The following is a 144,179-nucleotide window of genomic DNA, read 5'->3' on the forward strand; positions in this document are numbered from 1 at the left end:
TTACCATTAAATTGGAAACACTTCGGTTACCATTAAATTGGAAACACTTCGGTTACCATTAAATTGGAAACACTTAGGTTACCATTAAATTGGAAACATTTCGGTTACCATTAAATTGGAAGCACTTCGGTTACCATTAAATTGGAAACACTTCGGTTACCATTAAATTGGAAACACTTAGGTTACCATTAAATTGGAAACACTTCGGTTACCATTAAATTGGAAACACTTCTATTGCTGACTACAGAGAATTCCATTCAATTGGAATTGAGGTTGCCCCAAAGGACTCGGAAGTTATGTTAAAGAATTAGATAGGACAAACAAACTTGCAAGTACATTTATCTCTACGCCTCATGAAGTCGGAAAAACTACATGTCACGGTAAGGAATGAAGAAACTGGACAAATACTAAGAATGAACGTTACACATCTAAAAAGAGTGGAAGGGGAATGGAAATCTAATGGAAATTTAAATGAAGATACATCAAACATTAATGAATGAAACAATCTGGTTAGAAATTATTAATTTATAATTACAGTAAAAAATATATATAAGATGTTGATTGAGTTGAAAATAATAATAAAATAAAACTTGTTACAAGGAAGGGATGTAGTGTTTGTGTCTATGGAATAGATACAATTCACTGTCTCATGTACCACACTGGAAGGCACAGCTGTCTCTGGGTAGTTGAGTGACGAACGCGGTACGAAGCGGACGTGCGCCTGCGCTCCAGTGTGGTAGTGGTGAGCCAGTGTCTGTCCTTAATCATCTTTAGGGACCCTATGGTCCTACACAATGGATATGAGATATTATAGACTGACAAAGATGTCTGAATCGGTGGACATATCAAACTAAATTATAACAGCTCACAAGCGCCCCCTTTCAATGTGATTTTTCTATGTCTAACTAGATTTTATATATATTCAGACAAAACGAACTGCGACAGTAGCGTCTCATCGGTTTAATGTCACAGGTTGATAATTAAATTTATTCTAACCTTTTCAATGTTTAAATCAGTGTTTCCTAAAGTGGACGATAACGCCCCCTTGGAGGCGTTTGAAACCTAGGAGGGGGCGATAAGAGGACCAAAAAATGGGTGGCATTGAAATTAATTAAAGTAATGAAATTGTGGTTTTTAAGTTTTAGGGCTGAATAAAAATTAGGGGCGCTCTGAAATATAATTGATTTTTAAAGGGGGCGGTGAAAGAAATAAGTTTGGCAATCACTGGTTTAAATTAATAATAATCTTGAAAAAAATACATATTATCTAAACAATCTTATAAAATAGTAAAATAGTCTAGATATATTTTTTTTATAATCTCTTATTTTTATTGAATATGACTATACAACCGGTGATGTATTAGATGAAGACAGCAGCAATATGTTGAGGGCACACCTTCTTCACCTTTTATTATCACCTTCCTCTCACCTTTCGTGACCACGCCCAGTTAACATTAAACTCCTCCCACTTTTACCCAGTGACGTAATTGGTTTTAGGTAACAATGCCCTGTGTTTACTTTTACTTAAGTCTTTATCATAAAAACTCCTTCCTCCCAATGATTATTCATGTTAGCCGACATTTAAATCCCTTTTCCACTAATGCGATTACAATTAACGTAACACATACAGTGATATTTATTAAAGGAGTTAAAGATATTTAATCGATCGATTAATTCTTTAAGAGTTTTTTTTTTAATTTAACCTTTTTTGGTTTTTTATTTATTTATATTTAAGATTTCAGTTTTTAGATTGAAAGTAATAATTAATGTATACGAATTATATTCGAAATGTACTAACACCAAATATAATTCCATTCAAATACATAAAAGTTACTGACATTTTTTTAATTATAATTTTTTTTTAAAACGAAAATTATGACATCATTACAAGAAATATTTAAGATAAATTATTATCAAAGTGACTAATTTTATTTTTCTTAGCAAACATTTTTTTATTTTTTGTTTTTTACAAATAAAAAAAATTACACTACAATTTTTGAGTACATTATATTGAGTGAAGACGGAATAATAAAATAAAATAAATAACAATGTTTGTTTATTATTTCTTAATGCTAGAAATATTACATAATTTCACTTTATAATATAATCTAATTAACACTTGTATGTTATATCAAATAAATATGTTAATTATATAATAATATATATAATACATTTTTTTTTACATAAATATACAATTTTTTAACATATTGGATCAAAATTAAGAAACTCAAAAATATGTTTGTATGATTTTTTTTTTTAAATAGAAATGAAAACTTTTTGGATGACCTTTTGATGACCTTTATGAAATTATTGCAATATTTTATTAAATATTCAATAGAATAAAGTTAAATGACGTGCCTTTTAAATGTAATGTAATATTTTTTGTATAAAAATAATAATTTATATAAAAAAAAATTCAACTAATGTACATTGAATTCGTATTATTATGGATTTATACTTGACAAGAATATAAAGGTCGTATTTCATTGAATCTTAAACTGTGTCTGTGATTTTTAACAACTTTTGTATGTGTTTACATTTTATAATATTAAATAATATGCGAATGTGTTAACATTTTTTTACTTTTTATGAAATTAATTTTCCGTAAGATTTTTTTTAATTCTCGAATATTTTTTTTTGTGTGTGGTTTTTTATTAATTTAATTGTTAATCATGTATTTTGTAAAGATTAATTCACAATAAGGTATGGTCTATAGCTACTTATATTATTTTAATTAAATGAGGAACAAAATTGTTGAAATGAGTACAGAAAGATCACTTTAAAACCATTTATTTTCATAATCTTGTTCTTACATTTTAACACACGCTTGCATATTCTACTTGACATTTGAGAAGAAGGAAAAAACCAGAGAGACAATAGCGTTGATCGCGTCATTTGTCTATACTTATAAAGATTAAATAATTTATTAATTACATCAAAAATAATAATAAATATTGTACATTAATTTTGTTCACTAAATATTTCAAATAACAAGTTTAAAAATGTAAATATTATTAATTACATTAAACAATAATCATTTTTTTTATTTATTTATTCTCTTTTATAACTTGACTAACATTGACTTAAACGAATGTAAGCATTAATTATTAATAATGAAATAAATAAAATATTAATTAATTTGCGCATGTTGCTGACTGTACCTGATCTTCCCGAAGTGTTTTATCAACTTTGTTTGTTTGTGTGTTTGTATGTGTGTGGTTGTGATTTCAAATGATAATATGTATAACGAAATAAAAATTAATTTAAAACACTTTTGTTTTTTTTTTGCCCTTATAATTTTGTTACCTCTCTTATTAATTATCTAGAACTAGCTTTTACCTGCGACTCCGTCCGCGCGGAATAAAAAATAGAAAACGGGGTAAAAATTATCCTATGTCCGTTTCCTGGTTCTAAGCTACCTGCCCACCAATTTTCAGTCATCGATTCAGCCGTTCTTGAGTTATAAATAGTGTAACTAACACGACTTTCTTTTATATATACACACCGGCACAATTAGCGGAACAGAAAAAAAGTTAGACTATGAGATAATAACGCATATATTTGACGAAAATGTAATTAGACACAAAATAACAAATTGATTAACATCTTTTAACAACGAATTTGAAAAGTCTTCGTTATTTTTTATTGAAAAATAAAGAAATTTGAAATAAGTGAAATTTTTAGATGATTATGAACCATCACAAAAAATTAAAAAAGTAAGCATGCAATGTTTTAACAATAAAATTAAAGCAAAATTAATAACGAGTGTGTCCCCCTCTTGCTCTGATTACGATTTCCATTCGTCTGGGCATGCTACAGATTATGTTATCGATGATTTCTTGAGGCAACCGCTCCCACTCCTCAAGTAATGCGTTTCCAAGTTCATTCAGATTGTTGGGGGGTGGCTTTCTGGATTTAACCCTTCTTTTTAGCAAGTCCCAGACATGCTCTATCGGATTCATATCGGGGGAATTTGCTGGCCACTGCATCACCGGTATACCTACGTGGCTAAGATATGCCTGTACCGATTGTGCACTATGAGCACGAGCATTATCTTGCATTAGAATAAAGTCGTCACCAATAAATGGGGCAAATGGTACAACATGTTCTTCTAAAATGTCTCGGATGTATCGATCTGCTGTCATGGTCCCTCCTGTGACTATCACTAACTCCGTGCGAGCTCCCAAACATATCCCTCCCCAAACCATAATCGAGCCGCCACCATAAGCCACTGTGTGTTCAAAATTAGACTGTATGTGGCGTTCTCCTTTGCGTCTCCATATTCGGTGTCTCCCATCGATCTGTTTTAAAAGAACTCTGCACTCATCAGTAAAGAGAACCTGCTGCCATTCGTTCAAATCCCAATGACGATGTTCTGGCGCATAGCTTAATCGGTTTACGCGGTGACGTCTCTCAAGTTTTGGGCCTTTGGCAGGTATATACGACCATAAACCAACTTCTTCAAATCTCCTGCGAACTGTACGCTCACTTACTCGTACTCCTCGAACGTCTTCCAGTTCATTTCGAGCTTGTACAGCCGTTAATCGCGTATTCCTACGAACTCCAAGTTGTAAAAAACTGTCATCTCGCCTCGATGTACATCTTTTTTACCTTGACCCCTCCTCCTCACAAGAGAATTAGACGATCTGTACCGCTGGATGCTGCGATGAATCGTTGATACTGGTCGACGAAGCCTTGAGGCAATCGATCTCTAGGTATGACCATTTCTTCTCATTTCATCAGCCCTAATGATTTCCAGTGATGTTAAGTTAGGCATAATAAAGAGCTTTTAATAAACAAAATAGCCTATAGAATAACAAATTTATAAAAAACCATTAAGTGCAATTTTAAAAAAAAATTACAATTACGTAGTTATTACTCGAACAAGTTGACAAAACGTATTGTTCGGGAAAATAAAACAAATGAATGAAAAAGTGTATGTCATCTAATTTTCTATTTTCAAATTTGACAATAAATTAAAAAAAATATCATAACTGGCCAGTTCCTCAAGTAAAAGATTTTAAAATCCTGCTTTTTTTTGTGTTCCGCTAATTGTGCCGGTGTGTATATATAGATATAGGAAATTGGCAAATTAGTTGCAGTACGAATTACTTTGTGTTTTAGGATTGGTCTTTCAACTAATGCAAAGTGTTTCAATTACATTTTAGTTTATTTATATGTTAACCTTTTTATGACACGCTGATATTAGGCATTACCAGAAATCATGATTATGCATAAGCTTCTTAAATACGAACTTGACAAATAAATAACAAAGTATTTATATATGAAGCAGTTTTGGTGACGCATATTCAAGCATACTCTTTAATAAATACGTTGACTTAGATAATATCAATCAGCAGCGGTCAAAGTGTTAAAACATGTGTTCCAAACAATTTTTGGAGTAAAACAGAATTTGTTAAACTTTTTAAAATAGCAGCATTTCCTTATGGTTTTAACGGAATATCTAAGAAATTTTAATACAAACGTTTTGAAAAAAAAAATAATACAATGCGTTTTTAATTTACCTTCCGGTTGTTTAATTCAAGGTAACTTAAGCTAGTTCCGCAAAGGTGACTACATTTCCGCCTATTACACGAATTGCTATTTAGTGACGACTTTATAGTTATTCTATTGGACAAAAGATGGCGTTGCACAAAACATAGTTAATTTAGATTTTATTTTATTAATTTGTTTGAGCTTTGACATGAATATCGAGACATAATTAGACATAGTAATTAATATAAACTTACATACAATTGCAGGAATTAGTAAATAATTTGTAAAGATAAGAAAAGTTGCAGATAAGAAGATTCCAATGTTTGTTTTTAATTTCTTATAAAAAAATAAACCTGTAGAGAAATAGAAACTTGGTCTTTATGATGCAAGTACTATTTAATTGGTCACAATCAAACTGTTGCAGCAGAGAGTTTCTCTCCAAAGCTAAGCATTGCCTGAATGAGGGTCACGTGGTTTAGGAAAAACATTGTGCAAATAACTTGTACTAACATTCTTGCAACACATAAAAACTTAACATTGTTCCAGGTAAGTTTGTGCTTATATCAAACCACCAAATACTCACAACAATATTTAAGTGATTACGGCATTAGAATCTTCGTTAAGTAGTAAATTTAATTGACAAAGAACAGTACTAATTTAATCCAAACGCCTTAATTCGTTAGGATATTGCAAACATTTATCCGGATTGCTTTTAAGCAAGAATTATAATTCTAGTTGAAGTAAAATTATGTTGTAACGATCGGAAGTAATATAACATTTTGCGCGGTAGTCGAATGTGATAGTTATGTCGTTCTCAAGTCATTTGCTCATTTTATGATCATAATATAGATAAATATAATATAATACTTACCACTGGATTGCAATAAGGAAGAGTGAAAAAAGAGAAAGCATGAAAATGAATCTGAGTTAGTTTGTGTTAAGAAAGCATTCATTAAAATTTTACATCATTAAAAACAAATGCTAACTTATCGATTTTTTATCAATTTTATTTCTAATACACGCGTCTCTTATTTTTGAAATTATTTATTTATTTTTATACACGTAAACTAATATTATAAATGCGAATGTTTAGATGCATGTTTGTTTGATGGTATCTCCAAAACGGCTAAACGGATCTCGTTGAAATTTGGCCTAAATGTAGAGCATAATCTGGAAGAACACATAGGCTACTAATTAAGTTTTTTTTTTAAATTCCGCGTACCGCGACCAAATAGTATTTTAACGAATGCACTACAAGTTGTAAGGCATGAGTTTAAATTTTTTTTTTGTAATTTGGTCGATGTTGGTCTTTACAGAATTTAGAAATTTAAATTCTGATTTCCAATTCAGTAATAAAATGTTTCTATTTAGAATCGAATCCAGGACGCGTGACTCAAATGTTGGACATTCATTCTGAGTCGTGCGGTGACCCGCCCGACGGTCATGTCCTTTGTCCTAACACAACAATATTCATAATCCTGAATTAATTAGAAAGCTTACTTGAAATACAAATAATTATTTGTTGCATTTGCCGATTGGCAAATCGAATAAAGCGTGTCCTATTCGATTATTCGTTTTCTAAACGATCTAATGCAATTATATCTATTCTCGAGATATCGTCGGGACGGCCGGCGTCAGTTGGCGCGCGATAGCTGTTGTGAATGGTCGCGTATTTTGTTTTGAGGTTATAAAACTTGTTCCGCGTAAATCACGCCCTATTTTCAAAAAAGTGGTGTTACAACTTTTTAGTGTCGTTAATAACTGTGTGCTATCCAGTGTACGTGATTATTTTACTATTATAATTCACCAGCGGGGTCCAAGAAGCCGGATTTAAAGGACAAAAGGTAAACATGTCACTTTATATTCGGTTTTAAACACGTCCACTGCGAGATGATTATTTTTTTCTCTCTTATTAATCAGAAATTGAATTACAACAGTGCTATCGAACAATTACTTTGTTTATGTTTTCAAGGTTACATGTAACTTTGGTATTGACATTTTTGTCACTTGTTAACTTTAATTTATAATTTTAATGTTAACTTTTATTTACAATAAATTATTTATCGATATCTTTATTAAAATGAGTTTGTTTTATTGCTGTTGTTATTTATATAATTTATATAATAAAAAAGAAAGAATATATATGTATGTATATAAAATTTTATAAGATTATTTGGAATTTAGTAATATTTAAAACAGTAATGATTTACGACAATAATCGAATGACGGGATTGGAACCCTCGACTCTACGTTACTTAATCTCTACGTTATTAGGGCTTCTATAAAAGTGTATTTAAGAATGAATTTTATTTCTAAGGTTAAAGTTTTTAATGCTCCGATATAAAAAAGAAACTTAATTAGTGGCCTATATGTTCTTCCAGATTATGATCTAAATCTATGCCAAATTTTATCAAGATCCGTTGAGCCGATCCGGACATACATCCAAACATTCGTATTTATAATATTAGTAAAATTTGATTGGACATCGGAATTTCCGCATGTACTTATTTCGTTCGAAATATCGTCGTCTTGATAGAAAGATTCCTTTACATGCAATGTAAGTATTGAAAATATATATTCCTTTGTTACTTACAATTGTTATAAGACATTTAACAAAGCAATTGTACAAATAATTAAAATTCTTATATAGATAAGTAACAGGTGCTTTATTTATGAAATTGTTTCCTTTATGTAGATAATATAAAGTTGCTGGATATATTTTTGTCACGTTTACTCTGCGTTTCCACTGATAGGACACTCACACAAAACATTGTTATCTCTGTCATTATCTATATTATACTAGCTGTCGTCCGCGACTCCGTCTGCGCGGAATTAAAAAAATAACTATCTTATCCAGTAAGTTAGACCAAAATACGGATACATGTGAAATTTGATTGAAATCGGTTCAGTAGTTTTGGAGTTTATTGGCAACATACATCGTGACACTAGATTTTTATAAATATACTAGCTGTCGCCCGCGACTCCATCCGCGCGCAGTTAATAAGCTTATATGACACGTTCGTAGATTTACCATAGCAGCGCCATCTGTTAGAATCATTTGGAGTTAACAGATAATTGTGACTGTCAAATAATAACAGACAAATAATTAGCAATAAATTAAAATTGCGACTATAATTTGAGATTTAAACTATCCTATCTCTCAAGTTGGATCGAACTGCACATGGTGTGCGAATTTTATTATAATCGGTTAAGTGGTTTAGGAGTCCATTGAGGACAAACATTGTGACACGAGATTTATATATATTAAGATAAAGATTATGTAAATTGGAGTGTCTATCAAAAAAATGTCATATTTCGTACACATGATGTATTTACGTTGTTGATAATGAAAAACCTATTTTTTTAATTTGTGTTTGTCTGTCTCATTTGTTCGGGTAAAGGAATGGTTGGACCGATCTTGAAGGGGCTTTAACGGGAAGGTAGCTGATGCACGCGGGCATATTATATGCTAGTTTTTTTAATCCGCATAGGCGAAGTCTCGGGTGACTGATCTATATTCACGTATATAAAAGAAAGTCGTGTTAGTTACACTATTTATAACTCAAGATCGGTCGAACTGATTCAGCTGAAAATTGATGGGGAGGTAGCTTAGAACTAGGAGACGGATATAGGAACTTTTTTTTATCTTGTGTGCATTTTTTTATTCCGCGTGGACGGAGTCGCGGGTAAAAGCTAGTCATTGATATAAATGATGTCGTAATATGTTTTTGTATGAATGTTTCGTCAATAGAAACATACGGTGAGTAACCAAAAACCGTTATAAAAACACTGTTCCTTTTATGGAAATCAAGAAATCCATGAAGAAGCAAAAGCGTTTTTTATCTTGCATTTTTTTGTTATTGCCATTTTTGTTGCAAGAAAATGTCTAATGAGTTATAATGAGTTGTATCAAAGTAAGACTATTTTTACTTTAAAGAGGTTGTTTGTTGCGATCTTTAGATGGGGTAAATTTTGATCTATTTGTTTAAGTTCATATCGTGGATAAGTAAAATTTGTTCAAAATCGAATATTGATTTCGAATACTAAACAAGGTTTTATAATCCTTAATATTTTAACTTATATTTTTACAACTCACTTGTCTTTCGCCAAACCTATTTAGAAGGGAAAATAATATAAAATATTTATCTTAAATATAAACTAAATCCTTAAATAGCTTTAAAAAATACAATAACAATAAATGACAGTAAACACGTGTAAAAAACACAGCAAGTAGAACAGAACTTAAAGCTCTTGTCACTTGGTAGTTAATATCTTTTATAACGTACATATTCAACATTATCCATATATCACAGACATGTATTAAAAAGATATTAAAGTAAAAGAACATATAAATATATGTATATAAATGTATTTGTATGTCTTATTGTTAGCGACCTTAATCTTAGAAGCATGACTTGAAAGTGAAACGCACTAGTTGTACACAATCACTTCTATGAACTGTTTTACTTTGAGACTAAGATGTGCTGTGAAATATGGTTCAAATTGCCTAGCACAAATATTAGTGAGAACGTTTTCGTAATTTCGTCAACAAAATTTGTATTAAAATTCTTCAGCGCCTCTAACGGATATAAATTACACTACCAAATCTCATGACTTTATGAAGTCGCGTGTCGCTATAATTCGTGATAGTCCCTCAGTAGTAACGGTTGGTGACATGTGGCTTTAAAAGATGTCAGAAGAAGTCATCGTTGGTTTTTATCGTCATAACACCCTTGACAAAACATATTGTATCGTCTTTGTTGATCTTTCTACCTTTGCTTTTTTTAAAAAAAAGACTATATTGTTGTACTACAGTGGATAAGTTCTGATGAGACATTTGTCTCTTGTTTTATTGATAATTTGCGGCTTTGCTTGTATAGATCTGAAAGTGCAGCGCGCTAAGGCTCTAAAGGTGAAGGTTTGAGGAATCACGTTTTGAGACTCGTTTGTTCGCAGAATGAATCGTTCCGACGTTGCCTGGTGTCTTGTTTATATATATTTTATACATTTTTTTTAAATTAATGTTATCATAAGTTTTCTCTGTCGAATAAACCGGATGGACACATGTCTCTATTTTTATAAAATTCTGTTTCGGAGCAAATTTAAAACATTTTTTGTAGTTTCGATTCAACAGTGGAAACTTTGTTTTTCCGAGGCGTTGATGCATACCTAGTGGCAAGTAACTCGACTCTAAAAGTTCTCGGAGCGCGTTCCGCGGTTCGATTCCCGCACCGTTACGTGCAATTAGCGACACGCGCCGCCCGCTTTGCGCGTGCGCATGTGCATGCTACTCCTATAATACCATACAAACTTTATGGTTACTTGCAATTTTGCACAGGACGCGCGCGACATAAATTCCTTCGTTTCGCAGAAATTAAGAAATCAAAACATCAAACTCTACGATCATTACGCTATTTTTTACATATTTTATATTTAGTTATTTTGTAAAAAATGTGAGATAAAATGAAGTGATATTGTTATAAGGGTAGCTAATGTTACAAAATTATGTGTAAGTGTTTTATCACAGGATATTTTTTTACTTTTTTGTAACTTTTGGCGTATATAGTTTGTCTATAGTCGCGGATATTAATTGGAATTTTATGGGATACAGGTTTAGGCGAAACGCAATGGAATGCGGGAATATGGCACATTCATGCGCACGTTTTTCTCTACTCGCTGTGACCCATCTGCGAAGAAGTGCTCAGCTCGAGCCGACATAACGTTTGAATGGTATAATACTAGTATGAACATTCAATCTGTTGGTAAAGAATTTTTTTTACTAATTTATAGAAGTAGAGTTCATAATTTATTTCATATAAGAACAGATTTTTCAGCACTATTCATGTTTAATGTTTATCTGAAAATGTAATTACCATACTCAAAGTCGTTAGTACCTTAAGGAAACTTTAGTGTTAAGTATGAAAAACCTACACAAGGGGCGGTTAAAGTATTAAGTCTATATATATAAAAGAAAGTCGTGTTAGTTACACTATTTATTACTCAAGATCGGTCGAACTGATTTTGCTGAAAATTGATGGGGAGGTAGCTTAGAACTAGGAGACGGACATAGGAACTTTTTTATTTTGTGTGCATTTTTTTTATTCCGCGCGGACGGAGTCGCGGGTAAAAGCTAAATTAAGATATTATATAGAGTATATCGAATTAAAACGCTCTACTCAAACAATTTCTGTGGAAAATACTCGTATAATTCTACAACCATTTAATTGTACTGTCATACAAGTTACACGAATGACATTATAACTGGAAATAATAACAGATTTATCATTTGTAGACATCTAACACTTAGCACCACGCTGTATCTAGGCTAGGTATACTGGAACAAATCTAGGCTATACCGTAACGCTTTGATGACTTACTTGATGCGGATAATTATGACCTATCTAAGATCTAGACTTGAAAACATCTTTTTGTATGGTTATTATAGACAGGATTACCACACACACATAACACACGCTTGTAACCCTGAGGAGTAGGCAGAGATCACGAACCTCGATTTTGGCGTAGCCAAATGAACCTCCGCAATCCACTTTTCGCCATTTCGGAAGACGGAACGTAACGTGTGGTGCGCCTCGTACATATATTTAGACTACAATATTGCTAAAATCGGTTTTAATAAAGTATTTACTGAACGACGACGCTTACTCTGTTAAATAAGATGCTTGAATGTTTATTGATTTTGTTTTATTAACACAGTGTTAAATGTTAACATTTACGACATCATGTTGTAATATAAAGCAAACAACTTTACACGAGTATGCAAATAAATTGGACCAATAAAGTCATGTTTTGACACAAACTTCAAGTATAACGTAAACCATTATGACATACAAAACAGTACAACAATACTATATTAGATTGCAAAAAAGTTTAACACACCTAATTCTTTTACTATACTGCATGTTATAAGATTGATAAATACCACCTAAACAGGTATACGACAAGTCGACCTGGCCAGTTTGAATTCCGATAAACGTCAAACTTGATTTGAAAAAAAAAACTGGCTGTTATTTCACCGCTATCGAAAAAAAACATGTCGGATTATGTTCAAATTCATTCGGCACGCACAATTTGATTTGTTACACGTTACAATACGAGTTTATATCTCGTGTAACATGGACGTGTGTTACAATACTGGTTAAAGATGTAATACTTTGTATTTAATCAACCGTGTATAGCTTCTCCCTCAAATTCCTTATCGACGGCAGAAAGCGGAAATGTCGTATCTCGAAAATTGGCCCAAATAAGTTAACATCAATTGCTGTAACTAGTAAAAATAATCAATGAAGTAGTAACTTTAGGACATTCCAATTAACGGTATCAAATAACGTTTAGATAGATAAAAATATGTTCCAAAGTTCAACTTCCTATCTTTATTAATTTAGGAGTTGTGATTTTTTGAAATATTTTTTGGCTCTGGTGTAAAACTAGATATTTTAAGATACGACAAATTCGCTTTCTTCCGTCGTATTCTTAGAGTATTCTTCTCACTCTATTTTTCGATAGTTTGAGAATTCGTTTGTATTGAATAGGCTCCGAAACTATTTGAAAAAGTTTTTCACTGTTTCAGAGCGGGTGACACAGACAATTATTGTTATTTTTTTTTAATTCCGCGGAATAAATCCCGAGTCATACTGTTCTTGAGCCAACATGACTACTAGGCTTATAAAGGCCTAAATATCCATAACTTTGAGTAGTTACTACCTTATGAGCTGAAAACGATTAAAATGAGCTTCAGAAAATAGAGAACGGATTTTTTTTTTTTATGGAATTTTAAAACCAAAAAGTACGTTAGTAATGAGACCAATATCTGTCTCTGTCTTTGAGTTATGACTTGCTTATTATCTATTTATTTATAACACGAACACTTATTAATTGCAACACGTGTTATTATCATTTACTAATAAGGCATGTGAATACATTAAACTGACAATTGTAATTCTGTTTTGTATTTGTTGTGTAACTTTGCGCGGGAAAACCATAATGTATTGCGACGTAGCTCGGACTCGGACCATAATGTTCTTGTTTTTTTATTACAAACAAAAATAACTAGCGTTTTTGTGGCCAGTAATATGAAAGAACGAGATTAACATATAAACAAAATTGGTTATGTCATTTTTTTCTTTGTTGTATTTAAGTGGTTATCATAGTTGATACTATTGTTAACAAGATTTTAGTTCGAAGCGTGCTATTAAATTTTTACTTTGCGATTGTCAGCTTAAAAACTAACCTTGTTTAGAATTTTAAGGTGACCTATATATAAATTACGTAAATTATGATTAATTCATTTAAGAATCTATAAAATAAATTATTCAATACATTGTAAAACACAAAAAAGTTGTTAATTATTATAATTAATTACTTGTAAGAAGTAAAGTCGCGTGGAAAAACATCAAGTGATTGTTGTAACTGTTACAAAAAAGCGAACTATTATAGAACAATGATAGAATTATGAATGAGTTAATTGTAGCAATGTACAACTTGTTATAAGTTACGTATAACTATCACCTCTTTCAGATATTAAGTGTAATTTAATTTACATTTTTAGCACACTTAAATAGTTGGAATTAATTTTAAAAGAATGAATCAGTCAATGACCTCGATTTCTCAATCAAAAAATAACATCTATTAATAATATTTAGGATTAAAAATATATGTTTCCTTTATTTTTACTATTTGATCTATGACGTCATATGACGCTGAATTTAGGGCAAAAGTAAGGCTATGTATACACTTTCACAGCCAAACTCATCCTGTAAAATTTCTAATTTTGCATTTTGCTGCAAAAAAATTCACCCTTATTTTTATCTGTCGTGCCTGAAAAGTACATCTTGATATAGCTTTTCTGTCAAAGTATTCTGATTCAAAACGCGATTCAATAACTTAATCAAAATCGAACCTCTAACTATTTATGTTTTATGTGTGATTTTTAATTTGACGACAGCTTTACAAGACTAGAAACCAGTCAGAAAATGAAAATTTTTCTTATTAATAAATGAATATTAATATCGACTATTCGTCTTTCATTGAATAATCGATTGCGCAATCGATTATCTGTGTCGATTTAAATCGGAATCGGAACTGGGTATCGAGATCTATCTATTACAGATGCGTGTGTGTCTGTTGGTTCACGGTCTTTATAGAAATACTGCACGACAGCTGTACATAAAAAATACAATTCCTTCTGCAAAAATGGAGCGTATAATTAATTAATTGCGAATGCAGATTATAAATTAATGCAATTTGGTAGAAACGACATTTTGCATCGAAATATTAATTTATTTCTCATCAAAATCGATGGGGTCATAAAATATAATATGGTTAGTGTTGCTCTCTTTTAGTCCATATTCTTCCCTCTCTTTCTTGTAACGAAAATTATGAAAATGAGTCCTTAAAATTTTACATTCTGGTCCAAGTACGAAAAGAAGTTTTACTTGTAATAGTTAAATTTTGCTTCGAAAATTTGTTATTGTTTTATAACTGATAAATTTAATTCTATTCGGTAAGTCACATTGTCTGTTATTGCAAAATAACCTTGGAACTTAGTCTTTAGCACACAAAAACTTAAGCAATGGAGGTTAGAATAATAAAACTGTTTTATTATACAAAAGATATAATGAAAAACAATCAAAAGAAACACCACTTACAGCATCTGACTGTTATCTCGGTTTTAAATCGATAATGTCGAATACCTCGAATTAGAAGTAACAATTTTAATAATTATTGTTACTAATAGGACTGTTTATTGACATTGCAAAATGTGCTAAAGTTTGAATTAAAAAAATCGATATTTTATTTTATTAAAATCGAATATAAATATCAATTATTGCTATAACACAATGTTGTTTACTCCTCGTTCTAGAAGTTTCATTGGGAGCTGCGATCCTGGTACTAAAATAGATCGGTGCCATCTCGGACGGTACGGCAATTGTTCATTGTGTGAGATTGACCTCAGACATTGTGCTTCTGATCGTTACACAATCATATGCCACTACACTATCATATATGTACTTGACTCTATCTGTTAGAGTGATCAGAAACAAAGAAAAACTGTGACATTCTTAGGTTCTTTATAAGTAATAGAGAAATAAATCCATCCAAATTTTAATAATGAAAAAGAGACGGGTCTTATAACAAAGTAACTGATATAGATTTTAGAGCAATTAAGAATGAAAATGAAGCATAATCTTCAATGTTTATAAAACCTTCTGTAATGACCCCACGTGAATGGGATAAGGGCAGAGAGATGATGAAAAAAAAAGTTTTTTCCTGTATAAAGAAAAGGTACAAAGGAAATTCTGTGTATAAATTTGATTAATTTTTTAAAAACGAATTATTGATATAAGTACTGCTAGTTAAAAAAAAATCAGCAAAGTTGGAGACAGCGGAGTCTGTTGAGGGCTTTTAATTTTTTTATTACTAAGATCGTTTCACTTTAATTGTGTCCGATAGTGTGGCCAGTTGGTTGCATTACGTAATGTCTTATTCTGGACCTCGGTCGAGTAGACAATGTAAATGAAAGTCAGGGCCGACTTGCGTTGGCATCTCGTTTTATGATGAAGGGCATACAGGGAACGGTGAATTATAGCTAAACGAATAACGAATTTGTTTTGGGATTTTTTTAACTTCGCATTAAGATTGTAAAAAAATATTAAGGGGATTGAATAATAAGGTTTTTATACATTTCATAATTTTCATCCTTCGTAAACAAATACAAAAACCAACTATAAATCGCTTATAAGTATTAATGTTGCCTTCACGGCGAACGAACTCTTGTTACTTTTTCTGTGGATAAATAGTGTTGTGCAAGTTATTCTATGTTGGTATCTCATATTTAAAGTCCGAAAACCTAATCAGTTTTACTACTGATTTTATAGTTTTCTATTAGAAGACTTTGAAAAACCGATCATGGTTTGTGGATTTCAATGCGCCATTCAACAACTGTCTTAATCTTCGCTGGAATAGCAACATAAATAATGGGAAATTATTTTAATAAAATATAAGATCAAAGACCATTCAACTGTCCCATCACTAGCACTGATTTGTCGCATTCGTATGAATTCTAAACGCTTCGATGATCATCTTCGACAAAAACATCGATAATCGTCTCTAGTGATCCGATTAAATGCACAACACTAACTTTGTAGACTTATGCAATGCGTTTGTCATTGATTTTTTGCATGTTATTTGACGCTTGTGTTATAATTAATGTACCTTACACAATAAACTAGTCGGTTTAAACGATTATCTGTATTTATAACGTAACTGTTGTTATACAGTTATTTAAAGATCGTGTTTTCATCTACGCATCGTAAGTTAATCAAGTTACAAGTTTGACAATGTAATACGGTAAAGGAAGACATCGTGATTTAATTTGCACATATCTGAGATGAAATTAATTTATAAAATCAACCAATCTGCTCTGGGCCAGCATGATCTAGTCACAACCAGTCCTAATCCCTATAGGTAAGCTTAGTAGAGATACAGTAGTTTATCTTTTAAAAGTCATTTCCCTTAGGCTATGAAACTAGACAGGCGAGAGGTAATCGTGAAACATGTTATCAAAGCATAGGCTGTGATAACATGCGATTAATACTACACCGTAGTATTTTATTATCTAAACAGCACTATTTCTTTGAGCATCTAAGATGAACAAATTGTAAGTTGTAAGTTTATCCCACTTCATGAGATTGGCTTCTTAGAAAATCTCTTTCTAAATCTTTTTTACTTGAATATTGTAAGTTTAGTGGGATTTTAGTTATTGTTTTTTATGTACGTACGAGTATATATGATTATTTTTTAAAGGTAGTAAATTTGTCCGGATTATGACCGTAAATGCTTAACAGTTAAAAATATAAAAATTATAATAATTAGTTCACTTTACATCTATATATTAGTTTTCGGTAACATTTTGATAAATTTGTTGTAACGTATATTGTATTTTATTACTTACTAGCTTTTACCCGCGACTCCGTCCGCGCGGAATAAAAAAAAAAAAAAAAAAAAAAAAACGGGGTAAAAATTATCCTATGTTATTCCTGTTATTTTTATCCTATGTTTATTCCTGGTTCTAAGCTATCTGCCCACCAATTTTCAGTCAAATCGATTCAGCCGTTCTTGAGTTATAAATGGTGTAACTAACACAACTTTCTTTTATATATATAGATAAGACTAGCTTTTACCCGCGACTCCGTCCGCGCGGAATAAAAAATAGAAAACGGGGTAAAAATTATCCTATGTCCTTTTCCTGGTTCTAAGCTACCTGCCCACCAATTTTCAGTCAAATCGATTCAGCCGTTCTTGAGTTATAAATAGTGTAACTAACACGACTTTCTTTTATATATATAAATAAGAAGATTAGTTTTGCCCGCGACTTCTTTTGAGCGGAATTAAAAAAAAGAATCTGAGTAAGTAGTTTAGGTTTATTCCAGTAGTCTATGTCTGTGGCAAATTTAATTGTCATCAGTTTCCATTGTCCATCCATCTAAACATTCGCATTTGTTACATCAATAATATGGGTCGTCTAATATTTAAACCATATTTAAGTTAAGCATTTAAATTTAAGAATAAGGTAAAAAATGTCTACGTTGCCGGATAAACGAACATGTTATTTACATTTGAAGCACGTGGGCGTCGACCGGTTCGAGTCCCCGGCGACACTCGCTGACCTAATGAACCAGAAAGCGAGCTTGATTCATCTCGTTTGCTTTGTTAAACATTCACCGTTACCATTGATTTTAACTATGTTTACTTATTATTTACAGTTCTATGAATTGCTTACGATACATATTAAGTTAATTGCAAAAAGCGAGAGAGGTTTTTTGGTCAATATCGAAAAAAATAAATTGGGTCTAAAGGAGTGATTTCCAAGTTCATGTGGACCCACTGGGGATCATAGACCTGGTGGGGGAAATTTAATTAAGGGTTCTCAAGTTGAAGAAGAAATATAGCAGCAGGAGATTTACCAAAACCACCTAGAATATAACTGTTTTTTATATTATAAGATATATATTAGAAATGTAAACAAACAATAAAATGTTCAAGTGTTTGACATTTATGATTAGTGACAGGACGACTGTCAGTTTACTATGTGTCAATGTCTATGCAATATTTTTTAAATACTTGCAACACTGTTACGCTCTCTTCCTCTTCCTTTTGTAACTGTGGCTAGCTCATGTTTTGTTCTCTCTAAATAAATCATATTATCTCAAATGCATCTGCCGTTGTTTGTTCATAATCCATCAATATGTGGGAAAAACGAATAAGCGGCCACCTGTGGGCCTAACCGAGTCATTGACCAAATTTGTGCATCTCTGTGGCGTAAAGCATACCAAAAATTTCATACTAATTTTGACATAAGGCGAATGTCGCAAATATTCGTACTGTGCCCACTAGATTGATCGAAAAAGCGAAGCAAACGCTGCCCATTGACACCTGCATTTTTTATATTAAACAGTTTACAAAATATACAGTTTCAATAAAATTGTGTATAAACCCATCGTGGGTTTGTCCAGACACTTTGGTACTACGGTACAAATTGCAGTTGCGTTGTCTACCTTTAATCGATTGAATTCTTTCCTAGATTGATTGATCATGATTGAGTCCAGTCATCGGTTTTATGATGATTAATATTTTAAATTTAACCAATAAGTAAAGTTTTACAAAACTAATAGGCGTGAAAATGTTCATGCAATTTAGGCTGAGTTTGCTAATGTTATATGTACAATCTAGGTTATGTATTTTGAAATATATATGACATTGCTAATGTGCATTGTCAGTTGTTAGTTGTTTTCAAAATTACGTTAACTTCAAGTTACATAGTTACAAAAAACACATGTTAATTTATGTCAGTAAAAAGCATAACAGAATGTAATGTACTTACTGTTAGGGATAAAAAGGAAGGGGGTAAACATTTTTCTTGCATGATTGTTTCTTTAATTAGTGAATGGTCTCGGAAGCTACTGAAAATTTTTCCATGTAGTTAAAAAACTGAGTAAGTTTATCTTTGTATACTTCGTCGGTGGAAATTGAGTTTAAGCACTCGTATATTAACTCTTCTGAACACCTTCGTTCATATCATTCTGTAATTTACAGACAGTGAAAATATCTCGGACAATTTGCTATAAAAGTGTCTTTTTATAACTTTCTCGCGTGACAATTGTGAATGTAGAGTATATATAATGGTGTATAGACTTAGCTTACACGCATCCGGGGTTTTTTATACGGCCTTTTAACATGTTGATTGTGTCTAAACCCATCCGATGAAAGTCTCTTTAAGAGTTTCAATAAAAAATATTTTTTTTAAATATAAACTCAGCTGTCATGCGGACATGGTAATTATAGTGAAAGCTATGTTAATTATAATTTAATATCGTATCATTAATAAAATACAGAAACAAACAAATCGTGGGAACTAATGTATTTAATGATAGCACTGTCGAATGTTTAGTGGAACATTACAATTAAATTGTGGCGCCATTTCGCCGTGATGCCGCCATTTCCGATCCGCCATCTTGAAATGGCACAGATTATACAAGTTGCTGCAGACTGTCCGCTGCACGGAACTAATCTGTTACAGTTCATTCACTTTTACTTTCCTCAGTTACATCGATCACGGGTTCAACGTTCAGAACTTATGGGATTAAAACAAAGAGTCCGCTTGAAATAAAAAAAAACTGATTTGAAAGACTGTTAAGAAAGACTGCCTATTCTCTGACTATGATCTATTTCTATTCTAAATTTTATCCAGATCCAACCCGTCGTTTTGGAGTAACTAATAATCTAACAATCGAACGTTCAGATTAAAATAAAATAAGTTATGGCGTGGGATTTGAGTAAGAACATTTAGGGGCCAGATAAATATTACTAAAAATAAAAAAAGGTTCGAATATCAATAAATCTAGGTTAAAATAAGCGAGACTAACTTGGTGCGGCGAGTTACCGTAACACTCCACTTGTCAGTGCCCTTGTACGTTGAATACAGATCACAGATGTTAGTTATACCTGAATATGCGTCCAAAGTCTTAATCATTGGCGTATTGGAAAAAAGACTCTAGTGTTAAGGAATAAAGCAATAATTGCAATGATTTTTTTGGAATGAGATCTCAAGCCAGAGGTCACCAACGTTTTAAACAATTTTGCTTTTTCGTTTATATAGTTTCGTGTATATACTCGGTGACAATATTTTTGTTCTAAAAGTCTGGAAAAAAGCTCGGAAGCAGGATTCATTAAAATACTTACGTATGTTTTTGTACAAAACTGCTTTCTTTTCAATCTGCATCACGAATCTTAAAATATATAAAAACAAAACAGAATTTAAGACATATAAAGAAAAGATAGGTAGAACTGCATCAGATCGCCGGCCATGATTTGAGCACCTCTGGCCACAACTGGCCTCAATAAATTTTCAAAACAAAATGCTATTGTTGTTTTTATGCTATGTATTGTTTCAATACAACCGTTAAATGTTTTTCAGTTATTTATTATCAGTTTTGTTCATCTTTTTTTCCACTATAGGCTAGACTAAAAAAGCTAGGCTGAAATTTTATTATTTCGGCATCGAATAATTCTTTACTAGTGCTGAAATAACATCCTATTTCTGCCTTATATCTCTGTCATTACTCTATGAAGAGATCTTAATCTTACTAATAGGTATTATAAATGCGAATGTTTAAATGGATTTATGGATGTATAGATGAATGTTTTTGTTAAAAGGTATCTTCAAAACAGCTGAACGGATCTCGCTGAAATTTGACATAAATGTAGAACATATTGGAAGAATACATAGGTTACTGATTAAATGTTTTTTTTAATTCCGCGCGGATGTAGTCGCGGGCGACATCTATTATTATTATATACCTTGTATATATGTAATATATTGCGTGTAAACAGCTTTACAATATTTATAACATGTTATTTCATCTAACTGACGGCAGGACACGCCTGCATCGCGTGCAATTAACTTAAATGCTAGCATTTATCTATGTTATGTTAGATTATGTAACACAAGTTTGCACATACCAGGGTAAAGGTGTGAGTTCGATATCGCAATACAGAATTTGAATTGGTTCCGATCTAACCTGCACCCTCCGTGTGACAACCTACTGAAAAAAATGTGTTCCGTTAAAAATTCACATGGTCGATATCCTTGTCTAATAGGAGTAGGTTTTAATGGGACAGTAATAATTAATTTTTGTTACTTTGTAAAGTACTACCTACTCACCGTACAAATACATGATGTTACTTTAAAAAAAACGGAATGATGGCTATATATGGTTAGCCAGTGGAGAACTGTGCTAACCGAAAAATTTAAGTTGTTAATAAAAGTGGTCTGTATCCCACAATAAATTATCAAATCCGAATCGGATAATCTTATCATCGATGATCTGAAATTTAGATGATAATCGATTGAAGGATAAATCGATTTTAATCGATGTAAAGTCGCATCGAGAGCTGGAAAGCGATAACATAAATATGCATCGGATTTCTCCCGCTGCACGCCACTCCGCCATCGCCCCACGCCGGCCGGCCGTAACAACTCTTCTGTCACCTATTTCGTACTGCAGGTATTCACTTATGGATGTGCTGAGAAAACGCACAACTGTCACACTATTGGCATACCAACGGTAAAGGTTTAAAGTTAATAAACGTAGAAATTGCAAGCCTCATTTGGGGAAACCGAATTACTTATCGAAATATAAACCTAACCTAACTAAAATCGTGCGTACTCTTTTTAGAAGAATGTTATATTAGTTAATTGTTTTTCTTTTGTACATATTTGGTCAAATCTTCACCTCATCTACTAATAAACAACATGTTATCTACTTACTTACGGCATACGACAACGTTAAGAATGTGTGAAAATCGTGAAAACCTCCAGAATGTTCATTAAATTACCTCGATGATGTTAGGACTGTATATATTATTATTGAGAACAATAACCTTGCGCTAAACCATTCAAAAATATCTCTTTTGTTTTTGGTTTTATTGAAATAATCGATATTTACTAAATATTTGAAAAGAATCGTCAACAATCGATTTCATAATTAAGTACGCGTTGCGAGTTGCGTTATGAATTATATCTAATGAATTTGAATCTTAAGCAGCTGGAAATAAAGTTTAAAATGTCAAAGTTTGTGTTTTGCTGTGTCGCATAGTGTACAATCAGATTCGACCGCAGTCGAGCGTGTATCGGTCACAGTATACTGAAGCTCACTAATTTCGTTACAGCCACTGAGAAAACACAAGAATTATTGTTTTTAAATGTTTATGAACAATTTTCTTTATCAGTACACGGTACTGATGTAATAGGCTATAGTAAAGATAACAATCGATATGAGATGTACTGTTTGTTCATCTTTAACCGTTGGTTTTTGAGACCATGATCTCTGTATAAAACATATCGTCATCTGTCATTATACTTAACAAAACAACATGTTTTAATCGGGGCTTTTAGTCTTAGAAACCCATGGTAAGACTGCCACACTAAGTTGTGTGGTTACTAAGGTCGTCCGCTAATGTGTTTTATTTTACAATGCACTTAGGAACTTTTTAAGTAATAAATCACGACTCTTTAGGACAGTTACGAGTCGTTTGATAAGGACACAGGAGCTTAGTGAAGATTATTACAAAAAAAAAATTCTCTTCAAATTTGTTTGATTCATTCAGTAAATAAGTACTAAGATAAAAACAATTGCTCAAAGTTATTTTCGTATGAATACGTTTTCATAGATAGATATCCAGGTAATAAATGAAAGGGGTCATGTAGGTATACGTTTAATTTTTATTAATCTACCCTTACTATTAAAAGCACGTGAAAGCTAGCATTTTCATGAACTGTTTGCCTCCATAGCAATTTGCTTTACGGTTTCCAATAAATGTCACTCACCCCAACTGACCCAAGACTCTATATAACTTAATTGATATAGCAAAAAAGAATTCTATGTTCTATTAAATAGAGTTTACATTTGATTAAACGTGTATTGTTATTTGAACTGTGTTCGATATTAGGAAAATAAAGTTGATACATTTATTATCTTTATATATTCAGGTTTATTGTCCTTCTATTAATTGCACGCGAGGTTTTAAACATTTTTAAAATAACTTTGTTGACAATTTTTTATATCTTCTTCCCATTTTATACAGTTACAATAAATATGTTTAATTTTAAGATATGAAAATATGTTTACAAAGTTTTTTTTTTTAAAGTTGGTACATTGTATCTGTAGAAATAAGTTCATTGCTTCGAATCTGCATCATTAAAAATGTTTTTAACAGCTCTCAAGTTTCTTATAAAGAAGTGATGAGATGGGGAGGTGAATTTGGGTAAGGAGCGGACGTATGAGGAAAGGAAATATCCCCTTTATGCGCGTCTCCTCCTCTGTCGATTAAAGGTAGGCAATGCAATTGCAAATGCAGATGTCTATGGGCAACAGTCACTTCGTGATTTTGGCGAATGGTCGCTTCTTCGTTTGTCACCTTTTATTATAAAAAAAATTTATATTGTTAATTTAGTTTTTTTGTTACAGATGAGTTTAATTGATAATGCAATGATTTAGGTAAGTAACTCGATTATTAAAAAAAATAATCGTAATATTTAAAAAAAAAGTTTGCATTATTTACACGTACTTATTATATTTTAATTATGACACTTATATTTTATAATCCCTTTAATTCTATTTCAAAAATGAAACAAAAACATAAGTTATAATTGCAAAAGGGATATTTTAAATGCAAATTTGATTCCTACTAATGTTTGTTGGAAGGTATCTCAAGAACGGCTCAACGGATCTCAGTTAAATTTAGCGTAGATGTAGATCATAGTCTGGAAGAACACATAGGCTACTTATTATGTTTTTTTTTATTCCGCGCGGACGAAATCGCGGTCGACAGCTAGTAGTTGAATATAATGGTAACCAGTTTACGTGCTACGTAATGAATTAACATGTCGAAGAATCGATTTGGTCATTGCTTGCAATTGAGTGCATTTCGTAAACATTACAAAAGACAGAATGAGGACGGATTATTATTCAAATTAGTACTACTTTTTTATCAAGTAAAAGTTGTAATTTAAGACTTTCAATGCTGTTTCAACTTTAACGTACGAATGTGCACTCGGTGGGACGATGGCAGTGAACGTGTTAAAAGAATAAACAAATTGTATCAGTTTTTATGGTGATTTTTTTCACCTTCTTCGAAAAATCAAGATGTAACAAGTAGCGTCAGGCTGCCAGTATTCTGGTCCACCTTTATTGAAAGTTGGCAGCCCTATGTGTTCACACTCAAGAACCTTTAAATACTAGTAGACAGCAGTAGTAAGCCGATAGTCGAAGCTGCCACTGACTTGACTGTTTGAAGCTGTCCGTGTATGCTGGTCCTAATTACATCCAAAACGTTTACATGTGTGTACCAACAATACGGTATTGTTCAGCGTCTGAGCGGTCGCGGTCCAGTGCTCGTCTTTACGCTTTCTCGTGCACCATTCCTCGCTGTCACGACACACTGCCTATACCACACGATCACTTACCAATGAATTCTATACAAACAGAGAAGACGAATCGAATGACATCGTCGCACTCAGAGGCGTTATTTAAACGCTAAAAAAGTCCCTTAGGGTAGTTTTTTAGTGAACTACACTCCTACTACTTACTTTTAAAGCCGGTCGTGATTATTGATTTTTATTTTTAAATTAACTAATGTTACGTAAAGAGAAAATCTACTTAATCTCAGTTTTTGTACAGATAATCCAAAGTATTAGAACGCAAATCTAATTAAATTATCCACGGGAGGTGGGAAGGGCCGGCTGAGTGTCGGATCTCTAATTGTAATAAAACGTGTTTTCATTTTAACCGTTACTAATTTCACTGAAATGCATTACATTTTTATTAGAATACTAGCTGTCGCCCGCGACTCCGTCCGCGCGCAGTTAAAAAAAAATGGGGGGGGGGTTTATGAAAAATAGATGTTGGCCGATTCTCAGACTACAGAATATGGTCACAAAATTTCATGAGAATCGGTCAAGCCGTTTCGGAGAAGTACGGGAACGAAAACTGTGACACGAGAATTTTATATCTAACTAGCTGTAGCCCGCGACTCCGTCCGCGCGCAATTAAAAAAAAAAACAAAATGAAAAATAGATGTTTAGATAAATTTTGTGAGCATATTCAGTAGGTCTGAGAATCGGCCAACATCTATTTTTCATTTTTTTTTAACTGCGCGCGGACGGAGTCGCGGGCGACAGCTAGTATTAGATATAATATTATGATAAGACTTTTTATATTTACGGCTTAAACTATCATTGCCTAATACTCTTTGGTACCCATATTACAAAACAAACCTTGGTGTATGACGAAATCAAAGACAAATGTAGAAGGGAAAGTACAAACGGAGCTGCAGCGCTTGAGTCTAATAAGGAAGTGAGCACTTGTACTGCGATATTCGAGACCTAACGAAAGCACAATGGGTCAGGACGTCTATGCCTAGAGGTATAATATTAGTTTTATTAACAATCACATTACTCTTATTATCTATGGTTGAAACAGTGGCGCTAGTGTCGCTCGTATTTGTTTATTTGTTTTTTTCTACATAAATCATTTTTCTTAACAAAGATTCCTGTTTTTACTTTATGGAAAAGCAAATTAATTTATCAATAATGACCACATTTTCTGGGGGCTCTTAAAAGGCTAGAGTCGCAGACCATATTTTAGTTCCAAATACTATGCAATTTTTCAATAGAGATCACTTAATCTGTTATATAGTTTGTTAGTTTGTTACGTGTTTTATTAGTTGACTGGCGTGCGCATGCGCATGCTCACGTTTTTAATAATTTTGCATATGAAATTAACCAAGCGAATTCTGCTAAATTCTTTATTGTAGATAATGATATTATGGTTGATGAATCCATGCACGTATAATTATCGTAATTATATAGAGTCAGCAGTTTTGTTACATTACAACGAAATTTCTCGCCATCCTATACTAATATAATAAGCAAGGCTTTTTTTATACGATTCGATACCTAGCTACTTTACCTTATTTAGTAACCTTCTAAGTGTAAAAGCAACGCCTAATCAGGATTCAGGAATCAATGTGGATTATCAGACTTCGACTTATCTACTCAAAACCATAGCTAGTTTCAAATAGACAATTCCGTCCAAATTTTACAAATTTTTGCAAACATCTATAACTAGATATTAAGCGTCTAATTATAAACAACTTAGATAGTATTTTAATTGCACTTTAGCTTAAACATATGTCTTAAAACTCACTGATATTAGACATTAACATAAATCATGATTATTGATATATGATTATATAGGCTTCCGAAATGCGAAATTGACAAATCAATAACAAAGTACTTATAAATAATAATAAAATAAAAAATAACTTATACATAAGCCGTTTTGGTGACACACATTTAAGGGTAAAACATACTCTTTTATAAACACGTTGACGTGTAAAATATCCGGCGGTCAAAGAGACAAAACACACAGAACAGAGTTAACCTTGTCTGTTTTATTTTTTGAGGTATACAGTAAGTGTAGTGGTTTAGATCGTTATTAATTTAATGCTTTTACTTTCTTTATACCAATGTATTTCATTAATTAATTCTATTACGAGAAAGCTTCTAAGTTCGAATGGATTAGACGGAAGACTATTTGAGAAAATGCTGGTTTTAGTCTGGCAGATGAGCAATTATTTCTACATTTATATTATTGCGGCTGTTAAATTTTATTACTTCGATCATTTAACACAGATATTTTATTTCTCATTGAATCTGTGAAAACTTTATGTTACATAAACATGAAGCTTCGAAAGTTATTTCTCACGATGTTTAATAACAAATGCAATAATTTTCTCTGTTACGAAGCAACAGCCCGAGACGAGGCTCCTTAGGAGCCCTCAACCCTAGTTACTCTTAAACGAGGTTTAGGCTAAGCGCTATCTGAGCCCGGCCACCTCAAGCCCGGTGAAGCTGTAAATGCCTCTTCAAGGCAAAAAGTGACTACTCAGTCACAAAAAAATCTCTGTTATTTTTAGGTTTACTTTTAGGTTTACTTTTAATTTTACTGTACAGAATCTGCACGGCTTTATTATTCCAAAAAAAATATAGTTACACTTTTTACTTAAACACGTGTTTTAACACTGACCGCCGCTGATTGATATTATTAACGTCAACGTGGTTACATGTTACGACATAAATGTGTACCACCACAATGCTTTCTGATATATGTATGTATCTCCAGAACGGCTTAACGGAGCCTGCTGAAATTTGGCATAGATGTAGAACATACTTTGGAAGAATACATAGGCTACTAATTAGGTTTTTTTTTTTAGTTCCGCGCGAAAGGAGTCGCGGGCGACAGCTAGTGTTTCAATAATCGTCATTTGTCAAAATTCCGAATCAAGTGCTAGTTATTGTAACGTGTAATATCATAACATGCGATAAAAGGCATGACTAAAAAAAAAACAAAGTTAGCAATCATTAGTTAAAGTTGATATATATTTTAAATGCGTCATTATCAGGTAGACCCTTTGTGTAGATTTCTCATATTAAATCTCTACCGACTCTGAGTGCAGTTGTTAATCTTTTAGTTTACACATTCTAAATACAATCTAAATTAAAATAAATTCCTACATTTTGTAATATATAAATGTACATTTGTATGGAGGTTACGATTACAAATACATTATTTAGTAATCTATTGTTTGTGCTTGTTTTATTGCCTTTTATCTGAACATCTTGATAGTTTTACAAAACAGTGAGTCAATGGAGTCAGTGGCTTCTATTGTTTTCTTTTACTTATGCTCATTTTGTTATCCGGACGATTAGATATCGTATAGTTATATAGAAAAATAGCTCTTAAACTTACTAATATTATAAATGCGAATGTTTATATGGACGGATGGATGTTTGTTTGAAGGTATCTCCAGAATGGATGAACTAATATTGATGAAATTTGGCATAGATGTAGAACATAGTTTAGAAGAACACAGGCTAATGGAATCGCGGGCAACATTATTTCTTAAATTGAAAAAATGAAAAGAGACTATACCTGAAGGGTTAATTATTATACAATACTAGCTGTCGCCCGCGACTCCGTCCCCGCGCGTAGTTAAAAAAATACTTAATAGCGATATGAAAAATAGATGTTCTCCGATTCTCAGACCTACTGAATATGTTCACAAAATTTCATGAGAATCGGTCAAGCCGTTTCGGAGGAGTTTAACCACAAACACTGCGACACGAGAATTTTATATATTATATATTTCAATTGATATGGACATTAGAGAAGAAGGTTGTTTCTCTTTTCAGGTACGGAGAAAGATGGTAATATATCACATTTAATTCAGAAAATCGTAATATAAGAAAGCCGAATAACAGCGGGTTCAATTGCAACACATAATAAACAGATTTTTAATTATAAACTTTAATGTCAAAGAATAAATTATTAACACGTCATTCTTCGTGAATTAAAAATGAATAAAAAAATTTAAAATTTAAAAATATTTTTTTTTCTTCAACAATATATGTCACGTTACTATAGTCACATTAATCTGTTTTTAATGAGTTTCAATGTTAGAATGTACAACACACCAGATAATGTAACTTGAAGCGAATACGCCCACATTATGTTACGTATACAACAAATTATAAATAGATACAGATGATTGCTAAAATTATATACAGGATGTCCGAGAAATATTGTACAATGGACTACCTAAGATTCTTTAGTCGAAAATACGGCGATTTGACCATACATTTCTCTATCCAAAGTTTCTTCGTTTGGGCGCTCGATGGCTTTAAATTAATTAACGTTAGTTGAAATATCTCTAAAAGTCTTTAATAGATGTAATTTTATTAAAATCATAGTTTTTATTTGATAAAATACATCTTTATGCAAAATAAACCGTTGCCATAAAATCAACAGGATGCTCAAAAACACGTATATTGAAACGATAATCATATTTTTGCAACCGCCTGTATAATTTCTGTCAACTATTTAATTTTACATTAGCGTGTAATAACTTTATAATTAGACAAAATAACCGCTGAAATTAATTTTTAATGCTTGAGATCGTATCAAAAATTATTTGAAATACTTCCTGCTGTTAAACAGTAGAACATATTTTCCGATTGTTTATTCGACCTTTAGATCGGTTAATTTCACATAGAGACGAAGACGAGACGAGACGAATCAACCTATGATTTCATTGAGGTAACTTGTCTTACAATACTTTAAACTTCAAATATATAAATAACTTTTACGACTAACTATATTTTTTTGATAATTAGCTCTTTAAAGTAATAAAAAGTTATTAGATTTCGTCTGCCACTTTCTCTTACCGAGTTAACGATTTAAATAAAAGTGAAAATGTAATTTGTGAGCAACAGAGCGTGCCTAGTCAACTTTGAGTTTTCATTCACGAAACATATGCACCAAAACATATTGGTGTCCCTATCATTTTTCTTGGAAAACATGAAATAACAATATATTTATACACGTGAAAATTTATTGTTGCAAAAAGATAGTCCGGATTTAAACCTCCCATTTGATTCCATAAGTTATTCAAAATCCTCTGTCTTCAATAACTGTACTATTATTTTTATAAATATTAATGTTAAAAAGTTTTTTTTTTCGACTTCACCGATTCAAAAGACGATAGCGTTATTTGATTTATATTTCGTATTGACAATTTTATATAAATAAGTAATTGCTTACTTAATTTATGATTTATAATTAGTGCAACCTGATTCGAATACACGATCTCATATTTCAAAGTTATCTTTTAACCATTGAGCTATCGGCGTTTAAAACGTTTCTTTTGAAATAAATGAACGGACAGATGAGAAACAAACAAATCGTTTTCGAAACAAAGACATCGGTCAGTTAAGCGATTATTCTAGCCTTTCGTCAGGTCATCTAGCTACGAAATGACAAATAGTTGCGTTAATGTCGCTTGAGTGCTGATATTACGAAGATGAACTGTTGCGCTGAATGTTTAGATTGGGAAATCGAATTTAGATGTCAAAAAAATCGATTAATTTGCAGAACCCTATTTATTACTTTGATTAGTAACGTTTAAAAGGTTCTATGTAGGATTTTTTCACTTATGAATGTAAACTGGCGATTCGCACTGAAATATTTGCGAAATATTAAAAAAAAAACTGAAATAGGCAATCGTAAAAAAATATAAAGGAATATTAAAATATAATAGATTTCATTAACAAAAAACAATGCTTTTTTTGTTGTCGATTTCAAAATAAATAAAACTTAATTTATTTATTTGAACATTTTGCCTTTTCCAGGCGTCGTTTTTATACATATAATTTTTTTAACATACAATACAATAACAAATTACTTATTACTAGGATTTACTATACTAGTAAATTAGAAAGAAAGTAAGAAAGAAAGAAATACATTTAATATACGTTACCTATCTATTCTTATTAGGGTTTAGTTAGAGGTTAAATTATTTTGAATTTTTAAAGTATTCTTCTATAGTGTTAAAACATTTCTTTATTAGAAAATGTTTAAATTTAATGAATTCTATTTCTTCTTTTATTTCTTTAGGTAAGTGGTTAAAAAAATTTACAGCCATATAGTAGGGACTTTCATTTAACATTTTAATTCTAGATTGCGGTAAATGTAAATTTATGTTTGTGACGAGTGTTAACATTATGTGTGTCTTACTTTTGTAAAAGTCTTTATATTTTTAAATGTAAATAAACTAATATCATAAATATATATGGAGGGAAGAGTTAGTAGGTTATATTTAATAAAGTAGGGTCTTGCAAAATGGTAAAATTGCAACTGATCATATTTAAAGTCCTATTTCCTTCTCATTAAAAACTTGCACAGATATAATACGACATGTTCGAAGGTAAAATAAACCAGTTCGTAAGCTATTTATAAAGGTATTTAGTATTAAATATAACAAAACACTATCGCCAAGACATTCAATATAATTAAAGTTTAGTGTGCGGTTTATGAGACATACAGTATATAAAACAAGAATCTAACCTTTGGTTTCCACTGTAAGAATTTAACATTTATACGAAAACGTATCCTATATCTCACTCTACATAGACAGAGATAATAATATGTTTTTTCACAGTTATTTTGGTAATGAAAACTGACGTTATGTAATACTCAATTTTAAAATTTAAAAATTGGTATGACATTTCTTTTACATTTCACTAACTTCATTTTATAATCACATTACAAGTCTTTAAAGTTTGAAAAGGTAAGAACTCCGTCTATAACAAGGAATATGCAGTGATTACCGCTTTTCATAATAATTTAATATTAACGATCTCGCTGCCATCTATTAGCGCTTTTTATAAACAGGTGGAAATAATAGCAATGGCGATTTACTATTGCAACGCTTTGTAAATTAAACGTTTACTTAAAGAGTTTCAGAGATAAAAAGGTGACTGTTTAAATTTTCTAAAACCTTGACTCGTTTCGTCACCCGACGCGGCATGCCCCGCGTGGTCTGTAGGACGTGTGTACACCATCGGACTTCGTGATTTGAGTTACAACGTAGTACAGTGCAACAAGAAAGTGCAATTCAATTAATGTTCTTTTTTACAATATGCCTGGTTTATTGACTACAACAAAACGAGGCACATAACAAAGTTTTTAACTTGAGTCCTGCGTTTTTGTATAATTGTCAACGCATACTTGCATTGCAAGCATATTTGCAACTTTTGACAGAAAATATGTCAAAAAATATGGGATATTTACGTAAACATAGAAAACAATACATAAGACAAGGCTTGACAAAACGGCTAAAGTTTGACAAGGATTGTTGAACTTTTTAGTAATCGATAGGGGTCTAAAGTCTGTTGTACATTAGTTTCACGTTCGCCTATCGAGCTAGATGACCACTCAAGAACATACCCTTTGTTTATGTTTTGCCAAAAATAATAATTTCAGTCTCAGAAACCTAAGATTAGTAAAAATTTTATATTAAAAAAAAGTTTTAACTTGTCTTTCGGACTGTACGTAGTGATGTGAACGGCTGCATAGATCGTTAGCATGCGGTCAGCGTGCGGGTCGTGTTGTTGTAACGTTGACACTAGTGATGGGACAGCCGTAATTGTTGTTCTATTGCATATTATGTGATTAGCCAAATAAAAAACAATTGATATAACATATCATAGTACTGTAGTACGAATGTGTTACGTGACGAATTATAGCGTGTGTTTTTATATTTATGATTTGAGTCTATTTTAACCGGTCTTAAAATTGATAATTTATTGTTGAATTAATCAATTGCAAGAATTAATTCTCTTATAGAATAAAAATTATAATATGTAAATAAAAATAATTAGAACTATCGTCCGCAAATATAACATCACTAAACTTATTTGAAACAAATAATGATAAAATAACAAAATATATATAAGTAAGTATAAAGGTGAAACAAATCATTGAAAATAATTAAGAAAAAAAATATATATTAAAAAGTATTTGCTAATCCTTTTAGACGTAGAGATATTTACATTTAAAATTGTTGATCTTCACCTCTCTACTATATGCACTTTACTGTGCGCAAGCGCATTCTATCACGATATCTACTGGCGATCCTGAAATGTCAATAGCTCACTTTCCATTGCTCGTTATGCTTGAAAAACGTACATTTTAATCGATAATAAAGAGTAATGTAGCGTGAACTTTGATTTTATAACGCTCAGATTTGATATGGGTCTATTAAAATGTTTGATATATCACGGAATGTTTGCGAGACACGAATATTTATAGAGATGCCTTTCAAATTACTTTTATTAGTATATACTGTTGAATAATAAAGCATTATTCGATGTATTCCATTGTTTGAATTATAATTTTTGGAATTTAAATATGTTTTGTAAACTGCTCTTCGTAATACTTAGGCATGATAGGTGTAAAACAAAAGAATTAGATAAAATAAAGTTTTTTTTTATTAACCAATTTTTAAGAAGAAGAGTGTCGGTGGCTCAGGGATTAAGCACTTGACTTGTAATCTGCAGCTCCTGGGTTCCAATCCCGCCGTGTACCAATGTGTTTTTCGATTTACATATGTACATTTATCCGACGTTCGTACGGTGAAGGAAAACATCGTGATGTACCTACATATGTGTAATTCTCGAGAGAAACACAAGTTATATTAAGAAATAAAACCTTTTCCGAAAGTTGAAGTAACATAAAATATACGAGTAGAAATGCGTTCTAATTTTTTCGTAAAACATCTTATTGGAAGGAACATCAATCAGTATACTTCGTAGAGATTTGCCGTTAGTTGTTAATTTAAAAACAAAGCCATATGCGGTCACTCGGCATCTCAAAGTGGGTCAATGAACATACTGTGACTAATTCTACTCTACTTGTTTGTTAAGGTCATGGCATATATGGAACTCACAGACATATCTTCTCCGAAAATATCTTATTGTTAGATGAGATGTACCTTTTATTTTTAATTTTTTTATTCCTTTTTAATTTTTTCTTTTTCTTAAGTGCCAGTTTTTTTCGATAGGCGACGATAATGAATGTAATCTGAACTGTCGAATAGCGAACAAGTACTTTTTTTTAATCAAATAATAATTAGATGTTTTTGGTCTACAAAATGAATTCAAGATTTTTTGAGCTATTAATCTATAAATGATCCCGAAACTTTAAATTTAAGTGAAAGAAATTGTCACTGTTCAAATGAAAACTTCTAAAAAATATTCGAAATACTCTACTAAATTACAAAGGTTATTTATAAATTAATTTTTTCTACTAAAGTATACGAAATCTGAATTTCTACACCTAATATAACTACCAAAGAAAATTAGTCTACGACATTACCTTAATAACGCAGGAGCAAAAGTCAACGTTCCAAACTTATGGTTGAGATTCGAAGCCGTGTTAAAAATGAGAACATTCGGGTCACAGGTTCGACTCATTACAACTAGTCATAAGTACTAAGTGACGATTGGCGTGATAGATGGCGCTACTTGCGATACATTTGACGCAAAAAACTACTTTAGAACTAATTACATCAAAATATAACAATGCGAGAACTAAAAGAACGAAATATAACATACTTACGAGCACAGGTGGGCACAGTTAATCGAAAAGTTAACTTCGTTAATCGTTAATTCGTTAATTAAAAAATTAACTTCGTTAATCGTTAAAGCGTTAAATTCTCGAAAATTTAACGCAAGTTAAAGTTAATCGTTAACAGTTAACCATACCAAAATTATACATACTAATTTCACACTTATGTGGCGACACTTGTTTAAAATATAATAGTAATTTGACTATACATTTATAGAATGTACACATTAGTATTAGAGGCAAATATGAATGCAATATAGTATATTTCATTACGAGTGCGGAAAGCCTGACATTGCAAAGAGTTCCAACAAATGTCTACCCGAGCCGAGGCGCAGCCGAAGGTGAGGGTTGACAGTTGGAACAAGTTGTAATGACAGTTTCGCACGTGTACTAAACTACTATTTTTGATACAGTTGCGAAAAAATTAAGCAATTTAATAATATAGAATAATAAAAACACAATAAACTCAACTTACTAAAATGTTTGGAAAATGGCGCCAACCGTAAAAGAATACAGAGATTTTTTTTGTTTTCTTCACCCATTCTGGGTAGGCAAAGGGAACTATGCCCAAACAACCAAGTCTTCAGTAGATTATTTTTATTGATATGAAATGAAAATGAAATTTAATGAGATGAAATAAAATGAAACCTTAATTCATTGAATCAAATCATTAAATCTGATATTGTAACAAATTAGAAGCTTCTTTTTAGAAACATTTGCACGAGTCATAAAAACTTCAATGATTTTTTTTTTTTTGTAAAACCTTCGTGGTTGGTTATTCTTTTTAACAGACATTATTTTGACAGTTGGGAAAGACAAGTTTAGAAAAGCTAAAGAAAAAGCACGAGTAAAAAAGTGTTTTAATACAGTTGCTCTGAAAGTAGCGTATTGCAGGGACGAAGAGCGTTCGGAATGTGGGCTATTACATGCTCATGCTTTTATATACTCGTAATGAAATATACTACTTCGAACCTTTTTTTGATTTTGTTCTGTTGGTCACGTCTTTCCCGGACGCTCTGATGCATACACTTGCACGCGAACTTCACATATAATATCAATTATCAACTTGTTCGTTCACCATTCGAGTCGCCGACAGTCGCCCAACAAAGTTGAACTTACGAGCGTGGCGTGGGGCGTAATTTAAACAAAATGACAGCACGTCTCAAAGTTTCTAATTTAACGATTAACGGACTTTTATTAACGAAGGTTGAGTTTAACGGAAGTTAACAAAAGCGTTAACACTTTTTGAAGTTAACTTAAAAGTTAATCCGTTAAGCAAAATGTTAACTTCGTTAATTAACGATTAACGGATTAACGAGTTAATGCCCAGCTCTGCTTACGAGCATTTGTATCGTTGATATTGAAGTTCCAGTTTATATCCAACTTGATTTGTTTTACTGGAATCCAGGTTCAATATATAATTGTCTCCGCTAGAAGAAAACATGTATTAAGATTAGTTTTTTATATAGCCTGTTAATTTGTGAAAATTACAAAAAACTTTTATTACTTTAAATAACTCAATAAATAAATGTTTTATAACTTTATGCAAAACGATCAATAAATTCCATAATTTAATGTAATTACAAAAAAATAAACAGAATCTACAGACATAACTCAACATAAATAACCAGACATCTATTTGTCTGTACTACCCTATATTAAGATAGCGTGAATTTGAATTGAAGTTGTATTGTGAGAAACAATACAACTACCAGCAATGCCCTCCGACATGCTTACAATATTGTTCCACTCAATTATATAATCTGTGATTTTCCCAGACTCTATCTAGAATCGCGCAATAAACCTTCTTATACTGACTATCGTAGTGACCTCTTCATTGGAGATTTGTACAAGACGAAACACTTTAATTTGTATATTGTCTTCCCTTTCAGTATCCTTATAAAAATTGAGATAGAAATATGTTTTAGTAACTGTGTTTTGGCAGTGGAAAACCACGGTAACATTAAGGGAAATATAAAAATATATATACATATATATCGATGATTTTTTATTTACATAAGTACTTTTGCTCGTTAGAAAATCAGTCCACAAAAATTTAAAGGTTCAATGAATTTGTTTCAGGCGCAGCCATGTTAATTACAGCAGTGTTGGAGCTTTTATAAAACCTAAAAAGAATACAATGGAATCTCCAGTGAGAATATGCATTGGTATGTATGAATATTAAATTATCTAATATTTGCTTTCCTAAACCTAGAAACTAAAATATAAATTCTTATCCTTCCAGGTGCAGCAATAGTTGTAAATCTACTTTTAATATGCACATTAGTGAATGGCGGACCTCTGTCACATGAAGCGAGTTCAACGACCATTAAAGATGAAAAAACAACAAAATATAGTCGAATGAACAGCACGTGGACGACAAAGAATCAACCCAAAACACCTGACGTAGCACTGAATGAATTACATCCTAAAGAATCCACATCGGAAGAACATACAGAAAAGAATGCAAAATATAAAGACAGAGGAAGAGTTAAATTCCAATCTCATTTAAAATCTACCTCAGAAAGTCCGTTAAGAAGGATAAAATCATCCACTGAACCAACAAAATATGTTTCATCAACGACTGAAGCAATGAAATCAGCCAAAATTGCTAACGGCATAGGAAAACCTAGAGATAAGAAATCACCAGAAGTATCAAGTTCTACTACTACCAGTACAACCTCAGAGGAGGAGGAGATAACAGAAAGCGACGACATGCAGGAAATGAATGATTCCCAATTAGCTGAGGCTGACGAAGATAATATTTTCGATAGGTACACTTCTAGCAAATTCCAAGATAGTTTCAATCTCCCCGGTTACAACGACGATGATAGTTATAAAGACAAAATGTATAGTCAAACAAAGCATGAATTTAGTAACTTTGATAAAGTATTAAAACATTTTTCAAAAAATATGTTCGACTCCAGCGAAAACGATAATGTTCATGGAGACCCATACAACTCGCACAGCTACTTCGACTTCGAAGCTGATCTTACTACTCCCAGAAATGATTATTTCGATCAAAAGTATGCCGATATATCGTCTAGTATTATGAATAATCTAGCTTCTGTCAAAACCAAGTCTCCGGAAATGAATAGTACCACTCCCCAAGACATTATAACAGAGAATATTGGATTTGAGAAATTAAGTAATGGGTCACCGAACAACAAATCAATGATGATAATTAAAAATACCAAAGAAATACGTCGATTGGACAACGATCAGGCCGGTACGGCCAACAGAGAGTTATCTGATATTCATGGTACAAGTATTTATTACGAAATGTCTGTACTGTCAACGGAAACTTACAATATAAACCATTCTGATGATTATGATTGTGATAACGATACTTTGCCTGCAGAAACTACTATGAGCACTTCCTTGCAAGAAGAAGACGAGTCATTGACAGCTGCACAACCTGTTATGGCTACAGCGTCCTCTATGCCGGTCACAATAACTGCAATTCCTGCAATAGTGTTACCAAACGTCATTCCGAATTCATTAAACACAATAATACCAATACAAGATTCGAACATTCCAATTTCTTCTCAAAACTATGTCAGTAATACAGAAAGAACAGTCAAAGTGAGTCCTAGAAACCGTAATTATTCGAAACGCCTTAATTTAACAGGAAACAAAGTTTCTCCTAATAGCGTAACTCCTCAAACTATTCCAACTATGAATTCAGGTTGGAGACCGGTGACTCATAAATTTTACTTTACGACACCAAAAATTAAACCCATTTGGATAGCTCCACGACGAAACATTAGTAAAGTATATAAAACATCTTATCCAACAACGATTTACGCAGAACATTTTAATATTAAAGACAAGTATTCAACCACACCTCGTCCAATGACACCACAAAAAACAATTTTGACAACTTTACCTTCAGATATAGATCCGGTATTACAAAGTGATGTTAGTGGTGTCGAGAAATTTGTTCAGTCTCAAATAATAACTGATAATACCATACCTACATTATCGAAAAGAGGTTCTATGAAGTTTACTACATCGGTACCATTAACTGCAAATAACACTGAACATAAAGATCCAACCAATATTATTGGAACCAGTAAAGAGGCCGCAAGCAATTCTATAACACTTACAAATTCAAGTAAAGAAATTGAAACTGTAGACGAAGCCGGTACTACAGCTAGTATTAGTTCTGCAAGTCAAACTCAATTCGTAAATAAAATTAGCAGTACGGATGAAAATACACCGAGCAAAATTAGTACAGTAAAAACTATAACTCCGAATTTAAGTGTTTCACTTGATGAATCAAGCACTATAGATAAAACAGGAGAAATGGATTCAATTGATCCTCTAATTGCAACCACAAATTCAGAAAGTGATAGTACAGAAGAAAAAGATTATCTTAGTCAAACCGGAACAATAGGTAATTCTAGTGCGACATCAAATGAATCTGTTAGTCAAAGTAATAGTAAAAATATCAGTGAAACTCCATTTGGTAAAACTAATAAAGTTAGAGAAGGAAGTCTTCCAGGTTCAACCGAGTCTGTAGGTACTGCGTCTGTAGAAGACACGGGTAATACAAGTCAAACAAGTTCTGAATGGGTAACTTCAGTGGGAGGGATGAGTATAAATGACCTGGAAATACCGCCAACGATGACCGCGTGGGCGCTAGCGAGTTTAAGAACTCCACCAACAATGTCAATCAAAGTACTGAATGGAAGTCAATCGACCCAAAAAACTGTCGATGAAAACGAATTGCAAAAAGTCAGTGAACCTCTAGGTAAGTATTCACAAGGTTTTAAATGAATAATTTAAATTTATTCCATAGTAGCAGTAGAAAATGTAAAATAGTCGCATCTATATTATTATTATTTATTTCAGACCAAAAAGAAACAACCATTGTGTCGACAACACCGACAACAACACCTGTTGCTGCCCTCAGTAATTATGTACTGAAGAATATTACTGAAATCGATCAAAATAAATTACCTTGGAAACCGATCATATCAATTGAAGTAGGAGATGAAAAGGAACCAGTAACAAAATCCGAGAGATTACCTGCTGAAAGTAACATATCTGTACAAAGTAGCCTAAAGCCAGAGAATACTACGAAAGGTACTCAAACAGAAGAGAAAATTTCAATGACGACCGAAACAATTAAAATTAATGAAGTTAGACCTTCTTGGATCCCTGCAATGATAAATGAAACAACGACTGAAGAAACGGACGAAAACGAAGACGAAATTCAACCAGTTGATGTGAAAAAGTCAACTGGTTTCGAATCGATAACGAAACTTCCTTCGGGCGTGACCACGCCCACCGACGAAAACGACACATCAACTGAACAGTCTGAAGTACGAACTACTACAGATTATGACATTACGACGATAAGATTTTCATATGTCCCTACCGAGCAGATGACAGAAACTGAAGTACCAATTATAAATAAAACCTGGCATAAAATTATACCTACAAGAACAAACAAACCAACAACTCCAATTACTACATATCGGCCAACGTTTTCAACTACAACCGAAGAAACCGAGGAAACTACCACAATGATTTTAGATACGACACCGCAGTTAGAATCATCATCAATTAATGATAATGCAACGAATCAATCACATGAAGGTATAGGCCAAACAACAACAGAAGAAATCACCACCAATAATCCAACAACAACTTATCCAACAACTACTAATCATACAACAACTAACCCAACAACTGACTCGACAACAGAATGCGATGAAACCACAACAATGACAACAGCAGCGTCCATGATACAAAGAACAGACCCTGAAGAAATGCCACAAATAGCAACTACAACAGAACCTCCGATACAAACAAAAAATGAAAGTTTTTCGGAAGAAAACAGCGACAGCAATGAAGTTATAGAAGACACAACTAAACCTCCAACCACAACAACTATTATAACCACGACAACTATAACTACAACAACAGAAAAAGGACCTGAAACAACAGTTGTCCCATCAACAACAGAGCAAACTACGCCTGGTTACTCAGAAACAACATTAAAACCTAACGAAAATATTCCATTCGATCACAAGGAAGACACGACGACTGAGAGCTCAGAAATGACTACTAAATCTATAAATGAATTAGAAGATTTAACAAGTTATACGGATGATATGACAACGGAAGCTTCCTCTCGAGTGTTCACGAATGAAGAGACGAGCTCTGGCGCCACCATTGCTATCGTTGTAACAACTATCGGTGTCACCGCGTTGATTCTACTCGTCGTTCTCTTGGTGAGTTAACATTTACTTTTTAATTTGAACTATACAGTATACCGCGCCATCTATTGTCGAGTAGTAAAAATGTACACGATAATGTTTATCAACAGATTCACCAACTCTTTTTTCTTTATATTGTTTAAACTTTAGTGAGACATAATAATTAATTAATTAAGACGGCACCGGACGATTACACGTTAGTTAAGCCGTTCTTCATCAATTAGTTTCTTTATATTTCTATATAAATAATTTGGTTAGTAAAATAATACATTACGTACCTGAAGTCTTGCTGTTTTTCAAGTTTTTACATCGTTAAAAAGTCACAATAAGTCATTGTTGAGGCTCATCAAGTACCATTTATCTAGAGAAAAACATAAAAGAACAAAAATACAATAAAAAAAAAACCATCAGAAAAATATATAAACTTTGCAACATTGAAAATAACAAATTTCGGTCTTCTTTGTTATGTCTTCTTATTTCTATTCGTCTCTGATGGTCTACTGATGGTCTACTGATGGTCTACTGCAGGTATACTGGTGACTGTTCATACAACATATCCAAAGTAATGAGCATAATATCTATAGACATAACTCACGATAAATTACGTTCACTACTTTGGAGAACGTTGCAGACTCATTGCTTCAAACTGGTCATCGTCTGAAATTAATATGGAATTTTATTTAATTTTAACATAAAACAATTGATGTTCTGTAACTTTAATATCTATCTATATTAAAAATAGAGCGTCGGTGGCTCAGGGGTTAAGCACTTGACTTGCAATCTGCAGGTCCTGGGTTCGAATCCCGCCTTGTACCAATGTGTTTTTCGACTCTCGACGACTTATATACATATATATTTATCCGATGTTCTTACGGTGAAGGAAAACATCCTGATGCAAACTGCATATATCTGAGAAGAAATTCAAAGATATGTATGAAGTCAACCAATCCCGCACTGGGCCAGTGTGGTTGATTATGGCCTAGTCACCCCAAACTTAGGGTAGGCTCCGAGCCCTTCCGTGGGGACGTATAGTGAGCTGATGATGATATTAAAAAATTAATCCCTATTTTCCCTGGTCACGGCATCACACGTGAACACCTTGGCCGATTACGCTAATTCTTTTAAAATTCAGGAAAAGGTTCTTTTGAAAGAAAAAATTAGAAATAAATGAATCTTGATTAAATTTGCCATAGACATAGAACATAGTCTGGGAGGCTACTAATTTAGTTTGTTTTTTTAATTCCGTGCGGACAAAGTCGTGGGCAAAAGCTAGTAACTATGAGATGACTATTAGTATGCTATCGAAATTGCAAATATCATACTTAAAAATATAAAAATATTTTTAACATAAAATATAAAATAAACATCCTGAATTTACACAATATTCTAACCACAATTAAAGTTATTGTTGTTTGTTTCTCAAAAACATTGTTATTTTATTAAAATGAATTGAAGACATACAATAATTACCTTTCATTGCTAGGTTCCAATAGTCAAGCTGTCTTGAGGGCTGGAAATTAAAAAAATATCTGTTAAACGTTACACCAATACTTACAGATCTCTTCCTTCGTTAATAACTAAACTCGTATTATTGACAACTCTAGTCTCTTAGAATACAAAGCTTTATCCAATAAGTACAAAACTAAAACGTAACTACTTAATTAACAAAAATAATTCCATCTTGAATCCCCTCTGATGTAACAATTCATAAGTAACCTATTGACATAGCAACTGCAAGTTGGTGTCATTTTTTAACGTTTGCATCGCGTTTAGTGATAAAAATTCCACAAGTTGCAACCTGAATCCTCCGCCATAGGACACTGTCAGTTATGGCCGCTATAAGAACTCGACCGCTGGCCAATTCACTCACTTCTGTTATTGATACAAACTTTTGTTTGTAAGTATACATATAATATGACAGATTATAAAAATAACCGCCAGTTAAAACGGTCACTTATTTATAAGAGTTAATCAAGTTATTAAATATTACTACTATTAACAAGTGAACTGGCTATCCTGTGGCACTGGCTATCTAGACTATTTTCTACATCTGTGCCAAATTTCATCAAGATTCGTTGAGCCGTTCTGAAGATACCTTCTAACAAACATCCATTCATCCATCTATTTAAACTTACGCAAGATGATAAGCAGTGGGCCTAGAACGAATAATTGTGACAATCGCTATCGTTACATCATCGACAAAAGTTTGTATTAAAATTTCCCTCTATCACCAAAAAATTTTACTAATTTTGACGATTGACGACGACTATACGAAGGTGCTTGTCGCAAATATTCGTGCTAGGCCATCTGAGCTTGAAGCTTTTAATGAAGTAAATCCTAAAATTATAAATATTAAAAATAAGCTTTCGCCCGCAATTCTATCCGCGCAGAATAAAAAAAAACTTAATAAGTAGCCTATATGTTCTTCTAGACTATGTTCTATATTTGTGCCAAATTTTATCAAGATTCGTTGAGCAGTTCCGGAAATACGTTCAAATAAACATCCATCCATCCATCTAAACATTCGCATTTATAATATTAGTAAGATTATAAAATAAATCAATGGGAACCAATTATAAATATTTGGTCATAAACTTTACGGTGTTGCTTGCTTTAAGTCGGAATTGTACCCTGGGCTAACAATGACAAGAACAAAATAGAAACATAGAAAAGAAATTGAAACACTGGACTATCGTCAAATAGTGTACTCAGTCAAATCTGGATTAGCGAGAGCCATAATCCGGTCTCCACTAACGACCTCTGTATGCGAGAAACTCATGTTATAAAGATACCTCTATAAGTGAGATGAAAATCGCGGTTACTTGGACTCTCGCTCTTCTAGGTTCGACTATATAATAATTTATCATCATCTCTATCCATCTTGACTATCTTTCACAAGAAGTCATCGATGGTATGAAAACTAATGAATTAAATTCAGATTCAGGTACATAATTAGTTTTGATTTAATTTTTGACTCAACCTTTGGATTATAAACTTTTACCAACAGTAAACTGATATACATTGAAAACCGATATTCAGTTATTTAAAAAGTTAACTTCCAAGCCATGAATAAAAAATATGTTTTTGAAATAATTTGAAAATCTATCTGAGATTGCAGTGTACAATGTACAAGGTATTCTGCTTCCGTATATTTTAGTAACACAATAAAAAAAAAAAAAAAAAAGCCTTACCGATATTTTCTTGTGATAATCTTTTTCATTTAACACTTTTAAATTATACTTTATTATTAATAATAAAAAAAATGATAATTAAAAATAATTAATGTAGAAAGTCTTTAGAAGTTACGTCTGTTTCGTAGTACTGGTGGCGCAGGAGTGAGAGCTTAGGGTGCGTGCGCCAGCACAGCCTGGGAAAAAGCGCATTTATACTGCACAGCTGCACGAAAGTTACGAATATTTGTAGCCTTTTTTTAGCGACTATTATACGAGTTTGAATATAGCAATAATTATATACCAATGGTCGCTCTTTTTTCGATATTCGAATATTAAAAATAACTTTGTTAAATATAATTTTCACGTTCATCTATTCGCACAATTCCCTTCCCTCCCTAAAAGGGGTACAAAGATTTCACTTCCATATAATATGGTTTGAGTATTATTTGTATATTTTTAAATAAGTTAGAACTGAACAGTACCCAGTACTTTCGCTTCGTCACTTAGCTGTGCAAACAGCTAGCCTGGTGCGGCCCCGCTAGATGTCGCCGTATCGCTCGGAGGATGTTTTTAAAACGCAAATTATAAACAAAGCTCAGCCGATGACGGACCTCAAGCGCTTTCCACTTTACATGTGTCGGACTATCACATGACGACACATTTTACTACTGAATTTATTATAAAACTATTAACTGTTCATAAATTTATCCACATCTCGAAAAATGTAAAGTCACATTGTTTTAAAATTTAATTTATTTCTTTAAAATTTTAATGTTTGTGCAATCAATGTATGTTATAAAAGACTTAAGTCAGATAGTATTATTATTTAATAACTAACAGTAACGTATAGTTTCTGTTTTCATTTGAAATTATATTTACTTTAGTACGAACTTACTTTTAGGTAAATGTGTCGACACATTGATACTATGGACAAGTACAATATATAGCATCTCGTAAATTAATGTTTCAAGTGGAGATTGCAACGGTCGAAATGCCGTTGCTTTTTCTCACGTCACCATGCTTGTGGAGGTCCTAAGAACATGTAAAGTTGTTGACAGACCTTAAGATTAGTTGAACTTCACTTTTTTAAAATAAATGTGTAATATAAATAATTTTAAGTACTACATATTTTGAAGTGGATGTTACAATTTTTCTCAGACCAAAATTTCTGCATAAAACATTCTGTCATTATTTTTGACAAAATAGAGATAACAATATATTTATACGAGGATGTGAAATGGATTAGAAATAAACAATCTTTCTAAATTATTTGTCCAATATGAATTATTAAAAGGGAGTTTAGTTTAACAATTTTATTTTTTAATAAATACACTGGCATCCTACCGTTGGTTACGTGGAAGCGATAAGCTGCCAGTGTTTAGTTACGACTTCTTGCTATTCAATTAAAAGGGCATGCGTCGGCTAATTCGGACCTCAAGCCACAAATGTTATGATAACTACGATATAGGTATACCGGAAACCGTTAGTCGTAATGCAGGTATATTATGACATCATATACCGCACTCAGAAATAGTCCCCTTAGTGTAATATGTAGTTTGATAAATAAACAATGCAGAACTTAGTTTCCTACAGACTGTGGCAGTTTCCCGCTGAATACAACAATGTCCTGCGGAACTTAACTTCCTCCTTTCTTGCAGCTGGTAGTCCGTCGTCGTGGAAGACGCGGTGTGTACGCTCAGCGATGCACCCCCGTCTCTCTAGACGCGTACAGTCTTGACAGCGTGAGCGTCGGACACAGGAAAGGCAACCATCGGTTGTGCAGCAAACGGAGTTATGGCAACCCCGCCTATGATGATGAAGTAAGACTGGGAAGATATCTTGGTATACAAATCTACATAGAGGTCGTAAAATCACAGAGCATAAACAAAATAATAATGGCTGATTGAGATTACAGTCGTTAGGCAATATTCATCACTCACTTTTTCTACATGCAGAAATATATATATATATATATATATATATATATATATATATATATATATTTTTTTTTTAATTCACCAGGTCACCTCTCATCCAATGCAATACGCAGCGTTAGCCAATTTCGCTTTAGACGTTGAGTCTATATCGGCGGAGTTCGCGGAGATCCCCTCAGTGTCTGTGCCCCCCGAAGCCGTGCCCCCCGGCTGTGAGGATAAGAACAGATACTCTAATGTGCTCCCACTGCCGGAGACACGTGTGCCTCTCACCAGGCTAGGCAATGACCCCACCACGGAATATATGAATGCCAACTATGTCACGGTAAGTTTTGCTTCTATAAGTTACCGGTAAATCGTGTATTCCACCCGTTTGTTTTTTGACTAAGAAATTGAATTTTGGGCAACCATTAGTGGCATTTAATTATACAGTATAGCTATTACCTCTTCTCCGTTTAAAAGAAAAAAGCTCAGTTACTATAAACTAATATGTACAGCAGTTTTCTCTATCTCTGTTCCTAAATTCGCGTCACTGATCTCATCTCGCGGTTGTGAGTTCGAATGACATTGTTAACAAAAAAATAACAAGTTTAGAGCTAAATTGGAGAAAAAAATTGCAGGCTTATGTATAACTGTTTCTATAATATTTTAATAAATATGTACAGGGTCCCGGCAACATCCGCAACTACTATATCCTGTGCCAGGCGCCCCTCTCTAACACCGTCGCAGACTTCTGGCGTATGATCTGGGAACAGAACTCCAGACTCATCGTCATGCTCACTGAGTACATGGAGAATGGAGTGGTAAGACTATTTTCACTTTGTTAGTAACGATTGCAAAACTAGATGGCGCTGTTCGATAATGAAACGCGATATGGTTTGGTGTAACTATTTTGAATATACATTGTATTAATTTAAGATTTTTTGAGTTGAGTTGTTCTTTTACTTGTGAATTGTTAAGTGAGTTGTGAGTAATAAATCTATATCAGTGAGTGAGTGTCTAGTGCTTTCCCCTACAATTTTATGGTCCAATCCACGCCGGATTTTGAGATAACGGGACTTTCGATTATTCAAACACTTAGAATAATTTGGAGAATTTCGCTTATAAGCGACTTAGAATATTTTACTGATTACGAGACTTGTAAAATTTTCAAGTTCACTGATCAAGGGACTTAGAAAAATTTGAAGAAATTTGGACATAGAAAAATTTTCAATAAATTTGGACTTAGAAAATTTTGTAAATTTCAAGTGAATCAATAACATTGCAAATGGAGACCTTAATATCAGAACAAGAAGTTACTTTAGAACTTATTAAAAAAATCGGAGTAAATTTCAGAAAATCCTCTAAGTCAAGATTGAAAGTTGCTACAATTCAAGTGAAAGTTGAGACGTTAAATGAGTATTGGACGAAATTCAGAACAACACATTTTTCTATAGTGCAAATAGCTACTTCTGAGCAAAAATTAAAGCATAAATATTTCGCTATAGACATGTTTGGCATAGGAGAAGAGGAATATATCAACACAAAATCAGACATGTTAGAGAAAATAGAGGAGTTAAATGAGAAAGCACCTGAGTCATTAGAGAAAAATATAACACATAACCAAACACAGGAAGTCAAGCTACCAAAAATTAATATACCCCAATTTTTTGGAAATTATCATGACTGGAGTACATTTAGAGATTTGTATACAACACTTATACATAACAATCATTCTTTATCCAAAGTTCAAAAGCTACATTATTTAAAATCAAGTATAACCGGTGAGGCAGAGCAATTATTAAGACAAATACAAATCACGGAAAGAAATTACGATGTTGCATGGGAGACTTTAAATAACAGATATAATAATCGAAGAATAATTGTTCAAACTATACTAAATCGACTCTTTAACCAAAGAAAACTATCCCAAAGTACAGCCAAAGGAATCAAAGATTTATTGGATACGACAGTCGAATGTCTTAACAGTTTAAAGAACAATGATGTGGAAACCACAAACTGGGACATCATAGTTATCCATTTGATAGTCAATAAGCTGGACGATGAATCACATAAGCAATGGGAAGAAGATGTTGGAGAGTTACCCATAGATATCTTACCCACTTTTGAGAGATTTACGAAATTCCTAGAGACAAGATTTAGAGTCTATGAGATGATGAGTACTACTTCAGTTAATGTGTCAAGAGAGAGAAACCCTTCAAAAACAAAATCATTTATTACAACTAATAATACTCAACATTGTCCATTTTGCAAACAAGATCACCGCTTATCAGCATGTACAGAATTTGCGAAATTAGATGTGAATAAACGAATTGAACATATACAGAACGCGAGATTATGTTTTAATTGTCTATCACCGAGTCACAGTGTCATACATTGTAGATCCAAAGCGTCCTGTCATGAGTGCAGAAAGAGACATCATACATTAATTCATCTAACCAGAACAGAAAGAGAGAGTGAGCCTAACAGGTCTGAAAATACAACAATAGAGACTCCAACTACATCTGAATCGAGAGTTATTCGATCACATCTTACAGTACAAGGAAAAACTGCATTATTAGCAACTGCACTGGTTAACATCGAAACTAGTAAAGGGCCTCAAACCTTAAGAGCTCTTATAGATCCATGTTCACAAGAGTCCTTTGTAAATGAAATAACTGTGAAACGTTTACAATTACGCAGAAGAATAGTGGAAGGCGAGGTGAGTGGTGTAGATCAGATGACATCAAAAATCAAATATGCTACTGAGTTGGAGATCACTTCGAGACTTACCAATGCATTCAAAATTAACTGTACAGCATTTGTAGTAAAACAAATCACAGACTTTTTACCCACTTCAAGAGTCAATAATGAATCATTCTCTCACATCCAACATTTAACTTTGGCAGATCCAACATACATGGAGCCAGGTACCGTAGATTTACTTTTAGGAGTTAATGTATTTACTGAAATAATAATGAGTGGAGTAATTAAAGGAAGTGAAGGGTCACCAATTGCCCAACAAACACAGTTTGGTTGGATAATATCTGGAGGAGGTATAAAGGAAAATATAACAAGAGGAATAGTAAGCATGCACTTAAACGTAAAACTAGAGAAAATGTTAGAGAAATTTTGGAAAGACGAGAATGTGGAGATTAGAACTAACACCCCTTATACATTAGAAGAGTTACGAGCTGAGCAAATTTACGAGAGTACTACAACAAGAGAACCTAATGGAAGATACGTCGTCGCACTTCCGTTTAAGCACGACGAACCTAACCTACCTACACATACATATGAGAGAGCACTAGACAGATTCAAGAGATTAGAGAAAAAACTATCACAAAATGAGAAACTGAGTCACGAGTATAATAAAGTCATGAGAGAGTATCTTACTTTAAATCACATGGAGCCGGTAAAAGAGAGAACGAGAAACGAGAGAGCCATATACCTACCGCACCATGCAGTATTGAGAGAAGATAAAATTACGACAAAAGTTAGAGTTGTGTTTGATGCTTCAAGTAAAGGAAGCAACAATATTTCACTTAATGATGAGTTATTAATTGGTCCACCGCTACAAGAAGAATTACGTAGTATTTTGATGAGATGGAGAATGCATAAGATTTGTTTTACAGCCGACATAATCAAAATGTACCGACAAATAAGACTGAGAAAGGAAGATACAGATTATCACAGAATGTTATGGCGTTTTAGTGATGAAGAAGAAATACAAGATTATAGATTGCTAACAGTCACATATGGCACAGCATGCGCGCCATACCTTGCAATAAAAACACTTAAACAAGTAGCGATAGACGAAGATAAGGATGAGTCATTACAAGAGGCACAGAGAGCCATTCTTAACGATTTTTTCGTCGATGACATTTTATCAGGAAGTTACGATGTAGAAACTGCAATCGACATTCAAAGTAAAGTAACAAAAATACTACAATCAGGAGGTTTTGAGCTACAAAAATGGAATTCTAATAGTAAACAATTTATGGAAGAGATCGAGAATAACAAAAGAGCATCAAAAAATGAGATAGAGCCAAACATAAAAGATACAATAAAAACGTTAGGTATTAACTGGAATACACTAACTGACAAGTTACAAATAACAAATACAGTCCACAATTCGAAAATATCACTTGAACCAACTATAACTAAGAGAAAGGTACTTACCGTGATAGCTTCGCTATTCGATCCTATGGGTTGGCTAGCACCGAGTATTATTGTTGCCAAAATCTTCATGCAAAAACTGTGGGCAGCAAAGATTGCATGGGATGATGAGCTACCAGCCTCACTACGCAATGAATGGTGCAAATACAATTCTCAGTTAAACAAACTTTCTGAAATAAATGTAGATAGATGGATGGGTACCTCGAATACACATCGTAGATTTGAGTTGCATGGTTTTTCAGACGCTTCAGCAGCAGCATATGCCGCAGTGGTTTACGCTAGAGTTGTGCAATCCAATGATGAAGTCAAGGTTTCGTTGATAATGTCAAAAACAAAGGTAGCGCCTTTAAAACAAGTAACGCTCCCACGTTTAGAGTTATGTGCTGCTCTTCTGCTGACAAAACTTTTAAAACATGTCGCGACCGCATTGAGAGTTGATGAGACACATACTTACGCTTGGTCCGACTCACAAGTAGCGTTATGTTGGATAAACGGCGATCCCAATAGATGGAAACCATATGTAAAAAATAGAGTGATTGAAATATCAAATACTTTCAAACCAAATTGGTCTTACATACCTACAAAAGAGAATCCCGCTGACCCAGCATCACGAGGAGTAGCGCCTGAAAAATTAAAATCCCATGAGTTGTGGTGGCAAGGTCCATTATTTCTAAAAGATAAATACATAAAAAGACTTACCTGTGAAGTACCAACTACTACATTGGAGCTAAAAGAAACAGTTTCTTGTATGACAGTTAAGTCGCAAGAGTCAGATGATAGGGAAATACTTACCTTATTAACTAAATATTCTTCTTTGAGAAAACTAATAACGGTGATAGCATACTGTAGACGATGGCTGCACCTGAAAAATAAAGACAAGGTTAATACATCATTTATAAATTTTGAGGAAAGAGAAGAAGCACTTACCGTTTGTTTAAAGATATCACAACGCATAGAGTTTAGAGATGAAATTGAGAATTTGAAAAGGGACTTACCTCTACAAAAGAAAAGTCGTTTATTATCATTAAAACCGTTCTTGGATGAGAACGAAGTGTTAAGAGTCGGAGGTCGCCTAAAGCACGCTCACATTCAGTATCAGAGTAAGCATCCTGTAATTATATCAAAAACTAATGTACTCTTACCATTATTGTTAGCAGATGCCCATTACCTGATGTTTAAAGGACTATCGTCCTTTCCGGGGGGAGTGTGTTAGTAACGATTGCAAAACTAGATGGCGCTGTTCGATAATGAAACGCGATATGGTTTGGTGTAACTATTTTGAATATACATTGTATTAATTTAAGATTTTTTGAGTTGAGTTGTTCTTTTACTTGTGAATTGTTAAGTGAGTTGTGAGTAATAAATCTATATCAGTGAGTGAGTGTCTAGTGCTTTCCCCTACACACTTTGTTTTTTTTTTTTATTTTCATGTTAAATCGTTTTATGTTGGCATTATTAATATGGTTTATAAACTTTATAAACCATATTATCTATATATATAAAAGTAAGTCGTGTTAGTTACACTATTTATAACTCAAGATCGGTCGAACTGATTTAGCTGAAAATTGATGGGGAGGTAGCTTAGAACTAGGAGACGGACATAGGAGCTTTTTAATCTTGTGTGCATTTTTTTTATTCCACGCGGACGGAGTCGCGGGTAAAAGCTAGTTTTAAATAAAACCCGCATATCTAATTCCAATTGGAAGCATAAATTATTTAAAAAAAAGGGAAGGTAAAATTGAATACATGGCACCCATTTTACACTACTTTTTTTTTCAGTTTATTTTGTGAAAATTGTTTTTTATCGGAGATATTTCATAATATATGTGAAAAATGTGAACTCATACAAGTACTAAAATATGTAGGTACTCCAGAAAAAATCTTACTTGATTCCAGGAAAAATGCTACGAATATCTTCCCCCGTCCGAGGTGTCCGACAACAAGCGGTGCTTCGGAGACTTCCAGGTGGTCCTCAAGAAGCGGGAGCAGCGCGACAAGTACGCCATCTCCAGTCTGCAGCTGATACACATGGGCACCAGGACCTGGAGAGAAGTGACCCATCTCTGGTACTTCTGGCCCGCTAAAGGAGTTCCAGATGACTACGACTCCGTAATTGACTTTATATCGGAGATGAGAAGTTATATGAAAATCTCACAGACTGCTAAGGAATATGATGAAGAAGGTATGTTGACGGTATTTTTAAGGTCAAAATTCTTTTAAATGCATTAGTAATTGTTTTTTTTTTACAATAGGTGTAGAAGTGATCTATGGAGACGACACAAAGTCATCACTGGAGACCCTGTCGAAGTTACGTAGTGAGGGACGCGCCTCGGGCCGCGGACCGCATGTCTACTCCCCTGCACGGGCAGAAGAGATGATGCGCTCCAACAACGGCACACTGCGCTCACAGGGTAATTTCAGAAACATGAAGACTATGCATGATCAAGATGGTACGACTTTTCACCTTATTCGTAGTTAGCGTTGCCAGGCGTCCGGATGAAGCCGGACATAGGTAGGCTTTTTGATTACGTGTTCGGCCAAAATAAACGGTTTGTTAGGCTTTTTACATTTCCCAAACGAGAGTGTACCTATTAATACTGAGACAAAATCCTAAATAATATGTCCGATCTTTCTACCCAAATGTCCGCCCAAACTGTGTGTCCGTAGTAGGTATGGAAACCTGGCAACCCTATTCGTAGTAATAAGCCATGTCGGCGTGTGACTATTTCTACCACATTCAAGGTCACTAAGATAGTCCTTTCTTGAACATTTTGTATATAAAAGGAATGCTTCACTTTCATCATCATCACCCTGTATTTATCTCACTCGCGTGGTTTCGGCTTTATAAACAAGGTTTAATAAACCTTACAGTTTTGGCTTATTTTTTTATAGCCGGCCGCCTGCATGTCACCAATTATACTTGGTAGGGTTCACTTTTAACTATGCATTACTTTCATTTATAAATAAACGTTGATCAGAGTGTATCAAAGATTTGCGGATTTGTTTTCTATTTTTTTTTTCCTGAGCCCATAATGGGTGTAATACAGGGGGTTATAGAATTATCCATTCTTTATGGGACACCCTGTATAGAACAACTACTTAGATTAAGTACACGACTAATCCTTCATTAGAGTATCGTAAACAATATCAATGCTTAATAAATGCGACATTTCAGGTGTGCGTCCTTGTGTGTGCGTGTGCGCGTCAGGCGCGGGGAGGTCCGCGGCGATGGTCGCGCTGGAGACGTGCGCGCGCGCGCTGTCCGCGGGCGCAGTGGACGTGCCGCGCGTCGTGCGTCGTCTGCGCGCGCAACGTCCGCACGCGCTCGCAAACAGGCACCACTATATATTCATATATAAGGTATGTACCACAACTTGTCACACATATAAAAACACTTTAATAACAGTTTTTTTTTTTTACTTAATTGAAAACTTTGTCTTGTTTTATATTTTTAATAACAATGGTAGACATCAGCAACAACAACGACACGAATTGTCCTCGCTCAGTGAAATACAACGACCACACAGAAGACAGATGTCAAGTGGAAGTAATTCCAACTACAGTCTGATGAGTGTGATACCAGAGGTTAGGTCATCTTTCCCTGTTCGCCCCTTTTCTTATAAGGAAAGGATGGGGAAGGGAGGTGAATTTGATGAAGGAGGAGATGCATAGGAAGAATTAAATATTCTTTTCTTGTGCATCTCCTCCTTCGTAGATTGACGGTAGACAACGCATCTGCAATTGCGAATGTCTATGGACAACGGTCGCTTCGCCATTTCGGCGAATTCATGTGGTCGCTTGCTTGTTTGCTTTCTTGTAAAATACAAAAAAAAAAAACAGTAATAGTCTCTTACGTCACTAATAGTCGTCCCAAATCTGTACTATAACATACCTATTGTCATCCCTGTCATTCTCTATGAATAAAAAAGAGACAACAATATCTTTTTGTACACTTGAGGCAGTGGAAACCAACGGTGTACACCCAACTTTGTTCAACAACAAATTGAAGTTGTCTTTAAGGTTTTCAAAGCATTATTTATAATGTAATATTGCAGGTGCTCAGTGAATACGGCAACAAGCTGATGGGCAGCGGCGTTGACAACATCTGACCACAAGTACATTTAATTTTAATGAACCGACTGACAAATTGACATCCATGACACACTTTACTATTATCAACTACATTCGCTAATTACTTTGATTGGGTGTTTTGTTGATGACATTTTTAACTTTAAGTTATACCATTCATATTTCTGCTAATTTTGATAATGGTGCGTCATTTTGACATCGCTTTTTTAGCATTTTTAATTTCTGATTAAGCGGCTAGTCGCGTAACTGACCACATTCGCTTTTATACGAAATCACGTGTCCTATTTCCACTGGAGCGGCCGCTACTCGAAGTACTAGCCGCGCGGTCAAGTAGCGCGTGTAGTCGTAGTGGAAATACGCATTTAAGGTGTAGGAATTGTTAAACACGCTGTTGTTTTCTTTGCATAATAGTTATACATAATAAAATAAATTTAATTGAAATAATTGCACTGAAATAAGACATAATAGTACACTTCTGTAAATAAATGTACTCTGCATTAAATAATATATTAAAAAAGAGACATTTTAATACGTTATAATGTCCATTAAAAATTATTTTAATTATACCAAAGTGCACGAAGATCTCTGAATACGGTAGCTCAAAAAAATTCCTATTTAATTTGGTTCTTGTTTCGTTTGCACTTTAAGATTTATTTAAGTGAGGAAAATAATAATAAATTGTTTATAATTGTATATAGCAAGATTTCACGAGATTAAACGTTTATATAAACCCAGTAGATAGAATTTAAACGTATAAATCTGTTATAAATATAACTTTGCCGAACCTGTGTCCACCCAAATAGTTTTTAATGAATAGATTTAAATAATTTTTAAATTTTATTTGTAAATAATATTAATTATAAATGATATTTGTATATCGAACAATTATAAAATAATAATAACTAGTCTCTAGATTTCTATCAACAAATTATTGAATCTCAAAATAATATTTGCTTCAAATGTTTGACAAATACATTGAGTTAGGTTGACGGATATACTCTGTGTAAAATATATCGTCATCCTTGTCATTATCTTTGATAAAATAGAGATAGCAATATGTTTTAAACGTAGATTTTTGGTTTCATAAACCCACAGTTAATGCGACAGAGATCCGTTCCGTTCTTTTTTAAGATTTGCTGGAAAATATTGCTTTTTTTCAAGTTGATATTTCTATGGTTTTTATGTGGTATCGAGATCTGCTGTGATTTCTACTATTATCCTAAATTTTATTATTTAAACACTAAATTTTAGTTAATATAGAATTTTATATTACATTTTAATAATACTCGATTTAGGATTTATTTTTTATTATATTTCTTTATATTGTTATACTTGTTTATAAATGAATTTTATATATAATTAGTGTTGAGCATTTATATATGTTTACATAGTACATAATATATTATTATTATGTACAAGATAAATGTTTATAAAAATTATATATTGAAAAATTTGTACTACTTATTACCAAAAAATATTTTTTTATATAATTAAGTTTTGCCCCTACGATTAGTTTGTAATTTAGTTTAGTAACTTAGAAAAGATAAATAATAAAGATTATTTAAAACTTGAATTTTTTTATTGAAACCAAAAAACATACAAAATAGTCGGTATTTAAGTTGGCACGTCGGGGATAAGAATACCAATGTTTCAAATGTGCCAACTTGAAATGCCGGTCACTATTTCATATAACTATGTAATTTATTTTCATTTTTCATGTATATCTTCAGAAATGGATATATCAGATTCATCATCAGCATATAAAACTTCATCATCAATATTATCATGTTCATCACCGAATTCTTCAAATTTACCATCATTTACAATCTCTTCATCTATTTCATTTTTAAGATGTACTTTTTCTTTTTCATTGAAATCAATATGTACTTGTTTTTTATCTGATATTTTTTGATTTAATTTTAAAGATTCATTTTCATTATTTACTATAAGCAATTGTTCTTTGTTACTTATTTGTTCTTTATTTATAAGAGGTATTCCGTAGGATCCAGCTAATGATGTTAACGATGAATTTTTATCTAAAAGTAATCATTCTTCATCAGCTCACTGTACGTCCCCACTGAGGAGGAGCCTACCCTAAGTTAGGGGTGACTAGGTCATAGTCAACCACGCTGGCCCAGTGCGGGTAGGTTGACTTTACACATATCTTTAGAATTTCCTCGCAGATATGTGTAGGTTGAACCACAAATAATTTTAAATCGTAAAACACATTGGTACATGGCGGAATTCGAACCCTAGACCTGCAGATTGCAAGTCAAGTGCTTAACCTCTGAGCCACCGACGCTCTATCAACATATTTATCTTACTAATATTATAAATGCGAATGTTTAGGTGGATGGATGGATATTTGTAAGAAGGTATCTACAGAACCGCTAAACGGATCTCGCTGTAATTTGACATAGATGTAAAACATAATCTGGAAGAACAAATAGGCTACTATTTAAGTTTTTTTTTTAATTCCGTTCGTACGAAGTCGCGGGAAACAGCTAGTTTAATAGTAATTGAAGATTTTTACATACTTACATGGTTTACAATTTCTCGAGACATATAAATCTTTAATCTAAAAGTAAAACATTTATTATAACCATTAGAACTGACGAAACACTCGTACAAGAACAATAGTGATCTCTTTCTTTTTCATGGATAAGACAGAGATAACAATATGTTTTCGTAGAGGTGTTACTGCAGTGGAAACTTAGACCATAATACATTTAAACAACATCTATATATATAAAAGAAAGTCGTGTTAGTTACACTATTTATAACTCAAGAACGGCTGAATCGATTTGACTGAAAATTGGTGGGCAGGTAGCTTAGAACCAGGAAACAGACACAGGATAATTTTTACCCCGTTTTCTATTTTTTATTCCGCGCAGACGGAGTCGCGGGTAAAAGCTAGTATATAAGTAAAATGTAACTCACTCCTCCATCATATACAATGTTTTTGAACATACATTGTGAACTATTAGACGATGAGGCTTCGGTTACTTGATGGTCCTTTTGATCAGCGTCATAAAATGGCGGCTAAAAACCAAAAAACATGTCGATACTGTGATATTAATCTTACTTCTTAATAATGATGGATGTATGGATGTTTGTTAGAAGGTATCTCTAGAACAGCTTCATAAATATCTCTGAAATATGGTATAGATGTAGAACATAGTCTGGAAGATACTAATTAAGTTATTTTTTTCAATCTAGAGCTGACAGAGTTTCGGGCGACAGTTAGTATTCCCATCCAATCCTCGTCGCCACTTTTATATACAAGTTAAAAAACTTAAGTTATCTTCTATTATATAAAATTCTCGTGTCACGGGGTTCGAACTTGAACTCCTCCGAAACGGCTTGACCAATTCTCATGAAAGTTTGTGAGCATATTCAGTAGGTCTGAGAATCGGCCTACATCTATTTTTCATAACCCCCCCCTCCCCATTTAGTTTTTTTTTAACTGCGCGCGGACGGAGTCGCGGGCGACAGCTAGTTAATATATGATATTTAATATAGCCACTAAAAATCTAACGGTAAGAGGTTGAAAAACACGTCAGCAAAGTTAATTTTTAATGACAGATTATCGTTCAGAAATCAGTCTTATATCTCACGTATAACGAATAAACTTAGATGTTGTAATAATGGTTTTAAATATATAAAAATACCTGATCATAGTTTGTCTCTGTATGTTTTCTATCAGGTGATCCTGATTTCCAATACAATTCTAATGTGTTCTTAGCCGCTCTTGTGACGTCATCGACACTTGAACCCTAAGGAAGAAATATAACAATACGTCAAGTAAGTATGTAGTGGCCAGTTATAATATTTCTATTGAGTAATCTATATCTATATATATAAAAGAAAGTCGTGTTAGTTACACCATTTATAACTCAAGAACGGCTGAATCGATTTGACTGAAAATTGGTGGGCAGGTAGCTTAGAACCAGGAAAAGGACATAGGATAATTTTTACCCCGTTTTCTATTTTTTAATCCGCGCGGACGGAGTCGCGGGTAAAAGCTAGTTTATAAATAAAAATTGATAATTAGTTGGTGTCATTTCTTAAGTTTACATTGAACTGTTTTTTAAAATTCACGATGAAGTACTTAGATGTATTTAAAAACTTAGGATACTGTTAAAGTAATGTTTTTTTTGACTGAACAGTCACTGTTTGCCTTAAAGAGGCATTTAAAGTTTCACCGGGCTTGAGGTGGCTGGGCTCAGATGGCGCTTAGCCTAAACTTTCAAAACTAATGATACTTACATTAGAGTATGTAAGCCGATTTAGGTTTCGTTTGTAAGCGGCCTTAACAGCTTTCTGTATTTCTGGTAGTTTTTGTTTGTCAATATTTGTTTTCAATAACTTTGTCATCAAACTCTGTTCTTTCACTGGAAAATTTATGACTCTTTAAGTTCCATATGAATTAACAGAAAAAAAACCTTGGGCCTAACAAAAAAAAACTAAGTATTTCAATTAGATTTTAACTTAAACATTATAGACCTTTTATTGCACGTTAATATTAGACATTACCAGAAATCTAACAAACAAAGAACTTCTATAGGACGCATTTTTAGTAATACATATTTAAGGGTTAAGACACACTATTTTATAACCTCGTTAACTTTAACAATATCAATCAACGGCTGTCAAAGGGTCAAAACACGTGTTTAGTTAAACTATACTTGACTGTATTTCTGGAGTAATCTTACTAATATTATAAATGCGTATGTTTGGATGGATGGATGTTTGTTTGAAGGTGCCAGAGCGGCTCAATGAATCTTGATGAAATTTAGCAGATATGTAGATCATAGTCTGGAAGAACACAAACTACGTTTTTTTTTAATTCCACGTGGTTGGAGTCGCGGGTACAGCTAGTACAGTATTTATTTGGTTCTATCATCTGCTTTAAACAAAAGCATTTGGTCCATTCGACGCTTCAAAACTCTTATGAGCGGTCTGTTTAAATTTTTTAGAGCACTTATAAACAATTACAGGCTTAGTTACAGTCGTTACTGTGTATTTATAAACGATTTTTGTTTAAAATATTTGACCATTTCAAAACAAAAGAGGCACAGATATAATTCTATGATAAGAAATTGTACCTATAAAATTTCGACGATTCAAATCTTTGCTTTAACAAACATAGATAAAAAAACCAAAACCTTTATCCTTCTCTAAATATTGAATTATAATTTTCTTAGCTTCTTCGACTTCTTCTTGAGTCAATCCAATGTTTCCCAGTTCGTCATCAAGCTCCGGTTCGCAACCGCAGTTACAAACATCTTTGCATACATGACCAGCAATGGTCAACGTCTCGCGCGCAACCAACATAGCGGATAGATAGTCAGCGATGAATTGGTACAGGTTCTGTGGTCTAGCTCGTAAGACCTAAATAGTCATTACGGAAAATAAATCTATAGACACCGTCAGATTGTAATTTTTTTAAATCTAGGGGCAACGAATCGATTTAGTTCAATAACTATGCCACTTACTCCTTACTAACAAAACGTTTACTATTTATTTATACCAAAATTTTACTTCAAATAACAAAAAAAAGAGTAACAGACCTCTCTAGAAATATCACACATTAAATCCCTGAGGCCCTCAGGCAGTGCCAATTTGCAACTGTCCTTTATCTGTGACTGCAAAAGGTCCTCCATATTCGACAATACTGTCCAATTTGAATGACAGCAAACTTTAATAAATCGATCAAGACCAACTAGTTATCATATTTTATTTATCAAATCACGTAAAAAACTTAACGAAAAAAAAAACTCAATTGCCAAATAAAAGCTTTTATTAATAACAATAATAATTTAAACACAATTATTATACAAACAATTTTACTTTCACCAATTGTTATTAGAACAATGAAACATAAATCAAAAGGTAATCAAAGGTCTAAATTAAGCAACATAAAATGTATTGTCTTTAACATCGACATGATCTTGGTCTATTTCTGCACTGGTCAGTGACGCGACCGAGGAGACCGGAGTGTAGTCAGGATCTTTGTCATCTGTGGACATCACTACTGTCACTTACAAGTATAGTTCGACAACTTATGTTACCCGATAGACTTAAGTCAAACTAAACAATATATTATTTTTAAGTTGGTTAATTCCGCGTTTCGTCTGATGAGTGTGGTACCGGAGGCCTAATTTTAGTCCTCATTCTCTTCCCACCCTTTTCTTATTAGGAAAAGATGGGAAGGGGAAGTGGATTTGGCGGAAGAGGGGACGCATAGGAAGGAGAAATATCCTCTTTTTTGCGCCTCCTTCTCCGTTGATTAAAGATAGGCAACGCATCTGCATTTGCGGGTGTCTATGGGCAACGGTCGCCTCGCTATTGCGGCGAATCAAGATGGCCGTTTGCTCGTTTGCCACCTTATGATATAAAAAAATGCATAGAAACAAGACAAGTATTATGTAACACTACAGCGTAAATACCACATTTCGAAGATATAAAAAATATTACATGTATTTTTCTATGCTTTCTACTGTCATATTAATAAAATAGGAGTAGAAGTAATATCAAAAAAATGTCATATTTCATACGGATGTATTTGGGTTGTTGCTAACGAAAAACTGATATTTATGTACATTTTTTGTACATATAATTGTTCCGGGTACTCTCCGGAACGGCTGTACCAATTTTGACAGGTCTATGACGGAAAGGTTGTTGATGCACTCGGGGATATTTTAAGATACCTTTTTTAATTCAGTGCTGACGTAGTTGAGGGCGAACGTCACTTAACTTTAGTATTCTTGTGATAATTGTCATAAAATGTAGTGATTACCATTACTATATGGTATATCTTCAGGTATTTCTTGTAAGACATCATTTGTGATGTCATCTAGCGCCTCCTGTATCGCCTCCTGAACCTCCGGAAAGTCGTCGTCATCATTGGGGATCATTTCTGGTGGCATCTGTACAGTCGAGGAATCAAATTCACTTTTTCACTTACCATAACTATATTTTGACTGCAATGACACTTCCAATACAAGTGTCATGTCATCAAGAGCTATAAATTCCACTGGTGCGACCCCCGACTGCCATGAAAGTAACGCTAGTGGAAATGTTCTTACTGTGGAGAACGATATCTTGCGGGCGGGTGTGCCGAGCGCGCGATGGTCGAGGCTGTAGCTGCGGTCGCTGGGCTGTTCCGTGAACACGTCCATGGCCTCGCGCTCCATACAGAGCGGCTGACTATCCTCTAAATCGTCTTCCGGCACACTCACATCTAGCCATACACTGCTGTTAAATATTACTGACATACTAAGAGTTAGCTTACTTAAGAAGTCCTACTAAGTCGGTACTTATTAAAGTCATTCACTAACACTACTATACCAATGTAACTAAACCTTTAGTATTCTCACTACTACAGTGTCTTCAACTAAGTCTCCCTTTGTGTAGTCAGTATGAAAGACCACTAAGGGACTGACACGAAAGTTTTTTGGGACGAAGTTCCTTATCGCGCGTTGTGAAAGGGGGCTAGACGGAAAAAATTCTTACGAAAAGTTGTCACGACACTTTTTGCTATAGTAAGTATGTTAACGACGAATGAGCGCTACTTCACCATGACAACGACGTGACAATATATAACGAAAATTCATAGAAATAAAATGTACTTCTTGTGAAGACTTAAGTTTTTTATTCATAGAATAAACATTGGTTCCTTCACTAATTAATTGAAAGGAACTTCGTTCCATCCGGGTGTCCCTTGACACCTCTCAAGTTTTTTTTATATTATAAAGTGGCAAACATGCGATCGGCCATTTGCCCGCTGCCCATAGACATCCGCAATTGCAGAAGCGTTGCTTTCTTTTGTTCGATGCAGGCGACACACAAGAAGATATTTCCCCTTCCTTGTATCCTCTCATCCGTCAAATACATTTCCCCTTTCCATCCTTTCCTTCTAAGAGAAGGGTGAGAAAGAAGAATTTAGGCCCCCGACACGGCACAATTATCAGACAAAACGCGGAATTACTTCCACTTGACATTTGTTTTCTGTGTTGTCGTGGTATTGCGCACGGCATGTCGGACCACTCCTGCAACAGATATTGTTTTTCCCGACGTCTCCAGTGCTAGTGAGCTGGCAAAAACTTGGATAAGAGCGGCACTGGACCAGAAAATCAGTATGATAGAGCCAAAGACCAGCAAAAGATTAATTAAATATGATGTTATGTACAATCTTTACCACTTGTTATATGAAAAATAAATAAAACCTCTATATCTAGCATCAACTTGGACCATGCGTATTTCGGTCTTCGTAGCTGTGCAGTTGGACCACGTGCCGGTCTTCCCGGTCTGGACCTCGCGGCCGTCATCATACTCATCCACCACGTGGGTCAGGGTTTTCGTGGGATGGTAGTTGAGGCCTAAAGTCGCGGTCGCGTGGTCTTCGAACATCGCGTACACGTTGTCTTCGCGTACTTTAATTTTCTATAGTAATTATATTGAGATACATTCATATTACCGTACATATGGGTTCTTTTTATAAAAATAGAGACAACAAGTATCACTGCAGTCGAAACCCAGTTACTGAGCGTTTTTGTGACGTCATACGCTCGTTGTGACGTAATACGCTGCAACATGAAAAACATGAGGGCGAGTTTCAGAACAGTTGGTAACCAGTTTCCAGTGTCAAAATTCAAAATATTCATATAAAAGAATTAGTCATCTCTTATTGCCAGAGATTTCTCAGTGGACACTCGAGACACATAGGGTTTGAACTACCAGTGATACATGACCTCTACTCGTTAACTTACAATAAGCGGTCCGAGGTCAATCTCCCTGGAGCCCCCGATGTCGGGTGTAGGCCCCAGCGTCGACTCCTGAGGGCCACTCTTCCTTTTCTTAGGTTTTAGGTGCTTCAAGAGGTTTCTACGTACATGATAACCTCTATACGCGGCCTGTAAGTAACAATTACATAATTGTTAAGTACATAAAGAGAAAATATTATTTTTATATGTTTGCATAAACTCAGAAACTATTTGATGAAATGCAAAAAAACTTTCATCAATAATGCTACATTGTTCTTGAATAACTTAAATAAAATAATTATGGTTTAATAAAATATTTAAAAATAAGCGCATGAGAACACAAATTGCTAAGAGATTATAAACATAAATACAAACATTTCAAACAATTTGTGTAAGCATAACATTATCTTTCAAACTTTACGGTCGCTTGCCATTTTACATCACATATCCCTGTGAGCGCGCTCCTCCACCCGCTGTTGGCACACCTGGCACCGACTTGCGATGACATACGCTCGAACCTGACCGCGAGCCGACGATAAAGTTTGAATCTCGACATACCTGTATTCTCTCCGAGGCCCTGTGGAGTTCGTGCAGACTTGGCTTGGTCTTCTTGTAGAGCGCGAGGGTCCGCTCCGCCGCCAGCTGCCACGGCTCGTTACCGCGCATCGACGTGCTCTGATGCAAACATTACTTACTATACGTCCACCATAATTGTGTTTACGACATCCGCTCAGAGAGTCTATAACGAATATTTGCGATATACGCTTTCGTAAAGTCATCAACAAAATATCAAAGTTTTTATGAGATTTATGCAATACTACAAATCTAATACAAATTGAGATAATGGTGTTACACTTTCTCGCAAATTTTCGTGCTAGGACCTCTGATCTTTTCTTGTTTGAGTGTGAGAAGTTTTCCACTGTCGACACACTTGAACAAAAAGGTATTTTCACCCTTTTATCTTCCAAAAATCGCAGAAAATATACCTACAAGTGTTACGGCAGTGAAAACTTATGGTTACGGTCACAAAGTACAAATAACTTAAAGTAACATCAACTTAAACAATTGTGAATTAGACATCAATGTATTCTTTTATAGTTCTGATACAGTCTACTTTAAATAATAAAATAGGTAAGGTATTTCCATTTGTAGAACAAGAAACCTGTTATCAGCTCTCCGTTGTTATAAATTACGGACCGGACGTGATTGCGAGAATGCTTAACTCTTATTTAGGATCTCTACATGATATACAACCGCTGTAGATAAAAAACTTCTAAGAACATTTAGAACGATAAGACAAACTAATAGACTTAGTTTGAACTATTTATAAACATTCTTACAAATGTTACTTTAGCTGACATAAATACAAGCTTTTTCGGGTAATAACAAAGAATAAAATAGGACTTCTAAGGGTAATTTAATATAAGGGTAACCACTTTATTGACTTTGAGATAGTTACTATCTAATATATAAAATTCTCGTGTCGCGGTGTTTGTGGTTAAACTCCTCCGAAACGGCTTGACTGATTCTCATGAAATTTTGTGAGCATATTGAGTAGATCTGAGAATCGGCCAACATCTATTTTTCATACACCTATTAAGTTTTTTTTAACTGCGCGCGGACGGAGTCGCGGGCGACAGCTAGTAATAATATAAATTCTTTCTATGTTTCTAAATAACTTACGTGTTCCATCAATTTCTTCTTATAGACATAGTCTTTGTAAGCGTTCCTAACAATCTGACAAACGTTTGCTGCCATTTCTTCATCCAGAGGTACGGTCGACAACATTTTCTTTAATATATCAGATTCTTTGACATTCTCTGTAAATAAGACTTGTCTTTTAATCATGTCATCAATAAATTTAATTAAGAAATAACAATGTTTTAGGGTTTAGAACGCATGTACTTATTTATGTTTGTTCACAGTATTTCACCGCAAAAGTAATATTTTGAATTACTTGTACGCGTTGAAATGTATAATGTATACAATAGGAAGGGATACAGAGTAGGTACCATCAATTGTTTCTTCACAATTTTAGCACCACAATTGTTATTAAGTAGGGGTGCAATTTAATTAATTGCAAAGTTCAAGTCACTTCTGTAACTGGAACACCGCTAAAACATTCAACTGTACCTTTATCATCGCTAATCTCGACGGTTTCAATTTCGTCTTTTATAATCTGCGCCAGAGTTTCTGCATCGGACCGGTCCAGACCGAGTTGTAACAAATGCTCGGAGACCGAAGGCCGACAGTCGCACAAGTCCTCTAGAATCTTGACCGCCATCACACCGTGCTCGCGCGTGATTAAAAGCACGGATAGATAATTGCTAATGAATTCGTGGATGTTCTTTGGTTGTTCACGTAGCACCTGGTTTACGATAAGATTTTTTTTATAAGCTATATATTGACAATTTTAAGTAATTTGTGTAATAACACTATAAAAAATATTATGAATAATAATTGTAGTTTACTCTTCTTTAAAGTATACCATTTGGCTACATAATAAATGTTGAATAAGATAATAGCTAATGAAATGCAGGCGTATTTCATTATCATAAACTACATCAATAAATAACCCTTTTATTGCAGTTGCCTATACCAAATTTATCCACAGTAAATATGCATTACTTCTCTCGCAATATCCGCCATAAGTTCCTTGAGACCTTCTGGTGTTGTGAACACGTTGGCGCAGCCATGCTTCTGCAGTAACTCGTTCATCTTGCCATTCACCAATAACCAAACCAAACCAATTATTTATTTGAATTTTGGTTTTGACGAAGCTGATCCGTCACCTGACTTGACATTTAGTTGCTAATTTTTTTTCAAAAAAGAGGTTTTAACGCAAGTTTATTATTTCTATTTTATATTTGTAAAAGTTATTATAATTTCTTATTATTAACCTTTTGCCTATTTATATTTGCCTTTTAATATAATTATTTTATTATTAGGGAAATAATTAGTATACACATGTTATTTAAAAATTACAACGCCTATGGAATGTAATAGCAAAATTGTGAATTGTTACTTAGCTAATACTTTGCTTGTTGTTTACGCTTATTTTTTCTTACTTCAATTATTTATTTAAACAAATTATTATAAAAATTCAACAAAAATTATAATAAAAAGTAAGTCTATTCGAAATAAATTATACACTTTGGTGATAATTCAATTACGTTAAATACAAAATACAGTAAGCTCAATTCATCGTGTCGTGTCTAATAATACCAGTCTATTGGTTCAGTAATTCAATCCTGTCTGCGCAAAGGATTAGTAAATCCATAAAAAAGCAACGCTGCAGTTTGTGACACGCAATTTATCCAATAGAACAAATAAATAGGGATTGCAAAAATACATCCAATCAGCAAGAAATAAAATCAAAATGTTTTTTATACTATTTTATTGTAAGGAGCCATCTATTGTTTCTTATTGTAATTAAAAGTTTTTCACATAAATTACAGATCTCGCCCGCGACTTAGTCTGTGCGATGTTTTACATCTGTGATGAACATCGAGAATCGAGATCCGTTAAACCCTTCTAGAGATACCTAAAAACATTCTCATTTATAAATAATGATAGTAATAAGTAAGAAATGATGATCAATAGATGGCGTTGCTATCGATTTTAAAATACTTACTAATTTCATTGTACTTCATAAACTTGTAATCAATTACAAAACAATAGTGTAATCGATTCTAGAATGATAGTACTTATATAATAATGAAAGCATATCTTCAGATTTTTCCTTTTTCTTTAAAGGACGAAGTTCATAGTTGTAGTAGTTTTACATTTATTTTTTATTTTTAATTAATTAGCGGAACTAATACAATCACCCGCCTTTATCATAAGACATACAAAAGTTATCTCTATTTGTAATAACACTTCTTTGTTTGATAAAACACTTTACTGGGGCAATAGGTATGTATTTATAAATATTTTGAGTGCAACATTCAATGGTAATAGATTTGATTTCTAGCAGCTATATATTAAGAGTGAAAATTCAAATTAATTTATTTGTGAATATGATCTTACTTCAAGACTGGTTGCCGATTATGCCCACTTTATAAATTATCCCCAATTTCTGGGGATTTCTTTTAATTTCATGATGACTTTTGTATTATTCTTAGTAAAGTAAGGACACACAAGAAGAATTTTAGTAAAAGTAAATGTAAACAATTATTCACATTTTTATGATTTTGTCATCAAATTTTATTTAGTTTTTGTATTTCAAGATTTCAATTAAATTTTATTAGTCTTTACTCTTTAGTACAAAACGACTTTCTTGGTTTTTACATAAATGTGTACATTTAAGAGCGATTCTCATATGTTATCCTTTATTTTCTTAAAATGATATTTAAACATTTTTGCAAAGGTTTAGTTAACTAAGTGGATTTCGGGAGAATAAAAATCGGCACATGGCAACATTGTTTTTAAAAAGCCGCAATACAGATTATAAAATGTCAGGCGGAGTCAAGTCACAACTTGTCAAACGTTGCAAGAGCGCGCGCGTCAGCATGTGTGGGAACTAAGGTGTGTGATATTTAGTCTGCGATAAACATGTGTGTAAATATTGTGAATTAACGTTACAATAAAAGTTTCGTAATTATGTGCAAACAGTTGTAAATCTGTACGTGCTTTAAATAATAGCTTTCAATTCCTACTGTATTTTGGAGGGAAACTGACTACAAAGTATTGTTTATAAAATATAAACGGAATATTGACGGATAAATATCGTATGATATTAGAATTATATTTTCTTACGTATTATTTTTGTAATACAACTAAGTGAATTAAAAATAAATAAAAAATGGAGGTATCAACAGCAAAAGCATTATCAATGGTTGCTTTAGGAGTTGGTAGTTTTGTTACCGGTATGATACCGGCTTGCTTCACAGAAGGAGCGAGACAGAGACATCCTCTATTCATTTCTACACTCTTATGCTTCGGAGCCGGTGTTCTTCTGTCAACTTCTTTAGTGCATATGCTTCCCGAAGCGCGAGAAAAGTTACCGAAGTATTCTGAACTGATGTTATGCATTGGGTTCTTTATCGTTTACTTTGTCGATGAGGTGGTGCATTTGTTCTATGGTGGGATGGGACATAATCACCAAGGATCGAGGTATGGAAGTGGGGAAGCTACACGTCTGCTTGCTCATGGTAATGATGGTGAGATGGACAGGTGCTGCGGAGACAATGGTAACCAGAGGATCTGTCATGTTAACCACACGCCTCCTTGCAATAGAAGTTCGTCTGGAGTGATCGGTTTGCTATGTGCTTTGTTTGTGCATAGTCTGCTTGAAGGATTGGCGATTGGATTGCAAGAGACTACCTCGCAGGTTAGTTTTATCTTGTTACTTCGTATATATTCATGACCTATGTTTTCAATACGGTTCTTCCCTGGCCGAGGAGGTTATTCACACATTAGAGTTAGTTGAGTGAGAGCATGAGTCATATTTTAACGTTTGCATTTGCAATAACACGAAACTCGATTCTCCCTTCCTCAGTCATACATGTTTGTCTCGTGTCTTTGTTTCAATGGCGAGAAACGAAGAACTAAACGAAGTTTATTATTGTGTATGAGTAAATTAATTCAAGGTTAACTCATTGTTATAAATTGTACGAGGAATGTTTTTGTTTTTGTTTACATAATGTTAACGGAAATATAAATCTGTGACTAATTGTGATACTGTATGAAGTTGGTACGATGCAATGATCACAAAACATTTTACAATAACACTATTTTTTTTTTCAAGTTATGGGAAACAATTTGAGAAAATTCTTCTTGCCCTTTGGAAGATATCGAACGCAAAAAAAAATTATAGGTATTCGTATAAATGTGAAATATGCAATTGGTTTGAATACCTTGTTTGATATTCATTAATTTTGTACCACAACTTAAGTAATTAAATAGTTATTCGATATTAATCAGGTCATCAATCATGGTTTTACCAATTTGCTTAATTTAAACGCATTAGTTGCATATAAAAATAGTCCTGTTTGAAATGAAACATTAGTTTTAAAATTTAGTTTTTAGAATTTTAGTCCTCTTTTCCCACCCCTTTTGTTATAAGGAAAGAATGGGAAGGGGAGGTGGATTTGATGGAGGAGATGCATAGGAAGGTTAAATATTCTCTTTTTGTGCGTCTCCTCTTTCGTCGATTGAAGGTAGGCAACGCATCCGCTTGCGAATGTTATGGGTAGCGGTCGCTTCGCCATTTCGGCGAATTCATGTGGTCGCTTGCTCGTTTGCCACCTTGTAAAATAAAAAAAACATACAAACTAGACTTATAAAATGTAAGAACAAAACTCGACACATCTGAATGAATTCTTAAATCTTGTACAAAATTAAAAATAGAAGATTCAAGATTAATACAAAAATGGCTCTTATTACAAAGCTTTACAGGTCATTATTCATTAATAATTATTAACTAGGATGTATGGACAATAAATACATCGGGCCTGTAATTTTATCTCAATAAATGTCATGGACTACTGCAGCGTGACCGAAGTATTTCCTTTCATACGAATATCAGTCACTCATTGGTCGTTTTTGTACCTTTGTCTAAACAATATAATAAAATTGCAATGGTAAAAAATTAAAAAAAAAATATATTTCGTACACATGATGGATTTTTTTTAGTTTTGTCCATCTGTCTGAATGGTCACGTTTCGCCGTCTCTGACGGGGCGGGAAGGTAGCTGATGCATGCGGGACTATTACTAATTTTTTAATCATCCTACGCAGACGAAGCCGCGGACGATAGCTATCTTTTTATATAAAGCTTTAAGGTTATTGAAGTAAAATATGTTTTGTATATTTCCACAGCAAACCATTATTATTTAAAGGGACTTGACCTATTTTCATTATATCTGAAGACTTGAGATAACGTTTCGATAATGGTTCGGTAATGTATACAATAAATAAAATTGAAGTGTCTGTAGGTAATGTAGTAAAATATATATATATATATATATAAAATTCTCGTGTCACGGGGTTCGAACTTGAACTCCTCCGAAACGGCTTGACCGATTCTCATGAAATTTTGTGAGCATATTGAGTAGGTCTGAGAATCGGCCAACATCTATTTTTCATAACCCCCCCCCATTTAGTTTTTTTTAAACTGCGCACGGACGGAGTCGCGGGCGACAGCTAGTATATATATATATATTTGTAATCTCCGAAATGGCTGTACCGATATTGACGAGACTTTTACTGAGAGGTAGCTTTTGTGCGCGGGAGTAACATAAACTATTTTATTTTCAATTTCGCGTTGGCGAATTCTCAGGCGACTGCTAATCTACATAATAAAGACCAACAAGCAAACACCTGATCAAGAACATATTTCTATCCTTTTCATCGTCTTTAAAGAAACGGAGACAACAATGTTTTATAACATGTATTTTGCAGTGTAAATTCATGGTTAAAATGTACAGAATAAAAAGTATGCAATTGGTATTCGTACGTTAACAAAATGTAACCTTGCATGAAATAATGAAAGGTCTATCTGTACGTAATCTTTTAACTTACATATTGTTCAAAGAAATACACAATGAAGCGTTGGCACTATTGAGAAAGTTTATATTTATTTTATTAGGCAAGACAAGTGATCGATGCTTTATTTAAATCTATCCTTTATAATCAGATGTTTTTATGTATACTAATGGTCGCCCGCGACTTCAACAGCGCAAAATAAAAAAGTGGCTTATAAAATGCCCGCGTGCATAGTGCATAGTGTCCTTCCTGGCAGTCATGAAAGTGGATAAAGCCCTTCCGGAGATTATATATTATTATACAAAAATTTGGTTTTCGTTATCAGCTACGTAAATACATCTTGTGTACGAAACACAATTTTTTTCAATATTACAGACACTCCAATTTTATTCATATATACAGATTTAATATTTATATACTTCACTATTTTGCATCTATCGTGTGTTCTTCAGTGATACTGCATTATTTATATTCGACCAAATTTGTGACAGACTCCGGTCTAGAATAGTGGCATTAAAATCACCCGAAACCGATAATCAAATAGATATCTTTTTTCTTTTTTAATCTTATAGATTTCCGAACTACGCAGAGATTTTGAAGTTGTTGTTTTATTTTACATTTTTACGTGTATATTCTTTAACTTTTTTTGTATATCCAGGTGCTGCTGTTGCTAGGTGCGGTAGCAAGTCATAAATACGTGGTTGGCTTCTGCCTTGGTGTTGAATTGTGCGCTAGCTTCGCCCGCCGACTCTGTCTGCATTTGACGTGCGTGTTAATCTTCAGTGGTGGCTCGGTTGTCGGTATCGGTTTAGGCGCCGGTATGGATGCGTTCAGTTCAATGAAAAATTCCGCAGCTGTGCCTATCATGCAGGTGAATATGATGTTACGATAAAACTATTTTAGTGATTTTCCTCATCCTCATCAGCTCACTATACGTCCCCACCGAGGTGCTCGGAGCCTACCCCAAGTTAAGGGGTGACTAGGCCATAGTCAACCACGCTGGCCAAGTGCGGGTTGGTTGACTTCACACATATCATTGAATTTGTTCTCAGATATGTGCAGGTTGCATCACGATGTTTTCCTTCACCGTAAGAGCGTCGGATAAATGGACATATGTAGATCGAAAATCGAAAAAGTTAGTGATTTTGATAGGTCATAATTTTGACATCACTGTCGGAACACTAGTATCAGAACATAATATTATTATTTCGTTTTTTTATTTTTTTTATCAAAGACATTGATGTTTGCTACGTATAAGGCCAAAGTAACAAATTGAAGATTTTTACTTTTTTGTGTTAAAGCTATCCCTTAGTTTAGTTAACGTGCATTAAACAAAATATATATTTACAGGTGTAACTTTTTTCTGAAGTAAAATTGCTCATGCGGATAGACCGCTTTTCTATATTGTTGAAACTTTGAGAGCTTCTCCTGAATTGTTGTCAATTTGCACATTGGCCCTTATTAGTACGAGCCATCGATAAATCGCAGTTAGCACAGGTGGTATTTCTACCAGTGGATTGATTTATAACATAGTAATAAAAAATTTAATGATAATATTTAAGTGTTACTCTTGGTCTTAATAATTATAATTATTATTTACTAATTGATTGCAATTATTATTGATAAGATAACATTGCATGATTATCGTGAATTTCTAGTTTGATAATTTTCATTGTTTCTTGTTTTATGTTTGACTATCTTTCGCCCGCGTCTCCCTCCGCACGGAATTAAAAAAAACATTATAAATACGAGTAGCCTATGTGTTCTGTCAGACTATGATCTATATATCTACAACTACGCCAAATTTCATCGAGATCCATTGAGCCGTTCTGGAGATACCTTCAAATAAACATAATCATCATCATCATTATTCTGCCCTTATCCCTACGGGGGGTCGGCACAGTATGTACTCCTCCATACATCTCTATCAGCCGTCATATCTGAATTTACCTCCTTCTTACGCATATCTCCTTTCATATATCTTAAAGGCCGACAACGCATCTGCGGTTCCTCTAGTGTTGCGGATGTCTATGGGCGTCGATGATCTTATAAAAAACAGCCTTCTAAATCTGTTTGTGTACGGCTGTGTTACTTGAAGCTTAGTTGGCAACATGTTGCTTCAGGCGCTAGCGGCGGGTACTCTGCTGTATGTGACGGTAAGTGAGGTGTTGCCTCGGGAGCGCGCGGCGTGGCACGAGCGGCGGCGAGCTGCGGGCGTGGCACAGCTTGCAGCAGTCGCTGTCGGCTTTGCTCTTATGTACACAACCACTTTGTACCTCGGTGAGTCTCTTAATATTCAAATGTAAAATTTTGAATGAATGGATGTTATATTATAAGTACGGTAGGAATATATAGGTACGTCTATAATGGTCTTTTTGGGAGGTATACTAAATTTTTTTCGATGTTTTATTCAGTTTTGTTGTTACAATCAAAGGCATTGTATGCATGTGTAAATATTTTTGTAGTTCAATTTATCATCTCCCTGGTCTTATCTCACTCATATGGGGTTGACACACAAGGTTTTACAAACCTTTAAGTTTTTTAATTTTTTACGATCGACTGCCGGCCTCTCGCCAACCCTACTTTCGTAGATCTATTAAAAACTGAAAAAAACATAGAAAGCTTTCAAAATGCAACAAATCTTTACAACATCGTTGGGAGAAAACCACATCAAAACAGTTTTATTCGTTTAAACAGATGAAAATTATTCACTGATTTGTCCTGTTTCTGTAATGAACAATGGTAGTTATTGTTACTTGCATATAAACAAAGTTAATCACGTCAGAAACACAAATAGACAATGTTATCTTTGCCACGTTTTGTGACATATGTTCTGCAGATCTCAAACACCACGTGTAATAATAGATAGACATAAAATATGTTTATTATTACAATTATTGTCTAATATTAGAATATATTTCTATTATTCGATAATTTGCGAAGCTACGAAGCAATAACATAAGTCTACGTAACCGTAGAACTCCACTGTAGTTTCACTTGTAATGGTTACTATAGTTTAATTGAATGGAAATGAGAAATATTTAGACGTTTCATTAACTAACAATCTTGTCCAAGGATTTATTTTGGAAAAGTTTCGATTCATGATACAAAAATGATAAATGTCTGCATTTAATTAGTCTGTAATTTTTTTAGTAGTATTATTATTTCTTATTTATATATAATTCGACTTTACATGTTGACTTGTTATCCCTTCATTGTGGTAGGAATGGACTGAATAAATATGCACATTGAATTTTACAATAAATACAAGTTATATATAAATGTACAAGATATAAAACAAAAAGTCAAAATGAAATATGTCAAATAAAAGAAAAATCTAATATACAAAATTCTCGTGCCACAGGGTTCCAACTTGAACTCCTCTGAAACGGCTTGACCGATTCTCATGAAATTTTGTGACCATATTCAGTAGGTCTGAGAATCGGACAACATCTATTTTTCATAACCCCAATTTCCCCCCCCCCCCCCCCCCCCCATTTAGTTTTTTTTAAGTGCGCGGACGGAGTCGCGGGCGACAGCTAGTATTTTATAAAAATGTCCAAAAAGGCTGTATGCAACCCCGAGGCCGCAGTATCCCTTTCATCATCTTAGACAAAATATAGACAACATGTATTATTACAAGGCACAGTTATGTTATTCTTTATTATATTATATATTTATCGTGACTTTCTGAGACCAAAATCTATATAAAACACTGTATTCATTATATTTGACAGAACAGAGATAACAATATATTTTAAATGAGCATTCTAGTCTCAGAAACCCACAGTTAATAAATCAGTTGCATTAAAATGTATAAATATAGAAGTGTATCGATGTATTTCATATAACCTTGGATTCCCGGCGTTTAAATATTTGTAATATGTTGATAATGGTTACCGTCAGAATTGATAGCGGCTTTGTGCAAGAAGGTTAATATTTTGATAACGGGACAGATGTTAGAACATTGTACAGTATTCATGTTGTTTAGAACAGAAAATTTCATTTATTCGTATTTAGAAAAAAAAATATGTAAAAAGCGCGATAAAATTAACCTCATCTTTGTTTCGAATAACATACTAGCTACTATAGTTTAGGTAAGTGGTATCAGAAAGTGTTACCGAGTAGTAATAGATGGCGCTGAGATCAATTTAATTAATTGTATTCTACTACTCGACTAGAGATGGCGGTAGTGATAGTGAATGCAATAATTTGGTGCTGTGATTAGATGAATTGTTATATATGTAATATTCTATTAGCACATTACATACATTCAGATATAAGGTACATTTATGTTTGTAGGATTGTTTTATATGCAATTATTTAATTTTTTTTTACTAAGGTTTTTTAAGTTGTCTTTATTTTTTATTTTCAGATGACGATGTTTAACAGTATGAGCAAGACAAGCTTAGTAATTAAGTACTAGTTAAGTTTAAGTAACGGAATGACAATAAAACATTTGTGTATTTCAGAGTTTTATTTTAATTGTGATTTCAATGTCAACAATATAAGTTATAGCATTTGATATTATTGGATTTTGACACCACAGTTTGGTTTGACCTTTTTGTAAATACATATAAAAATAGTTTACAAAGTATTTACAATATCAAATGTATTTTTAAGGCATTATTTGACTGTTTTTACGATGACATATGTTTTTAGATTTAAGATATTAAAAAAATAATAAAAACCAAACCATGTTATCATTGAACCTAGTTCGGTGTATGGCAGCGAGGAATCTAAACAATTTGTAAGTACATATTAAATATATAAGTGCATTTTCTAATATAACATCGTAAAAGTAATCTTTCGAAGGTATTTCATGGATTCATTATAAGACGAGTTACAAGTTATATAACAAATTCACTATGAAACTTGTTAGTACAACTTTTTTTTTAACATGTTCCCTATCGATATTGATACTCCATTGTCTTCGACTACGCAAACTATCAATCCGGTATTTAAATATTATAAATCACTTAATTACATTTGTTAAATTATAATACATGGCACCGTCGTTACGTATAAAACATTTTATTTACGGTAAGAAATAACGCCATCTATCGAGTGAAATCTATTTAGTTTAACACGTTGCTATCCGTCAACAGATGGCTCTGACAGTTCAAAGTGGAAATATGTTTCGCAGTTTAACGAAACACGTAAAATAATCTCAGTCCACAATACTATTCTGCGTTTATATTTACATCGATTAACATTGAAGCGACTTCATTATAAACTAAAATCCATACTGAATAGCGGAATACCTCGTATTATTTAACAGTATAAATAAATGAATAAATTCTTAAACTAAAAATTAAATACGTTAAAAGTATTACAAAATAGAAAATAATACAGATCTTTGACTCGACGTACTTATACCTAAAAGTAAGTACAATTACTATATGACAAAATATTAATAAAAAAGTTATCTTTGAATAAATACTCTTAATTAAGAAGGTAAGAGAGCAAATGGAACAAAATTAATTAGACATCACTACGTCATATTTTTTCCCGGTAAAAAATGTTAAAATATTGTTATGGCAACATTTATTTCTAGTCAACATAACTAATCATTTTTCGTTTTGCATTTTTATATTTATGATCTCTATACATAATTTATAAATGGATGACGATAAATAAACAGCTTAAGTAATCGATACAAAACAATTAATTATGTCGCATGTTTCCTGATACATTTGCATTTTAATAAAGTTATTTAAATAAATATTAAATCGTAGTCTACAATTTTATTTAACGACAAAGATATAAATTATTATTTTTAATATTTATGTAGTGATGTCTATGGAAATATTAGCTATAGTTTTCGAATTCGGTAACTGTAAAATAAAATAATTTTTATGCCAACATATAAAAAATAAAATTCGCATTATAACAGATTTTTTATTAAAAAATGTTCAAAATATATTTTTTACATTTCTTTTGTAAGGATTATTACAAACTATATAATATTTTATACGAATAATTCTGATTTAAAATGTTTTTTTTATCTGTATCTGTTTTGACAATGTGACAGCTTTTGCCGCCAATTTTATTTTCACCTGTTTTAACATAAAAATTATTGCAATCATTAAAATAAATTTCCTGAAGCACGATACTGCTGTATTTTTGAATATTTAATAGTTTACAGTAAATGATACATAATTATGAATTGTATTTTAGTATAATCTAAAAATAAATTGGCGGCGTATTTTACGTGCGATCTTGAATAGAATTAATGCGATTTAGTAATGTTGGCAATGTTGGTGTAAAGGCGCAGGCGATAAGGCACGGCCGTGGTTATGAGCTAAGAAGCGTAATAGAATAGACTTGAGTTCCGAAAATAAATACATTGAAATACATCAACCGATAGCGGCTCCTGACTCGGCATCGGTAACGTGGGATTATTTATGTTGTGACGTATCTATAGTCGTTATTATGTCTACGTGCGAGTTTACTGTTTTGGATTTAAATGCCTATAAATTGTGAGGTCAAGGGTTCGATTGAAGATGAAGGATCTTAATTGAATTATGTGAGTACATTTCGGTGGTTTATTCGACAATATCGGTAACAGACCTAACGATCACACTACCTGAAGACTGCTTGAATTTGGACTATGGAAGTAATTAAGCAGGCATATAAGCGATATTTAAGATACTTGTAAAAAATTATCGCGATGATGTAAAATAGCTACGTGCGAAGACAATATCGAAACGATACGACACAACACTGATAACTAAACTAAATACAATTTGTTCAATGTCCTTACGAACTGTGTCACTGCACTGCACTGCGCTGCACTGAACTATGCACTGCACTACGCTGTGCTGCACTGCACTGCACTGCGCTGTGCACTGCGCGTCAAGTGTCATCGTCCTCCTCTTGGCGGCGGTTCTTCCTCCTCTGTCGGTGGCGCTCGAGACGCTTGCGGTGCGCTGCCTTGCGCGGCGGCTTGATCTGGCACTCGCAGCCGGCGCGCACTATCACGTAGTCCATTGACCAGCCGCCGGGCACGGAGAAGTGGCCCTCGTTGCGCTGCCTGTGCGGCACCTCAGTCGTGTACCGCACCAGCGCGTACGAGTACGAATACTTCTGCACGCACTTGGAGTGGTTGTAGAGCCGCGAGTCGACAAAGCGGCACGGCATGTCCTTGACGCCGGGCGCGCACGACAGCTCGTACAGCCGCTGAGTGTTCTCGCCGTCCTTGTATAGCTCGACGTAAAGACCGGTTGGCGTCTTGCCGCCCTTCGTCTCCACCATCTGCACGACGGAGGGGCAGCACTCGACCTCGTCGCGAGCGGCGCCCTCGCGCCGCAGGATGGCCTGCATCTCACGCCAGTGCGACCGCTTCCACGACGTCGCCTCCATCTCCTCCTCCGTCCTGCAATACACAATTAACACTGCTGTATTGTTGATTATATTAATTATATTGCAATAAGGATGGAGTAATATTTATTTGGCAATAACTTTGTTATTCTCCTTTTGACTGGTTTTTGATTTCGTAGTACGCTCTTCTTCCAAATAATCTAGAAGCCTTCAGTCAAGATTTCGGGTTCAGGTATATGTTAAGCGAGTAATAGGACAATGATTTCTGTTGACACCAGCTGACGCAGTAGTAAACGTTCTGATTGTATGAGTTGTGAGGGTGTTTGTAGTAATTGTTTACATGGAGGCGGTGTACTTGTGGTGCGCGGGCGCGCGGCGCACGCGGCTCGCGTTGCCCGCCACGGCGCCCAGGTACTCGTCTGCGCCCGCCACTGCCCCACACAGCACCTGCACATAAACACACAACATGCATTACTTAAGATGCGTCTCCAAGGACGCGATTCTGCGGACGAGCACAGTAACATCTGTGACCTTCCGAGAAATGCGCCATTGTAATTAAAGTACACATATGTCCACTTCAAGGAAAATACGAAAAAAAGTTATCACACTATTCAAAATCTGTTTACACCCGTTTAGGTAACAATAGAGGACATAATAACCGTCTTGTCAGTAGGGTAATAAGACAACTTAAGTAAACTTGTAAACATCTTTGAATGACTACTAACGATACCAAATATTCGCAAAGAACAGTGGTTTTAATGATAACCAGATCTATAGAAACAGACTATCATAAACTTCAAACTGTTATCTGCAAACGATAGATTTAGAAATAGTTGAAATGCAAATGAACGACCACGAAACAATTAATTAGATAAGATTTGGCGAAGTTAACACAGATGAGATTACAAAGATTTATTGTTAGATGTGGATTTTGTTGGTGTCAGTACACAGCGGATATAGTCATAAGAGGAGCGGAATATTCAAACTTTTAGTATATTTTTAATTCATAACTTCCTTCAAAATACCTAACATAAGTAAGAACTTAGATCTGCAGATCTCTGTCTAAACCGCAATGGATTTAATCTAATCACTTCAACATACAATTATATAAATCCCATTTGTTCTCGTTAGACATTAAAATATCCTAACCATATGAATATATTAGTATAACCGCTATTTAACTTCGAATGTAAACACACCCTTATGACTTGCGAATTCCATTCATGTCGACTAACAAACAATCAGCATGAGAATTATAATTGCCTTTAATATTTAATACTAGTTACGCATAACTAACGCAATAAGGCTTAAAGCTACTGAACGAAGTATTCGCTTATAATAAAATAAGAAATTATGCCATTTAACCATTAGGTTAATATATATATATATTAATTTCTTATTTTTTATTAAAAAAGTGTGAAAAAAGGCAAACATTTACGTCATATTAGTTTACCTATGATCTTATTGTACCTAAATTGTCTTTTAAAGTAGTCTTTTGAAGTAAAGGCACGAGCAGTAATTTAGAATAATTTTGAAAGGAATAAAAAAGAAAATTAAAATAATTAAATAAAAAGGCGAAAAGAAACAATTAACACACCCTCGAAGGAACATATATATTTACAACTGATACATTTAAAAAAAAGAAGAAAAATACGAATATGTTTCAAATTTAAAATTATAAAAATTATGAATAAAAACGTATATACAAAGAGGTGTTCAAGGAGATTTTTTTGGTGAAATGGCATTAAGAAAAAATAAGAATTTAAAATGTAGACAGAACACATTCTTAATGTCATTATATTTTTAGTTGTCTTTTCTATTCATGTTACATACAAAAAGTTAATTTCATTTTAAATGTGTTTATCATATACAGAGAGAGGTCCGCTTATATCAGCAACAAATAAACTATGCTGTATCAATGTGAACGCGCCCTTATAATTGCTATTATGTCGCGAATTGTATTTCCAAATATTTGACAATTGGCATGAAATAGTTATGGTCGCGTTTACTTCATAATTTAAGCTTATCTCTGCTGTACCTTAGTTATTAGTGTCTCTAGGTCCTGGGTTCAAATTCTAATGTTACAATGGGCACAACTGTTGAAAGTACTACGCGAGTAATTGATTTATGCTTCTGTTATATATATAATTAACTTAACAACAAAATTTAATATTTAATAAGCTTGTGATGGTGTAAATTTTTTATTGATAATTTTTAATTAATAAAAACATTATTTGCAAATAATAATGCTTTATGTTTTTAGCCCTGTATACGTAGATGCTTAAAGCAAAAGAAAAAAATGTCATACTTTAAACCGAATACTAGATAAAGCTACTAGCATATCATATCTTACTATTATTATAAATGCACATATTTAGGTTGATAGATGGATGGATCTTTGTTTGAAGGTATCTCCGGAACGGCTTAACAGATCTGGATGGACACATAGGCTACTTACTAAGTTTTTTTATCCCGCGCCGACAGAGTCGCGGGCGACAGCTAGTTATGAATTTATTCGCTTATGGAAATACGCCAAAAGCTCCAGGGCTGACCCCTACTGTTCTAACACTTGATCAATGAACTTCAGGTTTATTACAATATCGCATGCTTTACTGCTGTAGCCAGGGGTCATAATTGTACAGTATTTATTGTACCATATAAAATGTATTTGAAAATCACTCTAGTTTCCGTAATCCGATAGTTCGTGATATATTAAACAGGTTTTAGTAAGAGATGTGTTGCTTCTACGAATATTTTTAGAAGATATTTAAAAGATGTTTTTTTTTATATATGGATGATGGATTTAAATTCATACTTCGCAATATGATTATAGACCTTAAAGAGAAGATATTTAAATAAAAATAGCTAGTAGCTGGTGACTTATAATTCTTATTACATATTCGATTGAAATAATCTTGTATGGTTGGAAGTATGTTTGATTGAAGATATCTCCGGAACGGCTCAACGGATCTTGATGAAATTTAGCATAGATGTAGGACATTGAGACGTGGACCCTTAAGGTAGCAGATCGGAAACGCATAGACGCTTTCGAAATGTGGTGCTGGCGGAAAATGCTGAGAATACCGTGAACTGCACACAGGACAAACGACTCGATCCTAGAAGAGCTTAAAGTCACTAAAAGCCTCTCCACGGTATGCGTCAGCCGCATGCTGGAATATTTCGGTCACATCGCTATAATATACCCCGAAAACCTAGAAAAAAATATGATTACGGGAAAAATCGTTTCCCTCGAGACGAGACCCCGAGGGCGCCGCCCTATGCGCTGGACTGACCAATTATGCACCGCACTCGACTCCAGCATACATAATGCCATCCACAGCGCCGAAAACCGTACAGAATGGAGATCCACCCTTCGCGAGATGGTCAAGAGGAGAGGTCGCGACCCTCAGGAGTGAGGAAACGATGCGCAGAGAGAGAACATAGATTGGAACAACACGTAGGCTACTTATTAAGTATTTTTATTTCGACACGGACAGTCGCGGGCGACAGCTAGTAATGAAATAACGCAATAAATCACATTTTATAATATGTTTATTTTTACAAAAATTGCTACAATTTTTTATATACATAGACAGTGGGAGATTAAAGAGAAATAAAATGAGAGGCGTTTCCGACCGCAGCATCCGCCCCTTTTGGTCAGTATTACGTAAATACGCTACATTAATATTACCACAATTAACGTTCCAATTACGACATACGTGCATTATTTTATAACTCTAATTTGTCATGTTGCCTAATGCAAGGGATTAAGGTTCAAAGTCGTATAACAAATAACAAATGTATAGACAAATAGATAGTAAATCCGACCACACAAAACCATCGGTTTAGGTTACGTCAAACAATTAAACTTAATACTAAGAGTTCCCGAAATTAGCTTGGTTTTTAAAAGTGAATATTTTACTTCATATATTTATTTCTGTTTTCTTTTCGAGGCCATTTATATAAGTATAAATAGTTTTGTTTATAATTTTTTTAATGAAATTAAAAATTAATTAATACCTGCTAAAAGTGTACATGTAATAAAACCTTAACTCACATTTGACTTGTCGAGTTTATTTCGAGTTCTACTACAGTGAGTAAATAGTAATAGTCACGGGTGTGATGTCAAAAGTGTTATGGCATGGTGGCAAGCAGACACGGCGACCCATTTCTATCAATCTTGTTAGTCTGGCGCGTTTAAACACGGAACCCGGCAATGCTTTGTTGTCCGAATGTCGGACACACGCCTGCAATGGTAACAGTGGCCATAGCGAATAGAAATAGAATTACCATACCTAATTGGACAGATTTATATCCAACGTGGTATGTGTTACGTATTTTATACAAGGTAACATTAATTGCAAATATAGATTCATAATTGTTTTAAGGTTTTTATTTCAGTAACATGACACACAAAAATTGCAAAGATAGTCTAGATCAGGGATGCCCAAACTATTTTTGACAAGTGACCCCTTTTCCAAAATGAACTGTTACTTCAGACTCCCCCATGGCCAAATTATCTACTTTTAAGATCAATTATTATTATTATTCATTGTGACTTAGGTCAATAGAAGAAGACAGAGTGAATTAGCAATGCTTTACTAGGACCCCCTGTGGTCGATATCGAACTTATCGACCCTTTGGGGATCCCTGGTCTAGATAGTCTAGATAGAGTATAATTTAGTCCATTCGCGGCTTCAACTAGTTTCAAACTATCTCTATCAATAGCTAGCTTCCCAAATTAACTAGTTATATTAATTTTCAGATATCTCTATGGGTCCTATAAATAAAGGCCAAAGTAACAATTTGATGATGTTTACTTAACAACTTAGTTTAGTTAACAACATGCACTAAACACAAATACACATTTACAGGTTTAAACGTGTTTTGCTAAAGTAAAAGTGTATATGCGGCATATTTTCATACATGGTTGAAACTTTGAGAGTCTCTCCTGTAAAGTTGTGCATTTTCACATTGGCCCTTATTTGTAAGAGTCATCGGTTTAGTTGATTAGAGTTAAATTATCTATGGGTTATAGAAACAAAATGTCCAATTAATTACAAAAATCTTCCAATTGAAAATGTACAATTTAAATACTTGAAAAATAAACTATTTTGTAATAACTTTGTCGAATTCCTAGTTCAAGTATACTTAGTACTTATGTGGTTGATGTGAGTTCGTCATAGTACATTCAAAAATAGCTGGCAATTACGTTTAGTGGATACGATTTACTGCGGAGCAATTTGCAACTGTTCCTGCGGCAGGAGGTAAAAGTTAACCTATAATTTAACAAACGTCCATTCCACATGGTTATTGTGTATAAAATTCCCATACTGTTGTGGATGGAAAATGTTCTGTGAATTAAATCGTAAAAATGGACCTAACCTACATATTTACTAATCTCACGAATACTTCAGATTTTATCTTTTTTTACTGGTCTCCTCTGTACTCTTAGTTTCATGTATTTCTTTATTTAAATATCAGAAAAATATTTATACTTTCCCTTGACTTTATGTTGGTTATGCCATTTTCCAAAAATGATCACAATGCTAACCAATTTCTTCTATATAATTTTACTTAATATCTATTTTTCAAAAAATATTATTAATATATATAACCGTAGAATTACACTGCTGTGACGTATTAATATATAGAAGCCATAATATTTATTCTATGTGACAAAATAGAAACTACACATATGACATACGACTGTGGAATTCTACGTTAAGATATAACTAATCTATATATATAAAAGAAAGTCGTGGGGAGGTAGCTTAGAACCAAGAAACGGACATAGGATAATTTTTACCCCGTTTTCTATTTTTTAAAAAAGCAAGTCTTATATATATAAAAGAAAGTCGTGTTAGTTACACTATTTATAACTGAAGATCGGTCGAACTGATTTAGCTGAAAATTGATGGGGAGGTAGCTTAGAACTAGGAGACGGACATAGGAACTTTTTTATCTTGTGTGCGTTTTTTTTATTCCGCGCGGACGGATTCGCCGGTAAACGCTAGTATGCAATATTTTTAATGTTAAAGAATATTGTTAACTTTAATCACTAGTAAGATAGTCGACCTACTGAGAGATATTAAAGTTTCCAGTTAGTAAGGTGACACTGGTTCGTGTTATAACGTGGCCTGATGTGATCGTTACTACGACGATAAATTAACGAATACCGTTCCGCAGTAACTGGCAGTAACCCAACACTGTTATATACACGTGATTTGTTTGATATTTAATGACTTTACAGTGGGCTTACACTGACTAAACACAGTTACTGTAAGATGTATGTGTGATATTTTCCTTGAAGATTATAATGTTTTTAGGGTTAAAGCAGTGAAATCTGACGGTTACGCCGATTACGATGATGCGAATGTAGAAATGAGGTTATAAGTAAGTGCTTTAAAAATTTGTTTACTATAAAATATGTGATGGTATTTCAATTTATCCTATAATGAAGGATTTATAGGTTAAAATAAAAAAAGATTTTAGGAACTTTCTCGTTTTATTTCATGATATTAATAAAGTATTCAAATCTTAGTTCAAAGAGGACCACAACAAGTCTATGACGCAAAAAGAAACATACATTATCTCGACTAACAAATGCGTGTTTTAAATCTGTCACCATATTTTGAAATTTAAATTTCATCTAAAATATTTAGTGGACGTGATATAATCTAAAATAACATCGCCTTTGATTCGGCGATGCGATTTACGTGTTGTGGTCAAAAAGTTAAGTAGGGCCAGTCAGATCATCAAATCACACCTAGTTCTAAAAAAATATTACTAATCTATTTTATACCTTGATTTTAGGGTCACAAGGTTGAAATTACATTGTATAAGTTTTAGATTTAAGTACGTGTTTATAGGCAATTAGGCCATCGTATTCACTATAAATTACATACGACACAAACTTTAATTGGATTGCTTAAAGTATAGCTCATTATAATTAAATATGTTTTGAATATTCATGTCATAATCTCGGTTTTACTTTAGATTATTGCTTATGCTGAGATATTTAACTATGAGATAATCAAAGAGTATAAAAATTCTTTCGTAAAAGAACTAGGAACAAGGTTTTTCAAACTAGTTTTCGAATTAAAAAATAATTATCAAAATCGAATGATGTTGGAATGTTTAGATGGATGTTTGTTTGAAGGTAAATCTCCGGAACAGCTAATGGGATCTTGATGAAATTCGGCACCTGTCGAATAGTCTGGAAGAATACATAGGCAACTTATTCAGTGGTTTTTTTAAACCTCGCGGGCGGAGTCGCGGTCGACATCTATTAATTCCCAAGTGAAAGAATTTTTCAAATCGATTCTGTAGTTTCGGAACATAAAAAATACAAACAAACAAACAAATATTCCCGCTTAACAATATTACTACAGAAAGAAAAATATACTGAGATACATTTTAGTACCCCATTACGAAAATGACTTATTAAGTAAGTCATTTCCGAGTCACAGAAAATCCCTGACATTAACACATGTGGTTATAAAAGTCTAATAAAAACCATCTTCATAAAACAATTCAGTAACGCCGGTATATTAAAGCAATATAAAAATAAACAATACGTTTACGATGTTATTACATAATAAGATAATAATGAGGCATTAACGATTGTATATTGAATGTTTAATGCCTCTATAACAGCTTAAATCAATGGTAAAAAGACTGTAGCACTCCAAAAATACTGTTAGACACTGTTTTTAACCGTTTGATTGCTGCTCGTTGATATTATCAACGTCAATTTTGTTATTTGTTTTACCACACTATTTTCGGTACAAGTAATTCATTATTTATTGAACATCATTTATGTAATGTTAAAATAGCCGTGATTTGACAAAAAATCGTGCCAGACGCGTCATGGGTTTGTTTTAAAGGTTGACGTATATTTAAGCTTGCCAAAGCAGCGTATCTCGGGACCCTTACTGGCCGCCGACCTATCGGCCGACCTAGATACCGCTGGCGAGACGCTGTAGAGCTAGACCTGCTGGAGCTACAAGCGATGGACTGGCAGGAGAAGGCACAGGACAGACGACTCTGGCGATCTCTTGTGTCGGAGGCCAAAACCCACATTGGGTCGCTGCGCCAACGGAGTAAGTAAGTAAGTATATTTAAGCTACAATCTCTTTGGAACACCGTCCATTTTTTTATAGTAAGGCTTATATTCACGTACTTCATTAAAATTAAAGTATGAAATTGCGCTGACTTGTTCTCGACGATCTTGTCAGCGTATGTAGCTTAGATACTAAAATCGACGGGTATCGGAGATTTATGTAGCCTTGTCCGGTGGTAATTAATTTTGAGATAAGATTGTTATTTTAACAAGTCAATTGTAAGACAATAGAACATGATGTAAAGATCGCAGCTTCACCTTTTAATAATTTCGTAATATAATTGGAAACAATTATTCACAGACTGAGGTGAAGTTACGCATGAGCGTGAACAAATACACGAAGGAAGAAGTCAGGTAGAGCAGTGTATATTGCAGTACAGCTATTGTTTGAATGCATTGTTGATCAAACAACAGCAGTACTGCACTGTTCTACTGTTTTGTGCTCGTGTGAAACTAGCATGAATAATGTTCATAAATAGGTGTAGGAGGCGCGAGGTGTATGCCTTTATTGCCAAAGTTAGTTGTAATATTGGAATAATTTGTCGATAAATTAGCTGCTTGAACTAAGCTCTCAACGGAGTGTTCAAAGAAAGGAATTAATTCATAGGAGTTAACTAAAATTATAAATCTTTATGGGCAGGGTATAAGAAGTTGTAGTATTTTATGAAGGGGCTTCTTAATCGACTTCAAACGGCGGTGTTTTTCAATTGGCCTCCCTTTGTATTCCCAGAAATATCTTATTTTCCCATCACAGTAATTTAGACGGGTTACAGTAATTAATTGAATTAACCCGTTTAACTAAATGGTCTAGATATAGATTAGTTCTAGAATTAAAACAAAAAAATCAAATAAAACCAATTCGAACAATCACTGATTTCACAAAACAAACCATGTCCGAAATACCGATCACATATGACTCCGTCCTCATGATTTTGAAAATCATTTCAGATTTGCGTATTTAACAAGATATCCTGAGTGACGGCGGCTTATGAGCGTGTATAATTGAATGTCAAACATGTTGTGTTGCTGCCGATCGTAAAGGTTTGGTAAGTTGTCAGGAAAGCTCGCTGTAATCCTTTAAAGTTACCGACATTGTTAAGGAAGCATTCTGAGTGGTAGTGGTAATGTCGAATGAATTCTGATGGGATTTTTATTTGTCATTTGTTTTTTGTGATTTGTTGATTTCCACAGCCAAAACATTTGTAGAAACGAAATTGAACAAGCACATGACAGTCGAAACTGAAGGTAATTTTTTAAATTTCTATTGTAATAGTGAAGTTCCACTGCTGTGACACTTTTACCTCTTGTCATCTTTATATTTTCAAATGACAAATTAAAGAGATTTAATACCAGTGTAAGTGCAGTGGAGTCTTAGGGTTAGAATTCGTAGGCTCTTAATCCGTTATGTTGTTGTCAATTCATAATTGTTGTACAAACATTGTCAGTTTGTTCAAACAATAACAAACACTGTCTACACTTAATGCAATGTCTTAAGTAAATGATTTAAAATGAAATTACCATTCAAACGGAACTGTAGACATTTACATTTCTTGTAAACAACCCTATGACTTACTTGAGTGTTAGAAAGTTTTAGGTTCGATTTTAAGCACAACATTTAAGATATTTGTTTGTATAACTTAACAATCTTACTAATGCTATAAATGTGAATGTTTGGATGGATGGATGTTTGTTTGAAGGTATCTCCGGAACGACTCAACGGATCTTCATGAAATTTAGCATAGATGTAGAGCATAGTCCGAAAGAAGACATAGGCTACTAATAATGTTTTTTTTTAATTCCGCGCAGACGAAATCGCGTGCGATAGCTAGTATTTATAAAAACGGTTAATACTGTCAGATACCACGTTAGCTGCGAGGCCATTTTGGCGGAACTTTCAGCCAGTGCGTTTGAGGTCTGTTCGTGGCAAAGTTGAACTTTTTTCCAGTGCTATTGAGGCCTCTCCTGCCTCACAAAATTATGTTTTCGAAAAACATTTTTAAAAAGTCCAAATTAGACGATATTTGCTTGAAACTTCACTCTTATGAACTTAAATATGTGCATAATATGAATCTAGCTTCGCCTGGAGTTAGGACGTTTCGTTAATGAAAAAAGTAAAATTAAAAATTTGTCATCGGTTCTGCCTCAAATCGCACTGAAAGGAAGGTCAATTAATGCCTCGACTAGTGATGGGATTAAAAGAGAGTTGTAGTTACGATAAATGTTTATTGAGTATTAGTCACTGAAAATGTTTTTCATTAAAACATGGTAAACAAAAAGATTTGTCACACTGGACACAAAAAGTCACAATTTTTTTAGTTTTCTTAGCAGCTTGCGTGCCATTCAATGTCAATCTTAATTTTTCGTAGAAACCTACGCAGCGCTTTCTTTGACCACCTCTTTGGAACAAATGATCAGCACATCTGCCAATAGGAAATCTTGAAATAAAATATATATTTTAGATCTCTTGTCGTGTGTGCGTGCGTGTGTGTGTGTGTTTGTGCGTGCGCGTGTGTCTCTGTGTGTGTTTGTGTGTGTGTTTGTGTGTGTGTGTGCGTGGCTTTGTCTGTGCGTGTACTTATCCGTTCATCGATTTTAGGCATATATGGTACAAATTATGCCCTAGCGCTTAGTTATTTTACTATACCTGAAAGGAAAGGAAATTTCCTTTCTTTTTTGAATTTGAGTCTTGTTGTTTATTTTGGATTTCGTAAGTGTTTTTGCGTTTACTTCTTTTTTTTTTTTACTCACAAGTGTGTTGAAAAACATCGTATGAGGGAGCATGATGATTGTTGGTCGCTCGGTTTTCTTGTAGAGGTTGCCTTTGAACAATGCCACCTCGCACGCAATAATCAACTTTGCTACCTAGTAGCATAACATACTAATATATGTCTTGTTTGCGTTTACGTTACCGCGTAGTACATATGTGAGAGTGTGGGTCTGTGTGTATGTATGTATGTACCTAGTCTTACTAATTTCAGTATAGCAGCCGTGGCCATCGAAGAAACAACTCGAACTTTCCAAAAGAAGATAAGACTTCCTACTATTAAGGAATCTGGAATTGTAAACCAGAAATATAAATACAGTCAAAATCTGTTATAACGACATCGAAGGGACTACTCATATTGAGTCGTAAAAACCGATAGTTGTAACAACCGGTGACAGGTATTAATAGGAAAGATATGTATATAACATTCAGCCAGGACCTTTGATTTTGGTCAATTTAACCGGTATGTTGTTCTAAACGATGTCGCTATAAACGGTTTTGACTGTATAACATTAAAATATATGAGTAATAGGTACATCAAGTTCCATGCTGCAGCATTAGCAAAACAATCCACACTTAAAAAAGGGCAAAATTGCAAAGGGGATTTTTGTTATTGAAATATTGGATTTTAGTCATGGTGTGACGAGAGCAAGCTTTTGCTCTCGTCTCAGCGAATAATCGGCAAAAACATTTAACGTTCTCTGTACAAAAACGATGATCAGCACACAATGGTAAAAATTGCCACTATGGACTAAACTTCGAATGGAACTGTGACTTGCTTAAAATAACAGTGAAGAATAATCCACAACTGAGCACACATTTTAAGGCAACACCCATGTGCAAAACAAAATAATGATGATAATTGAGTATTGTTAGTGGTGAATGTGCGTGCGTGCGTGCGTGCGAATATTATATTAAGTATAAGACGTATTAATCGTGCTATTTAAGTAGAATTAGTTAATAGTAGCTTGGCTATTAGTGTTGTGTTTCTGGCTCATAAATACATTCTGTGTCCGATTTATGCACTTTTGGTTCATCATAGACACAGGCCACCCCCTTAAAATTCAAAGTTGCAGTAATTTAGGTTTTGTATGGTATAAGTAAAATTTTTACCGAGGTCAACATAGTTTCTTATAACTCCAATAAACATTTTCAAATAAGTCAGATGAGTACTTCATCTGACTTATTTGGTATTATTGGTTTAAAACGTTAAGGATTTTAAAATAAAGTTCTACGCTCAATCTTTAATAAATCCTGCCAAAACGTCCTCGAAACTCGAAACGTTATCGAAACTTTCCACAACACTAAGCTAGGATGCGCGGCGCCCGCGCCGCCCGCGCTTCGTGCAGTGCGGCCATGAGGCCTACAAATTTTGAGATAGATTGGACCTCAATCCGCACTAGGCGTAATTAATTTCTTTTCAGTGCGTTTGGGGCCTGTAGGACCTCATTTTTATCTAATTACGCCATTGGGCTAGATATCGCAAGAGAAACATTTCTATATATTTGACTTTGTCGTACTCATAGAAATACTGATCTAGTAGCCTCCCGCACAGAGCGAAACAACCCGATTTTGACTGCCGCACCAGCGAGAAGTCACGCTTTGGGCCTGTTCTGCCTCAATCCGCAGTTAACGTGATACTAAATTATTTGTTAAGGTGACTTTTCACTGTCGGAAACACCTATACAGAGTTGTCATACTTCTTATTCACATATTGTTTCGTGTTTTTTATTGAATACTAGTGGTCACCGCGACTTTGTCAGCGCGGAATTAAAAAGTAGCCTTTATTATAAAATACTGTTCCAACCGTTTCGGAGACTAACTCGAAGTTGCGGACGAACAGACAGACAAAAATTTCAAAATTTGGTTGCTCGTTATAAGCATCATATATAGATTTTTTCGATATTAGATAATTAATTTTTTTTAATTCGCATCTGTTGTAAACATAGTATGAATATAATTAAATAGTATTTCTATATATAACAGGACCGGAATCAGTTGTAACAGTGCGAGGTAACGGACAGACGGAGAGATAAGATAAGATATAGACTACATTTCTCACAGCGAGATTATGAGTGTTGAAATAGAAAGTTAATGCTGCTTAGTTCTAAGAGCTATTTAAAATATACAGTTTGTTAATATCAAGGGATGGAAATAAGGTCGTCTATACAGTATATTTTTGCACTCAGAGTTGTCGTTTTGCTTGTTCAGGTTATTGTTTTGCAATCAACACTAAGGGACTCTTCTGATCGTGAAATAACTGGCTATGCGGCAGTTAGCCTTAATATTATAAGGGTCAATGTTAGACTAAATCGTGTGTAATTTTGTAGTGTAGTGTATCTATTGATGAAAGTTAATTTAGTCTTAAGATATTTGCTATATTCGTATAATGTCATTGGCTATATTTTTATTAGCATTGTTGGCTATAATTCATACGTTTAAAGTACAAGATGTTTTGTTCTGTAATACACAGCAACTTTGTACATCTAAACATGTTGTGGATCGAGCACGTCTATAAAACGCTGCGGTGAATTATCAGCGTCGTAAAAGCTTAGCAAAGATCGTGACAGGCCAAAGATTATTTATATATTACTCGTTATGCCTCTATCAAACTGACATACGAAAGGGGATTGCGATCTGCGTTCGCGTAATTAGCCTGTGTGAACGCTTTGGCGGAGAGAATCTCATGTCATCGTTAAACAGCATTTCGATTAAATTTTTCATACAAGGACAACAAAATGACATTTCGAATGTTGGCAACAATGAATTTGTCGCAAAATAAAAGTGAATGCGCTTTTGCTTCGCATGAAATCTACTAACGACGGGTTTCTGATACATACCAAAATCTCTGTAAAATATATCTTCATCCCTGTCATTATTTTTAGCCAAACAAAGATAATAATGTGTTTTAAAGATTTCGGTTCGAGACCAGCGGTAGTAGTGTTTTGTTTTTTCGATTCTACTTCTGATTGTGCAGTGTGCTAGGGGAGTACAGTCGTGTTGTTAAGAGACGACAGGAGGTATAAATCTTGATTAAGCGTTTGAACTCTGTTTTGACACAATAAAAGCTGGAATTCGATTAAGTTTACGAGTCGGGCGCCACGTCGCAATTGCAACTGTCAGTCTTGCGATGTCTTAATTCGTTGTGCGCAAGGATTCGCTCTTCGTAAAGTTAATCCTTACGAAGATTGACTGCATTGTTAGAGGGTAAATAAGTTTTGATTAATTCTCAGAACTGTGGTTATTAATATCTCGGATGCGTCTTAGAATGTCTAAATTTTCTTCGCTTTCGATATTTAGAACAATAAAAACGAATCTTTGAAGTGTGACAAAATTAATTAACCTCTTAGCTTTTTAGATAATGTTTCGCGTTAGCAGAATACATTTTCTGTAATGTAGTATTGTCTTCAAAGCTTCTCAATGCATCTTCAACTTCTCTTCAACACAGTTTTGGACCACCTTAAATATACGATGTACTACAGGTGTAAGTAATTGGAACCTTTACCTAGGTATTTAAAAATATTACTCTTGGTTAGTAAAAGCTGTTATTAAATAAACCTTCTGTATGAGGATTGTCGGCAATCTTTTTTTATATTATGTATTGATTTCTTAGACAGAATAGACCTTTTTTTTTTTTTTAATTTTTACTAATACCGGTTGGTGGACCCACTTCTTATAGGCACTCTCGAAATTCCGCATAACTTACTATTAGGTAGTAAAACCAAATTGGGCAATGAATGGCCAATGTTTGCACAAAATGTGTTTATAAAGACGGTCGATGATTCAAAAGGGCCGGTGCCGTCAATATTTGGTAAAACCTTTGTCCAAACAGTCTTACACGAGATGGCGTATGTAAAACATTTGCCCAGACACCTTGCGGTCGAATGCTATTGGAGATCGGTTTCCTGTTTGCACTCGATAAGGGCTTGATCAAACATTGTTCAGGAATGTTTGGGGTCGTTCGGCATCAAGTAAATGTGGACTATTTATCTTGTCAAAAAGTGACATAACCCTGTAACTGTCACACTCAACGCACTGAGAGAAGACTCTGAGTAAAGGCCTCCTTTAATTTATACTAGCTTTTACCTGCGACTCCGTCCACGCGGAATAAAAAATAGAAAACGGGGTAAAAATTATCCTATGTCCTTTTCCCGGTTCTAAGCTACCTGTCCACCAATTTTCAGTCAAATCGATTCAGCCGTTCTTGAGTTATAAATGGTGTAACTAACACGACTTTCTTTTATATATATAGATTAAGTATGAGAATAAAGCTAAGGGTCTCTACCAGTTAGGGACTCCGAATGCTTGAGCTCTTTTATTCAGTTGCTTCAGTTGTCTATATAGATCTAATTGGTTACACTAAAAATACACTATAAATATGAAGTCCAATAAATTAAGTACTAGAATGTTATTTCTGTTAATTTTGTGTACTGCGAAGTTAAAGCTTGTATCTTCATAGTTGTTACGCTCAATTTAATTATATCTTGTAGTTAAATATATATATTAATGTTAGTTTAAACTTAATCCTCAGACTAACACTAATTTGAAGCGAAATAGGTTAACATCTGATTTCAACGGTTTACACAACATGTATGAACGACGGGTAGTGGTTAAGGGACATGTTACACTAGCGATTATATTATAAAATATATAAAAAAAATTATAAAATCGAAGAATTTTCTTAAGTAATAAATGACGTTAAAAATTAGTTTAGATGCTTTATATAGATTTTAAATATTTTGTTTATTCAATACTGGCTGTCGTCCGCGACTCCGTCCGCGCATATTAAAAAACACCTAATTTCGTTGGCCGTGTAGAACACACCAGACTATGTTGAACATTTATACCAAGTTTATTGAAATTACAGAACTGTAAAACTGATTGTTCAACAGTAAATTAAAATCACTGCAGTTTATTTCTAGGAAACCTCTCTGGGCTATCTAAACTTAATCTTATACTATGCAGCATTCTTTCTTCTAGTTTTTCCTCTTTTATTGTAGATGCACATCTACATAGTTGTTGCGGATTAGATTTTTTCCAGCACAAAACAAAGCTTATTACTATAATTATTCTAAACATAGTATTACTAATATTGGTCGCCCGCCCATGGCGCTGGACAGAAAGCAACACCACAGGTCTTTAATTGTATATTACACAGTCTCACATAAACCTGTTAATCTTCCACCTGAAAGGTATGGTAAAAATAAGAGGGTGCCGTAGTAATTTCGCCCAGGTTGCTAACAGATCTAAACCCGTTACTAATACTAAAATACAGCTTATAGTATTTTATGACAATAATAATAATTTGATGGTACCTTTAATCGCTTCCTTGCATTCGCTAGTGCGTAATGCCCTAAGTCAATAAACCTGCGATCGTTTCTCTTGGTTCAGTGACAGTTCGTATGTTTCACTACATTAATTTCTTGCTGTTCATGTTTCTATGTTATTAAAGTAACTTGCAACTTTATTTATAACTTATACATGAGTCTCGACTAATTTTGCTAGTTAAATTCAATATTAAATTTAACGTTATCTTTAGACTTATTTATTTATGTTTGTTTTTTATAATACAAACGAGCGACGGGAACACCGAGGTGTTCAACGACACCCATGGACATCTTTATTTGCTCATTTGCAATAAGTATTTGCAAGAATGGCACACCTAACACTAGGTTATTAGAATAACTTAGAAAACATAAATAAAGCTAGGTTTAAAGTTGGACGACTGAATATGAATTTTTGTTGCTGAACCTTTTTATTACGATTCGTTTATGTGCAGTTATTCCTCAACTTTACAAAAATTTAGATATAAAATCAAGTTGTCCGTCTGTGTAAATTGCATATTTTGCTGACTTTATTCGCAAAATATTGGTGATACAAATGTCAAAAAACATTCTGTACTGTTTGATCATGTTCAAATATTAAATATCGCGATTTGTTCGGTAAATTGTGAAAATTTACAGCCACATGTGAAAAGATATATTTTGGGCGAATTACCTAGCTCATTATGATGGCAACAATGGATGAAGTAGGTTAATATTATTATTTATAAGAGATAAGGTTTGCAAATGGACATTCTAAATTAAAAATCCTATAAATATAACATTAACAAACATACAGAAACAACAATGGAAGGTAAATTGTGTTTATCCACTTTCGGAACACCTAAAATGTTGTGAACTACAAAACAGTAGAATATTTCATAATGTTACATAATTACAAATCTTTATATCGGGAGCATCTAGGGTTTAAACACTTGACTTGTAATTGCAGGTCTTGGGTTCAAATCCCGCCATATACCAATATGTTTTTCGATTTAAAATTGTGTGCAAAGTGAAGCAAAATATCGTGATGCAAATTACACATATCTGAGAAGAAATTCAAAGATATGTGTGAAGTCAACCAACCCTCACTGGGCTAGTCACCCATAACTTAGGGTAGGCTCCGAGACCCTCAGTGGGGACTTATTTATGATGATATCAGGAGTGGTAATTCCAAAAGTCCATCTTTATGTTTGATTTCAACAACAATATCGGTTACAATTTTCCTGGCGTCTAGACTTTATTGTATAAGTCGCATGAATACTTTAATCTCATCAATTGATTTTTTTAACCGATAAGGCAATATAACAATTAAATTATATTCATAAAGCGATAGTCCACATTCCTTAGATATCGTTTATTGTTCAAATACGAGGTAATTTGTAAATTTATCTAGACTTCCTCTAAGAATCAGTTTTTTTCCACGAAATTTGATGGATTTATATCATTCACATAATTGAAATGTACTTAACTAGCTTTTACCCGCGACTCCGTCCGCGCGGAATAAAAAAAATGCACACAAGATAAAAAAGTTCCTATGTCCGTCTCCTAGTTCTAAAGTACCTCCCCATCAATTTTCAGCTAAATCAGTTCGACCGATCTTGAGTTATAAATAACTTAACTAACACGACTTTCATTTATATATATACTAGCTTTTACCCGCGACTCCGTCCGCACGGAATAAAAAATAGAAAACGGGGTAAAAATTATCCTATGTCCTATTCCTGGTTCTAAGCTACCTGCTCACCAATTTTCATTCAAATCGATTCAGCAGTTCTTGAGTTATAAATGGTGTAACTAACACGACTTTCTTTTATATATATATAGATAGATATTTGATGAATTTCGTAGCGGTATTTCAAAGTTTTACATGTAACATTAAAAAGGGAAAGCCCCTTTAACTTATAGGCAGGCATAGACTGATGATGTAAGTTACTATTACTATCTTTTTTATTTTTGAGAAAGGAGGTAACTTCACGACGAAAAGATCGACTAAAAACATCTTAGTACGTATACTTAAGAGGTAATAGAATGTTAACTGCACCCTACCGCGTTAGCAACGATTGTCAGTTGAACGACAGCAAATTGTTTTGTTATAGGTAGTCGTGGTTCACACCGGTGGCAGCTAGATAGCGCCGCGTCTTGTTACAATCAAATTATGTAAGATGAGATCTCTGATGGTCAATGTCAATGGTCAAGGTGCGGAATACTCTGGTTTATAGTTATACTACGTTAAATTATTGCATATAATTGTTAAAAGTTATTAGAAAGGTGATGTAGAGCTTCAATCATCACAGTCAATAGACATTGGTTGAGGTAAGGACCTGAATCGTTGCATTGTTTAGGTTCTTCTACTCTCATCCAGTGGACTTCAAATACTTTAATTAGATACTCTGTTAATCTTTTCCGCAAGTTTACCATCATTTCATAATGTGTAATTTACTATCGTACTATATTTACTATTCAACTGTGCGGTATTGTACAATGGAAACTTTTTTCAGAGGGGTAAAAAGTTTTTAAACAACAATAAATCGTAGCTGAAGTAAAAGGACTGAAAAAAAAAAGATAAATTAAATTAGGGCCTAGCTTTAAAACAAGATATACTGACGTCTAAAAGTGCATTTATCATTTTGCATGTCTACTTCTTTAGCTGGTTTTAGACAAACATAAATAAATCCAGATTTCTTATCACAAGGAAATGTAGAGAAGTTTGCGGTTCCTATTTAACACGGAATTACATCATCAAAGTCAAGGCTTTGATAAGAGTTGTTCGCGCGTGATTCAGAGACCTAGGTCTTAGAACAATGCCTATGGAGGTCAATGCGCGGCCCATTGTCGCGAGTCTTGGCCGATAAGGGCTAAATGGATTGACTGTTGTAAAATTTAATAATTTTTCTACCTTTGAACTATTAAACTACCAGTTAAACTACTTAAAATTTAGTGACAAATATCATGAACAGCTAGTAAGTATGTGACGTAAGAGAAATCTCCCAAATATTGTTTATTAGATATTCAAAAGTTTTTTTTATCTAGTCTCAGTTGCGTACTGTTCCTTACTTAGTATATTTTGTGATGTCCCGGAAAGTGCGTTTTTTTACTAACTACTGAACCACACATTTTAATCAATCAATTTCCAACATATTTTCAGGTTAGTTGTAACAAAATATATTTTTTAATGTCTACTTTTTGCCTTCCATATACGTATTTGTAGTAGAAGTTTTATGACTTCCGTTCAAGTCTATTTCCATTATAATTGGATGTTAAAAGAATTGTTTAACTTTTTTAAGTTAACAACAGCGTTGAGTGATTTATTTAAACTGAAAACGACATTTTTAAACATTTTGAAATGTATACAATTAATGTATCGGTTGGCATTTGTTTGATATTTAAATCACTATATAAAGTAAAAGTGTAACACGCACATAACTCAGAGGGGTAGGCAGAGACCACGGATTTCCATTTGATGTGGTCCTGATACAATCCTCTAAAAAGTAAAATAAGCGAGTATTAGTTAACATAGAGTAAATAATTTTAATAAACGAAATTCAATCATCTGAAATTTGTTACTTAATTTGCCGTAACTTTTAACGAATTATAATTCCATCGTCAGAAATAGTTCGAAGATTTGTTAAGTTTGCATACTAACAGTTGGGTTTCCTGTGACGAAAGACCTGTTATAAAACGTATCGTTTCGTTATTTTGAGTATTCTCGAAAAGTAGTGAAACCTCAGTATTTTTTTTTTGTTTATGTACGAATGATTTATTGAAATGAAAACAGAATGTTGGAGAAACAGTGGTAGACGCCAGCAACAACAACATCAGTTGCACGAATTGGTCGGCTCGCCCGGTGAAATACCACAACCACATAGAAGACAGGCGTGAAGTGGAAGTATTTTCGCGTTTCGTCTGATGAGTCTGGTACCGGAGGCCTAATTTTAGTCCTCTTTCTGTCCTCTAGGAGGTGGATTTGATGGAGGAGGAGATGCATAGGAAGGTCAAATATTCTCTTTTTGTGCGTATCCTCCTTCATCGATTGAGGGTAGGCAACGCATCTGCAATTGCGAAAGTCTATGGGCAGCGGTCGCTTCGCCATTTCGGCGAATTCATGTGGTCGCTTGCTCGTTTGCCATAATATAAAAAATATAAAAAAATACTGTATTTCGTCTTACCTTGCTACATGATCTTTGTTTTTAGCATATCTATTATTTAATTGTAATACATTTGTCACGTTACATTATTTCAATGGCTGAGTGACGTAAATCGACTGCAGTACGTGTCTCTCGGTTTCACAATGACCAGTCGTGGCTTATTAAATAAATCTAGTTTTAGCTTTTATGATGTTAGGTAGATGAGATGTACTGTCCTTTCAATAGTAAAACTTACACCATAACTTGGCCATTTAATCAAATACTTGTTAATGTAATGTATAATAAATTTCATGAGGCTACTGATTGAAGGGTTTTTCTACGTTACTTTAATTGTTACTATGTTATAGATAAAAAGCTTGAGTAATTTTGAAAATTTGTAATTAATAGCATTAGATATGTTTTCGTTAACGATCACAATTAAACAGTCAAACATTATTTTATTAGCTTATTAAAGGACGAAAGATACTTTTATTTGGTAACTTTGTTACGTGAAGGCTTATTCATTTGTTATCTATCGAATACGCCTACTATTGTATTAAGTATGTAAGTTTTCTTTGTTATTGCTCCTGTTATGTCTTAGTAATTTATGAATCAATCGATTGGTATTTTAACTAATATTGTGTCCATTTCAGAATGTATTGTTAAATTATTCAAACTTTCGTGAGACATTATCATTGACTCAAATAGGAAACGGCTTAAACATACGTACATTTGCCCGGTGTCGGCACCGACTAGTTTCGAGCCCATCGGGGGCCCTTCATCTGGGTGAGACCCTGATGAAGTGCCTGTACAAATGAATGTATTGTTGTTTAGGTTTGGATAATATTATTCATATTTTAACAAATTTAGTTATAGGGGAAAAAGCAATTTTTTTTTGTTTTATTATTATTTCGTCTTTTACACGTTAATACAACATTCCAACGATCGAATGTTAACAGAAATTAACACATAGTTACGTGACCAAAGTAGTTGCTGTAGTATTAAAAAAAATACAATTTAAAAGTCATAAACAAAATAAAAAGGTCACATTTCAAATAATTAGAATTGTTAATTTTAATTAAATATAACGGTAGCGACAGACTTCATTTTAAAATAATAGACAACGAATTAGTGAGTCACTTTTTTGTAAATGGAACGCGACCATAGAATTAATTCTGTGGACAATTTTGTGAATTAATTCAATTGTTTTTAAATGTTTTTACGGAAACAAATTTCGTAATATATAATCGGAATGGCGAAATAAATTTAATTGAAATAGAACTTTCAAAAACTTACCATTTTAATTGCCATGAGCAAAAATAAATTTATCCAAGGGCTTGAATAAATCATACATAAAACTTAAGGCCGACACTTCCGTTCATTTGAAATATATTTCATTTACATAAACACTTGTTTATTAAAATATCACTAGAAACATAATTTAAAACACAAGTTTTAAATACTAATAATATTGTCTCATTGTAATAAATATAGAATTAAGAAATCATTTTCTTGCAACACGCGCAGTTCGCGCCTTTTCTTCGGCGCATAGGGAAAAGTTTTTTTTAAACGTCTTCAACGGGCAACGATCGCCTGCGCACTGCCACACGTTGCTGTCAAGATAATGAAAGCGTTTTATAAACGGCCAGACTAAAGTTAATGAAATTGTGGTCATTTCGCCTTCAGCGTGGAAAAAATTATTACCAATTAATAAAAACAAGATTTTTTATTACTTTAACAAAATGTTGACACTTGTATTGAAATCTGTTTTGGTAGAAATTATTAATGTTATAAATATTTGTTTGGACGAATTCTGACATTTGAATAATGCACTATTTTAGTTAAATCGCTATTTTGATATTTTCGTTATCTAATTTTGTACTTTGTTTAAAAATTAATAGGTAATGTTTTAAAATATAAGCTGTCACTTATCTGACAGCATTTTTGAAGAGTTTGTAATTAATTTGAAACGTTTAAATTTTAAATGTTGTCAATCATTTTGGATTTTGTTATATTTATAACAGAAGTGCCAAGGTAATATGTATGTGATATTTATAAGTTTGAATTTGTGTTAAAAGTCGGAATATTATTTTTCGATTTTTAGTTGTTTATATAAACTTGGGCAGACGTAATACTAATGATACTAATTCAAAGCAAACTAATTGACCGTCCTGATTTTAGCAGCACATAAGACGCCGACACCGGCTTATGTCTGTAGCAATGAAGCGGCCATTTAAATTCAATTAATATGCTATCAAAATAAAACAGAGTTATTTTTATCATTTTTTAACGTTATTAAGAATTTGGATTAACTCGTTATTTTTGTCGGCTCTAATGGAATAACGCTTTCATGTTGATAACAATTTTGAATTGTAAACCACAGACTAATAATAAAAAAAACAAAGGCGTCAAATAAATGATAGCGCCATCTAAAGAGTTCGAGTGTAAAATCTTAACTCAAATACTAATATTTTTAAGTAATGTAAGAAGGAAATCCTATTTCAACATCTTTATTTGCTGCACTCACAGTCTTAAAGTGTACAGTTAGTTTTAGAAATGTATATTAAGATGCCCTTAGCGACGAAAATATAAGTAAATGCTCGAAATTTTTCAGTTATGTGGCGTTTATATTGTACATATAAAATTTTATATGACTGACGACATAATTTTTCCAAAGTCCCCCAAATGACACCGGTGCCAACCAGTCACCGGTGGAGCGGAAACAAAGACTGTCTGCAGCAAATTGGATTGCGCCGAATTTGATGGTAATTGCACCATTGTGTAAGTGCAGAAGTTGTTTGTTTAGTTAATGAATTTATTATAACTAACAAATCGACCGTAACCGTAAATGGCAAATTGTCACAATGCAGCAATCAGGAGTTTCATTGTGGTATTTATTTTTTTGCTTATGGCAACCCTATATTGTAATAATGAAAATTATGCTAAAGGACACGATATCCAATGCCTTAATAAATTATAAACAAAATACTGAAAATTACGGTTGTCAAAATTATGACAGCACAGACAAGGCTGTATGGCTTAGTTCCTTTGCCTGCTCTCGTGAGCGAATAGTAAAAACAATATGACAGCACATTGTTTAGTGCATGCAAGTATATTTCTTTTGTTTATCTAATCATTGCCGATATTATGTATGTATCAATTAAATATTCAATAACAATGATGACCAAAGTCTGATTGAATCTTTTTGATTGTATTTTTCTTACAATAATTACAAACAGTGGTACATAATAAATATATTATTAAATTTTCTAAATTTTCTATTTTTATTAGAAAGATCTAATTGGGAACCTAAATTACGAAGTCATGACTAATTAATTTAGCAAACTAAAATCACAAACATGACACAAATATTAACCTAAACGCAACATTCTCCGGTCAAATGTTAACAGCTGCGACGTTGATATGTTGCTTATATTTCGGCGTAGAGGGCGCTGACAGCTTTAATTACAGATTATATAAGCATTCACATTACTGACAGATAGTGTAAATTGAGATGTGCAACGAAATGTGACGGCTTTACACAACATTTCCTACCGTTGGCTAGATCATAGTCCAACGTAGAATCACCAGTTTAAAAATGTTGCCATCCTACACTATCTCTTTAAAAAAAAACAAAGACAACATTATGTAACATGTGTGAACACACATAAATGATACGACACAAATAATTACAATCATTAACTTAGATTAATAGTACACTTATTATACCTTAACTCATACATTTGACATTTAAGTATGTTCTTTTATCATAAATATGGTTAGTACAAGAATTCTAATTATTATTGTAATATTATTTAATATTCATAGAAATTCAAGTTTATGGATCAATTGTGAACAAGTTGTTCATCGACTATCCGTTATGGGAATATGAATTATTTATTTTATTTTAATTTACAGATGACAATACTCTGAATACGGATGCGCATAGCATAGCTGCAGATAAATATTTCGGTTGATTATGACAGATTATTAGGGTTCCCTTAGCGACCAATTGAGTACGGTTAAAGTACTTACCGCGAGCAAAGTGGAGAGGGCGCTTGCCATGAGCATAGTAGCAGGTGAGGGCGCTGGGCGCGGGCGGGGCGTGGGCGGCGGGCGCGGGGGGGCGCGCGAGCCCGCCCGGCCGCCCTCCGCCGCTCTACCACCGTCGCACCGCCATCCCGCACCTGCAACACAACAACAAATCACTAGGAGCCCAAACAATCATAACACAGGGGAAACAAATAGGAAGTTAAGAAGCTTGTGTAGTTGAAAACCAAGTACGTTGAACACCAAGTAGTTGACATAGCACGTACATATAATTGATTTTTAAATGTTGCCCACAGTTAATATTTCGTTACTATGTAACTGTTATTGAAATGCGTAACTTTGCAAGACATTTTACACAAAGTATCAACCACTTAATTGGAAAATACCGCTAATTACCTATGTTACACTAATGAGAAATAACAAATGCCTTTTAATATTTCCATTTTAAACGATTTTAAATAACATGTTGAAATCACACGAGTAGCAAGAAAACTTAGAGAGCAGAGTTCTCACACTCTCCCTTTCATTGGATGGTATTATGCAACATATATTTTAAAGCACAAATTAATTTGTAGAATACAATATCAACACAACGAAACAGCCAGTTTACATTTTTCTAGTACAGCGGTCGAAATAGGTTTATAACTGTCAAAAGGTAAATCTACGTTGGAACGCATCGCTGTACTGGAATAATTGAAACTGGGAATACCAGTTGATGGCATTATGCAATATATAGTGACAAGTTAATATAAATGATCTGTGGAATGGTTTACATATCCTTTATTCTATGACCTAGTTGTCTGAGTGTCGTTTCCACAGAATAAATTTATTTATATGTTGCAAAGCAGACGTAAATATGAGACTTACAAAGGCAAATAAAGAAATAAAGATAAGAAATTGAAAGGATGCCGACCTGATGAGCGGATCTTTGATATATACAGTTTATATGCAAAAATACGAGTATGTTACCTATATATTAATAATTTTTTACTGTGATGGTGAAATTTTAATGACTTGAGGAAAACGAACAATGCTGCTATAAAAATATACGCATTTCAATGGATATAATATTGATTGTTAATCTAAAACAAAGGTATTTAATCGACTCACACCTCCAATTCAAATCAATTATAGCAGCATGATTTGACAAATTAGTAGAAAGAAAATGAACTTTGGACCTTCCTGTTAGTTAATAAGGAGGTAAATCTATTGGACAAAATTGTAAGATTATGAATGATAAAGGCGCTTTATTATAAGCACTATCTGGTAAGTATCACGGCGCCAAGTTTTATCGCGCACGCAGAAATATTTTTATTGTGATTCATTAAGAGGAAACGTGCCTTTTATAAGAAATTGCATTCCTATTTACTGGTGTAATTTTTTTTAAGGAAACAAATGATTCAAACTTGCGTCATTTTAAACGAAAATAGATTAATCAAGTGTTAATCCGGATGTTATAATACTTTTAGAAATCCGCTATATAAAATTAAAGCATATATTTTGAGCTGACAGAAGAGCATTTTATTGATAAACTAGCTTTTACCCGCGACTCCGTCCGCGCGGAATAAAAAAAATGCACATAAGATAAAAAAGTTCCTATGTCCGTTTCCTGGTTCTAAGCTACCTGCCCACCAATTTTCAGCTAAATCAGTTCGACCGATCTTGAGTTATAAATAGTGTAACTAATACGACTTTCTTTTATATATATAGACTAGCTTTTACCCGCGACTCCGTCCACGCGGAATAAAAAAAAATAGAAAACGGGGTAAAAATTATCCTATGTCTACCTACCTACCAATTTTCAGCCAAATAGATTCAGCCGTTCTTGAGTTATAAATGGTGTAACTAACACAACTTTCTTTTATATATATAGATATAGATATATAGATATAGATTATTAATGAAGTAAAATAGTAAAAATTTGTTTTTAGGTAATGCGATTAAATGTGGATATATGTCAAAGGTAGAGGAAGACCGAAGGAAGTATGGATGGAGTGTGTGAAGGAGGATATCTCCTTATACTTCGCGTTGCGTAAGAAGGCGGCTGATAGAGATGTATGAATGAGTAGTATATATTACGATAAACCTCCGTAGGGACAAGGGCAGCATGATAATGATATTTATTGATTTTTAAATTTATCGATATCGATAATAATAATAAGAAAACCTCTTCGGACATTAAGTATCATAATAATCTCACAGCATCATTGAGTGTGAAGAAAATGTCGTCACAGTTAATCAAGATCCGTATCCTGTTGAATAATTAAAAAGTTATAAAGGCACTACGTCAATGACAGTAACCTTTGACAAATTAAACATCATTGCTATTTGCCACTTTGTAAGTGTGAATTTAATGATTCCTCGAATTTATGTCTATTTCGGATTATTATACATTTGTAGCCAGAAGTTTCTAGTTGGTTTGATCAACTCTGTCACTTTTTGTGTTTCTTTGTAGTGTGTTTTATTGAGATTATTCTACAAAGCATATTCTGCAATGTCCCGTGCCAACAATCTAACTCACTTAGGGAACGTACCCATACTACGTGACCCGTTTAGGGGGGGGGGGGGGGGGGGGGGTCTTTAAAATACTACGGTCAGTCACGGGAGGGGGGGGGGGGTTCAGCTTTTTGTCACGTAGTCGATTTTAATGAGAGAAATCTCGTATTTTTTCGACCTATACTCGAATATAGCGCGGTGTTTAGCGCTTTGTAAACTCACAGTTGGTGCATGGTGGTGCAGTGGACAACCTGTCTCGCGTGCGACCTCTGCGGATTCTATCCAGGAGGCTACAAGAAGTTTTATGTGTTTTGGAAGTCGTCTTTATTGCAGTCTTATGCAATAAAGACGAGTATGAGTCAAATTATTTTTTTTTTTAATTTTTGCCTGTGAAATGATTAAAAATCATAATTATGAATTACTACGTGTAAACAAAGGGGGAGGGGGGGGTCTTGGCATATACTACGAATGGTCACCGAGGGGAGAAAGGGGTCGAAAAATCTTAAAAAATAGGTCACGTAGTATGGGTATGTTCCCTTACATGATTATTATCATTACTCTGTCCCGAGGAATTTAAAAAAAAAACTTAAAAAGTAGCCTATGTGTTCTTTCAGATGATGGATGTTTGTTTTAAGATATCTCCGGAACGACACAACGGCTTTTGATGAAATTCGGCACAGCTGTAGAACGTAGTCTGGAAGAACACATAGGCTATTTATTAGGTTTTTTAACTGCGCGCCGACGGATTCGCGGGCGACAGCTAGTTTATATTATTAGTTATTTATAACAATGTAACGTTACGATAGTACTGAGAAATTCGTTTTCAATTGTTATCTAAGAATTTATGTTGAACTTCAAATCATTCAATCGCCTTATCATTTAATTGATAATGTATGTTTTTTTATAATCTGTCATCATATCGACTAAATCCGTCAATAAAGTAAACATAGGTACGGAATGCGATAATTTCCTCTGGTTTTTAATATGCTTTTGATAACGATTTAGTTTAAATAATTACCTCTTTTATGTCTCGTAAAAATTACTGAATACTGGGTAGAGGCATTGATGATCTATTTATCTATCTATTAGCTGTCGCCCGCGACTCCGTCCGCGCGGAATTAAAAAATAAAAATTAGTATCCAGACTATCCTCTACATCAGAGGTTTCAAATTCAATTTTGCAGAGGGCCATAAATTTTGAATTCGTAGGTGGGCCAGATTGTAAATAAAAAAAAAACTGAATTATTATAACGTTTTATTTCTTAGATTAGAATCGAATGAAGTCTAAAAGCTCTAAAAACATGATTCTTCTTTCTGTTACACATTGCGATCCCGGGCCGTATCTTTGACATGACTGCTCTACATCAAGGCCAAATTTCATCGAGATCCGTTGAACCTTTTTGGAGATACTTTCAAACATACATCCATCTAAACATTCGCATTTATAATAGTAGTAGCGGCGATTCGTTTGCTTTTAGCAGATTTTATTACATATCATTTTTTTTTGTTATCACTTAAAAATGTTAAAAAATTATGCATTTTGTTACATTTTTTTTCTGCAAGTCCTTATAACAATATAAAAGACATGTTTGTATAAACAAATTGTCGACTCTTAAATTAATATTACAACAACTTAAATACCAATGATTGTAATAACATTATTCATACAAATCTTTCCTTTCCTAAAATTGAATATTAACTACAATAGTATCTTAAAATTAATAGACATGACAACAAAACAAATACGAATCTATTCAAATTAATACCTTTCAATAAACGTTTTAAAGGTACGGTCGTGTCTAACCTCGCTTAGTCCTTCATAAAGTTTGTCTAATTCCTTCTATTTGTCACCGGTTTCTGAATTTTGTTAACATGACAATGAAGTGTCAGTTCAGTTAATCTCTTAAGCCTGTGGGCGTGGAGATGGTTGGTTAAAACGTTTAACATATTGCAGTTTTGATTCATTCAGTCGTTACTTGGCTTTTCGTATTGTTCATATGTCAGTAGAGAAACCATATGTAACTTTTTTTTCGAGGGGGAAATCTTCAAAAGATAATAATAATAATAATAATAATCAATTTATTTGCCAGAATATGGTACAAATGGTGTTACATGATTAGACGAACAAACATATTCTGCCACGTATGGCATGCAAATATTATATTGAATGCAAATTTAACCTTATTATATAAAATCATATTAGTAGGATTATTTTAGTCATTAATTATTTATTTATTATTAGGTCAACATTTTGATACTATGCCTTCTGGGGGAAAGACTGGGTTATGTGAGACTTGACTCACTAAAACCCTCTTGGTGGCTATCTTCTAGTGCAACTGGTAAGCCCCGGGATCCAAAGACACGCACCAGGACAAACCGTTTGTACCTAACTTGTAACTAACTATAAACGTAAACACACAACGATTAACGTAGTTTGCGCTATAAATAGCCTCGTTTCTAAATGTTGTGGGAGGTTGATTTATTCGCGTAATGTTTGTTGTTACAGAACATGAGGTCAATCACGAGGTGCTTTATCGTAGTCGATAATCATCTGAAAGATATACGGTCTGATGTTGACACCTTTCTAATAATAGGAGTAATTGGAACTTGTTAAAAGACCTAATTCTGTTTTTTTTGTTTGCATTTAATTTTGTACGTCGTCACTATTCTAGATTCCTTTACTTTTTACCAAATACTTTGATTCTAGTTTTAAGATACTTTATTGTGATGGCAGTGAATGAAACAGTCTTGCTTTGTTTGAATTCGAAATTATTAGCTTAGTGGATATGATGAAAGAAGTTTATTAAGAAGTCAGTTCATTACATCATCAAAATATTCCAGACTTTTGATAAATCTTAGGCAACTAAAAAATAGCAACAGATTAACATATATAGAAAATAGCAAGATCATACCACACTAGATCTTATATTCTATCTGGAAGACCCTCGACTTCACTAATTGGGTGTAGGCCATATTACCTCTCACACTCTCGCTGTTAAGCTCTAACCTCAATAAACCTAGTGAAATGACTATTAAACATTGAATACTTGTTAATTAGCTTCGTGCAGTAAATCCTTAAAGTCTTATGAAGTATCGCTTGCGTCAGTTTTAACTTCGGCCTCGAATTTATTGAAGCAGATAAGTTTGAATCACCCGATGATAACTCGGCTAACCTAACTTGTTCTAAGTCACGGCTCTTGTGAAATTTGCGTGACCTGTGAACTGTCTAGTAACTGCCTAGTAATATAATATAAATTAAATTTGAAAGCTTTAAATATAAAGAAGAATTTAGATATGACAGCTAATTTTATTTATATGCATATTTTCTTTTATAGTTGCTATATCTATAGTCCCTTCTTGTGCATATTCTCTGTTTTATAAGAACGGACAAACGATCTGCACATGCGTACTTTTACGCAATCTATCCACTTTTTCTTCGGTCTTCTCCTATCCTACACTAGATATTTTTTATATTTCCTAAAGTCACCTTAACTTCCGGGATTTCCATATACCATTGTACCATTAAATACCATCTTCTTAAGTCTATAAATCGGAGGTGGAATGTAGCAGCATGTTTGTTTTTAAATTTTTGATGGAATAAAAATATTAAGCAATCTTAATCGTACAGAACGGCTTTAAAATTCAAGTCACAGCGCATTCCAAATAATACTGGGCATGTTAAATATACAGTTCATTAATAACGTTAATTCGATCAGTTAATTACAAGCCAACTCGATCCGTTTAGTGTTAAATTATTTTAAATGCTTTTCGATTTACTTAATGTACTTCGATACGGCACAAAATTTTGTTAACACAAACTAGATTTGTTTGTTTGAATTAGATATTTTAAATGTATTCTGATGGCAAATAAAATATGACAAAATTTCTTTCATGATATGAATACTTCATAGGAAATGTTTATTTGCGCATTTGAAGACTATATATCTAAATATCTGTTGTCGCCCGCGAATCTGTCCGCGCGGAATTAATAAAATAAAATCTAATAAGCAGCTTATGAGTTTATAATGTTCGTAAGAAACGGGATTCTTACCACGATTAGGCTGTTTGAGCTCCCGGGATCCCGGGAATATCGGGAGCTCAAACAGCCTAATCGTGGTAAGAATCCCGTTTCTTACGAACATTATATTAGTAAAAACCACGAAAGTTTGAAGTTAGCTTATGAGTTTTTCCAGACTATGTTCTACGTCTGTGCCAAATTTCATCAATATCCGATGAGCTGTTCCGGAGATACTTTCCAACAAACATCCACGCATTTATAATATTAGCAAGATAATTTATAGCCAACTCAGTCCCAGCTATAACATATAGTTTGAGTATGTGAAAAATGGAAATGGTTGAAATTAACAAACAATTGATCCTAGTTGCCATACTGAATTCATCATCTCATCATCATCATCTCCCTGGCCTTTTTCCGCTCACGAGGGGTCGCCACACAAGGTTTTTCGTACTGAATTGAGTAACTAAAATCAACTTAAAAGATGATTACATTGATAAAGTTATAATTAATAGTATATATTATTATTAATAGTCAAATTATTACTTTATCATAATAATCACATTAGCCACTATTAAGGATTGTCTTTGATTGAACACATTCTTTATAATTTAATAAGACGGAATTAACTAAAATGTCTTTATTATTCTGGTAGCAAAGGGCAACCTTTTGGCTAATTCTTACTTAAAGATCTTGTTGATATTACTATATAGTATTGCTTCGTTTGTATTTCTTAGCGCTTAATCGAAACACTCCGAACGTAAGCTAAATATTTGCAAATCATTTCAACGTTCAGTCTTGGTACTTAGATTATGTTGAATTCCTTCAATTTATCGGTCCGAAGTACTCAGTATTTGAACAATTTCTAGGTTGAGTATTGCCTTTTATAAAATGCATGGAGGGTTTTTGAGGGTAATTGTAAAGAATGTTTTTTTTAACTACACTAATAAAAAGCGACCCGAGGGCCGGCTGACGTAGTGAATGTCTATAGGCTTGGATTAAATAATTTTAGGCGATCCGCTGCTCGTTTACCCTTCTCCTATATAAAAAACTACAATTAATGTTACCGTCCATACTACAACCATATTTTATATTATTTCTGGGGCATGGGCGGTGGTAACAGGTTAAGTGAGACTGTGTAATTCGCAGACCTATGACGCCCCTTTTTGGCCAGCACCTTTGGCGGTCGCCCAACTGCGCCCTACCGATACTGGTTACCATCTATAAAAACCAAATCGGAAAGTTGAAAAGCAAAGAGAATTAACCCTCTTATAAAGCAACGCATTGATCAGATAAAATTCAAAAGATTTTATCTCTATTTGACGTTCGTCTTCACTGAGGTCATAGTCTTACTGGTACTCCAATGGTCAAGATCATTTTTTTGGCAAAACTTGTTTAACAAACATCAATAACCTTAAAAACTTTTAAGAATTGTTTTAAAGCTTAGATAAATGCCTTCTAACATATTTAATTGGAAGGACAGATTAAGCAAATCAACAATTACGATTTGGTTACGCACAATCTCAGTGTATAGATCATTCGTGCGTTGCAATAAATTTATGAATCAATGATAGATTGTTTACTTGAATCATTATTTCAATTAAGCTATGACCTAATTGCTGCGGACATTTCATTAATCCTATCATTACACCTGTAATCATTAAATGGACTTGCTTTAACCGAAATTATTTAACTAACAATATTGCAAAATTGAATCTCGTAGTGATGTACCGTGTTCGTTTTGGTTACGGTTTACCGGTTTTGAGTGACCTAGTTAAATTGTTAGAGTGATATATGTTTGCCTATTTTAATTAACACCATATGCATGTGTAAATATTTCTACATGGCAATGCCAAATGAAATGAGCAGAAACTTTATATTTTAGCTCACTTAAAAGCTCGAAGAATAATGTCTCGTAAAGTTTATAATATTCGATTTTGTATATCATTATCGTCTGAAATGTACTCTTTTTAAATATCAGTAGATAATATATAGTTGTGTAAAATAGAGTATTTTCTGATTTTTCAATTTATCATAAATATGGGTAGAAAATCCGACATGTATTAGAGATAACGTGTCAGGTTATCTTCTTCTTCTTCTTCTTTTCAGCCACGTAACGCCCACTGTTGGTCATAGATTACCCAGAAGATCTTCATGATGATCGATCCCGTGCAACTCGCATCCAACAAAATTACTTACCTTTTTAATATTAGAGTGAGAGCAGATTTGATTTTATTTTTACAAAATTGTGTTAATTTTTATACTTGGTACATCCCTAAATTTAATAAATAGTGTAAACACAATAATTATTATAAACCACTTGAACATATTTCACGCTACGGGAATTTAATGATTGAAGTTTTAATTGAAATATAAAATATGACATTTGCAATTTGAACGGCGCCATGTTTGATCGTCGGTATCAGCCGCTGTTGTGGCTATCTGTACTCATACTGATTTATGTTGCCGGATAAAATTAATGAATTATTTAATGACGTAGCTATAAACGGTAATTTTATAAACCGATACTTCACAGTGAATAGTGAGGGGACATTAAACGGATAATCGTTTTTTTCCATCTCATATTATAGATATAATATTAGTACATTATGAACTACTTATATCTTACTAATATTATAAATGCGAATGTTTTAATTGATGATTGTTACAAGGTATCTCCAGAACCGGTCGAGAAATCTAGATAAAATTTAAGATGAATATAGGACATAGTCTGAAAGAACACATAGGCTACTAATTTTTTTTTTTTTTTATAAAATGCGCGGACGGAGTGTCGGGCAACAGCTAGTTTTAACTAAATCTAGAACTAAAGAAAATTCCCTACACTTATCTACTAAGTTAAAAGGCCGTTGCTGTTTAAGTTAAACATAATGCCAATTCCTTTTTTAAGTTTAATTAATGCCTAAATTAAAACATTTGAATTTGAAAAGTTTAATCATTAAAGAAAGCCTAAAGCTTCGTTAAGTCACTTGCAAAATAAAAGATCTGCTAGGGGTAAGAGCTCATACATTTTTCTTTATGATCTCCGAGTTTATTAGTCAGCATTACGTTCCACGTGATTTTGGTTGTCTACTGGCTATTAATTAAATAAATCATTCAGCCTTTGTGTAATTACATTGGAATTATGTAAATACCTTCTGTCTGTCCGCTGATATTAAATTAATTTATATACAGATCGTTATGTCGCGTGTAATATTTCTTAATACTCTAACAAAAGCTGTATAGATTACTATATTATTAAACATATTGTTAAGACATAACTGGTCTCACATACATTTGGCATACTCTTAAACGAGGTTTAGGCTAAGCGCCATCTCCGATCGGACACCTCCCGGTGAAGCTGTAAATGCCTCTTCAAGGCAAACAGTGACTACTGAGTCACAAAAAAAAACATTTGGATACGTTCTTACGTTTTATTATTCAATATAATATTAATACAAGACTTCGCTCATTGGTCGAAATTCAACCATAATTCATAATCACAGATTTTTTTTAGTATAAATAGCTTTATGCATTTTTTCTGCACAATTACTTTAACTGGGTCAAAAATCTTCATCCTTTCGCGTTAATTCCTTAAAAAGGATTACAAATTTTTCACTTCACGTATTAATAATACATTATAACTTATGCATGTTATTGTAAATAACATTGTTGTTATTCAATTAATTAATGTCTCAACTAAATGCAACGACTGCGTAGTTTATTCTTCAACAGTAATAACAAGAAAAACATTGCAACAATATTCAATGAAGGTTGAAATAATGCCCATAACGCCTACACTCATGTAGATGACACTTGGCATAGAAGTGTCGTGGTCAATCGTTAATAGTTTGCAATAAACAAGCAATTAGATCACTCACTGTGGGTTTCTGAGAGCTAAATATCCGTTTAAAACATATTTTTATCTCTGTTTTGTGAAAGATAATGAAAGATTTTGGTTTCGCAAACTCACAGTAAATCAACAGTTATCCGTCTATGATTATGTCAAATTATTGAAATTGGCGAAATCTTTAGTAAATTAAAAGAAATAAAAAAGGACGTAATGTAACATTTAGTGGCATATACACTCAGAGAAGAGATGCTTTATACAATTTTTAACAATAAATTAATTGAAGTTACATATTTTGACTCACTTAAACGTTAGTTCAGAAAATTTTCTTATTATTATCCTTATAATACTGACTAATCTGTAGTGATGTACGATGTTTTTACATCTAGTATCAGAAGGCACGTAATTTAAATGATGCACTCGTGAAATCAATTATCTGTGCTGAGTGATTAGCTAGTCCTACCCACCCTGTCTGCAGCGCACAGACCACTTATCTACAGAGATTTTATTGCGTATTCATTATTAATTATTTATTTGTTTACCATAGATATGAGGAGGCGAAATAGCTTATCGTTTCTAATTGTTGATCTTAAATCGCATAATCTGTTAATAAGTATGGCAATTTATTGTTATTTACTTTATATAAGAGGACAGAATCTGAGTTTTTATGGTTTTCAGTAAATTCAAAAAGATAAGCAACGTAAATGACGTTGCTTATATCTAAATAAACAACGAGTTAAAATCATAACTTTTTTTATTTTAATTGAGATCAAAACTCTTGTCTAACAAGCTGGTCACATTAATTTATTTTTTGGTCAAAGAATTTGAGTACTTTTTTGTGAATTCCTGTGTTAAAACCTTATGGAGGCGTACTTTTCAAATGAGCTTATTTGGTTTTATTTATTAGTTAGACTTTACTTATATCAACTTTTTCAGTGTAAAACAGATATTATAATAGTTGTGAGGAAATAAATAAATTACAAATTAGTATAAATAGAATTTGCTGACTCTGTTAGTAGCTGCTCTGTTAAAGCTATAAAAAGAGGTGTTTAATCAATGAGAAAGTTGATAAATATTATTATATGTTGTGAATCGCGGCCAGTGCTGCTGCACGGCGCGACGCAGCACCACGGGGACAGATCCAGTCTAATCTATTAAGGTATTGCAGAATTATGCAGATTGCTTGTAAGTGAATAGTTAATATTCAACGTTTATAACGGAACTAATGTCTCGCACATTAAGGGATTTCATCATGTTTGTATTTATAAAGAAAAATAATAAATCATACCAAATACATAAGAAACAAAAAAAAATATTTAATCTATAAAAAAATTTTTTTTTACTAATTATTTTCCAGCCATATCCATTCCACTAGTCCCTCAGTGAAACATTAAACTTGCGACAGTTAATATCTTAAGTTTTCTATATCATGTTAAGACGAGAACATTTTTAAATGGTAAAAGGCTACTTAATGTAGTAAGAAGGAGATGTATACTAACAAAAAATATTTGCATTATGGTCTAAACCATTATCCCCCAATATACCCACGCGTGTCGTGCTAGTAACTCGCCTGTCATCACGCTACGATATCCTATGACTACAAATTTAGAACTTTCTAGACAAGAGATGAACCATAAACAACCGCGCTACACGACCGGCCACAGACAATATTATATGGAAAAGGATAACGCCCAAACACGGATACTTTGTTAGGTTATGTTCGCACTGTGAAGAAAAGTCATACTTCAAAGTGAATGAAATATAAAAGAATGACATAGTGATAAAATTATGTACATTATATAATTATTTACTTATTTACTATAACTATATTACTATAACTTATTTTCCATTAAAGTATTACAAAAACAACAGGAACAATACACGTTCATGTTTACGTATGCATTTATGTACGAATGTAGAAGAAGCGAAAGAGGTGTGTCAGGACCGCGCCAAATGAAAGTCTGTGGTCTTTGCTTACCCCTCTGCTGGGATGCCAAGTTTTGTTTTAGGCTTTGAAACTCTACACAGATAAAGTCGCGGACAAAAGCTAATAGAAAATAATTTCGTATAGTGCGTATAAGTTAGTGGGTTGTTTATCGCATGAGATAAGGACCCGCCAATATGTTTGGGTCGTATGTTGCGGAATATCGGTTCGAACCTGGGCTACTTTATTACTATCGTGCTACTTTCACAATGGGAGTTAGATCGTCCTTTGTCTTGGATCCGGAACAAAGATCGCTTTGCAGACAAACACGTTTTCGTATGTTAATCGAATACTGGAATAAGTTGTTGAGTCCTGTATGGGATTGCTTACTTAAATGGTGGGGCGTCAGTGTCTGAAATTCATTAAAGTTTTTTGTAACTGTTCTAAATTATGTTATGTAATGTTTGTAAACAGGTTAAAATTATAAATATGTTATAGGGATAAAGCCATCAGAACTATTTTTGTTATTTTTTATATCAACGAATATTCTGTTTGTTTGAAACATGGAATTCTGTCAAAGAGTAAAAAGTCCTCCCGCCTGAAACATAGAGTATATCTTACCAAACGATTTTCAACTTACTGGTATTGCCACATGCTTCTTGTATTGCCAGCATCATCTAAAAAACTTACTCATCTAATAATATTTTAATTTATTAATTTAATTGACTAAAATATTTTTAAATGATATTGCAAAGTAATCTACAGTTTATCTTACGAAATATTGCACAACTGTAGCTCTTTCATTAAATCATTACTAGTCTTCTTGAAGAATTTATACACAAATATTTCATAATATTGCTTATTACTTCCCATCTGTTTAGTAATAATTTAATTATATAACAAAGTCATTAATTAAATATGTTTCTCTGTATTGTAAATGACAAACTTAAGAGTTATATTCAGTATTAGAAAGGGATTTAAAATGAGATACAGAATATAGTACTTCAAGTGAAAATTCAATAAATTTAACTAGCCGCCGCGACATCGCCGGATACACCTCGCTTACTGATGCTATTTAGATCTACGACTCGCTAACATTTTCATATCGTTAAAATAATTGAATAAACACCAATTACATTAAATATAATATCAACGTAACATAATGGTAAAATAAAATTTGTAATTTACTTCCCGTCGCGTACGACTCTGTCCGCACGGCATCAAAAAAAAGTAGTGTTTTCTTCTAGACTACGTTCTACATCTGTGCCAAATTTTAACAAGATTCGTTGAGTCATTCTAGAGACACTTTCAAAATAAACATCCATCCATCCATTTAAGCATTCGCGTTTATAATATTAGTAAGATGAAGTAAATTTTTAAAGAAATTTAATAATTAAAAACTATAAACTCGACGTAAATGTTGACTAGATGTTACGACAGGATCGCATATACCATTGTTTTCTTTGTTCATTTCAAGGAGAATGAAAGAGATGGTATTACTAGCGTAATACAGATGTAACGACGGCAGAGATTCTCATAAAAACTTACTGTTGTACTACAAAAAAAAAATATTTAGAAACTGTTTACTTAAACACGTGTTTTAATCCTTTGAATGCCGGTAATTAATATAATGGACTTTAAAGTGATTATAAAACAGTTTGTTTTATCCTTAAATATGTGTGACCATAATTTTTTCCGGTATCAGAAATTTGTTATTTATTTGTTAAGATCCCACTTCGGATGCCTAAGCATAATCATTTTTCAATATTCATAATTTCTGGTAATGTCGTATGTCGTATGTCGAAACCAACCGTAAGTATTTTATGGTTAGACTCTTACGTTTTTATGCCGTTTTAGTATAACACTCTCATAGAATAAAATTAGGCAAAGGTAACCTTTGGAACTGCCAAAGGACAAACGTATCTTACTCGTGGGTGTTCCATCAATAAAGAGGCAGATGTTAGATATTAATGGTTGGTTCTGAGCTGATTTAATATAGCATTATGAATCTCGACAGTACGTTGCATTTAAATAATCATAATCAATTTAGTTACAAGTGCCGCTACTACGCTCCAACTGTTTACTATTTCGCTGTTGTATTGAACATATTTATTATGTGTATATTTATTTATGTAATATGTTAAAATAGAAAAGTATTACCATTATTTAAACGTCTATATCAATATAAATTATAGATAACCATGTTATGATTGAAGCGATGAAGAGTGTTTGTGGCTCAGGGGTTAAGCACTTGACTTGCAATCTGCAGGTCCTAGGTTTGAATCCCGCCATGTACCAATGTGTTTTTCGATTTTCGATTTACATATGTAAATTTATCCGACGTCTTACGGTGAAGGAAAGCATCGTGATGCTGCACATATCTGAGAAAAAAATCAATGATATGTGTGAAGTCAACCATCCCGCACTGGGCCAGTGTGGTTGACTATAGCCTGGTAAGCCCTAACTTTGGCGTTGAGCCCCTCAGTGGGGTCGTATAGTGAGTTGATAATGATGTTATCATTCTGTCGCTCTTCTTTTGTATGTCTTTAATCGTTTTAAGATAGTATAGGATCCTACACATTTTTATAGGTCGTATTTATCCCACTCATTTTCTTAGCATTTTCATGTGACATTTTTGACATAAAATTCAATGACATAATAAGATTCTTTATTCAAAAATGAGGCAAGTATTTGTATATTTGTTCATGTAAAAAATTGTTATTATGTTCGATAACATCATTAACCTTTGCTAGAAGCCTTTGCAAGTTAAGTACTAAGTCTTTATATCCACGTGTACACTCCGACACGACATCAAGGATGTAACCAACACGTTTATATTGTTTTGCACAGCATACGTTGCGTAGAATTATAGTGATCAATAGTCTTACGATGGGTTCAATGGAGCAATATAAATTATTGCATTACGGGGCATTTATGAAAGTCGACCGTTCGGCGCCAGTTAGCAAGAAGTCTCGTGATTGATTAATGTTTGGTATTATAAACAGCTTCTGTACTGATTTGTAGTGGACTTATGATGGATGTGAGGATTGACCCGAGCGACCTCTGACTGTGTTGATTAAACATTCTATAAACGTAAATACTTAGAAGATTACTCATACTGCCGAATTATCAAGAATAAGCTACTATACAATGGTTAAATATTGCTATTCTAAATATTATATCATATTTTACTGGTCTTATATATTAACAGATATTATACAAACAAAATACATTATATTTTACGCAAATAAAAGCGTTGCCTATTGCTAAAATTGGTTTAAACAATTTTTAGTTTATTATAAACAAACAAACCATTTATGACTTGAAGGTCTGACTTGAAGGGTATGAACTTAAAGGTGCTGTAGTTTAACTCGAGTAAGCAGTGATCAATGTGAGACCGAATGAGTATGACTTAAGTTCTTACTTTATATTTTTTTATCGAAAGGTGGCAAACGAGCAATCGGTCACCTAGATTCGCTGAAATAGCGAAGCGACCGTTGCCCATAGACATCCACAAATGCAGATGCGTTGCCTACCTTTAACCAACGGAGAAGGGACGCACAGTAAGAGGATATTTCCCCTTCCTATAACATTAGACTTCCAATTCACGCCTGTCTTCTGTGTGATCGTGGTATTTCACCGGGTGTTAGCGTACATTTATAAAGGTGTTTTAAATATTGCATTTCTTGAATATAATTGGATATATGTAGGTCGCATTAGTCGTGAGGTGAGATGATGTAGCGAGTGAGTGCATTTGCCGACGTGTACACTTAGTTCACTTATCAAGTCTGTAAATCAATGCGTAAAGGTAAATAAAAATCTAAATAAATGTGATTGTGATTCAACAGATGGAATCTGAAAATTAAATAAATATTATAAAACGTTTTTAAAGGAGGTGGAATAAATTTAAATAAAGTATGTAAGTTATAACCATGTTTAAAACAAAAAATATTTGTCATTTAGACTAACTGACGCACTATTTAATGGTCACTCAGGGATACCTTTCGCGAAATTAAGTACGACAGACTAACAAGCTTCTTTTTTACTTTGGGAGCGGTAGACGATAGTACAAACTGCAATGAAAGTTATGCATTTTAATTAATTTGGCTCTTAGACTATAGTGTGTAGACTTAGGCTAGTACATACGTAAAAATATTATAACATAAGATGCAGAACAAATCTGTGTGTAAAGGTAATAATACTGTTATATTTTCAATCGATATTATAGTATCGATTTAATATAATCGATTTATTGAATATCGATTTTATAAGATTAATATAACGAGCGTAGCGTCATTCGTCTTGTTCAAGCGACGCCGGCGCCGACTGAGCGCAACATTCAACCGGTTAGACCACTGTAAGTATAGAATTATACAATTTTATTATTATTAATTTTGAAATTAACTTTATTATTACAATACCTTGACAGTCTGGACTAAAAGCCTATCCTATAAGTCTAGCTTGCTAAACTCATATTGCAAGCGTACTAAAAGCCTAGAAAATTTTAAAAACATATTAACGTTCATACTATTAATAATAAAAATGTATAGTTTCCAAGTCTACACTGTACGTTGTCTCAATATTGTTTTGTACGCATGATTAAATACGTTAGCGATAAGATTGTGGGCACAATGTTGGAATTGCATAAAATGTACATAGACCAGCTACACATTGATATGTGCCGCACCTGTGGCTTTGCCGCATGGGGTAGACAGGAATGTTATTCATATCAAATTAGCACAAAATGTGTACATAAGTACCACCATTTTAATCACTTAAGGTCAGTATATTATTAGTTATTAGGTAAGTTTTCGAGCTTTTCGATTATATAGCTTCATTTAGCAAAACATGTACAGTTTTGCAATCAGTTTTAAATCTTACTAATATTATAAATGCGAATCTTTGGATGGATGTTTGTTTGAAGATATCCCCGGAACATAGTCTGGTAGAACATATAGGCTACTTATTTAGTTTTTTTTTTTAATTCCACGCGGACGGAATCGCAGGCGATAGTTAGTTTGATATTAACCTGATTGTATAAAGAAAGATGGTTGGAAAATTAAATTATATATTCTTATGTTATTCTCTAATCAAAGAGCCATTTGTGAAAGAATTTTTAATGTCGCTTTGTAGTTTTTAGTTAATTTGGAATAAATAAACTGACAAATATTTTTTCTTTATAATATTGTACAATAAGTTACTAATTAAGTGAAGCAGGATATAAGTACATCCGTCTTAATGGTTATTAATTAAATATAAAAACAGCAATAAACTTTTATTATAATAATTATTCGCGAGCGTCGGTGGCTCAGGGGTTAAGCACTTGACTTGCAATCTGCAGGTCTTGGGTTCGAATTCCGCCATGTACCAATGTGTTTTTCGATTTACATTTATCCGACGTTCTTATGGTGAAAGAAAATATCGTGATGCAACCTGCACATATCTGAGAAGAAATTCAATGATATGTGTGAAGTCAACCCACACTGGGCCAGCGTGGTTGACTATGGCCTAATCACCCCTAACTTGGGGTAGGCTCCGAGCTCCTCAGTGAGGACGTATAGTGAGCTGATGATGATGATGATAGTAATAATTATTCACTTGTTTGATTTTTACCTTACCATTTACAAAAGATCGTGACAGTCTAAAGAAATAACATACTTAAGGTCATTTTGATTTAGAAAAAACTTGAAACCACAAATAGTTAGAATAACAATTGCAAGCGCAAAGTGCAAACTGTTAACTATACAAGTGTTAATTTTATAAAGGTGTGGGAATACTAGAGCGATTCCTTTTAAAATAATAAAATTACTAACTTAACGGAAATAATTCAATGTTATAAAAGACTCTTAAAACGTCCTAAGAAATTAAAAGTTATGATTTTCAAGGAAGCAGTAACAAGATTGGATTTGATTTATTGGATTAATTATTTAACATGATGTTTAATTCTTTGATTTATTTTTACATATATAGCCGTTTTAAGGCTAACAATATGATTAATATAATTTTACAAAAGCCAAGAAATAGCTTACTTTATAATCATTAAAGAAATCTTTCCAAAAATAACTTTTCAATCCCAATTCCAATGAAAATATGTGTGAAAACGTTCATTGTTCGCTTGTTACATTACACTGTGTTGTGTGCACACCCTAATTAGTCATAATGAACGCGTGAGGAGAGCTTTGTTGCAAAGATATTACTGTTAATGTGTATGAAAGTTTTCCTTATTTGCTACATACACAGTAACACACCCGGATCTGTCCGCTAAGGTTGAATACTAACCACTATGAATGTGCAACGCCAACATTAAAAGTAAGATTACAAATTTAAAACGTACATATATTAATCAAGATACTAAATCAAAAAGTTTCAAGTTTTAATTGACATCAGAAGTAGAGTTTACAGTCTCTTGGTTAAATCCAAAAATTTATTAATATTACTATTTATAATAATTTTTACAATGGACTCAGTACATCTGATTTTAATTGGTGTTTTTTTTAACAAAATGAGCAGATTGCTATACGAACGTATTCAGTATGCAACCTAAAATGGGTCATGACAATCTGACGAAATGCAACTCTTCGTTACCGCGTGACTCAGCACGTCAGATTCATCTTGCTAACTGACACAAACGTCAAACTGTCATGACACACCCACGTGTTGCATTAGCTAACTTAGATTAACTTAAACCAATACAACTTAATGAGTTGTGACCGCGATAATTTATTGTTTATCGATTAAGTGTCTCACTTAGATTTATTAATTGATCACTAAGGAGACCCTTAATATGAAAAATTAAACCAATTACTAAGATCAAAGTTTAACAGTAAAAATTTAAGAAACTACCTGTCTGAGATTTTCAAATCAATTTACTATCAGTTCGAAATAAAATTAAAATCATTGTAAAACCTTAAAGTGCAATGCAATATCTATTAATGGACCGGCAATAGATTAAATATCTAGGTATAATTGGCGCTAACGAAGACCGAGCTTAGGTATTTAGCACTAAAACTGTGAACTAGGAATCTAGTTCGGTAGGTACTAACATTCCAACAGCAATTAATCAAAAAGAATAGGAACTGGTTGTAAACGACCTTCTAAGGATATACTTGAGGCAAGGTATGAAATTATGCTTAATCCGGATTATTAGTTAAAGGCGGGTTTCCACTGTACGTGATTTTACAGACGGACGCAAGGTTGACGACCACGGATAGTCACACGTCAAGCACCATTTACTAACGTCACGGACGTAGCTTTTTCTACACCGACGCCATGGAAACCTGCCTCAATACATAAATAATACGAAAATAACAACAAATAAAGGTATCATTGTTTATAGCCAGTATAGAAATTGTTTCATAGTATTGCAAATTATATCGTATGAGAAATTTTACCAAAATGAATTTTGTTGTAAATTTTACACAGACCTAAAAAACCTGATTGTAATTTTCAAGTTTTCAGCGTTTCGTTATTTTTTTTATAATGCTAGTCATTAGACTGATGGAGACCCCTTAATACGTGAGTTAAGCCGTTTCTTAATTAATTAGTCATTAGACTGATTAACTTTAGATTAACTTTTTTTTTAATAAAACATCGTAAAAACTTTCTCAAATATTATATTTTTGTATCATCCTTACTAATATTATAAATGCGAAAGTAACTCTGTCTGTCTGTCTGTCTGTCTGTCTGTCTGTCTCGCTTTCACGCCAAAACTACTGAACCGATTTAAATGAAATTTGGTACACAGATAGTCTAGAGCCTGAGGATGGACATAGGCTATATTTTAACGCGAAAAAGGGGTTGTAAGGGGTTGAAAGTGGGGGTGAAAGTTTGTATGGAAGTGTCGCCTACTATTGTTTACTGAACCGATTTAAATGAAATTTGGTACACAGATATTCTAGAGCCTCAGAAAGAACATAGGCTACTTTTTAACGCGAAAACAGGGTTGTAAGGGGTTGAAAGTGGGGGTGGTAATTTGTATGGAAGTATCGTCATTTTTACAGTTAGAAGCATGAAACTTCTGTCTAAGGCTGCTAATTTGATATAAATAAATATGAAATTCAATTTCTGTAGAAATTTTACTCTGAAGGGTGCTAAATAACAATAGGGGATGAAAATTTGTTTGGGAATATGTGAGGTTTAGGTGAATGTTTTATTTAATATGTTTTGCTGTTACCCTTACTGATATTTAGTCTAGAGCTCGAGAAAGAACAAAGACTACTTTTTAACGCGAAAAAAGGGTTGTAAGGGGTTGAATGTGGGGGTGGTAATTTGTATGGAAGTATCGTCATTTTTACAGTAAGAAGTTTGAAACTTCTTTCTAATGCTGCTAATTTGATATAAATAAGTAAGAATTTCGATTTTTGTAAAAATTTTACCCGTAAGGGTGCTAAATAACAATAGGGGATGAAAATTTGTTTCGCAATATGTGAGGTTTTAATGAATGTTTTGTTTAATATGTTTTACTATTATACTTACTGATATTTAGCTTAGAGCCTGAGAAAGGACAAAGATTAATTTTTATCGTGAAAGAGGGTGTATAAGGGGGTAAAAGTAGGGGTGGAAATTTGTATGGACGTATCGTCATTTTTACAGTTAGAAGCTTATAACTTTTTTTAGGCTACTAATTTGATATTAATAAATAGGTCATTTAAAGTTTGTAAAAGTTTTACCCTTAATGTTGCAATATAATAAGGGAATAGGGGATGAAAATTTGCATAAGAGTAAATGAATATTTTGTAAGTTCCATTTGTTTTGTTGTAATTTTTTATAAGTTTAAATAAAATACCTCAACAACAACAACTAAATTCACGCCCATAACCCAGAGGGATAGGTAGAGACCAAACACCTACATTTGGTGTGGTCGTGGCACACCTATCTCTATGTCTACATCCATACATCAACGCATAGCACGTCGGTCAAGTAAAATAATAATCCTTAAAAAAAATGCTTAACGAAAACAGTATTTCACGCGGACGAAGTCGCGGGCACAGCTAGTAAGAAATAATTTTCCTTAAGGAGAAATCACAAGATATGCTAACAGTTATATCGTAAATATAAACTAACAAGTGCACACAGTTTTGTCTAAAAGCGATTTTCTGTTTTACTGCCTTTTTATGAGCTATAAAGTCAACAGCGTCCTCTAGAAAAAATCATCTAATTTTAATGAGTTTAGATTTATTAGATTAACCATTAACTCAGTTGACTTTATACATTCAGTAGCTTTCCAAGTGTTATGTTAAATGTCCATGGAAGGAAATTCTTATTTCAAAAGAGTTGCACAATATTAGTTTAAACAAATTTGGGATACGAGTACAATCAGTGATTGATCCCGCAACAACAATATTTGTTGGGTTCACGAATTGGCCGAGTCGACCGGTGCAATACCACGACCATACAGAAGACAGGCGTGAAGTGGAAGCAATTACGCGTTTCGTCTGATGAGTGTGGTACCGGATACCTAATTTTTTGTCCTCTTTGCCTTCCCATCCTTTTCTTAGAAGAAAAATTTTAATCGCAAATAAAATTGAGCTTTATTTGAAACAAGTTTTCATTTTACGCTTGCTCTTGATAATGTACTTGTAGCCCCGTACTGTGTGAACTGACTCTTAAGCGAAAAGTTCCAAAATGTTTTCATGAAAACTTTTCAGATTGTAAAGAAGGCAAGAAGTTTTACGCGATTGTTTTGTTAGTGTAAGCTCACGATTAGCCTCGAAATATTCAATGTAAACTATACTGCTCTATTGAATGGCATACTGCTATTGTTAACTATGACTTCTAGTAACCAGGGGTCAACAATCCTTGGATTGACAGGGTCAAGGTCACGCACCGCGATTTGTATGATAGAAGTCATCGAGTTTCATGTGACCCAGTCACGAGTATGAAGTGGATTGAAGCAGATCAAATAGTCAGTTCCGGTTGACACCTAAGCGATGCCAATTACATAACGGTAGAATTCCACTGCCAACAATACTTGTATAAAACAATGTCTATTATATTGTAAACAAACATAAAATATTTTGTAGAATTATGTTACGTAGATCCCAGCATTCACCATGGTATGAGTTGAGTTGAATAGAGAATTCTGACGACCGATAAGGTTGCATTCACTTAATTTTTATACCACAGATAGGACGAAATATGGTATAACTAGCTGTGCCCGCGACTTCGTCCGCGTGAAATACTGTTTTCGTTAAGCATTTTTTTTAAGGATTATTATTTTACTTGACCGACGTGCTATGCGTTGATGTATGGATGTAGACATAGAGATAGGTGTGCCACGACCACACCAAATGTAGGTGTTTGGTCTCTACCTATCCCTCTGGGTTATGGGCGTGAATTTAGTTGTTGTTGTTGAGGTATTTTATTTAAACTTATAAAAAATTACAACAAAACAAATGGAACTTACAAAATATTCATTTACTCTTATGCAAATTTTCATCCCCTATTCCCTTATTATATTGCAACATTAAGGGTAAAACTTTTACAAACTTTAAATGACCTATTTATTAATATCAAATTAGTAGCCTAAAAAAAGTTATAAGCTTCTAACTGTAAAAATGACGATACGTCCATACAAATTTCCACCCCTACTTTTACCCCCTTATACACCCTCTTTCACGATAAAAATTAATCTTTGTCCTTTCTCAGGCTCTAAGCTAAATATCAGTAAGTATAATAGTAAAACATATTAAACAAAACATTCATTAAAACCTCACATATTGCGAAACAAATTTTCATCCCCTATTGTTATTTAGCACCCTTACGGGTAAAATTTTTACAAAAATCGAAATTCTTACTTATTTATATCAAATTAGCAGCATTAGAAAGAAGTTTCAAACTTCTTACTGTAAAAATGACGATACTTCCATACAAATTACCACCCCCACATTCAACCCCTTACAACCCTTTTTTCGCGTTAAAAAGTAGTCTTTGTTCTTTCTCGAGCTCTAGACTAAATATCAGTAAGGGTAACAGCAAAACATATTAAATAAAACATTCACCTAAACCTCACATATTCCCAAACAAATTTTCATCCCCTATTGTTATTTAGCACCCTTCAGAGTAAAATTTCTACAGAAATTGAATTTCATATTTATTTATATCAAATTAGCAGCCTTAGACAGAAGTTTCATGCTTCTAACTGTAAAAATGACGATACTTCCATACAAATTACCACCCCCACTTTCAACCCCTTACAACCCTGTTTTCGCGTTAAAAAGTAGCCTATGTTCTTTCTGAGGCTCTAGAATATCTGTGTACCAAATTTCATTTAAATCGGTTCAGTAAACAATAGTAGGCGACACTTCCATACAAACTTTCACCCCCACTTTCAACCCCTTACAACCCCTTTTTCGCGTTAAAATATAGCCTATGTCCATCCTCAGGCTCTAGACTATCTGTGTACCAAATTTCATTTAAATCGGTTCAGTAGTTTTGGCGTGAAAGCGAGACAGACAGACAGACAGACAGACAGACAGACAGAGTTACTTTCGCATTTATAATATTAGTAAGGATTAATAAAATAAAACGAAATTAAAAAATTGTGCATATTTAAATTATAAATTAAAACAATTTGTAAAAAATGAACGAAACAATATGTCAGTTGTTATACTTTCTTAAGTCTGTGGATCAATTTGTCGGCTTACGTCTGGGTCGATAACACCGGCCGCCTCTGGTTCTATCTCGTTATCGTCACGGTGTAACACTTGTTGACACGTGGAAGCCACTTCACTGATTATCTTCCTTACACTCTTACTTTAAATCGATTTTATTTTTAATGCCCATTGAACGGGTCATGAACTGGAGATGTTACCCTAATGTAAATCTTTACTAATTAGGGTAAAAGACACCATTAATTGACACCTTATCAAAATACTGGTAGATCATTCGTTCGTTATTTTGTCTAAAGAAAAGGCAAAAGAAAAGTACAGAAATACATACCTATTGAGTAGCGAAGGATTTAATAATAACATTCATAGAATTTAAATTTAAATGTAAGAATAAATACATCTATTTATTTTATCATCAGTACACACGGGGTACGATGTCAATCACCATGAGTTTAGGTTTTAAATTAAAATCCATATTTTTAAACATCAACAAACAAGGTACGATTCCAAAACGGCCTGAAGTCATGATAAGCTGACAGAATAAACTGGTATCGATTAAAAAGTGTTAAATCGATTCCTAGGACAGTCGAGTAGAGACAGTTTATCTTAATAGCCATCTGATGCACACCCACCGCCGGCTGACGAACTGTGAACATATCCCGGAGCTAACATTTGTATATGGTAATTGTGCATCTAAGGAATGCAAACAAATATAGCTTCTAACCCGTACTGAATAGTGATCAAAATCGTTTGTATTGATGAGAAGTTATTGATGGGTAAGAATTTTAGTTATTTGCTCGATCTCACGTTGAATATTAACAGGTTATGAGCGAAAACGTATCGGATGGTTTTATGAAAAAAAAAAATTCCAGCCTGTATTAATTTCATTTAATAAATAAGTCTTGACAAACTTGACAAATGCTATTTTTATAAGTTTCAACAATTAACTTAACTAGAATGGATTATTTTCTTATCTATACGTATTATTAAAATTGAAGTGTCTGTATGATATTAAAAAAATATTTCGTACATTTTACGTGCATGTATACGTAGCTGATATAGAAATTATTTAAAATTTCTGTTTATCTGTCTGTTGCGTTTGTTCCGCATAGTCTCCAGATCGGCTGGATTTTGACTGATCTTTGACGGGAATAGTTGATGCACGCGAGAATATTATTAAGTACTTTTATTTTAATTCTGCTCCGGCATAGTCCTTAAAAGTTTTTCCTATCATATTAAACTTGATTTAAATTATTTGAGATTCGAATAACCATCGATAAAACTCCTGAGCTCATCGAAGAATGTCGTGTTAGCAAGTTAAGCAATTTTACATCCTCGACATTGTAAGGTTGATCAAAGCAATTTTTATGAACAACACATTTTTCTCAGTTACTACATAAATTGGTTGGTTTATTTTTTATTGGAAGTAATATGTTAAGTAGCAGTTTAACTTGAGGACATTGATTATAACCGTACCAGAGTAAACTGTTGGGTGTAATTGCGGCTTGTGATGGCAGGGAATCAATCTACACGACGACGCGCTGATAAGTGCTGTGATAAATATAAAGAATATAAGAGTGCGTTTACACAAGATGTAAAAATCGAAGTTAGTTAGCTACTAGGTTTCGCCCGCGACTCCGTCCATGCGCAATTAAAAACTTAATTAGTAGCCTATGTGTTCTTCCAGACTATGTTCTACATCTTTGCATAATTTTAGCCAAATCCAAGCAGTCGGTCAGATAACTTCTAACAAACATCCATCCATACATACATACATCCAAACATTCTCATTTATAATACGTATTAGTAAGATAGGAACTGGCTGTATGTTAGATTTAAGGTTGTCTTTAAAGGAGAAATAAAGATAGTATATATAATATCTTATTCTGGAATTTAATCCACTGTAATCTTTAAAACAGTATCCTCAAAGCAAGACATTATTACAAGCAAGAATGACTAGAATTATTAAAACTAAACAGAACTTAAAAATCGAACACATTTTCTGTACTAAACAAGACACACCTGGAAACTATCTTAGTAACTCAGGTATGGATGGAGTTTGTTTGAAGGTATCTGTGGGACGGATCTTGATGAAATTTGGCACATGTGTATGAAATAGTCTGGTAGAACACATAGGCTACTTATTACGTTTTTTTAATCCGCGCGGCCGGACGGCACGGCGGCAGCAGCTAGTTTTTCATAAGGTTAGTCTGCGCTATAGTCAGATTAATCGGTTCTCAGAAGGCAGTATATGAATAAAATTTGCAAACTTTCACGGTTATTATGGGGCGGGAGATTTAAACGATTTTCACTTATCACTGCATATTAAGTAGTCACACACGGGTTGGAAGTTGACATTCTCTCGGGAACGTTGTTGAGTGATACTAAATTACAGACAAACTACCTTAAACTGAATAAGAATAATAATGTAGCATGCGAATTGTACAAATCCGCCTTTTACAAACGGTGCCGGCGTGTTACATAAACTGGGAGTTATGTAAAATGTCTTAGGCAAATATAAATTATAAAATATGCTTGCGACATATAGTCCTAGTCTAATTCTACCATTACAATTTGTTACTTTGTTTCCTAAAGTGTCAAATACTTAATATGTATGTATATAAATAAAGAGTGTAACTTACTAAATAACAGAAACTTTTCATTCAATATAAATACAAAAAGCTCACTTCCATTTAAGCTTTTGTAAGTGTAGTTAATGTGTGGGTGTCAGTTGTCCGTACAAAGTTTAATGGGCATTTATTCCTAACTAAAGTGATGTTAATGCGCAAATAAATAGGTTTATTAATCTGTGCCTGGACACTAATGGTAACGGTACATTGTTCGGGAAAACAGAGCATCGAAGTCTATATAGAGATGTCGACTCATTCTTTGTGACTAGCTTATCTATAGGTACAGTTTAATGTTCTACTGATTTCATGATCCATTTCTTCATTGTATCCACAATTAAGTGTGTAACTATTAAATAATATTAATAATAGGCATTTTAATACACATTTGTGTTTCTTTACATTATGGTTCGAAGAAGGTCGAAATAGGGAAGCTACAGCTGTCGATAAACGGCCACAGTTGTAAAAGTGTTGCCTACCGTTAATCAAAGTTTTTACAAAGAGAATAGGGTTGAGATTAATTGTCTATAAGTGTGTCGGCAGTGTAAAAATACAGTTAATTTAAAAAAAAAATTAAATCACCAAAAAATCTCCCCGGCGGGGAATCGAACCCCGGTCTCCCGCGTGACAGGCGGGGATACTGACCACTATACTACCGAGGACATGTAATAAGGTCACCAATTTAGGTCACAATAAATAAAAAAATATTTATAAGAAATATCTTGCTTTTTTTTTGTATATTATCAACTAAGTTAACAAATTTTAATGTTTTTATCTTTCCAATATGTCATCCAACATTAACTTGTATTTAACTACTAGCAGTTGGCTGCGACTTCGTCTGCGCGATATTAAAATAATCTAGTAAAAAATATAGCCTATAACACACGGGGATTAAAAAACTTAATTAGTAGCTTATGTGTACTCCCAAAGCGAAAGCAAAGGAGAGTCGGTGGCTCAGGGGTTAAGCACTTGACTTGCAATCCTCAAGTCCTGGGTTCGAATCCCGCCATGTACCCCTCTGGGTTACAGGCGTGAGTTGTGTTCTTCCAAACTATGTTTATATCTTTGCCAAATTTCAGCGAGATCTATGCATCTGTTTTAGAGATTCTTTCAAACAAACATCCATCCATCCATCCATCCATCCATCCATCAATCTATCGATACAAACATTCGCATCTATAATTTTAGTAAGTTTAATATAACCTTTTTATTTGAATTGCAGAAATTGTACTTACGCATATTAACAAGACTATTACGAGACTTAAATGTCTTGATTTTATAATAAAAAAGAACAAGCCATTTGAATGTTGAATTGTTTCGATTATTAACGTTTAATATATAGCTAGTGGGCGGAGACAGGAATAAAAAATGCACTAATAACGTGTTATCTTTATGTCAGGTAATCTGCGTCAGATGGATGTAAGAGGCGTGCCACAAGTTTTGTTTAATAAAGCAATAAATTGCATTATTAATTCGTTAATAAAGAATATTGGAATGTAAAGTTACCGTCCCAAGATTAAGGAACGAAAATTATTTTACAATAACTATCTGTCGCACGCAACTCCGTCCGCGCGGAATTAAAAACAAACTTAATTCTTAACCTATGTGTTCTTCCAAATTGTGTTCTACATCTATGCCAAATTTCATCGAGATCTATGCAGCCGTTCTGGATATATCTTGTAACAAACATCCCTCCATCCATCCATCTAAACATTCGCATTTATAATATTAGTAAGATTTGTTGGTGCAAATGGTGGTTGTGGCAAATGAATAAGCGGCCACATGAATTCGCAGAAATTGCTGCCCATAGACATCCACAATTGCAGACGTGTTGCATACCTTTAATCGACGGAGAAGGGGACGTCCAGAAATAGGATATTTCCCCTTTCTATGAGCTTCCTCCGTCAAATCTTCTTCCCCGTCCCATTCCTTCCGTAGAAGGAAAGGGTGAGAAGGGAAAGAGACCTAAAATTAGGCCCCCGGAAGGCACATTAATCATACGAAATGCGGAATAATTACTGAATTCGTATAGATAAGTAATATCTACTAATATATTCAAAAAGTTTTTTAGTCAAGAACTAAAAATGACTGTAAACTGGTCACTGTTCACAATCTCAGAAGATCTTGAGCAGTAAACGGTAAAAAAAATTGCATATTGCTCGTCTGAAATAACAACGTCGGTGGTCCATTTATATCACTTTACAAAAACAATAAAATCATAGCCCCCGAGCTACTCAAGTCACTTATCGTAAACGACCGAGTACATTGATTTCTTTCAACGCCACCCCTCAGTTCCGGCGTGCGAGATAACGCATTGTAAAACACACAAGCAATAAAAACATTCGCTATGATGATTCACATCTGTAACAAATAATAAAGGTCAATGATAATGTTGATTGTTTGGAAGGCGAAGAAAATAAAATGAGAATGAAAATTCAAGGTTTACAGACAAATGAACCTCGTTCTATTTAAGTTTCTATTATGTAAATTAGACGAAGTGTTTCCTAGTGATTACCCTTATTCATAGCGAATCTTAATTTGGTTCTCATGTATATTTTAGTGGTACTTGTTTAATGTTATTAAAGCCAATCAGAATATGTAAAACAAAGACAACTCAACATTGATTACAGCGCCCTCTTTCATAAATCGCTTTATACAATTATTTGCGCCACAATGTTCATTACATCGTAGAAAATGTTGTTCCTGATAAAAAAAGCGTCGGAACAAAAACCGAAGAATCAAAATGTTGTTTTTTTTGTGGAAAAGTGTAAAAATATTGCCAAGTTCATGATGACCAATTCGCATTTAAAAAAATGTCAAAATTTGTTTTATCGGTTTTTTGTTCGGACGCTTCTCAATTTTTAAGCTACTAGCTGTCGCCGGCGACTCCGTCCGCGCGGAATTAAAAAATGTATGCCTATGTGTTCTTCCAGATTATGTTCCACATCTGTACCAAATTTCATCAAGATCCGTTCAGCCGTTCCGGAGATACCTTCAAACAAACATACATCCATCCATCAATCCAAACATTCGCATTTATAATATTAGTAAGATTTAATAAATGAATGGGATACTAACTTATATGCACAATCAAGTACACGCTATATTTCTAAGAGAAGACTCAAGTTTAAAGCAATATGGCCTGGCATTGTCATCGTACGTTAAACACTGCGACCAACCAAACTATCAACTTGAACTTCCACGATGACAGGTCTACGATGAGAAATGCGGCAACAAAACACCGACATTTCATTTAAAAAACAGTGTCTTACAGAATTAGGACCTTATTACAAAGGAACAAGGGTTGTAATTATGGTAAGTAAGTTTTTTGTCCGCAAATTAATGTTTGATTGGTCGAAAGTGAGAGGTGGCAAGTTGGCAAATAAAGGGACAAAAGCGAAGCGCTCAATTTGTGCCAATCAAAGGCGTCGAGCGAACTTGACCCGGCGAGAGAATGCGGCCCTTGTTGTGATAGCGGCTTTCTGTTTGGCCCTCGCGGTTCTAGGCGCACGCGCAGCGATGTTTGCTGAGTTGTCACTAACGATTGTTTGATTTTCAAGTAATTGGAAGATAATATTGTTTTAAGTACGTTTGAATGGATAGAAGTGTTTATTATAATTAATATAATCAAAATGTATTTGATGAGGTATCTTTTGATCCTACGTAAAAATTATGTAATTATGTACTTAAAGATTTTTTTAAATTCATAACTTAATTTGACTTTAATTAATTTAAAAATACTTAAATTAAGTAAAGTCAAATTAAGTTATGAATTTGACTTTACTTAATTTAAGTGTTAAGTATGAGAGATCCCTATGCATTCAATTGGCGGCAAAATCAATAGATTTCTAGATAAAATTTTATTTTCATAATAAACAATATTATCGTGTAATACTTTATATTATCTACTGCATCCAATATTGAAACTTACTACCAAACAATAAGGAAGAGATTAGCGTGCACTTAGCTCGATATCTAAGTTTCCTTGTCACAAGTAACGCACAGAATATGTTATTACATCAATTAAATAGGCAATAAAGCGATCGTATCTAAGTTTTAAAAGCGATCAAGTCGTCTCGTTATAGTTATTAACAATTCAATCAATAAATTTTACATTGCCTTTTGGCGCCATCTGACGGCGCATGACGGCTACTGACGGTGCCTTAAATAGTAACACTTTCAGAACAACATTACTGATCATGCTTGATATAAAACTAATGAATCTCATTATCCTAGTTCTATTGGATTGCTTTGAACATGTTCTTACGTAATTATTGCATGAAAGGTTAATCAATTCAATGTCAATTTGCAGAGCGATCTTTTATCTTTAAGTTAGACAATAGACTTTGTTATTTCGATTTATGATTTATGTTTTATGAAGATGTCACCCGCGTGGCTGTTAACGCTGAAGTAACATGAAAAACTTAATTGATAGCCTACGTTTTCTTCCACATTATGTTCTACATCAATGTTGAATTTCAGCAAGATTCATGCAGTCGTTCAGGAAATACCTTCTAACAATCATCCATCCATACACCCAAACATTCGTATTTATAATATTAGTAAGATACTGCTTTACTTTTGTGACTTGTACAGTCGTAAAATCTTCTAATATATAAAATTCTCGGGTCACGGGGTTCGAACTTGAACTCCTCCGAAACGGCTTGACCGATTCTCATGAAATTTTGTGAGCATATTCAGTAGGTCTGAGAATCGGCCAACATCTATTTTTCATAACCCTCCCCGTTTAGTTTTTTTTAAACTGCACGGACGGAGTCGCGGGCGACAGCTAGTCTTATATATAAAATTTCCATGTCACAATGTTAGTTACCGTACTCATCCGAAACGGCTTGACTGCTTGTTATGAAATTTTATATTCATATTCAGTAGATCTGAGAATCGGCTACTATCTATTTTTCATACCACTATTATGTTTGTTTTTAACTGCGCGCGGACGGAGTCGCAGACGACAGCTAGTATTAATATAATAATTCTATTCGAATATTTTTAAACTTGAACAGATTATCGTTTCACTTTTGTTTTACAAATTCACATGAAAAAATATAAGTTTATGAAATACAAAATAGGAAATTAACTTTTAAGTTCAAGTTAATTATTCAAACTATTACTTAAAATGTAAATTAATTTGTACATTTATTAGAACAATTTATTACTAGCAATTTAATTATTGTAACAGATATTATAATGTTCAGTTGACGTCACTTGACAGCAAACAGTAGTTGACATAGATAAAAATCAGTAAAAAATACATCGTGCATAATAAATCTGACTCCCTGACACTTGCATATTAAAACACAATAACATTAGCAACATATAGTCCGACAAACATATTTGACCCGGTGGGTAAAAATCAAAATAAATCACAATAGCTCCCTAAGGCAAATCAGCAATATCACAAAAACCATAATATACTTTTTGGATTATATATATCTTATATATTTTTATTGGATTGTCATTATGTTAGTAGTAGCTTTTACATATTATCTGACATAATAAACCTCGATACCAACACCTCTCACGGGTCAAATAACTTTGTCGCACTATAATACAATACAAAGGTAATCAGCGGCATTGTCTTACTGTTGTTAAAAACCCATTCGTATTAATTCATCTAATATAAACATTGTCTTCGCAATGACAAAGCAAAATAAACGATATGTACATTTTTAGATTAACTCCTCAATAAAAATTACATATATCGTTGAATTTGTACGTAAAAATCGGACCACCAGGGGCGGAGATTCGCAGTAACACACATAAAAAAATAATACAGTCGAATTGATAACCTCCTTCTTTTTGAAGTCGACTAAAAAGTGTTAGGCAAACTAAAATAGTACGATATAAAATGCTTACAAAAATATTTGATCGTATATATTTTTAAGAAAGGAAATAGTATTAACAAAGACAAAAAATTCCATTCTCTGAAATAAATCACAACGAATGAAGTTGTCGTTTGATTGAGTTATATTCAATAACTGACAACTCAGAACCAAAGTGGCAGCGCTGAAAGTGCTCGACGATTGCTTTGACACAAGTCGGCGTTACATTTCAAACGTCTAAATTAAAGCGAAAAAAGCGGCCGTCACTTACAATTACAAACGACGGATACAAAAATAAAGAGCTCAAAACAAATGATAAACATACATTATTAATATCTTACAAACAAGTTGAAATTCAATTGTTCATTAATTTTGGCTCGATGACAACTTAAAAAAAAAAAGTGACAGCTGTCAGAGTAGTTTTGAAATGAAGCGGGGAAATGTCATTAAGTGACAATAAAGCGACGAAAGCGCTTTATTCGTAATTGAAGCGACGCCGGCTGGCAAAGCGACAAATGGGAGTGTTGGAGTTGTCACGTCATTTGTCAGCGTTAATTAGCGGGTTAACATCTCTTTTAGGCGTAGGGAGTCCGTACGACTAATGATATTTGACCATTATGTTACCGTTGAACTTGAATGCAGTGAAACTTGTATTAATACTTATTGCCATCCCTTTCATTCTATTCGAAAAAAACAGAGACAAGAATATACGTTATGGCAGTCGAATTCTACGGTTATGGGGACCGATTGCTTTTGTCGGTTATTTGGAATTCATGTTGACGTGTGTGATGATACATGTGTGAGTGCTTTCTTGTATGTGTGTGTGCTTTTAACGGTTCCGCTTTCACCTTATTTATCTCTTGATAGGTTTGAATAAACATTATGTATGTGTTATGTTTAAAATGTAATTAATTTTAAAGCGGTAGTAGCCTTGACTTTCAAAAAAGGTTTATGGAACAAAAAGGTTTATTAACACTTATTATAAGGAAAATAAATATATTACCTCTGTAATGTTGTACTCCTCTGTAGCTCTATTAAGCTTTGTGAAGTATCTGAAACAATAATAAAACAAACTTAATGTTTTGTAGTTGACACATAACACGTTCAATACCATCGACTCGCCACTCGCCTGCCTTGCAAGTTCACAGTGGTACGTAGAAATTATAATAGCATTGAATGTGTTAAATCGAAAACATGAACTTAAAAATACAGCGTACAACAATATTGATAAATTCAAAGGATTATAAGTCATCTAAGCCTAAGCCTAGTCATCTAAGTTTTAAGTTTTTTGTAATTTACTAACCAAATATGGATCTATGTTGTCCGAAAATAAAGAATTTGAAAAAAAAATTATATTAAAATTGTTGTTCGAAAATCTACATCTTACTAATATTATAAAATATTTTTATATGGATGTTTGTTTGAAGGGTTTAACGGATCTTGATGAAATTTGGCACAGATGTAGAATATAGTCTGAAAGAATACATAGGCTTGTTACATTCTTTTTTTAATTCCGCGCGGACAATCTCGCGGGCGACAGCTAGTATGATCTAAATTCAAATTATAACTATTGTAAATCATCCGATCTCATTTGTATGACATTAATTGTAACATAAGCAAGATTTATTGCTAATTTGTGCTATTTTAGTCCTAAAGACGTGATCACTTGACATGATCAAGTCATACCATAAAAGGCGAACAATATAGCAATTTGGATAAATTTACAGAAATGTCTGGATCAACGTCTGATTAATTCAAATCATCTAGCAAGTTCCAACAAACTTGCATTGGTCCATACAAACTCGAGTACAAAGTGACAAAGCTTGTAATTTCTTTGAATGACAATTTAGTATTATCATGTACATAAAGTTGTTTGTACATGAATGTGTCAACAAACCATACTTATCTATGAAAACTAAAGTACATTAAAATTTGTCGGTTTATACAATGAAAGAATTAAATCTGCTACCCACTTAAGATCGAATGTCGTAGAGGAAATCTATTAAAGTATTTATAATTTAGTACATTTGTACAGGGCCGACTTTAAGGTAGGACAGGTAGGGCTGGAGAGGAAGGGCTTGCGACAAGTCTGCGAATTACACAGTCTTACATAGCCCCGGTCATCCCTCCCCCCAAAGGCATTTTAAAAAAGAGGGAGCCGTAAAAATCTCACCCAACTCGTAGAGCTAAAACCGTAACTGCTTCTGTATGTAAGCACTAATTTCAACTTAATTACATAATCTAGATACTTACGGTCTTACCATAAAAACTCAAACAGTGTTTCAAGTGAATATTACCTTAAACACACGTCACCCCCTTTTTGCCGTGACTCTTGAGCCCGGCGTAGATTTTTGACAAATTATGGCTATTGAAACATGCGTAGGCATACGAATTGCGATCTCGACTAATAAATAATTAAGTATTTATACCGAATGTAGTGTGGTGATACATATTTTTGGCGAAACATATAACCACGTTGACGTCCATATCAATCAGCGGCGGTGAAAGAGTTATAACGTCTGTTTAATCAAACAGTGTCTAACTATATTTATTGGAGTAACACAGTTATTGTTTAAATGTTATCGAAGTGTTGAAAAATCTTAACTTTTTGCTACCCTGTAGTTACAGAAGTAGCACTTTTTTCACGCATTATCTCAATCCATGTTTAATAAATCATTGTTGTCTCATTTGTTTTGTTGAAAGATTTCGTCGAGTGATGTACATTTTGGCAAGTACTGTTGCCAAAACATATGGATTGTAAAAATTTAAAAAGGTATTCTTTTAAAGACGTAAATATTTTGATTATTGTTCATTTAAGAAGACTGAAGTGTGTAACTAAATAAGCTTGACACTAAAAGGGTTATTATAAAAAAGAGCTTACTGATTTTTTTGCTTCGCTTGATATATAGCTATGACAAGCTGTTTTCGCTCGGGAATGTGGAAATGAAGAGCCATTTTATTATTTCATTATTTCTTACACTTGTAGAAATTCTACAGTAGATGATCTTAATGTAAATGAATAACATTAAATGGAAACAATATTTGTTGTGTGCTCGAACGGGCCGGGTCGACCGGTGTAATACCACGACCACACAGAATACAGGCGTGAAGTGGAAGCAATTCCGCGTTTCATCTGATGAGTGTGGTGCCGGAGGCCTTATTTTACTCCACATTTCCTTCCCACCCTTTTCTTATAAGGAAGGATGGGAAGGGAAAGTGGATTTGACGGCGGTAATATATCCTCTTTCTATGCGTTCCCTACTCTGTCGATTAAAGGTTGGCAGCGCATCTGCAATTGTGGATGTCTATGGGCGGTGATCGCTTAGCTATTTAAGTGTATTCAGGTGACCGCTTGCTCTTTTACCACCTTGTGATATAAAAAAAAACAACGTAAAAAGTTCAAATATATATGTGACGAGAAAGTAAGAAATGAACAACTTGAAATATTCTTTATTTTGGTATAACATTAACACTTGTGACAAATTACACTGACCTTATACGTTCTCGTACAAGCGAGAACGTTTAGGCGCTGAATAAAGCGCTAATACATACCTTTAGGGCTGACAATGACGTCAAGGTGACAGTTTACCTATTTGAACTCTAAAAACCACCTTAGCGTACAAACCTAACCTTAGCGTACATGTTAAACTACTATCAAAAGTAAGAAAATTATATCAAAAAGGAATCCAATTATCACGTCTTTTGTGATTTAAAAGCCGCCTTTATAGGTCCGTGGCAGCGGAGTACTCGAATAATCAGACACAATATTTACCTCACAATTTGTTTGTGCAACTTATTATCCAGGCGCCCTGTTAGATCCGTCAGGTACCACATGAGAAAATCCCCCGGGACGGCGTGGGAACGCGACTTACTCTCGAGTCAATATTAGCCCCGCTCGCTTATTGTTACCGACGAATTTAGGAGCTAGTTTTTGTGTATCAAACGATTCCGGCACACCGTACCTCTTACACCTACGTAAGAAGCGCTGTTTGAACTTGCAATTAGTCTGTCTGTCGTTGCCGATATAGTAAATAATGCATTTTTGTGGGTCATTTTTATTGCCGGTGGCTTGGGATTCGTCATGGGTGGCGGATGCATCGCCTTTCTTATTTTATGACGGTTTTTTTGTCTTCCTCGGATACCACACGTATGTGGTGATGAAATTGACCCTTCACACTTATATCATTGTGTTCTTCGAAATCTTTGACACCTCATCGGTTTGTATAACAATATGGATGACTAACCGTATGTTTCTGAGATCAATTGTCTGTATAAAACATATCTTCATAACAAAATATAAGTATCTGAACCCTACGATAAGAACACTAATCTTTATTAAACCAAATCTGAAATGATATCTCAAAAATTAAACTTTAGAAATTTATTTTACTACGTATATTTTCATTCGTATCCTTAAGTACATTCATCTTTGCATTTCTATTATTTGTAATTCTTGTTACGTTATTCTAACATTTCAGAATACCATAGTGATAAGTGAACATTTTATTAGCAGATAAGTTGCATAACTTAAGTAACAAGCGGTCGTGTTCGTCTGGACCAAGCTAATAAATTTAACAACTCTATTATATTTAATTACGATCAATAAATAGCGTTTACGTTTATAGTACGCAAGTGTCGGAATCCAGTAAGGTGCATTGTTACAAAGTTCAACGAACTGCAGTACTTTTGATAACTTGTTATCAATAGCCTTCAAAGCGCTTTGAATATTTCAAAAGAAACTTAATTATCTGTTGTATATCTTCCTTGCTTTTGGTTTAAGATGGCAACTTAGATAACATCTATTATATGATAAGAAAGTCATAATTAATAGATATTTAGAAATAATTAAGCCAAAACAATACACATACAGAAAAAAAAAAACTGATTTTACATCTACTAATAAAAATATAGATTCAAACATAACGTATTATATAACAAAGTTTGGAAAATGCATGTGCATAAAGTAAAAGATAGTTAGTTATTCTTTGTAAGGGCCCAATTTCTACAACTCCACGGCTGGCGCATATTTTGCGTGTGACCAAGATCTGGATTCACTCCAGCCAACCCAATTCTCCAAAGAATCCCAGCAAAACCTTGATGTTGTTGGTGATCTCTGAGAGTGTTGTCGGTTAAATGTATCTGCTAGTTATAATTTAATATTTTACCTTTACCGTTTATAGGAAACATTTCAATATCTATTTAACTACGCCTTATAAAGTTTATTGTTGCACGTTTATTGTTAGTATGTTATTAATAATGCATTTCGAACAAATTAATAATAAGATCGTATAAAAAGCGTGCCGGCACCGTTTAATATAGATTATATCAATTGTTATTATATAAAACTTCGCACATTTTATATCAGAAATTGATGACAATATTTCTTAAAATGACAGCCAATATATATGTACGGATATGATTATAAAGTTGAGGATTTCAATCCGGTCATTCGATTATTGTTGTAAACCGTATCCTAGTACAGACCTAGAGTTTAGTTGTAATTTTAATTATACGAAAGTCTACTAAGATAAAAAAAAAATCAAGATTGACAGAAGGGATATTTCGTAGAATAACAAAAGAAGTCCGTTCCATTATGATAGCCTTTATCCTGAGCTGATTGGCCAATTTTGAAATGTTAGGCGTTCATGTCTACACATTTTAAATGTAAAGTTAGTCGGCTTGTTTCATCTTTATTAACAGTTATAATTAATAGTACCTTACAATAAATACAAATATATTTAATGTAATTTGGGTGTCTGAATATAATATGGAAAAGCAAAATATTTTTTCGGACACCTGATTTTGCGTTGCTAATGATGAAAAACAATTTTAAAATGTTTGTCTGTCTGTCTGTCTGCAAGGCCGCGTTTGTTCGAAGTAATATCCTGAACGGCTATGCCGATTTTTACGGGAAGATGCTTTTTTAAATGCTGCGTTGACGAAGTCGTGGGTGACTGCTAGTGTTATAAATATTTTTATGTACTTTATAAATTCGTTACGAAGCCACAAATCTATTTAATTAATTATATAACTTGTATTAACACTTTATTATTAAGTTGTTGTTACAATCAAGCCTCACCTCAAAACTTAAGTTATTTAAGTTATTATTGCGGAGTTATAGCTCGATTCATGATTCAAGTTGTAACATTAAGTTAAACTTTACATGGCCGTTATAACAGTTTTCGTAATCTTGGTTATTAGATATTGTAATGATTTATTTTATACAACTTTAAATTGGCAATATTTTTGTTTTCATAATTAGCGTACAAGTTTAATTGTTTTTTTTTACACTTAGCTAATATATTTTTTGTTCTGAAATGTTACATTATGACATAGATTCATGTCTTTAAACACATTTAAAAAAATCTTAAATTTTAAGCATTTTTAGCATCTGATTGAATTAGTCATTTTCGATGTAATTTTAAAAAGCTACTATCATAATATGTCAAGTCAAATCAACTCGATATGTTTCAGTAGAGGTTCTCGTTTCGATGTTAAATATAGTACATATATTCCTGGCAAATATTATTGTAGCATATAAAATATATTGTGTATCAATGGCCACGCTATACCGACAGAGAGCTTTCCGTCAATCAAATTAACTCCACCATAATGTATAGAAGAGGTCCAATAAAGTCACTTCGCGCCTAATTATCGTATTTCACACTCGACCCTGGGGAAATAATTACACGGGTTCTCATAGAGACCTTGGAGGGAAGGTCCCTAATGGGGTGTGAGCCTTGTAAATAACTTAGGGTGTGTGTAATCTGTACCCATTTTGCTTTGTCACAATTAACACGTGTTACATGTTCTGTTTGATGTTTCGTGTAATACTCGTACACGCGAGATGTCTTTTACATATTGAAAGACAGGACACTTTCGGAGCAAATAAATTCTAAATACATAAATGTTAATGTAAATATAGTAGAATTTATTCCCCCCCTTCCCCCTTTTCTATTCTTTATTATATATTTAACTACTTCAAGCAAAGTCTTATCGGATCTTAATGAAATTTGACACAGATCTAAAACGTAGTCTGGAGGAACATATAGAACATAACGTAGTCTGAAAAAACATATGGAAGAACATAATGTAGAACTAATGAAGTCTTTTAACAAAAAACTAGTAACGTAATAAAAATAAAATTGATAGCTTATTTTTATTGATATTAAATAAAACAGTGTCATAATAAATCAAGGATTACAATCAATATTTCGAAAGAATAGTAATTGAAGTTTATTTTAAAGTGATTCAAATTTAAGTAGTGAGTATTAAAGAAGAGTAAAGGAACAAACAAACTCAAACATATCCCACAAAAGCCATACAACACGAACAAGACAGAAATAAAGGGAAGATTAATATAGCGGGACTTAATAATCCTTTGAAACAATGCCTCACCACATTCAAGCAAATTCAAACTTTATCCTTCAGAAAATAGACTATAAAATGCTACTGGGGATATAAGTCATTTTATAAATGTACATTGAATTAATCTATTTATAACTATTTACAAGTTTACGAGTGTAAATCGCCCAAAAGGACGAAGATTTTTAATAGTCGTTTGAGTGTAAGCAATTAGGAGTTTATTACCGACATTTATAGTTATAGTGGCGCTAGTAATTATTGTAAGAGGGTTGTATAATACCGCTGTTTATGTTTCTATCTATATTATGTTTCAATCCAATGCCTGAATAAAGTAAACATAGAAACGTCAAATTCCATAGAAAACAGCCATTATGATAAATTTTCTATTTCATTTGTTTTGTTAAAATTGTTTGATAAAGTGGAATTAGATTGTAAAATTAAGTTACTGATGTATCTGATACGAACTACTTACGGTTCAAAATCTAGATAAACATTTTTTTTTCAAAGTAATTACTTAAAATATCTGTCTATGTCCTGTTATGTACAATTGACAATAGGGCATAACTACCACGTTTGCAAAAACCCCCTAAACGTCATTGTCGTCATTAAATGTACAGTACAAATTGTCCGACTCGCAGCAATACAGAGCGCAATCCATTCAGGGTAGTACATTCAGAACAGCCCATTTTCACAGTCCATTTTAAGTAGTCCAATGTAATAGTGTTTCTAAATAAATTAGCAGTTAGCAAAGTGTATCGTTTTTTTTTAAAAAAAAAAGGACCCACGGACGCCACCCTTACAGTCCACGGGAATAGATATGGATGCATTGCTACTATTTTTGCAAGAAGGATACCAAGTGAATAAAGAAAATTATTAAAAAAAAAGTGTTAAAATTACATCATAATACGTGTATCTACGCTAAAAGCGTTGTTTTCAGTTCTTTGTAATTGAATATTGATTTGTATAATTAAGTCAAATTCAAATCCGGGGTAATTGTAATCAACAGAACATATCTTTGATTTAGTTACGAGTATTTAAATAGATTGTCTTGAATCTAAAGGCCATAAAGTATCGATATCTCGGATGATATCTTAATTTAAATTGAATGCGCACAGATTGGGCGCGGTGCGAACGCTGCGCAATTAGTTGATAGTCCAATAGATAAGGGCGATTGTTTCAATTACTGTAGGGCCACACTAACTGGTAGATATCGAACATGGCGGGTGAGGCCACACTAACTGTTAGCACCGAACATAGCTGTTAAGGTCACACTAGTCGGTAGAAGTGAATACAGCTATTACCATTGGATTCCACGGCTGAAATATTTAAACAAACACATAATGTTATCTATCAATTTTTTAGAGATGGCAATATTTTTTTATGTTTTTGGCTAAAGAAATCACCAGGACCACACTAGCTGGTAGATACTGAACATAACTTAGTTTAGAGACACACTATCTAGTTAGTGTGTCTCTAACAAGTTAACAATATCAGTTACGCGTTATAATACTAAAGTAATTTGTTACTCTACATTTAATAAATATGTACATAAATTTTTTAAGTACGTTTTGATTTACATTTTAATATCCGTAACATGTTCTAACGGAAATTGTCATTAAAAGTATTTGATTGCATTTACGAAATGATGCAATAAAAAATCGATTCCACAATCAAATGAATTGTTTCTGACTCGTTGCTTTTGCCTTGGTAAGGCATCGCGTTTATCTTTGCCTCGGCCAGGGATCGCGATAATGTTTGCCTCGGTAAGGCATTAACGTTACATTTTATTCAGTTTCATAACATTGATATATAGTTATGGCGACCGAGCGCTGCCGACAACTACTGCTGTTTGAAACAATTTATTTGATTCCATTCTTAGAAATCGCTCGAGGAATTCCAAACTGTTAAGATAACACTGTTAATAATAATAAAAGTTTTGTATTTACATAATTAATATACAAATAAAGATAGCAACATATTGGCGTTAGGAAACAAAAAAAAATCTGGCAAATCAGATTGTTATTTCTAATCAAGCAATTACACCACAATCTTCTTTCTCATTCTTTGCAATAAATTATGGTTACCTATTATTCCTTATTTATTACTTACTCTTTCATTTGCTGAATTCGTGGTAAAAAGTCTTATTAACTTAGTACAAGATCACTGAAGACCATTGACCCGCCACGTGTCTTACGGGAACTGTATGACATAAATCTGACCTCCCACTTAGCACTCTTAAGACCAAATGTAAATAATTACATTAGCAACTGACAGAGGATGATGACGTCATCAAGTCTTTATAATGAAT

General features: G+C 33.5%; 5 protein-coding genes and 1 non-coding gene across 8 annotated transcripts; 3 read left to right on the top strand and 3 right to left on the bottom strand.

Moving 5' to 3' along the window:
- Nucleotides 1–7,123: 7,123 nt before the first annotated feature.
- LOC123722158 (probable GPI-anchored adhesin-like protein PGA55) lies at nt 7,124–39,125 on the top strand. The gene is made up of 4 exons (XM_045683029.1): nt 7,124–7,339; nt 36,683–36,768; nt 36,846–39,028; nt 39,108–39,125. Exons 2-4 carry the CDS (start codon nt 36,741–36,743, stop codon nt 39,123–39,125), a joined length of 2,229 nt encoding a protein of 742 aa, XP_045538985.1. The 5' UTR covers nt 7,124–7,339; nt 36,683–36,740.
- Nucleotides 38,926–54,670, top strand: LOC106711511 (mucin-2). 2 transcript variants are annotated; one of them, XM_014503834.2, is made up of 9 exons: nt 38,926–39,356; nt 39,458–40,845; nt 45,662–45,823; nt 46,026–46,262; nt 46,603–46,740; nt 51,992–52,277; nt 52,348–52,545; nt 53,271–53,455; nt 54,151–54,670. In XM_014503834.2, the coding sequence occupies exons 1-9, from the start codon at nt 39,197–39,199 to the stop codon at nt 54,202–54,204; spliced, it is 2,808 nt and encodes a 935-aa protein (XP_014359320.2). In that variant the 5' UTR covers nt 38,926–39,196; the 3' UTR covers nt 54,205–54,670. The 2 variants fall into 2 exon arrangements, with proteins under 2 accessions (XP_014359320.2, XP_014359321.2); XM_014503835.2 differs by having other exon boundaries at nt 52,348–52,506; nt 54,151–54,669.
- Nucleotides 54,671–60,096: 5,426 nt separating this feature from the next.
- Nucleotides 60,097–65,715, bottom strand: LOC106711384. The gene is made up of 9 exons (XM_045683030.1): nt 65,581–65,715; nt 65,086–65,320; nt 64,636–64,772; nt 63,511–63,627; nt 62,959–63,102; nt 62,416–62,632; nt 61,276–61,430; nt 60,987–61,116; nt 60,097–60,206 (listed from the first exon to the last, which is right to left on the bottom strand). The coding sequence occupies exons 1-9, from the start codon at nt 65,668–65,670 to the stop codon at nt 60,097–60,099; spliced, it is 1,335 nt and encodes a 444-aa protein (XP_045538986.1). The 5' UTR covers nt 65,671–65,715.
- A 1,728-nt stretch (nt 65,716–67,443) lies between these two features.
- On the top strand, nt 67,444–75,134 carry LOC106711434 (zinc transporter ZIP2). Its single transcript, XM_014503746.2, has 4 exons — nt 67,444–68,284; nt 71,098–71,310; nt 72,563–72,719; nt 74,815–75,134. The coding sequence occupies exons 1-4, from the start codon at nt 67,757–67,759 to the stop codon at nt 74,826–74,828; spliced, it is 912 nt and encodes a 303-aa protein (XP_014359232.2). The 5' UTR covers nt 67,444–67,756; the 3' UTR covers nt 74,829–75,134.
- Nucleotides 75,135–76,554: 1,420 nt separating this feature from the next.
- LOC106711462 lies at nt 76,555–99,514 on the bottom strand. 2 transcript variants are annotated; one of them, XM_014503778.2, is made up of 3 exons: nt 99,396–99,514; nt 78,118–78,209; nt 76,555–77,817 (listed from the first exon to the last, which is right to left on the bottom strand). In XM_014503778.2, exons 1-3 carry the CDS (start codon nt 99,447–99,449, stop codon nt 77,298–77,300), a joined length of 666 nt encoding a protein of 221 aa, XP_014359264.1. In that variant the 5' UTR covers nt 99,450–99,514; the 3' UTR covers nt 76,555–77,297. The 2 variants fall into 2 exon arrangements, with proteins under 2 accessions (XP_014359264.1, XP_014359263.1); XM_014503777.2 differs by having other exon boundaries at nt 78,103–78,209; nt 99,396–99,512.
- Nucleotides 99,515–129,256: 29,742 nt separating this feature from the next.
- Trnad-guc lies at nt 129,257–129,328 on the bottom strand. Its single transcript has one exon. It is a non-coding gene; the product is annotated as a tRNA-Asp (tRNA).
- Between the last annotated feature and the right edge of the window lie 14,851 nt (nt 129,329–144,179).

Source organism: Papilio machaon, chromosome 20 (genome assembly GCF_912999745.1).
Source record: "Papilio machaon chromosome 20, ilPapMach1.1, whole genome shotgun sequence".
In the NCBI taxonomy this organism is placed as follows: Eukaryota; Metazoa; Arthropoda; class Insecta; order Lepidoptera; family Papilionidae; genus Papilio; species Papilio machaon.

What these genes read in the sequence shown, in the direction of transcription:
- LOC106711434 (XM_014503746.2), top strand. Translation starts at nt 67,757, where the DNA reads ATGGAGGTATCAACAGCAAAAGCATTATCAATGGTTGCTTTAGGAGTT. An exon ending in TGCAAGAGACTACCTCGCAG is followed by an intron (nt 68,285 to 71,097) that starts GTTAGTTTTATC and finishes TTGTATATCCAG; the next exon opens with GTGCTGCTGTTGCTAGGTGC. An exon ending in CAGCTGTGCCTATCATGCAG is followed by an intron (nt 71,311 to 72,562) that starts GTGAATATGATG and finishes ATGTTGCTTCAG; the next exon opens with GCGCTAGCGGCGGGTACTCT.
- LOC123722158 (XM_045683029.1), top strand. Translation starts at nt 36,741, where the DNA reads ATGGAATCTCCAGTGAGAATATGCATTG. An exon ending in TCCAGTGAGAATATGCATTG is followed by an intron (nt 36,769 to 36,845) that starts GTATGTATGAAT and finishes TTATCCTTCCAG; the next exon opens with GTGCAGCAATAGTTGTAAAT.
- LOC106711462 (XM_014503777.2), bottom strand. Translation starts at nt 99,449, where the DNA reads ATGATTTATTCAAGCCCTTGGATAAATTTATTTTTGCTCATGGCAATT. An exon ending in TGCTCATGGCAATTAAAATG is followed by an intron (nt 78,210 to 99,395) that starts GTAAGTTTTTGA and finishes GTTTATGTGCAG; the next exon opens with GTGCTGTGTGGGGCAGTGGC. An exon ending in CACAAGTACACCGCCTCCAT is followed by an intron (nt 77,818 to 78,102) that starts GTAAACAATTAC and finishes TGTGTATTGCAG; the next exon opens with GACGGAGGAGGAGATGGAGG.
- LOC106711511 (XM_014503834.2), top strand. Translation starts at nt 39,197, where the DNA reads ATGAGTATAAATGACCTGGAAATACCGCCAACGATGACCGCGTGGGCG. An exon ending in AAAAGTCAGTGAACCTCTAG is followed by an intron (nt 39,357 to 39,457) that starts GTAAGTATTCAC and finishes TATTTATTTCAG; the next exon opens with ACCAAAAAGAAACAACCATT. An exon ending in AGTACATGGAGAATGGAGTG is followed by an intron (nt 46,741 to 51,991) that starts GTAAGACTATTT and finishes ACTTGATTCCAG; the next exon opens with GAAAAATGCTACGAATATCT.
- LOC106711384 (XM_045683030.1), bottom strand. Translation starts at nt 65,670, where the DNA reads ATGAACGAGTTACTGCAGAAGCATGGCTGCGCCAACGTGTTCACAACA. An exon ending in AGAAGAAATTGATGGAACAC is followed by an intron (nt 63,628 to 64,635) that starts GTAAGTTATTTA and finishes TGTTTGCATCAG; the next exon opens with AGCACGTCGATGCGCGGTAA. An exon ending in AGTTGATGCTAGATATAGAG is followed by an intron (nt 61,431 to 62,415) that starts GTTTTATTTATT and finishes GTGTATGGCTAG; the next exon opens with ATGTGAGTGTGCCGGAAGAC.